A 132,060-nucleotide genomic window follows, 5' to 3' on the forward strand; every position below is an offset into this window, starting at 1 on the left:
CCTGGAAGAGGTGGTTTGTGGAATGGCCATCAATCCCTTTTCCAGCCTCTTTGGAGCATATCCTGGAGTATCTAACTCACAAGTATGAAAGTGTATCAGAGACTAACGTGACCGCACACTCGTGTGGAGAAAGGATGGAGATAGATATATGTTATTACTCAGTTATGTGAAACCCCTCAATCCAGTTGCCGGATGGGTAACTAGTGCTTGGGTGCTTCGATCGCCGATATTTTGGGGGAAACTGGGAAACTGGTCTAGAGCATTTACTTTCAAGCGGTTTTACTTAAGGGAGACTAAAGAGTGTGGAATCCAGTCTAAAATCCTATCTATTTATGAGAATTTACTGCAATATATGTAAGTGCGTGAGTTAAAATTTAAGTTATTAACGCATTATTTCAGTCATATAGCGACTTTTGTGCAAGTAACAAACGTAACAGCTAGTGTGCATACATTCGCGCACTTACGTTGAGTTTTCCATAAACGTAAGCAATATTAAAATTATTTCTTATATGAATTTGGGGTTCATTTGGGAAAGCAAAACATTACGATTTTCAGCAGAATCATGTGTAATGTGTTAATTAAGCCTGTACGGAATGCTCTATCGAAACACATTTAATTGACACCACACAACTACCGGTGGTTGCGTGTCTCCCAATGTGATAAGTATTTTATTACTATTCTATCAATCATTGTAATATAGATATGCACATGTCTCATATACCTTATGGCCTCAAGCCTTCATTATTTCATGCTGTTTTGTATGTTACATGTGTTGGCCAATGCAATATGACATTATGTGATTAGCATGTAGCGGGGTGTAATTTAGGCACAGATCCGCGTCTTCTATGAGTAGGGATTGGATGTTTAAAGTGTATCACAATAGTGTGCAATGCACTAGACCATATTGCGATGCGTATCACAATATATTGTAGAATTCAAATTTTTAAATTCAGAAGCAATTTGAAACATCAATGCAGGAATTGAAGTTCACAAATGGAACAAAACAAGATGCTGGAAAAGCATAATGCAGGAGTGAGTGAGTGAGTGAGTTTGGTTTTACGCCACTTTTAGCAATATTCTAGCAATATTACGGCGGGGGACACCAGAAATGGGCTTCACACATTGTACCCATGTCGGGAATCGAACCCGGGTCTTCGGCGTGACGAGCGAACGCTTTAACCACTAGGCTACCCGACCGCCCCCCATAATGCAGGAACGCAAGGATGCAGGAACGCAAGGATGCACGCTCCGGGACAGTGATTACTTGGTGTTACACCCCAGAAGAATCCGAACTTGCATTTTGGAGTGACGGAAACATTTCGAAGGTACATGTATTTGGCAAGTGTATAACATTAAACACATGATAAAAATAGCTACATGTACTTGAAATCACACGATATGCCGAGCATTAAACATGATATTGTGATACACATCATGGAAAAAATGAACCTCAATTTACCGATATAGAGGTAATACCTCGCACCCCTATATATACTACTCAAAAGAAGTTAAGGATCACCTGATTCTTTCATATTACAATAGTTAATCTCTCATGTCATGACAGATTAACCTTACCATTATGAAAGAATCGGGTGATCCTTAACTTCTTTTGAGTAGCATATGATGGCATTATTACCCTTCATGGCGTGGATAACCACCACCTTTATCAAGAACAGAGCCCTGAAAGTTTTGAAAGAAACTTTTGGTATGCATGAAATGGATTGTGTAGCTATGATAAACGATAATAGTGATGCATATAGAACTTGTTATCTGACTTGTGTATATGTGTGTGGGAATTTATAAAGTGTTTTGCCCGAGCCTTAAAAATGCGAAAAACAATTCTTGAGGGATATTTGCATTTGAACTTGTCTTATAATTGACCGTTCAAAACCATGGATTTACACAATAGCAATTACCACTTCTATTGGGACAATATCTGATTTGATCACATTCAGCACACACTACACATGTTTGATGAATGTCAATTAAGGCATTGACATTTGACAAGTGTACATGTTTGAAGAATGTTGATTAAGGTATTGACATTTGGAATAAGTGTACATGATTTGATGCCTATATTTGATGCAGCAAAACAGTAAAACACGGTGGAGACAATTAGCTCTGCTGCATATGTCCGACCATTGACAGATTGATTCAGTCACGTGCATTACATGTAGGATGGACGTAGTTGCACAATGGAGTGTGGGTCTGGAGACGCGTATCACGAGTTCAAAACTTCATCATTTCCTATTCTGCATCAGGATACATGTTACACATATTTAGGAAAACGTATATTCATTTTAATGTAATATTTGGCAAAATGAGACAACACATATCAAATCGTCTGTGTAATGAGACCTGAAATAATTAAACACAGCATTGTAGTCGTACGGGTTCGAATCTCACACAAACATACATCGTTTCTGATTTCGACTTAAAATGGATCTCGCGTGTTAATTGTGTGTCAGTATACAATTTATAATTAACCATATTTACACCGTCAAACAAACGGTGTATTGTTCAGAACAAAGTCTCGAACGCTATAGCTGTGAGGTGAGGTGAAATTGGGTTTAACATCGCTTCCACGATTATTGCTCTTATATAGCGACGTGCATGCACGTGTGTGTGTGTGTGTGTGTGTGTCTACTTGTACTAGTCACGACTAATGCTGATTTTATAGTGCTAGCCCACTACATTGTAGTACTGAGATACCATGCCGCGGTTTAACATGAATACCCCACTCAGACACAGTATAGTGACTCCGAGCCGACCAGTCTTTGTTTCAGCCCCTTAATGCCGAGCGGCAGGCAGGATAACAACAAGTACCACGTTTTAACGTCTTTTGATATGACGCGGCCGGGGATCGAACCGGGCGGACGCTCTACCACTGGACCACAGAGGCGGTCAGAGGTGGGGTGAAATGAAGTTTTTACATGCACGTGTGTGTGTGTCTGAGTGTACAAGTCCGAACCGATGCTGGTTTTATAGTGCTAGCGTGATAGAAATATTATGGCGCTGTTTAAAATGGATACTTCATGCACTGAGACAGTATACAGACTCCGAGCCGACCAGGTCTTGTTTCATCACCTTAATGCCGAGCGTAGGGCGGGGCAACAGAAAATAGCATCTTTTAAAACATTTTGGTATGATGCAGACAGGATGTCTAACCTTCCGCTCTCCGGCCAGGCGCACTGTCCACTAGACCAGGGCCCTGTTCCACAAAGTGATCGTAGCGCTACGACTGTCGTAAGTCTATGTTAAAGTATGAAAGTTACGATCATCTTAGCGCTAAGAACGCGTGGTCCAGGGAGACGGACCTCGCTGTCTGGAAGGTGAAAGTGAATATGCAGTATATTACACCTCTCGTAATAAAACATTCTCTCTATTTCCTGGGCCGAATGCGACCCCTGGAGATATAGGGGTGGTAATAGTATTACCTACCTTAATGACGGGAGGCACCAATCTAAGGTATCGAACGTGGGTTTTCGCAAATACTTTAACCATTAGGCTATCGGACCGCCCCGATAAAGAAGTCACATTGAAAGACGTTTCTTTGTGGATAGTCTTCGTACTTCACATCAAAAACCTTGTTTTCCCTTAAAAACAACGTTGTAGCGCGTAAAAATTGTTGTCTAAGCTCATTTTCATTTCAGTTTTTAACGAATTCTTACCCTGTTTGGATTAAACACTCACCGGTGGAGTTGCTGGATATGCGTTACTTCTGCTTCCATTCACGAGTCTGGAATTGACGCGCACGGAAAACTCGTGCAACGGAAGTGAGCTTTGATTGGTTAATCTTGCAATTGCGACACCACGTGACAATGCTGGCGAACACCTGCTGAAAATACACATCCCCTGAAACCTGATATGATATTTGTTAATGTAACAATCACGTCACTTAAAATAGGCCTTGATATTATTATAAGCTATAGTGCATGCCTTGTGGGAATTGTTTGTTTGTTTATTGTTTAACTATCATTCTAGCTATATGATGGCGATTTTACGGGAATTGACATTGTATCGGCGTAAATAGAATAATAGGTACTTTTAGATTGATATTTAAGTTGCAAAACAATTAACAAATGTATAAAGGTTTTCCCTTTGGCTTTCAATACTTATATAATTTAGGTTAAACATGTGATAAGCAAATCACTGTTGTCGGATATATTTTGTTCCATTTCATACATGCCAAAATTCGCAGCTTATATATGTATAGCAAATAATACATTATATCCAGTCGTTTCAAAATTATTTTGTTTTCATATCAAATGACCGTTCCTTTATTGAAACATATTGGTCACGTGTTTATGATTCTTTTTTATATTATTTTTGTTTTTATTTCCCCAACAAATATGTGGATATATAACACCAACAGAACCATAGAGTTATATTTTGTGTATTAATGTAGCGGTAATACAGACTCTATGTATACCTGCTTAAAACAGGCATTTGTTCATATAGACATAATAACATTTTAACAAACTGTAGATCACGTGCATCAGACCCTAGTTATTGCTTCTCAGAATTATTAGTATAATGGAAAAAAACAGTGTAGGTCAAATGCAGCAGGCTAACGGTTTAGCACAAATGGCTCCTTCTCATTTTAATGATCTAAGACCCGTGAAGATCTGGGTTAAAATAGGTCTTCAGCAACACATGCTTGTCGTAAAAGGCGACTAACGGGATCGGGTGGTCAGGCTCGCTGACTTGGTTGATGCATATCATCGATCCCAATTGCGTGGATCGATGCTCGTGATATCAATCACAGGATTGTCTGGTCCAGACTAGATTATTTACAGACCACCGTCATATAGTTGGAATATTGCTGAGTTCGGCGTTAAACAACAAACCAACCAATTGCTTTATATATATATATCACCAAAAAAATCATTTATTGTACTAGTATCTTAATATTTAAAAATAATCGGTTGTTAACGTTGTTTTGTTTTTTGGGTTTACTACCAGTCCTAACACGGAGCAGAGACAACATTTTACTTAATCACGTTCTTTTCTCGAACAGCTGTGAGAAGTGTACGGAGGGATGACCAAAATATGTAAAAATTCCCAAATTGTTTATAGTTCTTGATTTGTCAGCAACATACCCGTGTTCGTGGGTAACTTTAGACCTGCACCACTTCAGTCCTAAATTCCTTCCACATTTCAATTGAGTTAACTCATTATTATTGTACAAGAGTGGCCACTAGCTGTGATGATTCTGTGGTTGTCATAGAAAACAAATGTTAGATGTACGTTGCCTGGATATCGGTAAACAATAAATAGGTTTCAAATTAACCTTTCGTTAAAATAGCAAAACTGAAATGAAAAATAGACAGTTTGCATCGACTGACCTAATTTTAGGTTATCCACGCATGGATGTATATTCATGCGAACATATGGGTTGTGTGACATTCGTAGTTTTCTCGCTAATCACATGAACAACGCGATGATATGTATTTGTGACTTTCACATATGTGTAATTATTTGGTTAGCTTCTGTGCGCTTGTGAAAACGATATGAAACTGTGAATAACTTTTGATTATTTCAAGAAGTTTCGGACATTATAAATCGTGTCGATCTTGAAGGGGTTTTGCGTTATTTTTCTTGTGGTAAGCGAGTTCTTTTGAACGAAAGAGTTATGTCCCTTAGATAACCTCGGACCAAAATGGTTCAGCAGACAACGAAACTTTGACCCCATGACGAAGTTTATGGACCAAACGTAAACAGTTATGGACTTAGGTCCTCAAATTAACCAAGGCTTAAAACATCTGTCAGAATTCGAACTAACCATGGTATTTATTTTTGTTGCACTTATATCTAACATGATTTTATATTGTAAAGACGGATCCAAGCAACACATGCAAACTGACAACATTGTCACGTTATCAAACAACAAACTGTCAACAGTGGTCAAATCAAAACATTATCAGTGACAGTCGGCTTCTCATATAAGATTGAATGTAGGAAATGTATTTTCTTCATTTTATTTTCTGAAGTCGCACTGACATTTTCACTGAACAGTTTAAAATGAGTAGTTTGATTACAATTCAGTAACGGGGTAAGATATTTTCAAACTGCACGTGTGCATTGTCATCGACCAATGTTGTTTTTGATGTGTTGCTTGATTAATGTCATAATTCCATTGTCCTCAGTGTCCACTATATAACGATATGATGTCAGTATTGCCAAACATATCTGATGAAATTTATTCTGCTAGTTCAAACTGCAAGTCATTTCATATGCCAGTTGTGCTGAAGGAATCCATAGTCGGCATGCATACAACAGATGGGACTTTTTGCTTCCAAGAAAATCAGAATACAGAAGGCTACCCTGAGTTGACTCCATTACTCAGTGTGCTAAACTGGTTCCTTGCATGCTTGCGTATACTAGACATCTTGTATTCCAAACCGTGGTAAAATCCAGCATGTACACATTCGACTAAATGTCTCTGAACATGGGCGATTTTCTTAATTGGAACTGTTGTACTGTTGTATGAGATGCATTCTGGGGCACTATACAGTTGCATGAGATGCATTCCAGGGCGCTTCATGAAAAAGAGCATACACACTGCTGTACATAGTGTAATTCCGCGATACGCAGCATACACTCATAATCAGTAAGGCAATCCAGAAATGCAACATGAACCGTTTTCAGTTTGAGGAATATGGACTTATCTTGTATTGAATCGAAGCACTAATGTTAATACCAATCCATTACACACAGGACATATTACAATAAATACAACAATGAAGGTTAGATGTTACACATGAATTGTACATGCCAAGCTAGATGTGTATATATAAAATAAATCTATTTGCAGTTTATATTAAACAAGTCATTTAAGAGAAAATCTGCCAGTTTTTAATATGAAGCTTTGAATAGAATCTAATATTAGGATTTGCTTTTCCTTACTCAAATACGAATTTCCGCATAGCACTGTTTGTAAAGAATAACCATGTTGGTAAAAATACATTTCATTTCGAAGAACAAAGTAATTTGTACACACACAAAAAAAGCGTAAAGCATCTTTGGTATGATATCCACAGGAACAAGTTTTGTATCCAAGATATATCTATCATACTGATCTGCGGTAAGATCGCTGCAGCCAAGCCTGAGGTGACTGTGAATAATTTGACATAATCTGCTTCCATAATTTAAATCCCAGTGTATACCATTATCTCCCTTTACATGAAGCCAGTGTAATGACATAATAACTGATGTAATGGATGCTGTCTTGCCACATATGCCAAACACATGCATTGATCACTTATGGATTTTCTGAATTTTGGTGAGTAGGCTTGAATGATGTTGATGAGCAGCCCCTTACAATAATACAGTATGGATAGGATCAGACACCTGACCAGATGATGTGCAGCTTCTTTTGTGAGGTATGTGCGAATGAATCTGTTGTTTCATAAGTGGAAATATGATAAACAATTAAATTCTTAACCATGTTAACATTGCTGCTTTATGGTATACAAGAATCTCCAGTCATGATAGATGTTTGAGTGATGAGATCTTTTAGGTCCAGATCTGACAAGCATGGCTTCTGTTTTGTTCTCATCGAGCGTAAGTCGGTTTCGAGTCATCCTTCTCTTTACATCATCCAAACAGTCTTCTAGTTGTTGAACAGGCTTTGAAGCATTTTCAAGAATTAATGATTTCGCCAACTGGGTTTTAAAAACATAATAGGTTTATCTCCTAATTTGACAATGAGGACTTTGTCTAGTGATATTTGGTATCAAAGTGATTTGCAAAATGCTGTTTTCTGTTAATGTTGTGTTTGAGTTGGCAAGGCTTTGATTAATTTTACCTCTGTTTAGAAAATATGTTTTGATTGGGTCTTCATGTGGTCATTTCTGTTAGGATGGACTATGACTTATTAACATTGCAAGTGTATCATGTTACACTAATGTCTAGTAGGGGTGTCACAATAAATCGAAATATCGATATATTGCTATTGCTAAGCACATAAAGTCAATAAATTGATTGTTAAATCAGTTTCTGATCAATAGTTTCGATTTCAGTTAGGAATATCGATAGTTTCGATTGTATATACCACATCAATAAAATACATGCAATGCTGTTCAAATTTGTTCTTCCTTTGATCATGAGTGGTAGTAATTTACACATGATAATGTGGAAGTTTCTTTTTCATAAATTATTAGGGTAAAGAAAAAACAAATCAGTCATATCTCAAACTTTACTTTTTATTTGTTGTTATGGTTATCACATTCAAAGGAAACTTCAGTTCCAAGGTTAATTCAACTCTAAAACCCATCTAAAATGATACACTGAAAACTATCAATATTTATCGCAATATTTGCTTGCAATATCAATAGTTAACGCAATAGTTTCGTTCAATATCAATAGTTATAGCAATAGTGATTTCCAGACCAATAGTCTCCCCTACTGTCTGGAACATTGATGTTGGCACAGTGAGCATCATTACATCTGGAAGCCCACGTACACATCTGTCGTCATGTTAATGACTCACCTAGAGCCACCTGCACAGTAAATGAACGCTGAGCAATATGCTTCCTGTAACATTGTAACAAAACATGACGTGATAACAGTGTCCACTAACTATTGTTCCCATTATTTGATTTCATCAACCATTCCACTGATGAGCCATTTATGAAATCTGTGCTTCATTACTTTCCAATTTATATGCATGATATAGTTATGAAGTGTTTTACTTTACTGTACTCATCTAGTGCTGTATAGATTGGAAATACTTCTGTATAATACCCCTGATGTTTGTCGCAGAGCTGCTTAATGGATCAGGTGGTCAGGCTCAGTGACTTGCTTGACCGCATGCCAGTGTTCATGGATCGTTGACCATAGCGTCAATAACTGGATTGGAAAATACCTGTTCTACAATATAACCCAGTTGGTATTCCAGGATAGAATTAGTCCCAAGCAACATATTCTTGTTGTAAAGGGAAACTGTATAGTTTGTGCTGATAGGCTCGGTGAGCTGGTTTATAGCATGTCATCGTACCACTGCAGCGTGGGATGTTGCTCTGGATTGTGTTGCCAAGAATTGATTATTTATATGTTGCTGGAATATTGTTGAGTGCAGGATTAAAAAAACAAGTATGTTTGGATAGCTTATAATGGAATATATGTTATATGCAGTTCAAATATGAGCGAAGAAAAGATTGTTGACATGTTTGGAACACTGAAAACTCTTGTCTTTGGGTACACAAATTACGTGATCTAGACTACCAGTTGTCAGACTTTCATTTTTGTGGAAGCCTCTGTGGCTGAGTGGGTTAGATCGCTGACTTTGTGTGCTGGCAATTAGGTGCTTCACTCGGCAGTGTGGGTTCGAATCCCAGATGGGACTCTACCCCAAAAAGTAAAAGAATCTGTGCTTTGCTAAGAAAGTGTTATCCCAAATATAACATTTGTCAGATATTGATATTGATGATACGTTAATATAGTCATGAAGGTTGCAGGCGTGGGTGTCAGAATATCGATAAGTCTACTGCCAGCACCCAGCTGAACTTTGAATGAATTGGCCCTCTAAAATGTCATGTTATTATATGAATTATCATTCATGAATAGAAATCATTCCATTTCAGATTGCCACAGGGCCCTCAAAGATGGTATAAGTACTGTCGAAAATGCTAGAAAAATGCTGTTTGCCCATTAAAAACAAGATGGAATATTTCACAGACTGCTATTCAAATATCAAATAACTAGAGCTTCTACCGATCTACCTATGTTTTTAAGTATTTCAGTCACAAAGAGTCTTATCGACAATTTTGCAGGAGAAAAACTTGGCCGAAAACAGCATGTTCAGTTTTATTCAAAATGAGGGAAGTCTGAAACAAACTATAGAAATATGCGCATGCGACTCCATTATCATAATCATAATAATAATAATAATAATAATAACATTGTAGTCTTCATAAAACATCTTATCCACAAATGCTAGTCAATTAGAAAAAATGTGCATCTTAGAAAATATCAAAATGACGCTACAATTGTTGTGTGAACACTGCTACCATGATGTGTTGCATTACACTTGCATTGCCACGTCCATGGTACACGGCATGGAGTCTGTAGTAGGAAACATGTACAAGTGATGTACACTTGAGAAAGATGGAGGGAAGCCATTTATGAGTTTAGATAGGGCGTGTTACTGAACTGCCCAAGCTCTGGGACTTTCATACTAACAACCCTACGGTATGATAAATAACACAATGAAGAGGATGTCAATTAAAAAACAAAACCGGGACATAAGAGAATATTAGACAGCTTTGATGATGGAGTGATTAGGCTTACAGTGTACAAGTATTATGAGCAGAAGGTACCCCTCGAATTGTAGTAGAATTATGGAGGAAATCCTCCTCTGTGAGAGAAGAATTTATTTTCTGCATTCAGCATTTTAGTTTTTGCAGTGGCCAACAGAGATAGACATAATGTTTAAATGCAGTGTTTCCCAGGTTAAAATGCAGCGTTAGAGATTGGCACTAGTCCTGTAGTCCTTGCCAAATTGCCCAATACTAAAGGTATCATAAGGACCAGTAGAAATTTGCCATTTTTTAGGGGTTTTGTTATATGTTATCATTATAAGGACTAGTGGACTGAAACTGATAGTTTCTAAAGCTGACATGTTGACCATGTTTACAAATTTTGTTTCCAAACCACACAAGGATGTTTGTTGTATGTGTGATGCAATCTCTGCATGCTTGACATGTGGCCATCGTGAGATAGTGAACGCTTTTACGTTCCCTGTACTACTGTGTGCTGGAGTGTTTGATTGAATAATCCGTTTGTGATTTGATCTGGACAGACAGAATCTGTACTCATCAGTATCACGTCTAGAAGCATTGCACATCCAAGGAAACAGGAAAACAGAAATTAGGCAAAGAGAATCTATGTTGTAACTATAATGGTTAAGATTTGGTTAAGGATTTACTCATTTGGTGGATATCTTACATGTCATGGAATACTATAGCTCTAGCAGCAAACTCATTGAGTCCAGGCATGCCAGGACCATGGTTAATTTCCAATAGGGATAGTAGATCCACATGGTGACATAGTGAGTAGTGTTTGTGTAATTTGTATGGTTTGAGGGGGCACTGGTGACCCAGTCGTCTAAGCCACCGGGATTCGATGTGCAGAGTTGCGTCCCTTGGGCACGCCAGAAACCTATGATTGTGGGTTCGAATCCTGATTCGCCCCGATTATGTTTCTAGGTTTGTCAGCACCATACCCGTGATTGTGGGTTTCACCGAAGTGGTAAACGTCTGAGACCTGCATCAGTTCGGGCTTTTCTCCCACATTAAGCTGACACGCCGTGATATAACTGGAATACTGTTAAAAGCGGCGTTAAACCCAACTCACTCACTCACTGTATGGTTTGAAGATTAATTTGAAATACTTTCTTATACCACTATTGAATGCTGAGCAATAATACATGGGTTGTGTCAGGAAATAGCAAGGTCTGGTAGTAATTACTGGTCTTGCTTTCTTTTACCTCAAAATACTGTAATGTCACGATACCTTGTATCATACAATGCCTCATGTGTGTGATTATGCTTGTGGTCCCGGAAATTAAAAATTGCATTGCACCATGGTGTCTTAAGTTCATGATGCACCAAATGTTTGGTTGAAAGTCACCTCCTACAGGAATCTCGGATCATGCGTTGAAGGTATTTTCCACATCCATGTTGCACATGTTCTGTTTGTTACACTATCAAGGCTGGTGTTTGGCATGTTTGATTTGACATGTTTTTAACAGTTTGATTCAAGTTTTCTGGTTCCGTTTATTCATTGTTGACATGTTTACTTTCCTCAGTTGTACTACTACAAACATGGTGGTTTTATGCTACAAACATGGTGGTTTTATACTACAAACATGGTGGTTTTATATTTTTCACTCACATGACCCCACCTTAAGTCAAGTGAGCTTATATCGTCTTATGTTGTCTGTTCGTTGTTCACTTTTCCATTTACCTCCAATGCTTAAGGCCTGTCATTGTTTGAATAATAGTAGCAATGGAACTTCTTACATCTTCTCCCGGTATTACCATTGCTACTATCACTCAAACAATGCAATGGTACTTCTGACATCTAGACCCGTGAAGATCTGCGGTAGAATAGGCCTTCAGCAACCCATGCTTGTCGTAAGAGGCGACTAACAGGATTGGGTGGTCAGGCTCGCTGTCTTTGTTGATGCATGTCATCATATCCCAATTGCTTGGATCAATGCTCATGGTGTCCATCACTTGATTGTCTGGTCCAGAGTCGCTTATTTACAGACTGCCGTCATATAGCTGGAATATTTCTGAGTGGGGCGTTAAACAACAAACAATTTGACATCTTCTATCAGTATTCTGGTCAGGTCCTCACAACCTGTGCTGGGCGTAAGACTTGATTGATTACATATTATCGTACCCCAACAGCGTGGGTCATTGCTCATTGCATCAGGGGACACAGCTGGCCCTGTCATCTGGGAATTGCATCCTTTGGTCATGCCAGAAACCTGTTAAAGTGGGTTCAAAACCCGGTTCGCAACAATTCGTTCTAAGTTTGTCAGCACCATACCTCTGCTTGTGGGTTTCACCAAAATGGTAAATGTCTGAGACATGCATTACTTCATGATTTTCTCCCACAACAAGCTAACATTCCTTGGATGTAAATGGCAAACTGTTAAATACGGCTTTAAAATCACTCCAAGGGCGCAATTTACCTTTATAAGACATTCACCAGTGCAACCTATTAATGACAAACATGACCTTATCTTTATGTCTACATACACCAAGTGCATGTCAAAATCTTTCAAATTTGTGTCTAATCCTTACTTAGAAGGGTCTTTGAACACACTCACTACTTCTAAGCTTTATTTACCATACTACATAAATAATCACTGTGTTGTGTATAATTTGTCATACCCTCTTGGGCTAAACGTCAATCTGTGGATACTTCAAGATTATCATGATTATGTGCACATATCAATTTTGATAAATTTACTGTACCAGGGTGCAACCTGGTTTTATCTGGTGCAACTAGGTTTTCGTGGCAACATGTACCTGGTGCAAGTTAAATCAAGTTCCTTAAATCAAGCCCTGCTCTCATTCTGTATCACAAGGTTGTAGGGGGGCACGGGTGGCCCAGTCTTCTAAGGCGCTGCGATTCACAGTGCAGAGTTGCATCCCTTGGGCAGTCAGAAACCTATGGTTGTGGGTTCGAATCCCGGTTCGCTCCGATTATGTTTCTAGGTTTGTCAGCACCATACCCATGCTCGTGGGTTTCACCGAAGTGGTAAACGTCTGAGACCTGCATCACTTCGGGCTTTCCTCCCACATTAAGTTGACACGCCGTGATATAACTGGAATACTGTTAAAAGTGGCGTTAAACCCAACTCACTCACTCACTCACAAGGTTGTCTGGTCCCGACTCGATTATTTACAAGCAACTATCATAAAACTAAAATTGCCATGTGCAACCTCAAGCAATTAACACATATGACCTATTCAGGTGAGCTACAGCATGTTGATGCCCATTTAACCGCCCTGCGGCAACATGGTAGTAAATGAGTCATTATCCATTTGGTCAAGGTCATACAGTTTGGAATGGATGAATCATGAGTTGGTGGGTTAGGTTACAGTCTCTCACCCACCAATGTTTTCTGTTTCAGAGCATCATGATCACGTTTGTTGTCGCCACCATCACCATCCTTGTAGTCCTCTTCTTCGGAATATGGAAGTTCAGAACAAAAGGTAAGTGTTGGCGCATGGGGCATTACTGGGTGTCCCTCCATTGTAACACTGCAATATCAGCGTTAGAAATTGACACTTGTCCTCTTGTCCTTGCCAAACTGACCTGTAGTTAAGGTTGTGGGGAGGTGTCGTTACCGGCCACATTATGTAGGGAGGTGTCGTTATTGGAAGGACATGGTGAACAGACTCCGCATGTAGGAAGGTGTCGTTTATTGGCCATGTTATGTAGGGAGCAGCGTTAGAAATTAGCACTAGTCCTATATAGTCCTTGCAAAACTGCCCAGTGGTAAAGGTATCATAAGGACTAGTAAAAATTTATTATAAGAACTAGTGGAATAAAACTGTTCGTTCACACTGCTGAATATGGTGAACAGTTTGGGCTGTATTTGAGATTGTACCTGCGACAGGTCAGTGGTCAGTTGTGAGAGAAGATTGAGGTGACTCACTTGAAGACATTGTTGTTGTCATAATATTTTGTTGTTGTCTTGGTAACAAACAACTGTGTTGTCCCTGAGACTTGGACATGTTAGGGAGACGCATGTTATAGAAGATCGTGAGATGTGCTTTTCTGTCCACCTGTTTGTTATATGACATGTTTGAAGAGCACATAATCTTATTGCCCTCATGGGGATTTAGGGTTAAAATAGGTGCCCAGTAACCTATGCTTGTTGTAAGAGGTGACTAAATGGATCTGGTGGTCAGACTGGGGGACTTTTCATCAATGCGGGGGAAAGTTGCTCATGATATCAATCTCTGGTTTGTTTGGACTGGATGGGATTATTTACAGGCTGTCTTGATATTGCTGGAATATTGCTGAGTGTGGTGTTAAACAACAAACAAATAAAACACTATAAAACTGGCACTTGTCAGCAGGCCTCAAAGTTGCGACTAAAACAGTCGCCAATGCGGCCTAAATTTCAATTTGTCCACTGTCTAAAATTCAGAGGTAGCCAAATGACTACCTTAAAAATATCTTGTGGTAACCAAATTCTATTGCTACACATATCATGCATATGTTGCCACAAAAATAAATAACAGCTGATCTTGGAAAACACATCTGTTAATAATTGTACACGCAAATAATGCCTCCTAAAATTGACAATAAACCAAAATACATAAATATTAATTTAATTAGTATATTATTTTAGTTGACAATGCTGAATGGATAAGCAAGGATATACCTATATAATCTTGTAACATAAATTGCATCATTGTTCAACATGTTCAAGTCACAAGTAACAAAAATCAAGTACAGTTTCCACTAGTGTACAATTCCAAGACTAGTGCTATAACTTGTTCATATTAGGATAGTTATTTGATCAAAGATAATTGCAAATGTTTTTGGCTACCTACAATATTGGCGTGACTTCTTGATTTTACCAGTGGCTACCAGGAAAAAAATACTAGTAGCCGTGTGGCTCTCTGGTAAAAATTTAAACTTTGAGGCCTGGTCAGGACAAGCGCAAGTATCCCCCTCCACATGTGCATCCATGTCCACTCCATTTCACCAGTCTTCTTTATGATGGTGGGGCGGTCGGGTAGCCTAGTGGTTAAAGCGTTGGCTCGTCACACCGAGGACCCGGGTTCGATTCCCGACATGGGTACAATGTGTGAATCCCATTCCTGGTGTCCCCCGCCGTGATATTGCTGGAATATTGCTGAAAGCGGCGTAAAACCATACTCACTCACTCACTCACTCACTCTTTGTGATGGCAATGTCAGATACTCACCAACAGGATGCTTGTTCTTTCAGTGTTACCAAGTCAAAGCGAGGCAAACAAAAAGTATCGCTTCAGGAAACGAGACAAGATGCTGTTTTATGGCAGAAAGATGTTACGAAAAGTAAGTGTTTGCACTATGGACATGGTGAGTATTAGGCCCTGTAGATATCTCTATATTTTTTAGTTGGACTGACGGACAAAAACACATTGGAATATTGGTGAGGGAGAAAAGAAAAGACTTAAGACCATAAATGTTTTGTCTGCCTGTTTTACAATTATTGGTAGCCAGTGGCAGGTGAACTGTATGATACTTTATCACCGCTGTTCATAAAAAAGTAGTGATATGTATAAAAATCTTTATTCTAACAAAAAAAACCAATCAGTTATCCTTCAGTATTGTTTTGCAGTCATACTTCTGTGATGGTGTGACCTTTTGTTTTTCATTCATTAGTCTCGTTAGTAGCGGTACTAATATGGAGGTTAAACAATATTATTTAAGTTTTTTCGACCACCTGCGTTGAAATTGTTTGTAAACCAATAGAAAATGAAAAGCCTTGCACAATATTGATTTGTCGTAGGTCACTGTCAGGGCATCAGATCCACATGAATGACAATGGAGAAATGAGGATATTGATGTGACCAATTTGTTGTGCTAGACGTGATTTGTGATGGTGAACAATAAACAGAGTGAAGTAATAAATTAACAGTGGAAACAAATCAAATCAAGGCCTCCCAGGAACAATGCAGAAGTTGGCAGGGAAAGCGGAGACGCTGGTGACACTTTGAACAAATACTGAAACATGGACTTGATCGAATACTTGTCATTCTTATCTTTGATCGTGTGTGTGTATTGATCCCGTTTCTTTGTTTGAACATGTTGAATGCATAAGGGGGCGTGAAACTATATGCAGAGCTACAGATAAGCAGCGTGTTGCGTAAAATATCCCCCCCTCCAACCCCCCCCATCCCCCCCAAACACCCCCCAAACCCCCCAAAACAGTAATCTGGAGCTCTGTATATGGATTCAACCAACCAGTGAAATGTGGACTTGATCAATTATCTCTCTTTCATATGATAAGAAAACCTTTTGGAAACATTAACTTGACTAATCATGCTTATGTTAATCTTTTGTGGCAGTTAAACACAAAAGACATTGACATGGCCACTGATCTTTGATATGACTTAGCCCTGACGTTTTAACATGACCATTCCTAATGTTGATCTCATCAAATAAAAACTGACATGATCATTTCTTACCAGATGAATGATAACTCTCAACACACTGCAGTATTTGTGAAGATCAACAGCATACTCTGGCCATGAGATGATGATTTCAGACACACTAAAACCTGCAAACTGACCAATTAATATCAGTTCTTTGAAGTTGCAACTTGCACAATGATGAAGCACCCGCCAACACTCTCATGAAAGCAAAATGCTGAACCATGTTCAAAATTAAGCAGGAAAACCAAACGGTCCTTGGCATCACGCCATTGATAAAAATTGAAGATTTAGATTTGAATACCATAGAAGGGCTGCAGGACACCCCTTAATTTCGAACACTGCTTAGTGATGATCCTTTATATTCACAGGTCCGAAGTTTCACGAAGAACACAATAGCTGTGAGTCGTCATGGCAGAAAGAAGATGAGCCAGAAGGACATGGTGAACCGACTACGCAGGTAGGGAGGTGTCGTTATCGGCTACGTTATGTAGTGAGGTGTCGTTATCCGCCATGTTATGTAGGGAGGTGTCGTTATCCGCCATGTTATGTAGGGAGGTGTCGTTATCGGAAGGACATGGTGAACAGACTACGCAGGTAGGGAGGTGTCGTTATCAGCCATGTTATGTAGGGAGGTGTCGTTATCAGCCATGTTATGTAGGGAGGTGTCGTTATCTGAAGGACGTGGTGAACCGACTACGCAGGTAGGGAGGTGTCGTTATCGGCTACGTTATGTAGTGAGGTGTCGTTATCAGCCATGTTATGTAGGGAGGTGTCGTTATCGGAAGGACATGGTGAACCGACTACGCAGGTAGGGAGGTGTCGTTATCAGCCATGTTATGTAGGGAGGTGTCGTTATCAGCCATGTTATGTAGGGAGGTGTCGTTATCTGAAGGACGTGGTGAACCGACTACGCAGGTAGGGAGGTGTTGTTATCGGCCACCTTATGTAGGGATGTGTCGTTATCAGCCATGTTATGAAGGGAGGTGTCGTTATCTGAAGGACGTGGTGAACCGACTACGCAGGTAGGGAGGTGTCGTTATTGGCCATGTTATGTAGGGAGGTGTTGTTATCAGCCATGTTATGTAAGGAGTTGTCTTTTTTGGCCATGTTTTTTAGGGAGGTGTCGTTATCGGAAGGACGTGGTGAACTGACTACGCAGGTAGGGAGGTGTCATTATCAGCCATGTTATGTAGGGAGGTGTTGTTATCTGCCACATTATGTAGGGAGGTATTATTATGTGCCACGTTATGTAGGGTGTTGTCGTTATCGGAAGGCCATGGTGAACAGACTACGCAGGTAGGAAGGTGTCATTATCAGCCAAGTCATGTAAGGAGGTGTCGTTATCGGAAGGACATGGTGAACCGACTAATCAGGTAGAGAGGTGTTGTTATCTGCCACGTTTTGTAGGGAGGTGTCGTTATCTGCATGATATTTTCTTTTGTATTTGAATCTTAACTCCGAAATCTTGGATTTTTACTTTTATTTTTACAGCCTCGGGTCGGTTTTTTTTAAGACTAGTATAGAAGAGCAGAGGAAACCTTATTGCACTAGACCTCAGAGTGTGTAGCTGGTCCTGCTTGAACATGTTGAAGGAGACAAAGTGTTCACATTTTCTATCAGTTTTATTCAGTTTTGTTTTGTTTATTGTATAACACTGCACTCAGCAATATTCCAGCTATATGACAGAGGTCTGTAAATAATCGAGTCTGGAGGACCTGACAATCCAGTGATTGACATTATGAGCATCGGTCAACGCAATTTGGATACGATGACCTGCATCAACCAAGTCAGCGATTCTGACCACCCAATCCCGTTAGTCGCCTCTTACGACAAGCATAGTCGTCTTATACCGTAAGCATGGGTTCCTGAACACCTATTCTACCCTGGATCTTTACGGGTCAGTTTTATTTAGTTCCAAATTGTAGCAAAATTGAAGCATTGAGAACTGGTTCAGAATTATAGCCTCAAATGCTTCTAGACACTGGTCAGTGATTTGTCTAGACCGCTCAGAGGCTGATATTCGGCCCCAAGTCTGCAGCAATGTCAGAAATCATTCCCACTTTGCAATTATACATTTTCCAGTTCATGCTGTTGTGGTTATGGCAATGTTATGGCTCTGGAGAAGTGACTGGTATTTCACTGATGACAGAACCAATACAGAGGAAAGGGCTAAATGCTCAGTTTATGTTTATGGCATTGAATGCAATGTTATTCAGGAAAATAAGGACTTAAAAAACACCTTTATTGAACAAAGTATTTTCCGATTTGCCTGCCCAGGGCACTTAGTTTTCATTCCAAGATCAATTCCTTTTGGTGTTTTAATATTTTCAGAATTTTGTTGGGATGTCGTTGCCAGATGTCAAGCAAACTGAGCTGTACCACAAAACTTCAACTGACGTTCCAGTTCTGAGCTTGTTGAAGGTTTTAAATGCTCATATTTAATTTCATGATGTCAGTAATTACATAATAGGATGAGTAATTGATTATCAGGAATACTCCCATTTCAGATTTTTAGAAAGAAGGAAAGATTCAAGTCTTCCACAGCTTCGATTAAAAGAACCTCCCAAATCATTCTTTGAAGCTGATACTCCAGATGTTCAGGAAACAGACCACAGGCTGCCATCAGAAGTGCTCTATATGTTGAGAAGTATCAGGTACAAATACTGACATCCTTCCATCTGTCACTTGAAGACTGATCAATATTTCTTGCCCATACTCAAAGGACTGGTGCTTTGTGTTAGTTGGGTACTGTGAAATTCTGTTCCGGTTTTAATGACAACCAGTTGTACTCATAGGAGGGTAGAGTTTGTTTCCGGAGTATGACTCAGAGACCATTCAATATTTCTTGACCAAACTTTGAACAGGTATGAGTCTAGCCATCAAATGGGGCTTTTTGAGTTTGAGGAATTTTGTTTAGTATATATTTTTTAGGTTTGCGTGCTATCACTTTCCAATCAATGGTTAAAACAAATATTTTCGGACTTGGAGTCAGTATTATATACTGTGTCTCATTGGAGTATCCATGTTAAACTATTGAAAGGTATCTCAGTAGGCACGCTCTGTTAAACCGGCATTAGTCCAAACTAGTACTAGAAGCCACACACACACACACGTGCATACACGTCACTGTATAAGCGCAATATTCTTGAACGCAATGTTAAACCCCATTTCACCTCACTTGTTACTTCAACAGTTTAGATATATCCAAGTTCTAATGCCACTCTTGCCATGAGTGAGTGACTGAGTCACTGTGAATGAGTATGGTTTTGCATCGCTTGTAGCAATATTCCAGCAATATCATGGCGGAGGACACCAGAAAAGGGCTTCACACATTGTACTTATGTGGGGAATTGAGCCTGGGTTTTTGGCGTGACGAGCAAACACTTAAACCACAAGGCTACCCCACTGCCCCCTCTTGCTATAAACTAAAGTGCACACAGGTTGTCAGCACCTATGGTCATGTTTCAGAGTATTTGGTCACCTGGAGAAGCCCTTCTTCCTGGAGCTGTGTCGACACATGGAGCCTCTGAACATCAAGACAGGCAACTACTTGTTCAAGATCGGGGACCAGGACGACAGTATATATGTGGTGCAGAGTGGTCAGATCGAAGTGTTTGTCACTGAGAAGGTGCGTGGTACTTCATCTGTTAATTCTTGTATATGTCAACAATGATAACTACGCAGACTGCATATTTAATCATCAACTCCTAAACCCTTTAGACAATGAAACAATAATGCAACAAAAGCCTGCACAATCTGTTTTCCGGAAGTCAGGGAACAGCAATCCAATAGCAGGCATGGCCTGATTCAGTTTCAGTTTATTTGCCTGGTTATCCAATCAAATGCCATGGAATCACATGCAATTTATTTATCTAAATGTCTGAGACATGTATCACTTCAGTGAGTGAGTGAGTTGTGTCTAACGTCGCTTTTAACAGTATTCCAGTTATATCGCGGCGTGTCCGCTTAATGTGGGAGGAAAGCCCGAAGTGATGCAGGTCTCCGACGTTTACCACTTCGGTGAAACCCACGGGCATGGGTATGGCGCTGACAAACCTAGAAACACAATCGGTGTGAACCGGGATTCAAACCTGCAATCATAGGTTTCTTGTGTGCCCAAGGGAAGCAACTCTGCACAGTGAATCACGGCGCTCTAGACGACTTGGCCACCCGTGCCCCCATATCACTTCAGGCTTCCTCCCACATTAAGCTGTAAAAAACTTGATTACTGTTCAAAGCGGTGTAAGGCCCAACTCACTCACTCACTGACTGTTTATCTAATTATGCCACTGCTTGTGTGTTCAGGACGGGAGCCAGCACCTGGTCAAGATGGTGACGACAGGGGACAGCATCCACAGTCTGCTCAGTATGCTGGACTTCCTCACGGTCAGTCCCACACTCACTGTGAACAATAATCTTATCATAATTCAGAGTGGGCGGGGGTTGGGGAGGGGTGAATATCAAATGTTTTAACTTGTCCCTGGAGAACTAAACAATTAAATAATCATTTGTCCGGAGACGAAGCCTACTTGTTCAGATTATTAACCCTCAATGGTGTTTATCACAAAATAAAAGGTGTAAATGTATTTCCAACTTTGAAAATTGACTTTGTCCATTGCTAGGCCCCAATTAGACGTAAACCATACATGTTCTGCAATGCCTTCCTCAATATGTTGCACCTTTGGCGACATGATGCACTGATCAACCAATCAGAGAGTGTCCTGAACATGCTAAAACGTGATCAACCAATCAGAGAGTGTCCTGAACATGCTAAAACGTGATCAACCAATCAGAGAGCGTCCTGAACATGCTAAAACGCGATCAGAGCAAAGAAGTAAATAATCTGTAACTGTCATGATGTATCTGCAAAGTTCTGCAAGGAGTCCAGCTTCGGGCATAGATATTCCGCACCCTACAAAAGATTTAGATTGTCATGAAAACTCAGGGAAATAAAACAGAGTTTTAAGAATAATTGGATGTCGCATGTTCCGGTAATTGCCCCTCCCCCTCACCCTCCCTCTCACCCTCCCTATATGTGGCACTGTGTTCCAGGGTCACCCAGCCCCCTACAAGACCGTGTCCGCCAAGGCAGCAGTGGACTCGCTCATCCTCAAGTAAGCTGTGGTGTTGTGTCTGTTCAGGTTTACCTTGTGAAGTTGTTCTGAGCTGGCTTCGTAACTCATGCCAGAGTCTGACGATCCTGATTCGAAGCTCAGTATTCTGCCAGATGATGATTCTTGGTTTGTATGAAAGCCATGCCTGTGGGTTTCCTAATGTGGTTAGATTCTACTCCCTGCATCGTTTCTGGCTTTCCTTCCTCATTAAGCTGACATACAATGGAAATACTGTTTGTAGTGGCATAAAACACCTCTTTCAGTCCCACTTTCTGACAGAATCAAATTTTCAAATGTCGAAAAAGTACAAAATTATTTCAGTTATAAAAAAGGTGAGTGATATTTGAAGGGATATGAGATTCTTGTCATTTACAGAAACATTCCAGTCAGCATGTTTTCATTTTTCCAACCAATTTTACAATATCCCCTCCAACATATGAAAAGTACATCACAACTGAAGATGGTGCATTTGGCAGTTATGACTCACTATACTTTCTGGTCAAAAAGAACTTGTACTTTTATCTATATCCAGCTGACATGATGCAGATGGCAGGAAACAAACAACAAGGACTCGTGCGAAAATAATTGGGAAATATCCTTATTAATAAAAATCTTATACTTAGAGTATCATATCTCGAAAAAGTATTGTTGATTAACCGATGTTTATCCGAATGCATTGGGTAAAGGGAAGTAACTCATTAATTTGCATCGTCTGCTACGAGTATTGCTAACTTGGTGAAACTGAGAACAAAATTATATTCCGGACCTCTGGGAACTAATGTTGCTGAGAAAAATATATTGTCAACCGATTCCTCTGGGCATATGGTGTGATGTACCATCTCTAGTGTATATCGTCTTCTGTCCCAGGTTGCCTGCGTCAGCCTTCAGCTCCATGTTCAAGAAGTTCCCCGAGTCGATCGTCAGGGTGGTCCAGGTAGGTACCCTATGTTTTGTTTTGTTTTGTTTTGTTTTGTTTTGTTAATGCCGCACTCAGCAATATTCCAGCTACATCACGGCGGTCTGTAACTGATCGACTCTGGACCTGACAGTCCAGTGATTGATATCATGAGCATCAATCTATGCAATTTGGTTACAATGACATGCATCACCCAAGTTGGAGAGACTGACCACCTCAAGCATGTGACTCTTATGACAAACGCAGGTTGCTGAAGACCAGATCTATCTACCAGATGCTATCCTGGATTTTTGTAGGATGTGGGTTGGGAGGTGGATGTAGCGGGGAGAGAGTATGATTTAACACCACTTCAGAACTATCAAGCAATATCAGTGAAGGGGGACACATATGGGCTTCACACATTGTACCTGTTCTAGGAATCAGATCAAGCCATTTGTTGTGACAAGCAAATGCTTCAATTACTTGGCTACCCTCTCACCCCCTCTCTCAAGGGTGTGAAGTAGTGAGGTAGGGGGTAAGGTAGGGTGTGCAGTGGGGCATAACAAGGGTATTTTGATATATACATTTGGAATACAAACATTTCTTGAAATTCTGTAACTCAAATATGATTTTCTTATTGGAGTGAGTGAGTGAGATTGGTTTTACGCCGCTTTTAGCAATATTCCAGCAATATCACAGTGGGGGACACCAGAAATGGGCTTAACGCATTGTACCCATGTCGGGATTCGAACCCGGGTCTTCACCGTGACAAGCGAACGCTTAACCACTAGGCTTCCCGACCGCCCCTTTTTCTTTTTCTTATTGGAAGTGTATAACAAAGGATATCAGTTAAATGGTAAAGCAAGGACCTCTGAGTACTGCTAATGAATAATTGGTAGCCTACTGATGATACTTTTTTATATCTTTTGGCGCCATTAAGTCTAGAACTTTCCTGAAACTCTTTGTTATAGTGGATTCTAGGGGAGATATTTGGTTTATTTTTGTTGTTGATTGTACCAAATTATTCATGGTTTGGTAATGAAAGTAGTATGTTTGAATCAGGCAATAATGTTTCTGCGAATAATTTGAATCTTTGAAAAATGCATAAATTTGCAAATCCTCACCATGATCACAGTGACTGTGTGTTTAAATACTACCCCATTACTAAAAGAAAATACAGAAACACCCTTTTTTCATCTGAATGTAGTTAATCTGTCATGGTTTGAGGGTATTTCAACTCCAGTTCAGTTCACTCCTTCCAGTTGTGGGTGTTCGTTTACTTGTTTGTGGTGGTATATATTGAATTCAAGCATTCACCTCTGTGAAGCCCTTTTCTAGTGTCCTGTTCCATGACATTGGTTGGGTATTGATAAGAGCTGCATTAACCCATACTCACACACCCAATCATGCACCAGTAAGTGTATTTTGAAGGGACTATGCTTCAGAAAATATATTTCATGGAGGCATTGGGAAAATGTTTGTAATTTGCAAATAGCAGAGATGATGATCTGTATGACTATTTTATATTATGTATGTTGTCATGTTGGTATTGTTTTGATTATTTATGATCAGTGTTTTTGACATGATGCTATGTATCTATTCCTCAGATAATGATGATCCGACTGCAGCGAGTGACATTCATGGCTCTCCACAACTACCTTGGTCTCAGCAGTGAACTCATCAACCCTGTTAGTACCCTGCAGAGTTACCCCTGATTCATGATTAAGATCATTGGTCCATTAGTGTTATACCCATGGGTGCTTGTCAAAATGTGAAATACTGTTTAGAACAGCATTAAACACAAACACAATAGCGAGGTGATGAAGGAGTTCTAGCTGTTTAACCAGCTTAGCACAATGACACTAGACAGACCACAAAACAACAGACAGACAGACAGGCCACCGGACAGACAGACCGCCAGACAGTCCATCAGACAGACAGTCCAACAGATAGACTGACAGTCCATCAGACAGACAGACAGCCCATCAGGCAGACAGTCCATCAGATAGACAGACAGTCCATCAGACAGACAGTCCAACAGATAGACAGACAGTCCATCAGACAGACAGTCCAACAGATAGACAGACAGACAGAACACCAAATATTCCACCAAACAGACCACCATACAGTCCATCAGATGGTCCATCAGACAGACAGTCCATCAGACAGTCCATGAGACAGACAGACCACCAGACAGACAGACCACCAGACAGACAGACCACCAGACAGACCACCAGACATTCCATCAAACAGACAGACAGGCCACCAGACAGTCCATGAGACAGACAGACCACCAGACAGACAGACCACCAGACAGACCACCAGACAGACAGACCACCAGACAGACCACCAGACATTCCATCAAACAGACAGACAGGCCACCAGACAGACAGACCACCAGACAGACCACCAGACATTCCATCAAACAGACAGACAGGCCACCAGACAGACCACCAGACAGTCCATCAGACAGACAGTCCAACAGATAGACAGACAGTTCATCAGACAGACAGACAGTCCATCAGACAGACAGTCCAACAGATAGACAGACAGTTCATCAGACAGACAGACAGTCCATCAGACAGACAGTCCAACAGATAGACAGACAGACAGAACACCAAATATTCCACCAAACAGACCACCATACAGTCCATCACATAGTTCATCAGACAGACAGACCACCAGACAGTCCATCAGACAGTCCATGAGACAGACAGACCACCAGACATTCCACTAGACAGTCAGACCACCAGACAGACAGACCACCAGACAGTCCACTAGACAGACAGACCACCAGACAGTCCACCAGACAGACAGACCACCAGACAGTCCAACAGATAGACATTCCACCAGACAGACAGACCACCAGACAGTCCACCAGACAGACAGACCACCAGAAAGTCCACCAGACAGACAGACCACCAGACAGTCCAACAGATAGACATTCCACCAGACAGACAGACCACCAGACAGTCCACCAGACAGACAGACCACCAGACAGTCCACTAGACAGACAGACCACCAGACATTCCACAAGACAGACAGACCACCAGAAAGTCCACCAGACAGACAGACCACCAGACAGTCCAACAGATAGACATTCCACCAGACAGACAGACCACCAGACAGTCCACCAGACAGACAGACCACCAGACAGTCCACTAGACAGACAGACCACCAGACATTCCACAAGACAGACAGACCACCAGACAGTCCACCAGACAGACAGACCACCAGACAGTCCACAAGACAGACAGACCACCAGACATTCCACCAGACAGACAGACCACCAGACAGACCACCAGACATTCCATCAGACAGACAGTCCATCAGACAGACAGGCCACCAGACAGACCACCAGACAGTCCATGAGACAGACCACCAGACATTCCACCAGACAGACAGACCACCAGACAGTCCACTAGACAGACAGACCACCAGACATTCCACAAGACAGACCACCAGACAGACCACCAGACATTCCATCAGACAGACAGTCCATCAGACAGACAGGCCACCAGACAGACCACCAGAAAGTCCACCAGACAGACAGACCACCAGACAGTCCAACAGATAGACATTCCACCAGACAGACAGACCACCAGACAGTCCACTAGACAGACAGACCACCAGACATTCCACCAGACAGACAGTCCACCAGACAGACAGACCACCAGACAGTCCACCAGACAGACAGACCACCAGACAGTCCACTAGACAGACAGACCACCAGACATTCCACAAGACAGACAGACCACCAGACAGTCCACCAGACAGACAGACCACCAGACAGTCCACAAGACAGACAGACCACCAGACATTCCACCAGACAGACAGACCACCAGACAGACCACCAGACATTCCATCAGACAGACAGTCCATCAGACAGACAGGCCACCAGACAGACCACCAGACAGTCCATGAGACAGACCACCAGACATTCCACCAGACAGACAGACCACCAGACAGTCCACTAGACAGACAGACCACCAGACATTCCACAAGACAGACCACCAGACAGACCACCAGACATTCCATCAGACAGACAGTCCATCAGACAGACAGGCCACCAGACAGACCACCAGACAGTCCATGAGACAGACAGGCCACCAGACACACCATCATACAGACAGTCCATCAGACAGGCCACCAGACATACCACCAGACAGTCCATGAGACAGACATTCCACCAGACAGACAGACCACCAGACAGACAGACCACCAGACATTCCATCAGACAGACAGACCACCAGACAGACCATCAGACAGACAGACCATCAGACAGACAGTCCATCAGACAGTCCATCAGACAGACCATCAGACAGACAGACCATCAGACAGACAGTCCATCAGACAGACCATCAGACAGACAGTCCATCAGAGAGACAGTCCATCAGACAGACCATCAGAGAGACAGTCCATCAGAGAGACAGTCCATCAGACAGACCATCAGACAGTCAACCAAACAGGCCACCAGACAGTCCATCAGACAGACAGTCCATCAGACAGTCAACCAAACAGGCCACCAGACAGTTAATCAGACAGACAGACCACCAGACAGTCCATCAGACAGACAGACCACCAGACAGTCAAGAAGATCTGACTGATAATCAAGATTGATATTGTAATAAAACAGGTCTTACCTCATGAAGTGCATCAGATAACTTGAACACCTTGATTAAAAACATGAAAAGATTTAGAAAATATCTGCTGATGCACAGTTGAAGGTACACATGCTTCGCAAATCCTGCAGTTGACCAAAATATGTGCAGCAGTCAATATGTTGTTTACGAAATGGATATCACTTTTGTTATGAGATTTTGATTGGACTATGCATAGAGTCATTAGTGCAGTCAAAATGTAACTCTGAAATTCCAGTCTACTTCGGCAAGGGTGGAAACAGGACTTTTATAGTCAGTTAACTCCCTTGCCTCGGGAAGATGTTTTTTTGTCTCTCAGTCTGTCAAGCTATGACCCTTTGACCTTCACATTCCTGTTTTTCTAGTGTTACTCTTTTTTTAGTGAACCTACAAGGCCTATGGAGCTGAAACTGTATTAACTAACATATGTCGTCTCTTAAACTTGCACACATAATTCCAATACTCCTTCAGACATGTCCTCCATTATTTCTTCATAACTGATGTGATTCCATATATTCTGAGGGTCTTGAAGTATATTTTTATATTGTGCTTGTGTCACGTGGAAACAACTTATGTTTGTATTGAGTGATATTCTGTTAAGAGAATTTGGAGGATCTTAAAAATATGATAACATTTCCTTGCAGGAAAGTCGTATAGACCTTCGTACCCTGTCCATTCAAACCATCGCCCACCATGGCAGCCCCCACAAGGTCCACAAGTACGCCCACAGCAGCTCCATGGGCACTTCCGGTGTGGAGCCGGAGGAGAAGACCGAGGATGCTGACTCAAAAAGGCCTGGCTACATCAGGTCTACCTCAGAACAAGTTACAGGTATGTATTCTGCAGCAACTCACTCACTCACTCAAATGTGAGTTTAATATCATGCTCCAGCTCATTTTTTTAATATACTGATGGAAATAAATAAGGGAACACTTAGTTTTAGATACAGTAAAATGATATGCTGTCATGGGTTCCCAGCTTTGTCTCATGCTTGTCGTAAAAGGCGACTATGCTTGTCGTAAAAGGTGACTGCTTGCCGTAAAAGGCGACTATGCTTGCCGTAAAAGGCGACTATGCTTGTTGTAAAAGGCGACTATGCTTGTCGTAAAAGGCGACTGCTTGTCGTTAAAGGCGACTATGCTTGTCGTAAAAGGCGACCATGCTTGCCGTAAAAGGTGACTATGCTTGTCGTAAGAGGCAGCTAACGGGATCGGGTGGTCAGGCTCACTGACTTGGATGATGCATGTCATCGATCCCATTTGTGGGGATTGATGCTCATGATATCAATCACTGGATTGTCTGGTCCAGACTCGATTATCTACAGACCGACGTCATAAAGCTGGAACATTGCTGAGTACGGCGTAAAACAACAAACCAACCAACCAACCCAGCCTTGTCTACCAAATATGTTAAGCATTGCTCACAAACACATCTCAACATTTGATTCTGACATGCGTTGAATTTATTTGCACACTAAGTTAAGCTGTCATGGCATGAACATCAATTGTAAAATGTTCTTCTCATGGTATGTGCATGAATACCTGAAGCCATTGTCCTAATTCTCTGGCGTACTTTAGTTACAACATAATGTGCTCTATTGGTACTAAGGGGGGATGAGATAGCCCAGTTGGTGAAGCCTCAGCTCCGCATGTTGAAGACCTTAGTTCCATTTCTCACATGGACCCAATGTGTGTCCCTCAGTTCTGGTGTCCCTTGCAGTGATATTGTTGGAATATTGCTGAAAGCAGCCTGAAAACAAAGTTCAATCTTTAAAACATGATACCAGTTCACATAGTACAGGGAGATTATGAAAAAAGATGTTACCCATACATCATACGTGGAATTTCTTATGTTTTGCCTATATGCCAGCATACTGTAGACTGTACTATAGAGCAGGAGATCCATGTGAGACACAAATCCCTCCCAATGGGTTGCCACTGAATCTTGTTTGATGGTGAGGTGAAATTGAGTTTAACGTCGCGTCCAAGATTATTGCACTTATATAGCGACGTGCATGCACGTGTATGTGTGTGTGTGGCTGCTTGTACTAGTCCGGACTGATGCCGATTTATAGTGCTAGCTCACTGAGATACCATGCCGCAGTTTAACATGAATACCCCACTCAGACACAGTATACTGACTCCGAGCCGACCAGTCCTTGTTTTAGCCCCTTAATGCCGAGCGCCAGACAGGGTAACAACAAGTACAATCTTTTAACGTCTTTTTGTATGACGCGGCCCGGGATCGAACCCTGGACCTTCCGCTCTCCGGGCGGACGCTCTACCACAAGACCACGGAGGCGGTCTGTTTGATGGTACTCGGCATGTGTCACCCAGTTGTCTATGGTATGGCAAGTTGCTGTGCAGAGTTAGCGTGCCTTAAGGACCAACTTTTACATATTTGGAAGGTGTGGGAGGAGGTTTTGACGGGAATGTTTTTGAACAAATAATTTGACCCAGAAAAGATATTTGTTCGCTAAACTTGCTTAATGTGCTAGAAAAAATTATTGTTGAAAAGGAGGAGGTTGTATGATTTGAAGTTGTTACTGATCAAATATTATGTTTCTTCCAAAACTCCCATGCATCATTAAAGTAGTCTCGGACCTGCATCCCTTTCGGCTGTCCTCCCACATGAAGTTGACATGCTATGATATAACTAAAATACTGTGGATAGCATCATTCCAACCCAACTGACTCCCTCACTGGATACGTGTCACCTCCAGTGTATCCTGTTAGTCAATCCCAACACTGCCTGCCGTTGGTGTGAGAATCTTGGCGGTGTACATGCACCAGGGATCTATCTGGTGTCACCTGTCTACTGTCGTGTGTTCCAGGTCGTACCAAGCTGCTGAGTAGCACCTCGGACAAAGATCGCCACCCATCTGACTTTGACACTGCTTGTATGCGAGCCCGGGTTCCGAAGCAAGACTGTTACAGTAGCGCCATCACAGGCTCCCCACCAAGCAGACAGGTCAGATACCCTGCCATGAATTCTGAGTCTGTAGTCACCAGTCCAAAGAGTGTTGTGTGTGTGTGCCAATGTCGGCTTGTACTAGTCCTACACCGATTTTATGGGTGCTAGTCCACAGAGATACCATACCGCAGTTTTAACTTGAGTACTTCACTCTGAGCCGACTAGCCCTTGTTTTATCCACTCAATGCTGAGTGCCAGGCAGGGTAACAACAAGTACCATCTGTTATATGGTATGACATAGACGGGGAGGAAACCAAGAGGCACACTCTCTCAAAAAGACCACAGAGTCGGTCCACAAGCAATGAAGAAATAATACAGTCTAATAAAAAACTAATAAAACTTTGCAGTTTTCAAAATTAAAAATTGAACGTCAAGGGTTCATAGTCTTAACCCTAAAATTAAAAGTTAAAGGTATGATGGTCCCAAGAGTCAATGGACCCACTTTAGTTTTGACTTTTAGTCAGAGTCTTGCCCACAAGATCCATTGTAAAAAAGCTGATGTTTTCTGAATCACTTTGTTGCTCATGTAGGGTTTTGTAGGCTATAACCGATGCCTGGTACCCCAAGATTGTCATAAGAACCAAACTACAGTAGGTATTGGGTATTATATCTTGGCTAAATGTGTGTCCAGGGTTTTGTCTGGGCGTTCTCAGAGTTCTCAGAGTCTGCAACATATGTTGGTAGGACATCTCAAACTGGAATTTAAAGATATCCCAATGGAGGGGATGATATAATTAGCTGCACTGGGAGAAATGGACTGCTTTAAGGTTTTGTTAAAATTTAACCATCGCCTGTGATTTTTCGAATGTCTGCAACACCCAGATTATTGAAATTAGAGATAACTCTTCCATGGCCTCAATGGCCCTGGGGAATTCGTTTTCATCCAAAAGTCAAGATCGTGAGAAAGAAAATACTGACAATATTCTTTGTGATTACATTTTCTTAAAAAGTATTAAAACCTTTTTCATTAGACTTGGTATGCACCTTGTCCAGGATGGGACCCTGCTCTGGAAAAATTTTCATCAAAATAAGTCAAAGGTGAAGGTCAATATTCAGGTGTTTGTAAACGATTGTTGTATCGTTGTAAGTTTTTGAGACATGGTTGCCACTGCAGGCATGACATTTTATAGTTCCATAGCATGACATGCTGGTGTCATGTCTGTCATAGGTCAAGGTCATCTTTTAGGTTATTATAAAACATGGTTTTATGAAACACTGTTTTATGAAGCACTTTGCTTATTCAATCCTGAGACAATGACGGTGACAGGACCTCTTCCATTCTGCAAGTAAGTTAAGAACACTAGTTTAACATAACATGTTTTAGGACTGTAAATGTGACATGGTTTGACATTATGGATTAAAATGCTTATGAATGTAACATCCCAGTTTATGAGAAGAAAAATTATGCTTTTTTTCCAAATTTTCCCGGATAGGCACTTTCCTTGAGATCCTAGATGAACCCCATGTGTCATCATGCATTGATTTCACGGATTGCTACGTTATGCACACTTATTGGTCACATTTTCATCTGCATGGTTGATTATTTACAGATTGAAGTGCTAATGTTAGATATAAATTGCTCACTCATGTAGTAGAAAATCTGTAAATGCCGTTAAATTAAGAACGTTTTAATGTTTTACCCCCAGCTGTTCAAGGAGTCTGATGTGGATGGTCCGGCGACGCCCAGCTTTCGACATAGGCCCAAGAGATCCAGTGGTCACGGGGACACTCTGGGGCTCATGTCGGACAGCTACTCAGATGAGTACATCCTGGAGCTGGCACAGAAGGACCTCCTCAATCTCCTCGGTCTCACTGTGAGTTGGTGTCAGGTTACCCCCATACACCCATGGGAATGTGGGGGAATTCCCTCCTTATCTGTTGTGCTGACTGACTTGAGGCCTGTGTGGTCATGTGAGAACAGACCCCAAAATAATAAACTGATCATGTTTATCCTCTTTACCATGATAGAAAATGTACAACAACTGTATGTTTGAGCAGTTGTGAAGCATGCATGTGACTTAAAAAATCATCCCATAGCCAGTTCATAGGCATTCCAAATAGCTGCAATTCTGTTCCCATATCTTTGTGGTAAATCAGCTAGGTGTTATTCTATTTGGATACTTCTGGATGACAAACGGAAATCAAGTGGTCTCTATCGCATGTTGATTGTCATAACTTCATAGCATTTATGATACTGAACATGGAATATGTCTGCTCCGTAACTGTTTTTAAATATATATTATCAATCTACTAGAAGGACTGCCGCATGGTCTTCTCCACCGGTCAGCTTAGTGTTTGAAGATATAGCAGTACAACCATGTCTCTATGTTGCAGGATCGAAGCCTTTTGGAGGGTCACCTGAACCTACAGTCTGTCAAGGCAGGGACTGTGCTGTGTAGGCAAGGAGATCAGGTATGTCAAGGCAGGGGCTGCTGTGTAGGCAAGGAGATCAGGTATATCAAGGCAGGGGCTGCTGCGTAGACAATGAGATCAGGTATGTCAAGGCAGGGACTGTTGTGTAGGCAAAGAGATCAGGTATGTCACGACAGGGACTTTGCTGTGTAGGCAAGGAGACCAGGTATGTCACGGAAGAGACTGTGCTGTGTAGGCAAGGAGATCAGGTATGTCAAGGCAGGGACTGCTGTGTAGGCAAGGAGATCAGGTATGTCAAGGCAGGGACTGTGCTGTGTAGGCAAGGAGACCAGGTATGTCAAGGCAGGGGCTGTGCTGTGTAGGCAAGGAGACCAGGTATGTCAAGGCAGGGGCTGCTGTGTAGGCAAGGAGACCAGGTATGTCAAGGCAGGGACTGCTGTGTAGGCAAGGAGACCAGGTTTGTCACAGCAGAGACTGCTGTGTAGGCAAGGAGATCAGGTATGTCAAGGCAGGGACTGCTGTGTAGGCAAGGAGACCAGGTATGTCAAGGCAGGGACTGCTGTGTAGGCAAGGAGATCAGGTATGTCAAGGCAGGGACTGCTGTGTAGGCAAGGAGATCAGGTATGTCAAGGCAGGGACTGCTGTGTAGGCAAGGAGACCAGGTATGTCAAGGCAGGGACTGCTGTGTAGGCAAGGAGATCAGGTATGTCAAGGCAGGGACTGCTGTGTAGGCAAGGAGATCAGGTATGTCAAGGCAGGGACTGCTGTGTAGGCAAGGAGATCAGGTATGTCAAGGCAGGGACTGTGCTGTGTAGGCAAGGAGATCAGGTATGTCAAGGCAGGGGCTGCTGTGTAGGCAAGGAGATCAGGTATGTCAAGGCAGGGACTGCTGTGTAGGCAAGGAGATCAGGTATGTCAAGGCAGGGACTGCTGTGTAGGCAAGGAGACCAGGTATGTCATGACAGGGACTGCTGTGTAGGCAAGGAGATCAGGTATGTCATGGCAGGGACTGTTGTGTAGGCAAGGAGATCAGGTATGTCAAGGCAGGGACTGTGCTGTGTAGGCAAGGAGACCAGGTATGTCACGGCAGAGACTGCTGTGTAGGCAAGGAGACCAGGTATGTCAAGGCAGGGACTGTTGTGTAGGCAAGGAGATCAGGTATGTCATGACAGGGACTTTGCTGTGTAGGCAAGGAGACCAGGTATGTCAAGGCAGGGACTGTGCTGTGTAGGCAAGGAGACCAGGTATGTCATGACAGGGACTGCTGTGTAGGCAAGGAGATCAGGTATGTCACGGCAGAGACTGCTGTGTAGGCAAGGAGACCAGGTATGTCAAGGCAGGGACTGTGCTGTGTAGGCAAGGAGACCAGGTATGTCATGACAGGGACTTTGCTGTGTAGGCAAGGAGACTAGGTATGTCACGGCAGGGACTGTGCTGTGTAGGCAAGGAGACCAGGTATGTCATGACAGGGACTTTGCTGTGTAGGCAAGGAGACCAGGTATGTCAAGACAGGGACTGTGCTGTGTAGGCAAGGAGACCAGGTATGTCATGACAGGGACTGCTGTGTAGGCAAGGAGATCAGGTATGTCACGGCAGAGACTGCTGTGTAGGCAAGGAGACCAGGTATGTCAAGGCAGGGACTGTGCTGTGTAGGTATTGACAGAAATAGTGTAAGAAGCAGTATCATATTACATTAAGTAATACGTTACCACTGTTATACCGAGGCTGTTGTCTCCCACAACTGCTGCTATAGCGAAATCTACCACAGAGATCTCAATTACCTCATGCAGCACGTGCGTAGCCACCTAGCTGCCATGTGACACCCTTCACTCTTGTCTCTTCGCTTGCTCTAGCAAGACGTACAATAAACTGCTCAAGCGTTCCTGTTTCTCCGACCAATCGGTGATATTTATTACTGTTTATTCTCTCTAATAAACTGTGCTTTTATGGGGCGTTTGCTGTTACTACGCTTGGAAATATTTTTCCCGCAAAAAGGAAATATTTTTCCCGCCCTTTTTTTTCTATATACTTGCGGGGTGTCTCGTATGCACGTTGCGTCTTACGTTCCCCTGTTCTAGTATATCTTGGGTTTTTTACATCACTTATTCCTCTATATGTTATATGTGTATGTTCTATATTCCCATTGCTCGTTTATTTTCTTGTGAAAATACACGTTTGTGACTATTTGTGGTGCGTGTGTTGTAACCATGTTTTGCTCTTTGTTCATAGTACAAACAAAATGTCTGACATGGATGTTTCGCCGTCCTCCACCCCCTCTACCCCCGCAACCAGGAGCTGCGGGGTGTGCCGCAAGCGAGCGCTACCGGCTGTATGTGCAGTCCGTTTCCACCCCTGTGGTGGCCGGCTCGTCCGGTTGGGGTCCCCTTGCGGGTACCACCACCACAGCTGCGGCGGATCCCTTGGCGGCCCGTGGGCTGTCCGGGGTTTCCGTCGCTGCATTACTTGCATAACTTGTGGACTCCAAGCTGGCGGCCTTATCTCAGGATAGGCCGCTGGCTGTTCCGTCCCCGGCCACTTCGGTGGCCGCGGGGTCCACCGGTACGGCGGCGGCTCCCGTGGTCACCGGTCCTTCCCCCGAACCGTTGCTCCCGCTATCGGTTAAGGACCTCGTGGCCATGGTTTATGACCTCTTTGAGGACATGCCCCGGCCGGTACCGCGGGGAATCCACGACTGTGGGTTCCTCCGAGGTATACGATGAGTCTTCCGACACGGCTTTCCCCGCATCAACCTTGCTGCGCTGTATCAAGCCTTCCTTGGAGAACGCCTTCGTGGCGGCCTCCGGTCGGGGTCTCCCGTTGCCTCCGACGTCGTGGAGAAAGGGTTTATTCCCGGTACATGACCTTGCCTTTCCCGAGGCAGGTCCTACCGCGGAGGCCCATGTTGAGCGGTTGGGTGTCCGTGCCCCACCGGCTGCTACGGTAACGCAAGCTACCTTGCACCAGCTGGACGCCCTCGCTCGGCACTCCCTGTCTCACGGAGACACTTACTTGGCTGCAGCGGCCCGTCTGGTCGAAGATTCTCCCACGGACCGTGACCAGCGCATTTACAACTGCCTGCTCAGTTTAAATGTTTCCCTGGAGTACGTTGCCGAGGACTCTCGGCACACACTTGCTCTTGTTGGGTCCCTGCATAGGCGCCTGGGTGCCGCTCCTAACCGGAGCGCGCCCCAGGCTGCTGCGGCCGGTAGGTCTAAGGGGTCGGGTTCTTCTTCCTCTGGGAAGTAGCCCCGCCCTGAGGGCTCCGGTATGGGAATTCAGCTCCCCTTTCGCGGGAAGACGGGGAACTGGGGGAAGCCCAAGTCGTCGACGGACGGCAAGGGCCCCTCCAGGTGACTCTCATTGGAGGGGTTCGTATGCCGACAGCGCCAACTTCGGTTGGCCCTTAGGCGAACCCGAGTCACTTGGCCCTGGACAGTTGCGCCTACCGCAGCCTGTCAGGGCCCCCTCTCCTTCCCCAGTGGGAGCCAGACTCCAGACTTACTGGGAGAATTGGGAACAAGTGTTCGACGACCCGTGGGTGGTCAACACGATTCGGTACGGCTATCGGCTTGATCTCAAAGCGAATCCGCCGCTCACCGTTGCCCCGTTGGCAGGTTTCGATTTGGAAACCGATCTTCCCATCCTCGCCGATGCCATCGGCAGGTTGGTGGAGAAGGGGCAGTACGGGAGTTAGCTCTACCAGAAATAACACCGGGGTTTTACTCCAGGATATTTCTCGTTCCCAAGTAGGACAGTGCCGAACTCAGAATGATTCACACGTCCGCTCCCTGGCTGTTCACCCGGTTAACCACCCCCATAGTGGGGTTCCTCCACAGGAGGGGTGTCCGGTACTTCACGTAACTGGACGACTCGCTAGTAGCAAATCGAATGACGGACACCCTGTCACGCCATCTCGTTTTCGCACGTCGGCTCTTGGAGCAATTGGGGTGGATTATCAATCTCCCCAAGAGCGAGTTAACCCCTTCTCAGAACTTGCTGTTCATCGGAGGTCGGTTCAACACGGTGTCCCATCGCCTCTTTGTCCCCCCAGACCGGTGGCACAAGATTCAGGCGATGATTGCCAAAGTCTTAGCGGTGCAACAGACTGTTCACTTTTGGGAACAGCTGTTAGGGCTACTTGTATCAGCCCAGGACTGCACCGAACGGGGTCGTCTCCAACTCCGCCCGCTGCAACGGTTTTTAATCCAGTTGTTAGCAACGGAGGTGAACAGTGAGACCGTCGCCCTCCCGCATCGGCTCCGACCGCATCTGGAGTGGTGGACAGTCCCTTACAATGTCTTATCAGGAGTCTCTATGCGGCCCTACCGGGCCACGTTGAACCTGTATACAGACGCCTCTCTAGTGGGCTGGGGCGCCCATCTAGAGGGGGAGGTGAGCTCGGGGCTGTGGTGCGTAGACGAACTAGGTCTTCACATCAATTGTCTCGAGTTCAAGGCAGTGATCAACGCAGTTAATCACTGGAAGCATCGTCTCGTCGACGCCCGGCTCATGCTGGCGACCGACAACACGGTGGTAGTGTCCTATGTGAACAAACTGGAGGAACCCACAGTCACTCGCTACTCGATCTCACGTTCGAGTTTTACGCTCTGGTGGACAGTGTCCCGTGCCAGATACGCGCCCGTCACATCCCAGGTGTGCGGAACGTACCGGCCGACGCTCTATCGAGGCCTCAGGATCCGAGCCCCACAGAGTGGATGCTGAACCCAGTAGTGTTTCAGTGGCTGAGCGAACGTTTGGGTCGTCCGATGGTCGACCTGTTCGCAACGCGGTTCAACAATCAACTCCCGTTGTTTGTATCACCAGTCCCGGACCCGAGGGCCATCGATCACGATGCTCTCGCGTTAGACTGGACGGGCTTGGACGCTTATGCTTACCCGCCGACAGCGTTGATACCACACATTCTAAGCCGGCTCCGAGGAGTTCGCTGTCGAATGTTACTGATCGCGCCCATGTGGCCGAACAGATCGTGGTACCCCGACTTGCTGACCCAGGTCACGCAGTCGCCACTTCCACTGCCTGTGAGACCGGATCTCTTGATCCACCCTCACACCCGTCAGCTTCATCCAAACGCAGGGCAGTTCAATCTGCACGCGTGGATGTTGTCACCGAGCGTCTGAGGAGTAAAGGTTTTTCTCGCCGGGCGTCTCTGGCATACGTTTGTATGCATCGTGATTCTACCCAGAAGGTGTATAATGCACGTTGGGTTATTTTCACGAAGTGGTGTTGTAAACATCACATTCATTCGCCAGATAAGGTATCTGTGCAGGATATTGCTCGTTTCATGTCTCACTTGCGAGAGACCCGGAAACTCTCCGGGGGTTCCATTGCCAACTATGTCTCGTCCGTTGCTACGGTACGGGACGTTGCTATGTGTACCAGTCTCTCCAAAGAGCCGGTGATACGGGGTATTATCAAGGGTTTCAAACAGCACGATCTTAAAAAGGGCCGCCTTCGGGCACCGGCCTGGGATCTTTCCCTAGTGTTGCAATCACTTACGGAAGCTCCGTATGAACCCTTGCATAGTGCTTCGTTCCGGCATGTGACTTGGAAAACAGCATTTCTCCTCTCCTTTGCCACGGCGGCACGTGTATCCGAAATTCATGCACTCGATGTCGCCAAGGTACGATTCGATAGGGGTGACGAAGGAGCGGTCCGCCTGGGCCTGCTCATGGGCTTCGTCGCCAAGAATCAGAGAGTCGGGCAAACGGAGAGAGAATTCACTGTAAGATCCCTCAAAGAAATCTTACATCCTGCTGATACTGAGGACAGAGCGCTGTGTCCGGTTAGGGCCCTTAAGTATTATCTTAAGGCTGCGAATGAACGTAGACAAGGGCGTGACCGTCTGTTCATATCATGTAACCCTAATCGCACGGTTGACATAACTTGCAACTCGATTGCGTTGTGGCTTCGTTCTGTCATCAATCTGGCGTACCGGTCTCGGGGGTTACCGGTAGCGGGGTCAAACCCGCACGAGATCAGGGCGCTAGCGGCAACATTTGCCCTACACTCGAATATCTCTGTTCGCAGAATATTACGAGGTTGTTACTGGCGTTCTGACTCGGTTTTTGCCAATCATTACCTCAAACAGGTCGCTGATGCCGTCGTGGAGAGTGTGCACCGTCTTTGCCCGCGGATCGCGGCGCAAGCGGGCACCTAAGGGGTGTGCCCAGCGCAATTCCGAACTCCTCAGGCGTCGGACCTTGCACGGTGGTCAATCTGGGTCGACTCCAATGTTCCCACTGCCGTGGGTACAGGAGTTGGGGTCCCGCAAACCAGCGCACTCACACCACAGGTGAGGGCGGCTTTTTGTGTGCTTTGTCCTTATTTGTATTTTGACAATTATGTATTTAATTGTCTGTCGTGTATCCCAACCTTGTGATGCATGCTTACAAATACTGGAATTAGGTCACGCGCCTAATGCATACTTTAAGTAGGCTTGCTCTGGGATATACGGTCTGAATGAAATTAATTTCCCTCTTTTCGACTGTTTAACCTGATCTAAGATTAAGCTCACGCGGATACAGTGTTCTCATCCGCTGCGGTGATGAAATACCTATCCAGTGGGGCCGTTTGGAGTCACCAATCGTTTTGGCAATGACGATTGAGCCTTACGGTATGCGCTTGACAGTGCTTTGGTATTCCTATAGGGTAACGCCTAGCTAGGTGCATGCGCATCGAGTGCTTCCGCCTTGGTGTTTACTTCCGCTGGTCGGAAGAAACGCTAGCAGTCAGGATTCGGGTTGTAGGTGCTCCCCGCCGCCTACTGTGGTAGTCAGCCTCGGTATAACAGTGGTAACGTATTACTTAATGTAATTTGTAAAATTTTCCTATTCGGAATATTCTATAAGTAATACGTTACCACTGGGCTGCTGCCCGCCCGTCCGTCCCCCGAGCACTTGCTCTCGCAAGAGACAAGAGTGATGGGTGTCACATGGCAGCTAGGTGGCTACGCACGTGCTGCATGAGGTAATTGAGATCTCTGTGGTAGATTTCGCTATAGCAGCAGTTGTGGGAGACAACAGCCTCGGTATAACAGTGGTAACGTATTACTTATAGAATATTCCGAATAGGAAAATTCTACAAATCTACATCATTATGCAGACACCAACCAGATGAAACCACAATGAAGTCACAGCACATTGTTGGTAGGGGTCCAAAACCTCTTTGTGTGGAATGGTTATGCATTGGCATGACAAGAAGAAATTCATAACCTGTGATTGACATATGTAAAGTGAATGATTTATTGTGAGTAGGAAACTGAAGAGGGTCCTGGTGTCCGTGAGCTCTGCTACTGTAGGGGTGCACCTGGGGACTTTTAAATCCCAGATGTTTAACAAAAAGGTTATACACACAGACGACTTGACTTTTTGCTGAACAGTGGTTATTGTTAACTACTGTACATCGCTGTGTATAAAGCGACCCCACGTATAAGACCACCCCCCTGTACACGCCTTCAAAATTGACCAAAAAAAAATATACTCTGTGTATAAAGCGACCTTGAAGGAAGCACATCACAAGTGCGCACACAAACCTTATACATTGTATTTGCAATAAAAATATGTTGATCTTGCGTTGTTTTTTCTTTGATGATTGGTCGCGTGTATAACTCCAGCACATGTTGCCATTTTGTGTTTACACGGTACGACACCAAATTTTTGTCCATAAAATAGAATTAATTTATGAAGTAATACAAAGGTACACCTTTGGCCGATACTGACACATAGTTGTTGTTCCAGGATGCCAGCCTGGTGTTTGTGGTGATGGGGACCCTGCACATGCTGCAGCAGATAGTCGGTGAGGAGGCAAGGGAGGTAAGTCAGGAAGGGAGTGAATGCTTCGTTTTTGTTAGTACATCAGTGATAGAGAGGATATCGAGGGTATCTAAAGTCGTACTCAGGGCTTGATTTGAGGAACTTGGTGTCACTTGCACCAGATACATGTTGACATGAACACCTAGCTGAACTAGACTAACCAGGTCGCAGTCCTATAAATGATGCTTGCCGTAAAAGGCGACTATGCTTGTCGTAAGAGGCGACTAACGGGATCGGGTGGTCAGGCTCGCTGACTTGGTTGATGCATGTCATTGATCCCAATTGCGTGGATCGATGCTCATGATATTAATCACTGGATTGTCTGGTCCAGACTCAATTATTTACAGACCGTCGCCATATAGCTGTAATATTGCTGAGTGCGGTGTTAAACAACAAACCAAATCCTATAAATGATCACTCACTCCTGTGGTGCCTGTATGCTGTTGCTGTTGTCTCCAGGCCATCCTGTTCACAGCCGATCCCGGGGAGATTGTGGGGACACTGGCTGTGTTGACAGGGGAGCCGTCACTCTTCTCCATCAAGGCCAAGACAGACTCTAGGGTGGTGTCTATCTCCAAGGAGGACTTCTACATGTGAGTGAACCCACCAGTCATAGTAGGGAAACTTGCAACACTTAGCCTCAAATAAAATAAAATAATTGGTTCTCAGATAATGGCTTCTGAAAATATAGTGTTTTTTTGTTTATTGTTGTTTAAAGTAGTTTGTTACCAAAAAAACGGTTGGGCATCACTACTTAAATGTGTTCCATGATGAGTAAAATAATGGTAAATTTGTCTCTCTGTCCAAGTTGAAGCAGCTGGTGGTGGTCAGGAAGACCAAGCTTTTGTTCTCCATGTTTTGTAACGCACAGAACTCAACTTCATTAAGTCTTCATGTCATCCAATGTATGCTATCAAGAGCACACACCAAAGATCTTCCAAGTTTACCATCTCTATGTGCTTAATAGCAGTTAAATATTTGATTCCATGGTCACCTTTGCCTTAAAATATTTCATATCCAGTGAATTGGTATTAATTTTCTTGTCACAATTTTAAAATCTCACTATTATACAATGATTATAAAAGTTGTGATCATGAAAACATCTTACAATACCACAAAATGCATATATTACTTTCGATATCAGACAGATTTAATAGAACGAAAATAATAGGGTTCACTGGAATTTGACTACCAGTGCGTGCATAAAAAAAGCATACAATGAGCTATAACTTTATTTCACAACATGATGATGTTACCGTGAGCACATAACACTGGAAGTAGTGTGTCAACAAATCTGTACTTAAGTACACAAGTTAGTCCTGTTAATACACTATCTGGCCATGAAAGTGTTCATTGAGTATCTAGACTTATGTTATTAATCCATTACTTTTCTCCAAGATTTCATTCAATTTTGTTCACGTTACTTTCAGTGAAATTGTTTATGAACAAATCGGCAAATCACATCACCATGAACTTGCTTTGAAATGAACATTTGTCGTAAGAGATACAAAGTCTTCGGTCTTCCTATCAGTGTATTGAAATTTATTTTAAGTTAGGATATTGGCCATGATATTGAGTATTTTTAAGACTTATCACCCCAGACAGGGGGGAAAATATGTGAACAGCGTATTCCTATTTCAGGCTTATTTTACGAGACAAAACACATGTATTCTTAATCTCTGTGTATGAAACATTGTCTGGCATAGAGTACACAAATATCTTTGAATTTGTTTATCATCACATCTACTGATGTTTTGTTGACCCAATTTGCAAAAGGCAGAACAAGCCTACAAACTCCTATTGCCGCCATGACCATAAAATGGATGTGCGGTAAAGCAGTGCGCCAAGCTCCTCACAGCAATAGCCCGTTCGCGGAGCTCTCTATACTATCGCTGCCACCAGTCAAAACACCCCACTGTGAATAGGTGGCAACAACCATGCTTGGAGTTGAACTCGCAACCGAAGTGACGACTGTCGTGACGCCGAATACACTTGCCGCTGATAAATTATTATCTTTGTTTGTCAAATTGAATTTCTATTTCATTAAAACTATCATGTTATTGATATTGTAAGAATGTAAGGGAGAAGTTGGTTGATTTTCCGTTAGTCTGCAACCTCTAACCAATCTGATTATTAAAACAACAAAGTATATTCATCTGGAAAACATGGTCAGTCGTAAACCTTTTAAAAATGAAATATCATGGCATTCCCAAAGACATAAACAAAAGTATTAACGTTTGGGGTTAGAGGGCAAAAATCAAGATTCTTGTAATGGCAGCGCCCACACTGGTGGCAGCGATGTTACTGAGAGTGTAACGAAGGTGTCACGCGCTGGGAAGGAGCTTGGCAGTGCGCATGTAAAGGGAAGTAACTGCTCTGTAAAGGGAAGTAACTGCTCCCTATATTAGGTCCCATTGTTTATGGTACTGCAGCAATTCACTGCCAGGGTCGTGTTTTCGAGAAGCAGAATATTGAAGGATATTTTTTTTTATTTTTTAAATGGAAATATAAGTCAAATTCACTGCCAGGGTCGTGTGTTCGAGAAGCAGAATATTTTAGGATATTATTTTTTAAATGGAAATATAAGTCAAATTCACTGCCAGGGTCGTGTGTTCGAGAAGCAGAATGTTTAAGGATATTTATTTATTATTTAAATGTAAAAATATAAGTGAAAGAAGCGGCTGTGCCTGGGAACCAAGACCATTTTTTTAGCCTCATATTTTATTCATGAATAAAAATGTGTTTTAAACTGTTTCTATATATTGAAATATATATATCAAACTCTTTTTAATCAATTTGAAACCAGTGAGGAAAATATGCATCCCACAAAGAGAAGCTTATTGTTGCTATGCTGTAATAACATCATGGAGTCTGCTGTTTCTAGAATCATGAGGGCCGAGCCGTTTGTTGTTCTGAATGCTGCTCACACAACGGTGAAGAGGATGACACCATTTGTACGTCAGATTGATTTTGCTTTAGACTGGCAGATGACTGAAGCAGGAAAGGCCCTGTTCAGGTGAGATCCGATATCTGTATGCCTGGTTTACCACACACTGTTTAGGTGAGATCTGATATCTGTATGCCTGGTTTACCACACACTGTTTAGGTGAGATCTGATATCCGTATGCTTGGTTTACCACACACTGTTTAGGTGAGATCTTATATCCGTATGCTTGGTTTACCACACACTGTTTAGGTGAGATCCGATATCCGTATGCTTGGTTTACCACACACTGTTTGGGTGAGATCCGATATCCGTATGCTTGGTTTACCACACACTGTTTAGGTGAGATCCGATATCCGTATGCCTGGTTTACCACACACTGTTTAGGTGAGATCTGATATCTGTATGCCTGGTTTACCACACACTGTTTAGGTGAGATCTGATATCTGTATGCCTGGTTTACCACACACTGTTTAGGTGAGATCCGATATCCGTATGCTTGATTTACCACACACTGTTTAGGTGAGATCCGATATCCGTATGCCTGGTTTACCACACACTGTTTCGGTGAGATCCGATATCCGATGGCTGTATGCATTATTCATTCCCCTCTCTTTAGGTGAGATCTGATATCTTTATGCATGGTTTATCCACTGATTCGAGAAATCAGTTTACCATGACAAAATTGTTTCATGAATTATCAGATGTGTCTATCTAGTTCAGTTGTCTTCACCTTTTCTTCTAACATTTTCTTTTAAGGAGGGGCCACAGGCCCAGTTGTTTGAGGCACTGCAGTTCGCTGTGCAGAGTTGCATCCCTTAGTCACGCCAGTGACCTGTGATTGTGGGTTCAAATCCCAGTTCACCCCAATTATGTTTCTAGATTTGTCAGCACTATACCCATGCTTGTGAGTTTCACGAAAGTGGTAAATGTCTGAGACCTGCATCAATTGGGCCGTGATATAACTGAATACTGTTCAAAGCAGCATTAAACCCAACTGACTCACTGACTCACTCTAATATAAGGAAAGAGTTTTAGAGGAGTCGTGCAGTGAAACCCTGCTAGTCTGGATATAGTTTTCTGGAAGATCACAAGACGCTCCATCTTCATAAATACAAAGACCTTTACTCCAACCCTGATTTAATATTTTTTTCCCCGTAGTATTGGATCTAGTGGGTTTCATTTTGTGTGTCTTGTTTGGTTTAAAAGCTTTATCTGGTTTCTGTTGGATCCCAGACAAGGTGACAACTCGGAGAGTGTGTTTATCGTGTTGACGGGGCGCCTGCGGTCTGTGATCACTCTGCTTGGAGGCAAGAAGGAATTGGTGGAGGAATATGGTCGTGGGGAGCTGGTCGGCATCGTCGAGGTCCTGACACAGACGGAGAGGGCCACCACCGTCATGGCAGTGAGGTAATATCCCAGGCCAACAACATGTGATGATTTGCCACATCTTACTCAATCTACAGAGCTGCGTTTTTTGTAATATTTGAAGGGCGGTGGGGTTACCGAGTGGTGACCCCGCTGTGATCTTGCGGAATATTGCTAAAAGTGGCGTAAGACCATACTCACTCACGTAATATTCGCAAAATAAATCACTATTACCTAGTCGAGTTTTAGTTGCTTGCTTAAAATTATGCATGTATAATCTTTAAAAAACCCTTATATGACAACACTGTGTGTAATTATCAAATGTAGCCTATTCAGCTTGTGTTCACGAATATCGTTACATTTCTTTTTCTGCTGATCAAATGCAGGCATAACCTAGACCATCTTGGTCACAGTAATTCACTGCAGATTTGTGTCCCTTTAAGCTTGCCAGGAACACATGATTGTTGTTTGATTTCCCAGGTGATAAAACTGAGATACTTTTCAAAGCAGCATTAAACCCATCTTCCCGAGGCAAGAGAGTTAACTGACTTTAAAAGTCCAGTTTCCACCCTTGCCGAACTAGGCTGGTATTATGGAGTTATATTTTGGCTTGACTAGCGAGTCTATGCATAGTCTAATCAAAATCGTGCAATGAAATCAAAATCCAGTTAGTAAACTGTTGTGCAGATTTCGGACAATTACAGGATTTGCAAAGCATGTGCACCGCCAACTTGTCGTCAACAGATATTTTCCAAGTCTTTGTTTTATGTTTTCAATCAAGGTGCTCACTTGATTTGATGCACTTCGCGATGTAAGACCTGTTTTATCACAATATAGATCTTGATTACCGATCAGATTGTCTTGACTGGGCGCCACCATTTTGTTTGAAACAAATGCAAGTGATGAGAGACGTGGAATCTGATTGTCCATAGGAGAGGCTTAGAAGGGACATAACTCGTACTTACCACTGGTGGCGCTACGATCAAGCACAGGAATTCCAGCCTTATTCGGCAAGCGTGGAAGCTGGACTTTTAAAGTCAGTTAACTCCCTTGCCTCGGGAAGATGCATTAAACCCAACACACTCATTCACTTAAAAGCTAGCAATGTTATGTAAGACATTACTAAGGTTGGTGATTTCACCTGGTTTGTAATGGACTCACTTCCAGAGACACAGAGGTTGCTAAGATGCCCTCGGAGTTGCTGAATCTCATCAAGAGGAAGTATCCACAGATTGTCACCCGACTTATCCACCTACTAGGCCAGAGGATTCTGGGAAATCTGCAGAGTCGGAACACGCTCGGTGCTCACATATCTATGCCCTTCAGAAGTAAGTATAGGTAGAGGGACACACTCGTCAAGCTGGTACACTGAAACCCAGATTATCCACATGACTCGTGAAGATCCGGGTCTTCAGCAACCCATGCTTGCCATAATAGCAAACTTTGCTTGTCGTAAGAGGCAACTAACGGGATCGGGTGGTCAGGCTTGCTGACGTGGTTGGTGCATATCATCATATCCCAATTGTGTGGATAGATGCACCTGATATCAGTGACTGGATTGTCTGGTCCAGACTCGATTATTTACAGACCGCCGTCGTATAGCTGGAATATTGCTGAGTGCGGCGTTCAACAAACAAACAAACACACGGTAGTGGTCCCTGTGAAATCATCAGAAATGACAAATTTCCAGATACAGACACCTGGGTACAGATGGTGTCGTTTGGTATGTAAAAGTTTCTGGTAGCAATCATCAAGAAGGTCGTGTTTCAGGGTCTAAACTAATCACTGTACATGCTCAGGGATTTATCTAGGATTCTAAACTAAGTGCCCTTGGCAGACAAATTGGAAAATGTTTAATTCCACTTTGGCAAGTTTTGCTGACATTTTCCTTCAAACTTACAGTTATATGTAGTATTTGTTATTTATATGTAAATAAAGAATCTTGACTGTTTTCTTTGTCCTTCAAGCCGACAACCCTGGTTTAGAAAGCCGGTCAGTGTGTAACCTAGCAACCGTGGCCGTGTTGCCAGCTTCGGATGATGTTCCCCTCACCAACTTCACGCTGGAACTGCAGCACAACCTCAGCGCTATCGGTGAATACATGCAGTTACTAAACTATGACAAGGAGTCTTATGGACAATAGACCAGTGAAGGAAGATCCGGTAGATAATAGGTCCTCAGCAACCTATCCTTGCCATGAGGGGCGACAATGCTTGTCGGGATCGGGTGGTCAGGTTTGCTGACTTGGTTGATGCCTGTCATCGTGTCCCATTTGTGTGGATCGTTGCTCATGATTTCAATCACTGGATTGTCTGGTCCAGACTCAATTGTTAACAGACCGCTGCATATAGCTGGAATATTGCTGAGTGTGGTGTGAAATAACAAACAAAAACAACTTCTATGTCCCTTCTATCAACCAAACAGATTCCACCTCTCATCACTTGCATTTGCTTCCAACAATATGGCGGCGCCCTGTCTGATCGATAATCAAGATCTATCTTGTAACAAAACGGGTCTAAATCAGTGAAATGCATCAAATCACTTGAGAACATTGATTAAAAAATGAAAAGATTCATAAAATATCTGTCGACGCCCAGTTGACGGTACACATGCTTTGCAAATCCTGCGGTCGACTGAAATATGCATGTTAATCAAGTGCAAAAATGATAGATGCAATGTTAAAACCTCATTTAGCTCACCTTTCTCCCCCAGTTTGAAGAATCTGTAAACCGAGAACATTTGATGAGTGAATTTTGAAATGTGAAATGCATCTTGAAGAATACTGTTGCTTACCCACATCACTATACCCCTGTGTTGATCACACTGATAATGCGAAATGAGTAGGGCTGCAAGGAATACACCATAAGGGGAATACGATTCGTATCATGAATTTTGGGTGACGAATATGAATATTAATCCATGAATACAATAACAAGTCAGCAGTTGATGTATTATTTGTTATATTCAGTGAAACAACATAAACTATTTGACAAGCTTTGTTAATTATTAATATAGTAAACATTTATATGTACTGCACTTATCCAGGTACTAGTATCTGCTCAAATGAGACAATGACCAGTGACCACAATACTGTCAAATTAAATATATTAAGAGCGCTGTCTTTGAAGAAATCTATGCATATAATATGTTCTCATTGATATTTTTAGGTACAGAATATGTAAATGCACATGACTACATATTTATAACCATTCGATTCTAGTGGCCACGAATAACGAATTCAATTCATAAATGGATACGGTTCGATTCACCGAATAGGGGAATGAATCGTAACAGCCCTTGTAATGAGGACGAGACCAGCAGAGCTGAAATAATCAACTGTTGTTATATCTCGTAACAGGTCTGACGACTCGTCTGTCAAGTGATATCATCAAAACTCGACTAGGCAGCTCTGCTCTGGACAGGTAAGTTGTAGCCTCCATCTTCTACTTGGTTATGAGTGACACTCATTGATTGGCTAGGGGTAATAATAATGTAAGCTAAGGCTGGGACTGGCAACTCGGGTACTCGGGTCGGGTGGGTACTGAGTAGGACCCGGGTACCCACAGGACTACCCGGACCTGTGGTAAGTCATGTGATATATTGTTTAATGACCAAAAATCACAATATGTCATTGGTTAAAATACCATAAAGTCGCTAATGTTCGCATTTTTTTCTGACGATGCGCACATTCATTTTGACTTGTATATATTTGCGAGTCAACTTCAGTGTACCCATGATCTGATTGTTTGATACATGTATCTAAATAGTTTTTGCCAGGGCTGCTGTAAAACAATTCCCAATCAGACATTTTGTTCCCAACTCTTGAGAGTTGCCAAGCTGGAACTATATGATAAGATTTATTGTCAATATTTGCGTTGTAATTGGGGTTATTAGGTGCATTGTGACTGGAAGTTGATGGGGATTGAATATTTGCCTAATTTGGAAGCTTGTAACCAAATTGATCACGGACCTGTGAAGATCCGGGTTAGAACAGGTCTTTAGCAGACCATGCTTGCCATAAAAGGCGACTCTGTTTGTCGGGTGGTCAGACTCGCTGACCTGGTTGATGCATGTCATCATATCCCAATTGCGTAGATCAATGCTCATGATATCAATCACTTGATTATCTACAGACCGCGGTCATATAGGTAGAATTTGGTAGAGTGCAGCGTTAAACAAACAACAAACAAACAAATGGATTGGGTAGTTGGACTTAGTGGTTGATTGCATGTCGTCATTCCCTGACAATGTGTATCATTGCTCACAATATCACTGAATGGTCTGGTCCAGACTAGATTATTTACAGGCCACTTTCATATAGCTGTTATATTGATGAATGCAGTGCTGAACAACAAACCAATAATTAATCGATGCAGTTCTAAGACTGATGACCTGACTATGTGTTGTTTTCAGTGTGAACGAGTTCCGCCTGTTCAGCTGGCTGGGGCAGCAGGAGGACATCCACCGCATGGTGCTGTACCAGTGTGACTACACCATGACCAGGTGGACCAAGAACTGCATCAGGCAGGCCGACTGCATCCTCATCGTGGCTCAGGCTGACCATGACCACACCGTGGGCACCGTGAGTGACCAGTGACATAGTACATGTCGTGTATTCCATAATGGATAGTGTTGTTAATGTCAACTTGGTATCACAATCCGATACATATGTTACATTTATCTGTAACAAGATAGCAAAGAATGTATATTTTTATCCTCATCGTGGCTCAGGCTGACCATGACCACACCGTGGGCACCGTGAGTGACCAGTAATATCAGTGTTTAAGTCCTTAGTACATGTAGTGTATTCCATAATGGATAGTGTTGTTGATGTCAACTTGGTATCACAATCCGATACATACAGTATGTTACATTTATCTGTAACAAGATAGCAAAGGATGTATATTTTTATTGACACCAAATATTTATCAAGCATATATTTTAGAGGTCGGGTATTTCACTGAATAGTCCCAAGGATTTCCAGACTTCAAATCCCATTTGTTCACGTATTTGAACCAGTCAGATTGCAGCCCACACATGTTTCACAATGATCAGTTGGCCAGAGCACTATGTACCAACAGTCATCAGGAATTGATTTTTAGAAATAAAACCCACAACACAAGCTTATTGATGATAGCATCAGATGGAACCTCCCCATGGCAGTTCAACACTTAGAGACTGCCTCCGTGGTCTAGTGGTAGAGCTTACGCCCGGAGAGCGGAAGATCTGTGTTCGGTCGACGGGCGCATCGTACCAAAAGACGTTAAAAGCTTGTGCGCACGCACACGCACGCACGCACGCACGCACGCACGCACGCACGCACGCACGCACACACACACACACACACACACACACACACACACACACACACACGTCGCTGTTTAAGTGCAATAATATTGGATGACTAATTATAAAGTTGTACATAACAGCAGAAAATACTACAATTAATTTTCATATGATTTTACATGCCCACTTAGATATATGTGTATTGTTTTGTACTGATACATGATCCAACGAATCAGTACTTTTGGCACAACATAACAACAGTTCATTCAAGTTTGATCCCGCTTAAACACCACCACCACACAATCAGAAACGTCACACACCATGCTCTTTTCCACTACAACTGCCAAGACTAATGTTTCACATGTTTCCGGTAATGTTGAAAACTTGGATTGGAAATTATATGGTTAAAGATCATGCATATGGTTAGTAACAACGAACTGACTTGGTGAAATGTTCCACCCCTAATTCAAACAGAAATGAAACTTGATGGGGCTCCTGGTAGGCTGGTGTATATTTCACTGGCAATGACTATCCTCCTGACTCTGCTATGTTGCCAGGTTGAGAAGGAGCTAGAGGGTATCGCTATCAGGGCCCAGAAGGAGTTGGTGTTGCTCCACAGGGAGGATGCGGAGACGCCGCGGCGGACGGCGGACTGGCTCAACGCTCGAGACTGGTGCTCTCATCACCATCACATCCGCTGTCCACCCCGGGTCTTCAGTAAAAAACCTCTGCAAAAGAGAGTAAGTACATACATCAGTTGTAAAATGTGTCCGTGACATTAACCACTTGCCCAAAGTTACGGAAAAACATTAATTGGTCTGGTATTCGTAGCTTATAGAAGCTGTATGTTCACATTAAAATCTAAAATGATAATGCAGAAATGACTACTTCTAGCATGTCTAGCATGTGAGCTTGAGGACTGCAACAAGATCTCTGAAAGTGAAATTTGTCAGTATACAGTGTTCTTAAACAAACATCTCATGGCTGTCCTTCTTTGTTAGTTTTTGCAAACGAATATACTGAATACTGCTTATGAAGTATCTTGTATTAATTTTGACTGTACTGTGAACTTGTAATGAAGACTGAGTGTTTATTGTATTCTGGAGGAATTCAAGATGCCACTCACTGGTTTGTTTCAGCTTGATATGTATAGCAAACTATTTGAGAAACCGCCACACCGCCAGAAGGACTTCTCCAGGCTGGCTCGCTATCTCACAGGAACATCCATTGGCCTGGTACTGGGCGGGGGAGGAGCCAGGTGAGAAAGGGTGGTTTAGAGAGGTCGGGGAGGAACCAGGTGAGAATTGGAGGGATTAGGAGGTGAGGGAGGAGCCAGGTGAGAATGGGAGGGGGTTAAGAAGGGAGGCAGGAGCCAGGTGAGAAGGGAGGGGTTTAAGAAGTGAGGGAGAAGCCAGATGAGAATGGGAGGGGGTTAAGAGGTGAGGGAGGTGCCAGGTGACAATGGGAGAGATAAAGAGGTGAGGCAGGAGCCGGGTGAGAATGGGAGGGGGTTAAGAGGTGAGGGAGGAGCCATGTGAGAGTGGGAGGATTAAAGAGGCGAAGGAGGAGCTGGGTGAGAGTGGGGTGGGGGATTAAAGAGGTGCAGGATGAGCTGGGTGAGAGTGGGGTGGGGGATATAAAGAGGTGAAGGAGGAGACATGAGGAAGTGGGATGGGGTATTAAAGAGGTGAAGGAGGAGACATGAGGGAAGGGTGGTGGGGTTGGGGTGGATTAAAAAGATGAAGGAGGGGCCAGGTGGGAGTGTGGGTGGGGTAGATTAAAGAGGTGAGGGGGAGCCAGGAGGGAGTAGGGGTAGGGGATTAAAGAGGTGAGGGAGGAGCTAGGTGAGAGTGTGAGTGTGGGGGGAGGGAGGAGAAAGAAGGGCAATATTGCTGGGAGAGCAGCTAGATGATATGGGAGAGAGCTGCACAGCAAAGGAAGGGCCAGGAAGTGAGAAAGGTGGAGTAGGGCTCGGTAAGAAGAAGGGAGATGAGTGGAGGGGATGAACTGGCCAGGGGGCTGTGTAATATAAGGAAATGCTTGCACATTTACATAATCTATGTCATTAGTTAAGTTTACACAATTCCCTGTAAATGTGAATCATTGAAGTTTAGTATGAACTGCTGAATGTGTTCTTCCCACAGAGGACTGTCTCACGTTGGTATGATCAAGGCGATCACAGAAGCGGGTATCCCCATTGACATGGTAGGGGGGACGAGTATGGGGTCCTTCATCGGCGCCCTCTGGTGTGAAGAGCAGAACTACACTCGCTTCACTCAGCGAGGCAGAGAATGGTCAATGGTGAGTTGTGTCACTGTATGGTGGAGATGTGTCGTTGGCTGGTATCAACAACATAGTGATCATTTACTTCAGTGCAGTTCTTACGTATTGTGAATCCATTTCCTTGTTATTATTGTTAATAGGGGGCGTACCGGTTAAACAGGATCTTGTCATCAAAGTGAGTGAGTGAGTTGGATTTAACGCCGCTTTTAACAGTATTCCATTTACATCAGGGCGTGTCAGCTTAATGTGGGAGGAAAGCCGAAGTGATGCAGGTCTCAGACGTTTACAACTTCGGTGAAACACATGAGCACGGGTATGGTGCTGACAAACCTAGAAACATAATCGGGGCGAACCGGGATTCGAACCCACAATCATAGGTTTCTGGCGTGCCCAAGGGATGCAACTCTGCGCAGCGAATCGCTGCGCCTTAGACGACTGGGCCACCCGTGCCCCCTGGTCATCAAAGAGTTGAGAACTTGGTAGATGTTGAGTGCTCACCAGCCAAGACTGACCATAAACTGCAGCAACAATTGCTGATATGGCATTGCTCACTATTCTCTGACACAGACTAATGATAAACAGTGCTTAATTGACCGGAGTCTGTCAATAACCTGGGCTGGGATCCTATGATGCCATTGTGACTATTGGGAAAGTTCTGTATTTCACCGCATTTATGACAGCTCAGCTTGTATATAAAACAACCCCTTCAATATCATTGAAAAAGGATATACCCCTCTGTAACATAAGATTATCTAATTCCTTTGATTTATTTGACATGATGTCAGTGTCTAACACGTCCACCGTTTGCTGGGGTCTGTAGATTGCCATGTTGTGAACAAGGTGTACTGTTCTAAAATAATGAGAGGAAGTCCATGCTGCAAGTAGGTATGGGAAAAGAATACCAGTATTTTGTTTGTAAATTAGTCCATGCTGTGTGTAGGTATGGGCATAGAATGCCAGTACTTTGTAAATTAGTCCATGTGATATGCATAGAATACCAGTATTTTTTTTAAAAATTAGTCCCTGTGATAAGTAGGTATATGCATAGAATACCAGTATTTTGTTTGTAAATTAGTCCATGCTGTGTGTAGGTATAGGCATAGAATGCCAGTACTTTGTAAATTAGTCCATGTGATATGCATAGAATACCAGTATTTTTTTTAAAAATTAGTCCCTGTGATAAGTAGGTATAGGCATAGAATACCAGTATTTTGTTTGTAAATTAGTCCATGCTGTGTGTAGGTATAGGCATAGAATGCCAGTACTTTGTAAATTAGTCCATGTGATATGCATAGAATACCAGTATTTTTTTTAAAAATTAGTCCCTGTGATAAGTAGGTATAGGCATAGAATACCAGTATTTTGTTTGTAAATTAGTCCATGCTGTGTGTAGGTATAGGCATAGAATGCCAGTACTTTGTAAATTAGTCCATGTGATATGCATAGAATACCAGTATTTTAAAAAAAAATATAGTTCCTGTGATAAGTAGGTATAGGCATAGAATACCAGTATTTTGTTTGTAAATTAGTCCATGCTGTGTGTAGGTATAGGCATAGAATGCCAGTATTTTGTTTGTAAATTAGTCCATGCTGTGTGTAGGTATAGGCATAGAATGCCAATACTTAGTAAATTAGTCCATGTGATATGCATAGAATACCAGTATTTTTTTTAAAAATTAGTCCCTGTGATAAGTAGGTATATGCATAGAATACCAGTATTTTGTTTGTAAATTAGTCCTTGCTATAAGTGTGTATGCCTTATCCTTACTCAAACATGTAAAAGTCAGAAGCAATGTGTGCATAGTGAATATTAGTGACTATAATGTTTTTGAAAACCCTGAACGGAGAAACTGAGTATTCATGATGTTTATTTTACAGAATTTCTAATATAGAGAACTCACAGTTGTCCAATTCCCAGAAATCCGTAAAACATCTTGACGGAATGCGGATAAACATAGGCCTTTCTCACCGAAAAGCATGTTACTCGCTCCATAACCCCAGGGGAGCTAAAAACAATACTCACCACTAATGAGAAGAAACAATAAAGCGCAATTAAAATATCTTATTACCATATCTGACTGACTACCGTTACAGTAACAGTATTGTAACTATGGAGTTTTAGTGTCATTAACCAGTATATCTTGTGACTAACCACAGGGCCCACCAAGTCCCAGAGTCACCTGTCCCAGTCCTGCTATAAATTTGTTTTATTTCACAGGACATGACATCTCTCTGGAAGAAAATTATTGATCTGACATACCCAGTTACCTCCATGTTTACAGGTGAGATTCAACTGGATAGATTGTAGTCAGCTAGATAAATTGTAGACAGTTGACAGTTGGTGTTCTAAAATAGTGTACATTTACCATGTTGACAGCCAGTGCCTTCAACCGATGTGTATTTACCATGTTGACAGGTGGTGCTTTCAACCAATGTGTAATTAGCATGTTTGTCAGGCGGTGCTTTCAACCGATGTGTAATTAGCATGTTGACAGGCGGTGCTTTCAACCAATGTGTAATTAGCATGTTGACAGGCGGTGCTTTCAACCAATGTATATTCACCATGTTGACAGGCGGTGCTTTCAACCAATGTGTAATTAGCATGTTGACAGGCGGTGCTTTCAACCAGTGTGTAATTAGCATGTTGACAGGCGGTGCTTTCAACCAATGTATATTCACCATGTTGACAGGCGGTGCTTTCAACCAATGTGTAAATAGCATGTTGACAGGCGGTGCTTTCAACCAATGTGTAATTAGCATGTTGACAGGCGGTGCTTTCAACCAATGTGTAATTAGCATGTTGACAGGCGGTGCTTTCAATCAATGTGTAATTAGCATGTTGACAGGCGGTGCTTTCAACCAATGTATATTCACCATGTTGACAGGCGGTGCTTTCAACCAATGTGTAATTAGCATGTTGACAGGCGGTGCTTTCAACCAATGTGTAATTAGCATGTTGACAGGCGGTGCTTTCAACCAATGTGTAATTAGCATGTTGACAGGCGGTGCTTTCAATCAATGTGTAATTAGCATGTTGACAGGCGGTGCTTTCAATCAATGTGTATTCACCATGTTGACAGGTGGTGCTTTCAACCAATGTGTAATTAGCATGTTGACAGGCGGTGCTTTCAACCAATGTGTAATTAGCATGTTGACAGGCGGTGCTTTCAACCAATGTGTAATTAGCATGTTGACAGGCGGTGCTTTCAACCAATGTGTAATTAGCATGTTGACAGGCGGTGCTTTCAACCAATGTGTAATTAGCATGTTGACAGGCGGTGCTTTCAACCAATGTATATTCACCATGTTGACAGGCGGTGCTTTCAACCAATGTGTAAATAGCATGTTGACAGGCGGTGCTTTCAACCAATGTGTAATTAGCATGTTGACAGGCGGTGCTTTCAACCGATGTGTAATTAGCATGTTGACAGGCGGTGCTTTCAACCAATGTGTAATTAGCATGTTGACAGGCGGTGCTTTCAACCAATGTATATTCACCATGTTGACAGGCGGTGCTTTCAACCAATGTGTAATTAGCATGTTGACAGGCGGTGCTTTCAACCAATGTGTAATTAGCATGTTGACAGGCGGTGCTTTCAACCAATGTATATTCACCATGTTGACAGGCGGTGCTTTCAACCAATGTGTAAATAGCATGTTGACAGGCGGTGCTTTCAACCAATGTGTAATTAGCATGTTGACAGGCGGTGCTTTCAACCAATGTGTAATTAGCATGTTGACAGGCGGTGCTTTCAATCAATGTGTAATTAGCATGTTGACAGGCGGTGCTTTCAACCAATGTATATTCACCATGTTGACAGGCGGTGCTTTCAACCAATGTGTAATTAGCATGTTGACAGGCGGTGCTTTCAACCAATGTGTAATTAGCATGTTGACAGGCGGTGCTTTCAACCAATGTGTAATTAGCATGTTGACAGGCAGTGCTTTCAATCAATGTGTAATTAGCATGTTGACAGGCGGTGCTTTCAATCAATGTGTATTCACCATGTTGACAGGTGGTGCTTTCAACCAATGTGTAATTAGCATGTTGACAGGCGGTGCTTTCAACCAATGTGTAATTAGCATGTTGACAGGCGGTGCTTTCAACCAATGTGTAATTAGCATGTTGACAGGCGGTGCTTTCAATCAATGTGTATTCACCATGTTGACAGGCGGTGCTTTCAATCAATGTATATTCACCATGTTGACAGGTGGTGCTTTCAATCAATGTATATTCACCATGTTGACAGGTGGTGCTTTCAATCAATGTATATTCACCATGTTGACAGGTGGTGCTTTCAATCAATGTGTATTCACCATGTTGACAGGTGGTGCTTTCAATCAATGTATATTCACCATGTTGACAGGTGGTGCTTTCAACCGATGCATCGAGCAGGTGTTCAAGGACAGGCAGGTGGAGGACTTGTGGCTGCCGTTCTTCTGTGTGACCACCGACATCTCCAACTCCAGCATGAGGATACACACAACAGGTCAGTGTCTCCTCTACAACTCTACTCGACATCTGTGATGGCAGGAGAAGAGTTGGTCCAAGCGTCTCCTCATTTTATGAGGCTATTACGCAGAGATGCCAGCCATTAAGTTTTTGGCTGAAAAAACACGATACTGTGAATCAAATTCTGCCAGGATGAACCAGTGGTCGACATGGTGGGCATCAACCTGTAACAAATTCACAAAATAATGTTGCTTCCCAATATCCACATGATGCAGAGATTCTAGCCCTAATTTGTGACAGTTTGTATTATCTGGTATAATGGGGGTCTAAAATCAGAAATAAAGTCTGCTTAGCTAATATTGTTTAATTTCCAATATAATGCATTGACATCAGATGTGTATGTTGTGTGCACAGGTAGTTTGTGGCGGTATGTGCGAGCATCCATGTCACTGTCCGGCTACCTGCCGCCCATGTGTGACCCAATGGATGGTCACCACCTGCTGGACGGAGGATACGTCAACAATGTACCAGGTAAACAAACAAATGTTGTCTTTAAAAAGGAACAGTTCTTTTTCCAGGCTGTATCCGAAAATACCACTCATGGCAGAAATCCCAACTTCTTGGATAGGAGTTCCTAGTTTTGAATCCCAGAAATGCCTGATTATGCTGCGGTCCGCAAAAACAGTCTTAGCGCTAAGGTGATCGTAACTCACATATTTTAACAGAGGCTTACGATCATCAAATGCTAAGATCACTTTGTGGAGCGGAGCAATGGTATGTAAGAATTGATTTCGATGAATTTCTGTGCTTCAGTAGGTATTAATGTAAAAACGTGTGTTCCTTCAGCTGATGTGATGAGGGCGTTCGGGGCACAGACAATCCTGGCCCTGGATGTCGGCAGTGAGGAGGAGTCCAACTTCCTCAACTATGGGGATCAAGTCTCAGGATGGTGGTTGCTATGGAAACGTTGGAATCCATGGACAGAGAATGTCAAGGTAGGATTTGTCAGCATCAGTTTCCAGTGTGAAATTCAGTATTATGGTTGGGGCATGTCTGTGACACCCCACATAAAAATAAAGATTAGAGGTGTTTTTTAAATATATCACACTGGTGAAAGTATAGGTTTATATTTTATGGAATCAGTTTCCAAGAGAGCATAATTCAACCCACGCTGCATGTGTGGAGATGAAGGTTAGCACTTACCATTATCGCCATTATGTTATTCCAATTAAAGCCATCTCCATGGTCTAGTGGATAGAGCTTGTGCTTGGAGAGGTGATTTTATCCCCGGTCACATCATACTGAAAGACCTAAAAGATGGTACTTGTTGTAACCCTGGTTACGCTCAACATTAAGGGGCCAAAACAAGGACTACCTGTATTCGGTTGGTAGTCATATACTGTATTTGAATCGGCTATCCATGTCAAACTGCAGTATGCTATCTTAGTGGGTTAGCATGAGCACTATAGAGCTGGCATAAGTCAAGACCAGTACAAGCAGCCACACTCACACATGCATGCTCGTCGCTTAAGTAGTGCTATAATTTTGAAAGAAACATTAAACCACATTTCACCTCAACTTCGTCCAAGTAGAGCCATGCATTAAGGGAGTAGCAACAGGACATGGAATGTTGTCATGTAACTGGAATTGTTATCCAGTACTGACACCTGCTGGAGATATTGCCTGTGTGAGAAGAAGAGGTATCTCAGATCACATAGTGATTTCTTGATCACCCATTTGTAAATTGATATAGGCATTTGCTTGAGTTTCAAATGTTCAGCTCTGACAGAAGCTGTTCTGTATAAGACTTAAAAAACCTATCTTCATCCATTCTATTTCAACGATGAGGCTATGATTAAGGCTCAAAACAATAAAAGAATTGGTTCTTAGGCAATGTTTTTGAAAATATAGTGCGGGCTGGCGGTGTGGCTTTTTGTAGGTTTTCGTGGTGGGGGTGTGTGGTTGGGGGGAAGGCTACTAACATGTAGCCAAATGAACAGTTGTGTACAATCAACCTGGATAGGGCCTCCCTACAAAATTTATTCCTTGACAAGTAAAGTTCTGGTATACTTGTTTTTGACTACCGTTGGACTTAGAATATTTAAGGATTTTTTTGGTGACATGCAGTGAACTTAATAATGATGCAGGCGGTGACTGTGAACAAAGACTTATTATTTTTAGCCTCAGTGAATAGCCAGTACGTTCTATACCTGTAACACTATGACATAGACATATAGTGACTCCGATTTCTTTCCTGTGTTCAGGTTCTGGACATGACGGAGATCCAGTCCCGTCTGGCGTACGTGTCGTGTGTGCGACAACTTGACTTGGTCAAGAGCAGCGACTACTGTGAATACATGAGGCCGCCCATTGACAAGTATGGTACTCTTCAATTTGGCAGCTATGATGAGATCTCAGTGAGTTGGTGTTCCTTAACGATTCATTCACGGCAACCCTGTGGGGAAACCCTGTGGGGCAACCCTGTGGGGATTCCCAGCTACAATAGGTCCCCAGCAACCTTTGCTGCTTGTAAGAGGTGACCAAATAGATTGGGTGGTCTGACCTGGTGACTTGGTTGATGTCCTACCTTGGTCTACACATGGCGTCACATGTGGGAGATTATTTTTGTGGAATTAGAGTTGGTGTCATAAAATGCAAAATTTATCCATCCTGACATAAGATTAATGGGTAATCAGACAAAGTAAGTGTTTGAGCAACTGGAATCAATTTTAATTGGATTGCCTAAGAAACTGAATGTGGGAGGAGAGCCCAGTGTGATGCAGGTCTTATTGTTAAGGGCAACCAGAATTGTGAAATTTTAAATTCAATTTTGTAGACTTGGGTCTGAAAATCAGTCTATGAAAAATACCTTGATGAAAAGATACACTCACTCACTCATATTTTCCATTTGTCTCTTCCCAGGATGTGGGCTACCACTATGGAAAGACATTGTTCAATGGCTGGATGAAGGGAGGCTACCTGGACAAACTGTTTATTGAAAAGACGAAGGAAACCGAAGCAGGGATGAAGAAGAAGCAACAACAGGTGGTGAGTCACACACAGGGATACTCATGTGCTGTAGTTGTGGAGCTTGCTCAACTAACTATTGCCCTATTGTCATTTCGTGGATACAAATGTACTGAGATGCAGTTCCCAGATTGAACGTAGTGTTAGTATCCAACATTCCATGGCATGATGTGGCCAGGGGTTAAGTTGTTCACTCGTCAGGCTGTGATTCACGGCGTGGTGAGTGAGTTAGTAGGTGTGGTTTTAAAACCACTCTTAGCAATATTCCAGCTATATCATGCTGGGGACATCAGAAATGGACTTCACACATTGTACCCATGTCGGGAATCGAACCTGGGTCTTCGGCAGGACGAGCAAACTCTTTAACCTCGAGGCTACCCAATTGCCCCAATTCCCGGCATGGGTATTTGAAGCCCATTGCTGAAATATTGCTGAGTGGTAAAATTTCTGCTGTCACTCACTCAAAGACACGAGATGGCAGTTCAGACACACCTGTGTTAAGATGTTGTCACCATATTGTTAATATCAGATTGTGTTGCCATGGTGATAATTCCTGGTTGTGTTGCTATGGTGATATTTCCTCTGTGTGTTGCTATGGTGATAATCCCTGGTTGTGTTGCTATGGTGATATTTCCTATGTGTGATGCTATGGTGATAATCCCTGGTTGTGTTGCTATGGTGATATTTCCTCTGTGTGTTGCTATGGTGATAATCCCTGGTTGTGTTGCTATGGTGATATTTCCTATGTGTGATGCTATGGTGATATTTACTGGTTGTTTTGCTGTCTTGATATTTCCTGTGTGTGTTGCTATGGGGATATTTCCTCTGTGTGTTGCTATGGGGATATTTCCTGTGTGTGTTGTTATGGCGATATTTGCTGGTTGTGTTGCAGTCCCATGTCCCTGTGATGGCCTACTTCACTGACCTGGCTGAGAAGGTGTCTAAGATCACCAAGCCCAAGTCCACCGTGTTCTACCTCACAGATGATGACTACGAGACTGAATGTAAGTATCCAGCTTCATCAACTTTATATTGCAGATTGAATTTCAGATGAGGTCCTCAGACAGTTCCCAGTATTTTAGCTCACCTGACTGACATGATGACACATGAATTTGTCAAAGAGGTTCAAATCCCATTCTCAATTAATCAGCCATTTTCTTCACAATGTGTGTAGTTGGAAGTGATAACTAATTTTGTGATATTAATTTTGATTAGGTCCAATGAAGCTGTTCTTTATGTTCCCATCAATGATTTCAACAGAGCTAGTTCAAAAGGTTCGAGTCCGATTTTCAATATGTCACCCATCCATAAATCGTTCTCAAATTTAATTTATGTGTTCTGTAACCAGGAGCAAGTAGGGATGCTAAACTGATGCCTGTGTGGCTAGGCTGGGATTCAGTTTACGTTGAGAATCCCTTCTAAAAACTGAGGGGCACGGGTGGCCCAGTCGTGTAAGGCGCCGCCATTCACTGTGCAGAGTTGCATCCCTTGGGCACGCCAGGAACCTGTGATTGTCGGTTCGAATCCCGGTTCACCCCTATTATGTTTCTCGGTTTGTCAGCACCATACCCGTTCTCGTGGGTTTTTCCAAAGTGGTAAACGTCTGAGACCTACATCACTTTGGGCTTTCCTCCCACATTAAGCTGACACACCGTGATATAACTGGAATAATGTTAAAAGCGGCATAAACCCAACTCACGTACTCACTCACTGTAAAAACTGAATTTTATAAATGCAACATTCTATCAAATCACCACAAATTTGCACCTTGCCCTCCTTCAGATACTGATGAAGAAATGATCATAGAAGAAGATGGTTTCCTTGACGATGATGGGAGTGAGCATGATGCTGAGAAGGAGGAGGACGATGAAGAGGAGGATCATCCCACTGTGGAGAGAAACCCAGTGTACTCCAGCTCTAACTCTGAGAACTCTGCAGCTGAGGTGAGCAGATCCCATGACACCTACAGCCCTTTATTGCTGGTCATAAGAGGTGACTTTATGGGATGGGGTAGTTGGGCTCAATCCTTTACCTTTTGTCTTGCTAGATTGTGGAATGTACCCTGACCATGTGGGATGTTCCCCACAATATCTGTTGCTAGTTTGTCAGGCCTGGACTTAAGGAGCTGTGTTTTAGTTGAAATATTGCTGAATGTCGCATAAATTACACACAAACCTTTGATTATAATTATTATTTTACAGGGCAACAAAACATTGAAAAATGTTCATCCCTGGTTTACAATGAATGATTTATAACTGGATGATACCTTGCATGGTTGAATTGGTTAGTCTTTCTGAACATTCACTGCATTTGATGAAATAAATCAGTTCTTAAGACATGATATTGGGTGATTTCCGAGTTCATGTAGCTGTTTATTATGAGTCCATCATGAAAGTAACAAGACCTCTACTTGAATCCTGTGAACCTGATCTCGAATTCATGGAACCCAAATTGGTTTCAGGCTTTGACAACAAGAAAGAGAAAACCCGTGTCCGGCAAGAAGCAAAACACATGATGTCTCAGCACCAGTACAGACCAGTCAACACCAGATGGAGACTCCAGTACATGCTAGTCTAAACCAGTCTTAACCAGTATTGCCAAAGTGGTTTCCACTACAGCGTTATGTCTAGTGGGGTTACGGATGTGACAACTGCTGTTTTATTTGGGATTTTTATGTCATATGTATTTGAGAATTTTACCAGTATGTGTGAGTGCACTATAGCCTCAATGGAGACATTTTGCAGAATAGGTGTGAGAATAAAATTCTGATTGTACACTGCATTTATCTATTTAGAAGCTGTGTTTGTTTTCTGCCTAACTGTAAACTATGATCATATATTTCCCATAGCAGCACAGAAATAGATGAAAGTATCTCACAGAATATTCTAATGTTTGTTTCAAGGTGATTGGCTAGTTTACACCAATTGTTCCATTGTTTCACAGTTTTCAATAAGGTCTATTTCAAAGTGATGACATTTGAACGCACTGTCGCAAGAAATGGAAGATGGTGGCATCCATTTTCATGATGTCACAGTTGATTTGTTGATGTGGTTCCAACAATAGACTGAATGAACTCAGGGCTCCACTTGAGATAAGGAAATCTACGTTTTTCTACATTTCCTTGGAAAAAGGAATATTGGTTAGGCTAAAAAAAATAATAGTCTTGATTCTCAGGCATAAAGTCTGCAGCAGGTTTGGTTTTTTTCCTTTTTAAAAAAATCAAAAAATCTTTAAATAATCCTCATCTCGATCACATGACCCCTTACTAGTACTCTTGTCTTCTCCCAGTATTATGTGTGACTCATTGTGAATGAATCATTGTAACATCGACTCGATAATTAAAACATGAATATTCACCATTTCATGGCATACAGGTATCAAATTAGATGATAATCACGCTTTTGGTACATAACCAGGAAGATTTAGCTGTAACAATCACTGATGGGGGTAGATGTCAGTCATGGGGAGCACAACATAAGTCTACCCTGACAAATAAAACTACAGACATGGCCAATATATTGCGATGAAGGTACTTGCCAAGCGAGAGAAACTGGTTCCTCTCAGACTATAAATATGTGAATTGATGGCAAAATCAATCATGGCTGGACAAGATGGAGTTGGCAAATCATTTGTTCATATAAAATCTATCTCATTAAGATCAGATCTTAGTTCTCGCTATCGCTAAACAAAGATCTGAGGACATCCCATTACGGGTCACGTCAGAACGACCTTTCATCCAACCAATCAGAGCAGCGCTTACCAGATCATGAAAGTGACAGTCGGAATGTGTTTTCTAATCATGCAACCACAAAATGTTTAACACGGGGTATTCCGAACGACAGTCACAGGCTTCCTGATTATATCCACACAATCTAGGCCGTCTATAAGCCATTCAAGAGTGTTCTTCTTATTAGTTTTAATTTTTTTAATCAAGAATACGTCAGAATATGTTTCAAAACGTAGTCGCCAGTTTGAAACTAGTGTCGTAAAGCTCGAGAAAGCTGCCTTCTGATTGGCTAATGTCGATTTCTTGTCAGTCATTTCATTGGTCGGTCAAAATTCGCAAAAGGTCGTTCTGACGTGACCCGTAATGGGATGTCCTCAGATCTTTGTTTTGCGGTAGCAAAAACTAAGATCTGATTTTAATGAGACTGATATAAAATTCATTTCATATTGACACAACAGTTGCCACTTACCAACAACAATCTGTTCCCATAGCATGCAATACTGAAGTTAAAATGAAACAGGAGGTGCATCCAAATCCTGCTGTCTGAAACGTTGGGATAGTACTGAGAGATGAAGACTACTCTCAGAAGCACATTGACAATAAATATCTCAGTTCATTTGTCCTGTTACTGCTCAAATTATTCAGTTAAACTGTTTTGAGTTTTGCTTCTATTCTAAAGTATTTTATTTAGCTTGTTATTTCTGTTCAGTTACAGTGGATATTTTGTTGATTATGTGTTTATGATTGTTTACTGTATTGTTTGTTTTTAGTATTTAGGTGAAGTTTTATTTGGTGTGTCAGCCACTGAAACTGTGTGTCAAGCACATGTGAGACCTGTTAACTTCTTTTGAAGCATGTAAAGGAATTGATGTTGGATAAAACAACTTAATTCCTTAAGTTTTAAGACACACACCTTCATCCCCCAAAAACCTCAATCTTAAAAGCGATTCTTTCAAAAGACGAACATACAAATCATAATGGCTTTGCATTAACTCTTTAAGTGTCTAGCATTCATCCAATGCTGAACTTTCCAACAACTCTCTTACACCTCCATGAAGAGAGAGAACTTCAGACATTTAGGAACATTTTACCCAAAGTTGTTTTGTGACAGCAGTGTATGGGGCTTGTGTTTCGAACCCTTAGTCTTACAAATCGTATGTATGGCATCTCAGTAGTGATAATTGTAGAATACATCATAAAACAATGTTGATACGATACATGAGAAATTACATACCTACCCTCTGTTTCTCGAGTTAAAGCTCTGTGTTCCATCATGTAAATACTGAAAACCCAGCAAAACAATTAAGTACCCTTGAGTCATTCAGCCCAACAATGACTTCTGACTAGTTGGATGTATGATCAGAAAGTAGTATGTATAATCCAAACCATATGACATTACAATTGCGTGAATTTTGATATCAAATATATCAACACGAGTTGATAAAAGAGGAAAAACTCTAAGGCTTGCCAAGGAGTTTTTCCACTTTTATCAACTTCCAACTTTTTCCGTTTGTAGACAGTAATAAGCAGTGTCTTAAATGTAAAAAGTACTGCTAACATCTTCAGTAGCAGAGCCATTAGTGATGTCATTTGATTGTGACCTCATGGTAAGAGTAACGTCACAGTGGTCTGCAAAGCATTGTGATGCAATTTCAATGCAGTAATATCTACAGTGTAGATATCGGTTGATCTCACCCAAGCTATATCTCATGTGGGAACCTGTTTTGGATGATAAATGATTTTATAGTGTGATACTTGTTTTGTGGCACAAAGTATTGCAGTGCACCTTCCACTGAATCGGAACAGCTGTATGGAAGCCTGGCCATGTTGCACCTCATTATGCATTCAGCATGATCAGACTTCACCCCATGTGGCTTGTTGCAGACTGTTCGTGTCTTTAAGCATGTATCAATATCAACACCATGTTTAAAAGTTGCAGACTTTGTGTCTTTAAGCATGTATCAATTTCAACACCATGTTTAAAAGTTGCAGACTTCGTGTCCTTGAGCATGCATCAACTTCAACACCATGTTTAAAAGTTGCAGACTTTGTGTCCTTGAGCACGCATCAACTTCAACACATATATGCTGTTGCAGACTGTTTGTGTGTTTGAGCACATAACTTACACACCATGTGGGCTATCGCAGACAGTTCCTGTCCTTGAGCATATAACTTTAACACTCTCTGGCTTATTGCAGACAGTTCATGTCTTTGAGATAAGACCAACAACACCATGTGGCTTGTTGCAGACTGTTCCTGTCCTTGAGCATATAACTTTAACACTGTCTGGCTTATTGCAGACAGTTCATGTCTTTGAGATAAGACCAACAACACCATGTGGCTTGTTGCAGACTGTTCCTGTCCTTGTGCAAATAATGTTCTTTTTTCACTTTTCTAAAGAAAATTACAAATGATAAAAATGGCTTCACGTGTTGATTGTTGCATGAAGCTGAAAACGCAGATGGGTTCAGTTTCTATTTTCAACTTACCTTTTCATCTTAATTTTTATTCTGTTGAAGTATAATTTCATTCAGTGCTGTTGAGTGTAACTTACTCTGCCCTTTGTTGATACTGATGTATATATATTGTGTGCTGTGACTATATTTATGTATGAAAACTGTACAAATGCTGAGTCAGAATGAATGACTGTGATGAGTGTTTAATGAACATTTAATCAGATGATCCATAGTGTCAGATGTCCTGTATTCTTGAGGGAATATCTCTAACTAGTGAATTGCAATTATTATTGTTGGCTAAACATAGACCGAAACACCATGGACAAAACACCAACTAGATTAAGTAATTTTGAATGAACCATCTAAACTTTGTTTTCAAGGTTATACCTGTTTCAGGATTATATTATGCTTGAACATGTGCAGAGTTGCCTCCCTTAGTTGAACAGGGATTTACAGATCAGAGGTTCGAATCCTTGATTTGTATAATATTAAGATCATTGTCTATTGCCTTTATTCACATCTTTTATCAACTGATATTAGTTGGCTTTTATAGAAATGTGATTCAATTCAACATGATAAAATAAGTTTCAAAATGTGGGCTTGATGAAGAACACTATCAAAGTGAAGATGAAACAACACATATTTACACACTTTAATGCAAGATCACAAATAATTCACTGTCCACAAAACATGACTGCTTTAAGTCTTTTTGCTAATTTGACTTCTAATAAAGGGGCAAGAAGTAGCCCTGAATCATTACAAAGAATAAAGTTGTTCTCCATATAAAGTCATACTACATTAAGATTATTGACAGATTGCCCAGGGGAACTTCTTTTGGGTTTTAACCCATTTTCAAAAAGTATTAATGCATGTTTCATTAAATTTGGTATATACCTTCTCTACGATGGGGCCCTGCTTTGAAAACTTTAGGTCAAAGGTCAAGGTTCTTGTCGGTTTCAGAGGCATGGTTACCACTCCACAAGCATGCTGCTTGTTTTTGAGCCGGAAGTACATGGTGGTTCATTAAGCTTTGAGGAAATGGCGATGGTGCAAACATCTCCAGTTCATTCAGGTTTTTTGTTCTCTAGTTTAAAGCGAGAAGCAATACACTGAAGAATCTTCACAGTGACGAGCCCTGCTGTAACATAATTGCTCGCCCTTGAGGACACAATATGAGATTTTAATCCAAAGAGAAATGATTTGTTTCTTGACAAGTACAAGTTCATTGAACAAGTGTTTTTTCTCCACATGTGAAGGATCATTGGCTGCAGATGGTAATTAGTAGTGACAATGAAACTCACACAGCAACTATCGAATATTGGCATAGCCACTCTGGGTCATGACTAACCTTTGATTTGTGCTAATGTCTTTGATATTACCTTGTCTTGATAATATTTATGTGCCAATAATGGATTAAAGTGAAAATAATCTTCTATGCCAGGTTTTCTTTGTCATTGCTTGTTTAATTTCAAGTCACATCTAAGTTTGTTTGTTTGTTGTTTTACGCCACACTCAGCAATATTCCAGCTATAATACAGCGGTTAAAAAAGCGAGTCTGAACCAGACAATCCAGTGATTGATATGAGCATCGATCCACGAAAGTGGGATACAATGTTAAGTATTGTATTTAATGCATGCAAACTGTGAAAGGTGTACTATTCATCTTTCGTAGTTAGGATCAGAACTCTTCAGCTACTCCTTATACAGTATAGTAAGTATTCTAGAAAGTTACTGTGGTGCAAATGTTATATTATTGAAAATAACAACATTATGTATGGACATTCGTCTGATCAAAGTTTTTTCATAACAAACGCATTGCCTACACCTATACCTTGTAACAGGAGACAGATCGACATGCCCTAAACATTGGGTGTTGTAACAAATCAATTAACAATGTTGATATTAGCTGTGACTATCATTTGCGTTGAATCAAGGGAGGCGGCAAATTCAAGACACCATATGATTGAAAACAGTTTGCAGGAAGGTCCCAATGCCAACCAAACTGAGCTTGCACTAGCTACTGCTTATTGTCCTGGCGTAGGTGTCCATCCATCTCATCCCAAACATGTTCAATGAGGGAGAAGTTTTTAGAAACAACCGGACATGACAGTACAGCAATATTATGCAGCCTTAAACAGTCCGTTTCAACACGTGCAACATGTGGGCGGGCATTATCCTGATGCAATGTGACGTTAAGTCCCTGCATTTGCACAAAGGGTAGAACATGTTCTCGATCCATGTCGCCCCGGTAGCGTACGACATTCAACTTGTCATAAACAATGGTAAATGTGTTCCCCCATGACTTGTGACGCCACTCCATACACTTACGCTTCCACCCCAAAACCGACGTTGAGTAACGCAAGCCTTGCAAAAATGTTCTCCTCGACGCCTGAAGACCAGTGCACGACAGAGCTGTCCCGATGAAACCCGGACTCGTCTCAGTCCAGTATACTGTCCCAGTCATGTCTGTCTGGTGGTAGAGCGTCCGCCCGGTGAGCGGAAGGTCCAGGGTTCGATCCCGGGCCGCGTCATACAAAAAGACGTTAAAAGATTGTACTTGTTGTTACCCTGTCTGGCGCTCGGCATTAAGGGGCTAAAACAAGGACTGGTCGGCTCGGAGTCAGTATACTGTGTCTGAGTGGGGTATTCATGTTAAACTGCGGCATGGTATCTCAGTGAGCTAGCACTATAAATCGGCATCAGTCCGGACTAGTACAAGCAGCCACACACACACATACACGTGCATGCACGTCGCTATATAAGTGCAATAATCTTGGACGCGACGTTAAACCCAATTTCACCTCACCTCACCCAGTCATGTCTATGGACACTGTCTCCGGATGCTGTCTACGTCAATCTAGGCTTCCCTGGCGGTTCCATGGAAACAAAATTGGGCATATTGTTGGACGTCGGGGCAGGATGTTGCGTTCCCTCAACCAGCTGCATACGGTTTTGCCACCAATTGTCGGAGCTGGTGTGGTTGCAGCATTCCATAGAGGCTTCGTTTGTTTGTTTGTAGATGTACCCACCGAATCTGGTTGTCTTGTTGACGTGACATCAGATGTGAACGACTGGCCCCTGGCAAGTCATGATTGTCGCCCTGCTGTAGATAACGTCTCTGAGCTGATACTATTGTGTTTTGATTAATCGTAAAATGTATGGCAACTTCGTTTTGCGCTTTTCCTGTTTGCAGCATACCCACGGCGTGTATAAGTTGATTTTCAGCTAGCCGTGGCATTACGTAAGCGTTATTACGGTTATACTAAGGTATTTTCACGAGCAAACAATGTGTGTTGCTCACATTAAAGAAACGACGTGTATGAGTGTTACATGAGTATCATGCTCCCACTAACAAACATACATCCAAAATGTGCTCCGTACACATGCACATGCAAGATTTTAGAAATTTCAATGTTTATCTTTTCCGATCACCAACCATATGCAGTTGGTATTGAGTAAAAGAGGCAAATTCATTTCCACAAACATAAGGGGCGGTCGGGTAGCCTAGTGGTTAAAGCGTTCGCTCGTCACGCCGAAGACCCGGGTTCGATTCCCGACATGGGTACAATGTGTGAAGCCCATTTCTGGTGTCCCCCGCCGTGATATTGCTGGAATATTGCTAAAAGCGGCGTAAAACCATACTCACTCACTCACTCCACAAACATAAGAAACCTCTTCTAAAATCAGAGTTCATTGTACGGTTCTGACGAGATCATCTATAAGCAGTTATTTATTAATCGCTATAAAATAACGATTGTGAAGATCCGGGGTAGAATAGGTATTCAGCAACTCATGCTTTCTGTAAAAAGCGACTATACGACTATGCCTTGTAAGAGGCGATTAAGCGGAGCATACCCGTGCTCGTGGTTTCACGAAATTGGTAAACGTCTGAGACCTGCATCACTTCGGGCTTTCCTCCCACATTAAACTGACCCGCCGTGATATAACTGGAATACTGTTAAAACCGGCGTTAATCCCAACTCACTCACGTATAGTATAGTTACGTAAAAGCATAGTTAATAAACGTTTTGGTGACAAGTACTGTATGCATCTTCGCTTTCTGCAATATGAGTAGACTTTGGAAACATTTAAATGCGTCATGTCCCTGGAATGTATGTGCAACGTAAATAAGCATTAATGTTGAATTCAGTTTTGTTATTTGAACCTTTAAACAGGCGAGTAAACGTGGCAGTAGTTTAAAGGTCTGATGTTTACTGTCAGCCAACGTATTGATTAAGATAATATGCCATTGTCTGAGAATATATATTCTATGCACTTCAATTTGTGCAAATGCATTACACAGAGAACATACTTAAATGAACTTGATGTTGACGCGGACGTTAAAACACTAATATGCGATTGAATAAGAATCTGAGGCTGAGATTATTGCTGAGACTGGTTTTGAGAAACATACATTTGATTTTTCAACTTTTCAAATGAACATGACATGAATATGAACGTTCAACGTTCGGAACAGGATTATAAGAGAAGGTATAGCTACGTGCCAGGTGCCTTTTGCTGTGTGCCTATCAAATCAGAATGAGGAATACTCACAGAAGACAAATACCAGAAATTTAATCAGTCAAAAGTTAATCTTTTTATATCGTTTCGGAAAAGAACGAGCGGTATTTATTGGAAAAAGGAGGATGTGGTAGCAATCCATAGAATATATGTTTATATATCACTTACCCAAACAGTCTTCGTTAAATATAAAAATTCAGCGCCAGAGAATAATCAAATTCCAAAGCAGATTCCATTAGGTATAAAAGGCCCAATAGTGGTGGAATTATATTTCAACTGATGATCCTGACAACAGGAAAATGGTGAAAGGAGATTTCCGATGACTTCACGTAGATGACTGTAATATTGTTTAACCAACTCAACACCGACAAGTATAACCCTCGATTACTAATGTGAGGAAGGTTTACGATGCTGATAATGATGTTTAATCGTCTCAATTAAGGTTTCCCCTCTCGACAACAGATGATTAACAAGAAACAAATTTATTTTAATCCAACATTCAACATTCCCTTGGAAATCATATATATATATATATATATATATACATATATACTCACACGCTTTTGTGTCTCCCATGCAGACGGAAGAGTCAGAATTTGGCGGCGTCGAGGTGATCGTTTCGCTGACAGAAACGTTGACGAAAGGGATCCATGGGGTAGACCTAGAGTCATGATATGGGCGGGGATTGGACTTAATGCGAGACTTGGACCCATGTGCTTTCTGAATGTTGGTCAAGGTCGGGGACACGGCGGCACTGCTCAGCGGTATATCGACCAAGTGATCAGACCCCACGTTGTTCCATTTTTTGCACAACATCAACAACACATTTTCCAGCTGGAAACGCTCGTCCCCATGTTGCCAGAGCTACCATGGCCTTTGTGCAACAACACAACATCCGTGTTCTACCATGGCCAGCCCTCAGCCCTGATCTGAACCCCATCGAACACTTGTGGGATGAGGTTCAAAGGCGTCTGCACAATGTGCGCCCAGTCCCTACAACTGCCGATGAACTACGCACAGCTGTATCATAGGCAGTTTGGCAGGGTATATAGGTTTTAACAGGGAGTCTATATATTTTAACAGGGAGTGTATATACGTTTTATATATTCCCTTAATTAAGTAAGTTGATTATAATATCTATTTAAATAAACAAAGTGCTGCCAATACAAATTATAACAGCAGCTGGGGTATCATTACCATGACCAGCAGCACAGAGTCATGTGCGGGTCAGCGGGTTGTAGTTAATGCCAGAGAATGGCCGGTTGGCCACTGAAGCATAACTTTGTGGATGAGGTGCGGGATACTGCAGGCTGACCATGTATGTAACGTAACACGATACATTGCAGTCTGACAGTGAGGGTTAAAGATAGTACGCTTTCTGTTAGTCGGGACTTGACCCTCGGACAGCGGCTAGGCAGGTTGGCTCTCTTACGCCTCAGAGATCCTGCTTGGCCATACTACTATGCAGTTATATAGACATATCAAGATCACGAATAAACGTTGTGGACCCACAGACGGACTTGTGTGTTGTCATAAGAGAAATATCCGGTAGAGCACCAACGTCTACCTAGGATAGCTGCTCTGGATGGGTGCAGGAGGATCCCTAGGGCCTTCACAAATCGTCTGATCCACTCAATGTACAGGAGATGTGTGGCAGTGATCAATGCTAATGGTGGTCACACCAGCTATTGACTGACATTTTGGGTATTGACCCGAAAATGTGTAAGCCCTTAACATTTGAAAAAAACACCAATTATGTCATCTGCCTTTTAATCCATTGAACTATCTTCAGTCAAATTTCTGTCAATCTTGCCCTATTAGTATTTCTTGTCTTTACTGTTGAAAATAAATAGCATGTATACTGCATACTCGACATGCGTTTCTTTTGCGTGTGAGTGAGTGCATGACACCAATATATTCATTGAAATGGTGCGTTTTGGCGATTCGTTTTTTATGTTGCGTTTTTACTCGGGGCTTCCAAAATGCAACCAAGAATATTGATAACACCATCAGGCTTCACTACATGCTAAAACTCGTATCAATTTATGGTTCCGTGTTTGTTACCTATTTGCTTAAAACCACTTGCGTTTCTTTTGCGTGTGAGTATATATATATATATATATATATATATATATATATATATATATATATATATATATATATATATATATATATATAGAATATATTGAGGAGAAGCATCCTACACAGAGACAGGATGGTTCCGGAAGTTCAGTGATCCCTTCAACGCCTGAGAGTCACCAGTCGCGATAATCCGCCAAAACAGATTCCACTGTGCGTATTCCCTTATGTGGTCAGAAGCTCTTCTCCTCCCGGCAGTCATACCTCAACCACAGAGTATAACTCGCTGTCGAGGGTTGTCTCAAATCGACTTGCAAAAGTAGTACGGTTCTGTCCAGCTTTCGGTGTCGCATATGATGTGGATCATAATTTAAAAATGTTATAACTGGAACTTCACACAGAGTAAATAAAAGCGACAAAACCCATTCGATATTCATGAGTCATCTCGGCCAAAAACAGAGTCGATTATACGATTCCGAATATATCAAGAACATGTGTTTATGAATCACTATCAAATAGTGATGTTAACAGGTGTTCGCGAAAAGGCGAGCGTATTCTACCCCACCTGTGTTTTCCCCGTCACAAACACATGCAAAGGCAAGTCATTTGTTCACCTGAAGTCAAAATAAGGAATTGCATCGGACATTAGTTTTGTCACTGATGCGTCAAATATTGAAATCTCCTCCATGTGGCTACCATAAAACTGTTTTGAAAGATCTTTCTTTGGACTTGAATCTTGTAACTTTGATCAAACAACTTCTGTAGGACACTCTTTGAAATCTTTTCAGAAGGAGCATGCTTGATTGTACCTCTAAAAGTTTGAAATGTAGACAGCAAGGGTTGGAGCTGCTGGAATATTGCTCGACATAAAGGGAAAGTTGACCATTCTAAAGTTGAAGCCATCCCTCTTGCCCTACAGTCTTGTGCAGCTCTTTTTGTTACTCTGAATCTTAACGTATTGTTCTAAATATGAAACAGATGAAGCGGTGAAGACTCGTCAACTACCAAGACTAGTGAAAATGCGACAAAACATTTTCCTATGTTTAAAAAAAGTTAGGTGTGCTTGATGACTTTGATCACTGCCATAGACATAACACAAGATGTCAAGGCAAGCCGTGGCTAACACAAGTCCGCAATTGGCACAATAAGGCTCCGTCATGTTTTCAAATGGTCAATATTTTTTTATTAATTGCATATGTACATTGTAGCACAAATTACATAACACAAGCCTTTTATTATCGGTTTGTCATTTGTCTTTTCAACATCACATTATCTTTTAGTACATATATCACGTGTTCTATTTAACACGTGTTTATCTTTCAGGATATTACCTGTAATTTATCTATCAAAATATCATCTGTCTATTTATCATCGCCATATCTTTCAGAACATATATCACATGTTTTATTTAACACCATGCATCTTTCAGTTTGTTTGTTGTTTAACGGCGCACTCTTGTCTATTTAAATCTTTCAGGTTATCACGTATCTGTTGAAAATCCCTGTATGTTTCTGTATATCACTTTTCATAGTTGGTAGGGGGCACGGATGGCCCAGTCGTCTACGGCGATGCTATTCGCTGTGCCGAGCTGCGTCCATTGGGCAAGCCACGCATGTTCTTGCTCCGAATATGTTGCTAAATTTGTCAGCACCATTCCTCACCATTGCTCGTGGGTTTCATCAAAGTGATAGACGTCTAAGGCTTTCCTCCCACATTAAGCTGACACGCCACGATATAAGTTAAACCCAATTCACTCACTCACTCATAGGATGTGGATGACCTGACACGCAGAGTGATCAAATATATAGTTAATCATTTGTCATAACAGAAAATACCTTCCTAACGTTGTATTGTTTTAGACTGTCACATACTACCCCAATAGGCTGCCATCGTCAGTTTGAAATTAACTTACTCTATTCATTTCATTTTTCAATATACGATTAGCATCTTTAACATCCCCGTATCTTGCAATTGTTGGGATACGAAGAGCCCAGTGGTGTAAGTGGTGTAAGGCACTGGAGTTGCATTTCTCAGTCCCGACGGGATCAGCGAAAAGGTTTGTATGTGACATGGCGGAACGATCAAATATATTGTTACTCATTTGTCGCCAAGATAGCTTCCTCACTGTCAATAACCGTCAGTTAATCAGTCTGCGAGGGTCATTTCCGTTTGAAATTACTCTTGGCCTTACTCTCAACTGTGATGATTTCTGTCAACTGTCTCCTTCAGAGCTTGTATTTCACACATCGTAATGGAAGGTGTAGGTATGGGACTGGCAGTTTAATGTACGGAATGATCGATCTCTTTTTGAAAGCGAATTGGTGAGATATTTTCATGAAAATGTAGCGTGAATTGCCAAATCACAAAATGAATACTTTCATTTTTAACAAGCTGTTACTGCCTGCATGTATGTTATTGTTGTTACTGTTAATCCTCTGCTGTTAATCCTCCACCTACTATATACATTCTGGGCAATGTTCCTCATTCTGTCTTGCCTGACAACGGTATAAGGATCTATACCGAAACGTTGCATTTACAGTACTAAAGAAGTTATATCGTGTCTGTCACGATATATCATCTGTCAATTTCTAAGTAATGACTGTCCAACAAGGTTACTGCCTCTAACGAAAATCCGAAACGAGAAAAGACCCCCATGAATAGAGTATTGCGTGAACTACTTGGGAGAAAAAGCAGAAGACGCCACGTGGTAGTGAGGAGTGAAGAAGACAACGACATATTTCTCATCCAATCATATTTTACTTATGAGGCTCTTGTGTTTCTCGGCCATCCAGAACAGAAAGAAACAAGAAGTCTGCACAGAAACACTCGGAATGCCAGACGATGTCACATTTAATACAGTTATACTAAAGTTGCAGGCCGACAAAAATAGTACACTTGCTTATTTCAGTTGGTGCAGATTCAGGGGATAGTTTATCTGGACGAAGAACATGACAATGACGAAGGACCCTATTGACATAAGCATTGCACACTATTGGTTGTGTCGAAGTTAACTTATGACGCTGTTACGAGGTTGGTTGGTTGGTTGGTTGGTATGTTGTTTAACAGCGCACCGGCGGTCTGTGTAAATAATCCAGTCCGGCCCAAACAATCCAGTGATTATCATGAGCATCGATCCACGCAATTGGGATCGATGACATGCATCAACCAAGTCAGCGAACCTCACCACCCGGTCCCGTTAGTCGCCTCTTACGACAAGCATAGTCGCCTTTTAAAGCAAGCATGGGTCGCTGATGACCTATTCTACCCCGGATCTTCACGGGTCCTGTTAGGAGGTGATTACGAAATTGGAACGCAGTTTATCCCAGAAATCGGTAAGTACAGAACTCAATTACAGTAAATTCTAAATTAAAGAATTACAAAATTAGTAAATAAGCAGACAACATCAATTATAGAAATCGTATTCAAAGACATGGTTGACGATGAAAAAATCAACGCAATGAGTTAAAAAGGGGCAGCAACATTAAACAGTTTCTGTAATTAATATAAGTGCACCCACGAATGCACAGAATTTTGACACTTTCAAACGTCCTAAAACAGCCTTGAAGTGAGTTTTTGAATTCAGAATAGTGTGGAAGGAACAGTGCTTACATATAGGTATCTAATCCGCACTTGCAACGTAGATAAGACAAACGTCTCTTGTCTCTCGAAGGGTGGGTAAAACGTGGCTTATTTTTCAAAAGAATGATGTCTGATGTCTACACTCTTCTGTCAACGATTCTGGAGTACCTGGTTACTCTTTGGTACAGAAGGCTTCCACATGGTGGTGTAAAAAGGTCCCCCACAGCAGGAATGACGTCATCATCATTTGCATAATTCTTGTCATATTGTTCCTACTTCAAATGGAAATCTCACAGTGCCAAATTTGGTGAATATGGAGGATGTTCAATAACTTTAGAGCCACGGCCATGCATTGCAGCACATGGCGGCATGTGAACAGTTGAATTGTCCTGGTGGACATACCATGAGTTTTCAATGACGTTTAGCCTTGATATTCACAGACAGTTGCCATAGCAACTTAGCGTAATATTGGCAGTCAATAGTCTGGCCTTTCGAGAAGTAGAAGGGCAAGCTCTTTTTACATTTTAAGTCGAAGTACTGATATCTTCGATTGTTTAAAAGATATCAATAATGTTTTCAAGACATCAAATTACAATTAAAGATATCTTGAATTCATTTCTGATATCCAAAATACAGTAACTGATATTTTAAAATGTTTACTGAGATATCAACAAAATATTTCGTGATATCTTTAAATGTATTTATGATATAATTAAACAAGTACCACGCTGCTGTACATAATGGTATTAGAAATAATTTCAAGATATCTTAAATTCAATTCAAGATATCCTGAAATAAGTTATACATATCCTAAAATGCATTACAGATACCATTTACTCGTTTCAGATATATTTAATTCAATTTGAGATATCTTTAATGCACTTAAAGATATCATTAATTTTGACGGTAATTGAAAATAAAAATCAGATTAAACATATTATCAATAATTGTGAAGATATCTTTATACCAATAGTTGATGTCTGTAATATAATTTAGGTAACATGAAGGAAAAGCAAAAGAATTATTCCGGTCCCGAAAAGTTCGGGAAAAGATTAACAGATATCTTCAAATACTTCCGGTATGGCTACATATCCGTAAATTCTTATCGTTCCAAAATGGCGGCAAACCATGCCCAACTTGTGCAAGAACTAGTCTCAACAGCAAGTCAAGCAATTCGCGGAGGAGTTGGGGGGAGTGACTATGACAGCAGTGATACATTTAAAAACCCTTCTCCCTAGAAAGTACCAAGAGTACTTAACTGACGGAAGTATTTGAAACTATCTATAAATATAAATCTATTAATAATGGCAACAATTGAAGACATCAATAATTAATTACCGATATCTGTATTTAGTTTCAATATATCTCGAATTGAATTACTGATATCATAACAAAACATGACTTTTTGACATCTTTAAATCACATTATGTTATTAATCTAATTTAAGATATCAGCCATTCTTTTCAAGATATCAGTAACAAGCTTCACCATAACCTTAACTCGTTTCGTGATATCTTATCATTTATTGCAGATATCTACAATTATCTGTATTCAAGATATCTTCCATTCCATCCAAGATATCTTCTATTCAATTCAAGATATCAGTAATTCCGTAATAGATGTGACAACGGATTGACATAAGGTAGTTCACAGGTAGAATGCTTCTGGAATCCCAGAAATAGAAATCTATCTTGAAAGCTGATAGAACAGACGGTTCATGTGTCTGGGAAGATGTTTTCCAATGCTTTGACACTGTTGTGTAGTCTCCAGTTGACGGTTGAGAACCCAAGACCCAAGTCACAAATCGCTCAAACCAATTCAGCTGGGTCTGCTTCAAACCGATGTAAAATCACAAGAGATGATTGCTGAAACCTCATTGTCATTCCCAATACATTCATCAGAATATTCTCAACTCTCTCATGAGAGTTGTCTTCTGTATTGACAATGTGACGTGTGGTGAGTCGTCGGTCATCCATAATCAGATCATGTACTTTATAGAAAGAATTCCTCAGTGTCTTATGGATCTTGGATCATCTTCCGTTCCTGAATTCTGCTGCTCACCTATAAACAGTAGCACAGGAAGGAGCATCTTCTCCTAAAGTTGACAACCATGTCAGCATGGATGGCTGTTGGAGATTGCCCTTTCAGTTTGAGATGAACATTATGATAGCCCTTTGTTTTTTTTTATTTCCATCAACAGCGATGCCTCAGTTTGATGCCTCCAGAAATAGGCTATCTGGTTGTGTATTTGACTCAAACATCGAACGTATGGAAAGTATTGAACGTAAAACATGCAAATTGTGAAGGGTGCACCCCATACATCTTTCATATTTAGGCTCAGAACTCCTCAGCAACCCCTTGCATATCCTGACGTCAACCAGGGGTTACAACACATAACTTTTAACTTTGGGTCGTATCGAAATAACCCAAAATGAAGCCCTTGAAATAGGTCAAATTATTAGTTCTACTACTACCTCAAGGATCTGAAAAATGTATTTGTAACTTTGGGAAACGTTTTGCGCAACATCCCGGCCACGTTATATGTATGCACGTTGTTTTTTTTCTATATTTTTTACTCTTTATACCATTATTTCCCCTAACCTTTCTTTGTTATTACTGCCCAGTGTCTGCTCTTTCCACAGATACCACACTGTTAAGGATTTTGACATTGGTCTTGAAGCGTAAAGGGATATTGATAAACAGTTACAAGTCACCAACATTATTTAAAGGTTCAAATGCCAACCAAACTAACCTTGCGTTACTGGCTGATTTTGGTCTTGGCGTTTGCGTCGTTTTAGTTCATCCCAGACATGTTCCATGAGTGAGAGGTCTGGAACAACAGTCGGACATGGCAGTACAGCAATGCTATGCTGCCTCAAAAAGTCACGAGCAACATGGGGATGGGCATTATCCTGCTGCAATGTGACATTTGCACAAAGGGTAGAAGGTACGCCATTCAAACTGCCAGTTTGTTATTCCATGAGTTGTTATGCATTGATTTTCTGCAAAGCCATGGATTTTGTATAAGCATTGTTTACGGTTAAACAAAGGTGTTTCATAAGAAATCTCTGCTAAACGCAGGGGCCATTGTTCAGTTCTGACGCGTACATAAGCATTAGCTTATGAATCACTATCAAATAGTGATGATACCAGTATTCGCGAAAAGGTGAGCGTATCCCGCTCCCCCCCCCCCCCCGTGGCACAGCTAGTTACAAATGCATGCAAAGGGAAGTCATTTGTTCACCTGAAAAACATGACTATCATAAAGCGTTTTGAAAGCCTTGCCAAGGCCTAGAATGGTGTCACCTTAATCCATAATCAATAAGTGGAAGTGAATTGGCTGTCTGACCGTTTTTGAAAGATTTCAGATCATAATTCCATGTTGGATTTAAGAGAGAGAATGAAATGGCTTCTCAACGTGAGCGTGCGCAAGATGCTTAGAATGTTGTTCATGTTGCCAATCACTGGTTTGACTGGACCAGACTAGATTATTTACTGGCCGCCGTATTATAACTGGAATCATGCTGGTTGCGTGTTGAACAACAGTCCCTAATTCATCAAGGTAATTCAATTTAGACATGTCTTACATATCTTTAATGTAACTTTCCAAAAAGAGGAACACAACATATTGACTATAAGCCAGCCCACGTGTCAAATAATTACATTGCAGTTAACAATAGAGTCTCACACACATGACTGAAGGATCCCACATTTGAAAATCAAATTACACATTTGAAAAATCAGGTATTGATATCCGGCCGAATTCCTTCCTATGCACAAAACACCAGTAGGGACATCAGTGCCAGAGGCAGAAACAACCCGAACAAAACGTGATGTGGGCGGCGGACGTCTTGGGCAGATTTCACATGCAGACTTTCAGCGTTGTTCGTCTTTACATTGTCGTTCGCTGGCTGTACACCCGTCTTGTTCTGAAATAGGAAACCGTTATTGCGGACATTGAGTGTGGCCGTGGTGGTGATGATAACACAGTGGGGGATCGGACGTCGAAGTTCCTTCTTATACACAAAACACCAGCAGGGACATCAGTGCCAGAAGCAGGAAGACCCCGAAAAAAACGTGGTCTGCGCGGCGGACCTTTGACGCAGACTTCACATACGGACGTTCAGTGATTTTCGTGTTTACTTTGTCATGTTCCGTCTGTACATCCGTCTTGGGTTGACATAAGACGCCGTTATTGCGGACGTTGAGTGTGGCCATAGTGGTGATGATAGCCAGGCAGCTCTGACAGAGGATGAGGGTCAGGTACACAGACAGTCGACACACGTCTCCAGACTTGGGGATCGAGTCATTGACGAAGTTCATGAACACAGCATAGGACACAAATATTGAGATGAGGTAGGACATCTTCTCTCCGGAGTCAGCTGGTAGGAGGAACACACAGGCGTTGAGCAGAGAGAGAAGAGCCATAGGAAAGATGATACTAACTATATAGAACATGCTCTTGCGTTTCAAAAAGAACTCAAACGATACCAGACTTGATATCTGTTTCATTTGGACGTCTGCGTACTTGGCAAGTATGTCAACCAACTCCCATTCATTGTTCTCAATAAAGAAAGAAGGTAATCCTGTAATAATAGAACCGGTTCTGTCAACTCCAAGATCGAAAGTATTTACAGGCGTGAACAGGATGCTACATCGCTGCTGATCAAACGGGTACCGAGTGATGTCTATTTGACAACTGGTCTTTAAACTCTCAAGGAATTGAAGTGATGCAATTCCATTACTGGATATCTTTGGAGATTGTTTTGAAGCCAAGGTAGCACTGTCGATACCGTTAGGGATGGCAATGGTCGGTATCCATACAAAGTTCTCAGAGACGGTCACTTCCGTAATATTATCATAATCAGTTTTGTTCCAAGCCAGATTTTGGTCGAGCCACGTCATGCGGATACCAGCACTGAAAGTGAATATCTGCTCGGCAGCATTGAGATTGGAGATGGACATCAGCAACATACTTATGTTGACCTGTTTGTCATCGGAGAGATCAACACTGATGCCATAAGCATCACTTTCCCCTTGGAGATATGCCTTCAGTCTTCCTAATGTCGACTCAGTGCTATCACAGGTACTGGCGATTAATAATATGACGACTAAGTTAAGGATTTTAGCCGGCATGTAAAACATGATTTCAGTGTTCAGTGGTGATGTTCCAAATGACAGATATTGTCAGGCAGGTGTTTATCCATTGGTAATTTTGCTTAAATTATCACAATGAACCTTTGAACTGGAATACGAGTCAACACGATTAAGCAATCAATAATGGAAGGCGCCTTGCGCACACCCATTAGTGAAAATGTAAGTAAACAGATTAATATTAATGATTCTATAGTAAAACTTGTCCCCACCTTCATTAGACAAAGCAGTATCTCTTTATAGCACCTACTGCAGTTACGTACAAATAATGGAGGTGGTAATGACAACAGATTGCCGTGGAAAAAATCTTTTATTAAATGCTCAGTAATCAGTGTTTCCAAAGCGCCGTTAATATATTTTTTAGTGACAAGTACTGTATGTTTCTTTGCTTTCTGCAATATGAGTAGACCGGAAACATTTAAATGTGTCATGTCCCTGGAATGTATGTGCAACGTAAATACGCATTAATGTATTGCCAACGAATTGATTAATGCCATTGCCTGAGAATATATGTGGCATGCACTTCAATTTGTGCAAAGGAATTACACAGACAACGCTTTTAAATGAACCTGGTGCTGGCACGGACGTTACTACACTTACATACGATTAAATTTGAAATTAAAGCTGGGGTTAATACAGAGTGAGTGAGTAAGTTAACATTTAACGTAACATCGGCTATATTTCAGCCATGTTATGACGAGAAGTTATTTATTAAGTATACATATATTAAGACTAAATAAAAAACCTGTCATCGATGGACAGTAAATAACTAGAATATCACAGATTGATACTTAAGACTAGCTTACAACCATAAAAAGATATCACTATATTCCACAATACAATATGAAAAAGGGCTGTAGATCGCCAGAAACTGAAGGTAGATCACCATACCAGGGAATACCAGGTATCATAACTATTTGTTAGTGATTCATTAAGAAACGCTCAAGATATAGTCGGAATTTTTCAATCGAATCTGCTTTATGCAGAGATTTCTATTGGATATTGAAAGCGTTTTGTCGCTTTATTTACAGTACCTTTGCTACCTGCATGGACCACAGCAAGATTTACATCATGCCTTCAGCGGCTGGCGTTTGTACGTAATGTTACACACAATTGAAATTACAAATATTCTACGCTTATAGGAATAGTAAGCAAAATACTCTTATGACACGAACAAACGTTATCCCCTCAGGGGAACAATAATTTGACACTACTTCAACTCCCTTCGAGGAAATAGCCACTTACAAACTCAGATAGAAATTCATCATACCAATTTTAAAGGTCTTTTATTTCATACAAAACATATGATCAAAAAAAAATATCCTTTATGGATGAAACCTTGAAATAGTTATCACTTGTGATGGAAAAATCCAACACAGTTAAGCAGGACATGCTTGATAGGGTGGTTCTCTCATCTTAGGTTAATAATCAGTGTGGTTTTATAATCACAAGAGGTGTTAGAGATTTGTTGAGTGCTGCTTTTGCATAGTTCGTTGAGGAAGAATTTTTAGCCACAGTTTAACCAAGTTTTTTCGCAATATCAGATTTATCCGTTAGTTGTACATCCTCATTCTTGAAATGGTGGATGCTGGAATTAGAACTCTTACCTTGTATTTTTCTGAATAATGTTCCATACATTAGACATTGTATGTTTATTTTAGACATGAGTTTGCCAAGACGTTGGCGTTTATTTAGAATATAGGTAGAAATAAAAAAAATGACGGTATTAAAATTATGGATCATGGGGATGGCAACGGAAATCGTTTTCAGCCATTTTCCGTGCCTTCCTTGCTTGTTTGTTTGAAGTCATTGTGGTTTACGGATGTGTGGAATTGCAGAGGACTTTGGAATACATTCATCAACAATTTTGCAAAGTTCATCAGAGAGTATTCGGACATGATCAGGATCGTAACGGTTGATAAACAAATCAGGTGTTTGAGGACAGTATTCCAAACAAAGGCCACTTTGTCTTCATAAAGTTCCATCGTGATCATAGAGGAACACCAGATGGGGTCAACGTTTTTAGAAAGGATGGAAAGTGGTCACTCGAAAAGAGGTCATCGTGGACTCATCACTCAAATTCATTCAACAGATTACAGTCTGTAATGGTTGGTTGGTTTGCTGTTTAACGCCACACTCAGCAATATTCCAGCTATATGACGGCGGTCTGTAATAATCGAGTCTGGACTAGACAATCCAGTGATTAATATCATGAGTGAGAGAGTTGGGTTTAAGTCTGCTTTTAACATTATTCCAGTTATATCACGGTGTGTCAGCATGATTTGGGAGGAAAGCCCAACGTGATGCAGGTCTCGGACGTTTACCACTTCGTTGAAAGCCATGAGCACTGGTATGGTGCTGACAAACCTAGAAACATAATCGGGGCGAACCGGGATTCCAACAATCATAGGTTTCTGGCGTGGCCAAGGGACGCACCTCTGCGCAGCGAACCGCGACGCATTAGACGACTGGGATTCTCGTGCCCCCGAGTAATATCATGAGCATTGACCCACGCAATTTGGTGAGGTGAGGTGAAATGGGGTTTAACGTCGCGTCCAAGATTATTGCACTTATATAGCGACATTCATGTGCGTGTGTGTGTGTTTGTGTGGCTGCTTGTACTAGTCCCGACTGATGCTGATTTATAGTGCTAGCTCACTGAGATACCATCCCACAGTTTAACATGAATACCCCACTCAGACACAGGATCTTGACTCCAAGCCGACCAGTCCTTGTTTTCGCCCCTTAATGCCGAGCGCCAGACAGGGTACCAACAAGTACTATCTTTTCACGTCTTTTAGAATGACGCGGTCGGGTATCGAACCCCGGACCTTCCGCTCTCCAGGCGGACGCTCTACCACTAGACCACGGAGGCGGTCCCACGCAATTTGGATCCATAACATGCATCAACCAAGTCATAGAGTCCGTAATGGTCAAATCAAGAAAAGAGTATGTACCTGTACCAGAATGTAACTATGTTTTAGAGTTATCGTTCAAAGGGAAAAAGCATTGTTGGAAATATACGTTTCTGGACTCGTCCCCTTACTGCTGGTATGATTACTACCCCATAGTGGATTATGTCCATTCTAATCCCCCATTATGATACAGACCTTAGGAAGCTGGTCATATAGTGCTTGAAGATCATTTGGCTGAATATACGAAGATGGAGGAGTACAATGTATATGGAGAACACAAAGTAAAGACAATAATGTGTAATGTTATTCAGAAAGCAACGGCTTTGAGAGGAGTATCGAAAGGAACAGGACTGTAAATGACACCTTGCTCACCAACACTGAAGAACCCCCAGTGGCCTTAACCACTGGAGGTGAAAAGAAATGATTGAAATTAAACTGCCTGATGTCGATTTGATCGGTATTTTTCAAGTCGGTTTCTTGAAGACATAAAGCTGATGGTTTAAAATCTTGTTGGAGTTGGAGATCATTTTAATTTTGCCGGAGTCCTCTGCAATTCCATTGTATATGATTGGGGTCACGGATGGCCCAGTCGTCTAGGGCGCCGCGATTCGCTGTGCAGAGTTGCGTGATTGCCAGAAACCTATGATTGTGGGTTCGAATCCCGGTTCGCCCGATTATGTTTCTAGGTTTGTCAGCACCATTCCCGTGCTCGTGGGTTTCACTGAAGTGGTAAACGACTTAGACCTGCATCACTTCGGGCTTTCCTCCCACATTAAACTGACATGTCGCGATATAACTGGAATATTGTTAAAAGCGGGGTTAAACCCAACTCACTCACTCACTCACCCATTGTATGAATTGACTTGAGAAACTCATGGCTGCTCAACTCGGGATATAGAGCAGGAGGTACGCCCACTCCCAAGGACTTGTTGTGTGGGAGTGACGTCCATCTCCAGGGGCTCAAACGGATTTATGAACCTCAACAGATGTTCAACAGGAGAAGGCACCGCCAAGTGTTGGAGTGTCCTGGCTTTTCTCCTCATCTGCTTTTTAGCCTTTTTTGATAAATGGGCTTCAGCCTGAAATATTTCTATTTCGGTTACAGGGATTGGTTCTGGTTCTAAGTGGTGATATTTGATCAGACGATATTGATTGAAAGTATTGTTTGGGTGGCAGATGTCGGTATCATTGGAGAGTTTTGAGAAGCCTGAATGGTGTCTTTGATGGTAATTTGGTCATTCTTCAACCAAGAGATAGAAGAGAGATGGTATTGTATGGAGACCATAGTTACTTTGGTAACTGAAACTGGTGAAGAAGAGACGGCAGCTGAATAGCTTTTAGAAGGTGTTAGGGACGGAATGAGTAACGGTTTTGCCACGGTGTAAGAGTGAGTGAGTATGGTTTTACGCCGCTTTTAGCAATATTCCAGCAATATCACGACGGGGGCCACCAGAAATGGGCTTCACACATTGTACCCATGTCGGGAATCGAACCCGGGTCCTCGGCGTGACGAGCGAACGCTTTAACCACTAGGCTACCCGGCCGCCCTCTTCTGGCAGAGAACTTCATCAAGGTTATTATATAATATTTTGATAAAAAAATAGTTTGATATGATATGCACAGGGCATGGAGTGACCAGCCGATTGATAGAATCGGGCCAATTCAACTACACATCGAGGTATAGTAAGGATCAAAGTAGTGTGTGGGGCAAAGGGGACAGCTGTTCCTGGCTCCAGTGCCCTTAACAACTGGAATCACGTTCTCCATCGACACAGGGGCGCAACCCACGGCAAACAGGTTGCCAAATTCGGTCGCCTCTTACGACCAGCAATGGGGTGCTGAGGACACATTCTACCCCGGGGCCTCACGTGGGCTTTTTTGCAGATATTCGTGCTGAGAAACATACATTCGATTTCACAACTTTTCAGATGAACATGACATGAATACGAACATTAAACGTTCGGTAGTACAATGGGATAAAGTAGGTGAAGGTATAACTACATGCCAGGTAACTTTTACTGAGTGCCTTGCAAATCAAAATGAGGAATACTCACAGAAGACAAATATCAGATATTTAATCAGTCAGAAACTCAAGAGAATCTCTTTGATATAGCTTCGGAAATATTTAAGAACACGCTGATCCGCTCTAAACTTGATTGTGGCTGCATTATCTAATGCGGGACTTGTAAAACCAATTTAAAATCACTTAATACAATTCACCATCAAGGCCTGAGGCTTTGTACTGGAGCCTTCAGATCTTCGCCAATTAATAGTTTGTATGTGGGAGCGGATGAACCATCCGTTAAACACCGTCGCATTAAAGAATCTTTGCAGTGTATCTATAAATTACGTTCTACTTGCTCGAATCCAGCATGTCACCGTGTTATTCATCTGCGGCTAAAATAAATCTTGACAATATAGCCCCTACTCTTTTGTCTTCTTCACCATGGCATTTAGTAAAACCAGAGGTGGATCTAACATTAACTGAACTAAGGCATTTTGAAACAAATCAACTAATTTATCAACGAGAATATAATCAATAAAAAAGCTTTTACAATACCTACAAATCCTTTCAGATGGATCCAAGGATATTGACGCAGTTGCCAGCGCAACTGTCATTGGATCACGGGCTATATCATACCGGATAACAAAGGCCATATTCACAGGACTAAAATACATAAGAAAATAATCAAAGCATAAACAATTTACATATATTTTCCGACTCTCTTTCCTGTCTTCATGCAATTAAAAATCAGTCTTCCAAACATCGACTTTTAATCGAAATTCTTGAATGAAATAATTAATGTGCCACTGGCCAATACGGCATCGTTTATTTTCCCATCACAAGGGATACGTATTTAAAATCTTCATCTATTAAGGGTCTTTATAACAGTATTAGTTCTCATTTGTTTATTGGGTTTTTAATGTATGTAAGAACACATAATTCAAAGTACATTTATTCATACCTCAGTTTTAAACGTATTATATTTGTTTTATAGTCCCCACGGTCCCTAGAATGGTGCGTAACTTGAGTTGCTGGTGATCTATAACCCATTTATATATTGTATTGTTGAATTCATTCTTTCAAATGCTCTCAGTTAGTTTTAAAATCAATCCAAACTGTGTTCCTCTAGTTATTATACTTCCATCGCTAACAGGTTTCAATCAAGCTGAAAATATCTGTATTTTAAATGGCTACGTTCTCGTTACTACATGGCTAATATACTGCCGACGTGACGTTAAATTTCGACTCACTCACTTCCTCACTCTTTTTATAGAACTTATATTCTGGTAACAAATTGTCCTACGGCTACCTTTTCGCAATACCTGTCTTCACCTTTAGAATAACAAAATATGCATAGCGATATGATTAGGCATTAAAATTGATGCTGTCTTCAACAAAGAGACTGAGTTCATAGGACAGGGGGTAAGTCATTCCTCATTTTAATACTTATTAAGTTTGTTGAAACAAAATGTTTCAACACAATCTGCTGTGAAATATCAGGTCATATCTAATCTTGACATCTGCTAAAATGTTGACAATAAAGGAATTCGTCACGTAGCAAATTGTGAAGGTCTCAAATAGATAAAACTTATAAACCAAGCAGATGGCTCTTTTATATACTGCGCCCCTCCTACGTTTGGATTGCAGCTCAATCGTACCACAATATATACTGAACAACAGTGACATTGAATAAGATTTAATGCAAAGTTATGTTTTTTACCAAGTCTGAAACAATTTCGGTTTGCAACAGATAAAAGACTCCTGTAAGTGTTCAAATGGTTTCATTTGCCATACTGACTTCAGAAAATGCGTGATTTCATAACAAAAACATGAAATAGCCGGCCAGGGGATGACGTTCACGTTGTTTTGTTGATGAGAATCCTGAACAAGTCGAGAAATATGAGGCCGGGCGTTGTCATAACACAATGATTGACGTAGCGTTCACCTCGACGTCAGTACACTCGAATCCGTCCATCGCTGTGGCTGAGGTGAAAACGAGACTCGTCAGTGAATAGAACTTGTCCCCACTGCATTGCCGTCTAGCGTAGACGCTGTCTGCACCACTGTAGATGTGCTCGACGGTGTTTTCCTGTCGAAATGGGACGTCTGGCAGGTCTTCTGGCGACAATCCTGCACATCTGCGACGACGAGGTACAATTTGTGAAGATATTCGTCGAAGGCCAGGGGTGCTTCTTTCACTCACTGTTGCTGGCTGGAATCGATTCCGTAGGTGTGTTGTTCGAATCCAGTTGTCTTGTCGATTATTGGTTACGCGTGGCTTCCTACTCCGAGGATGGTCTCTGACTGCATTCGTCTGTTGCCAACGTTGCCATAAACACCAAATGGTGTTTCTGTGGACGTTAAATTGTCTTGCAACATCACGTTGACTCGATCCTGCTTCAAGCATACCAATGGCTCGCAGACGCTCATTTTCGGACAGGCGTGGCGTTTCGTAATGTTGAATAATTGCGTAATCTGGTTGTTTTACTGAGTGGTTGTTGTCAGCACGATGCTTAATAATGCATATGGAATCCCATTAACGCACATCTATTTATACCCATTCTTGGGTAGTGAAATGCATTGGGATTGCATAAAAGTCAACTTTTTTAATGGAATGCATGCTTTTCTGTAGCAGTTGCGTATTTTGGGACTGGATTCCATACATGTTATACAATATTGAAAACCAAACTTTACTTGTTTTACAAATACACTAAATTATTGGTGTCACAGGAACTTTTGTTGTTGAGTATATAATATAGTGCAAAGGTGACACCTTAGAAAACATTAGGATGGGAGGGAATAGCATTGAAACTAAAAAAGCACACGGGATAACTCTACCGGCAGTGGAACTTAATTTCTTTGAAATGGTGATCATTTGTGATTTTAATAGGCTACAATTAATCTATCCCACATTGAATTACAAATAAAAGCAAAAATACTCATTCCATATCCGTAAGAAATCTCGCCAAAAAGCAGAGTCGATTGAACGATTCTGAGAAAATCACGATCACATGTTAATAAATCACAATCAAATAGTTAAAGAGGCACTGATCTAAAACAATTCCCCGGGACTGGTTGTTGCCTTTGTTATTGTTTTTTCCCGTGAGTAGCCGGATGATATAGCAGAGACCTAGACTAGTTCGCAACCTGTGCTGCGCAATTCGTAGGCGCATTTGTCACTTTTATTGATGGTTTAAGGGCGTATGGTCACATTGATCAACAAAATGAAATACAATTTTGGAAATAATAAGGAACTGTAGGTATCGTTGTGGGTAGCATCGGTAATGGTGACGAAGTTTTGATAAATCACTTGCTTGGTAATTGATTTTCGTTTACACTACTTTGACTTGTTACACAAAGTATGTATTTCTCCTGAGCATTGCTTATTTTATTGTCTTTATATTTTTACAGTCAAAATGTGCAAAATTTTACACTTAGGAAATTTGTTAAATGCCTGAATATTCAGTTATTTTACAAATTGACTGAAAAATATGTCCATCTGTATTATTATGACAACGAATTCCAAACATTTTAATGTTTAATATGATCACCAAGAGACTGAAAAGTTACGATTAAAAATACATTTCTATATTGTTTGGCTTCTAATCCAACATAATAATATATTGTGATGTTTTTAGGCCCTATTGATCGTCTTAATTAATTTTGGTCAATCTGTTAAAGAAATGGACAGATTTTTCAGTCGAAATGACTTAAATATTCACACATTTTATAAATTGCCTGAGAGAATCACATTTTACAACTTGACTGTAATATACAAAGGAAAAGACTTGTGAAAACAACGTCTATCGCGCATCGAAGAATTTCCCAACCAAGACGTAGAGGAACAAGAATGTACAAAGAAACGTTTTCGATGTCTCGTGTCTCTGTAACAATCAAATATTTTAAAATATATACATCGTTTCGGGATATTATAACCTGTGTTCGTTTCTCAACTGATCACTTAGATTTTCATAACGTCCACGGTTCCTAAAGAAAAATCCATTGAGTTAGATACCAATGAGCAATTAATCAACGTAGTGTCGGTTAACCCTTTGAACAAAGATGTTGTTTCGGCACTTCACGCAAGGATATCAGGATATTCCCTTTGTTTTAGTAAACCTAGACATGTAAATACTCACTTTTGACACTATCCACTGTGCAAGATAACAGTGGTTAATCAATCAATGTATTTTCTGTTAATCCTTTGATGACTACGAACGATCCGCTGATTTACAAAAAAAGTAAATCAACTGATCATTCACTCTTGCTGGGGTGCCACGTGTATATTTACATAACACACATTTCACCTCACTTCAAACCTGGATTTAGATTGAATAATTACCCCAGACACTATAAATGCCAAATGGGAAGCTTCCTCAGGTATTCGGAGTGTTGCTACCACTAATTATACCTGTAATAAATTCATTAACTGAGCATGAAGTGAATGACGACAAATACGAAAGTGTAGGGTTATACCAGAAAACGTGGATGACAACAAGGGAGTAGTAATCGTATTATCGACGCAATCCGAAATCCGAAAATGCTTTCACTGCATTGATCCTTTTTTTAACAAATCAGGGGTGTTTCCAAATGACGACAACCGATGATCTCCGACGTTCTTTTTGTCTGTTTGTTTAGGCTGAAGAAATTAATTAACATGCGCCCTTTGTCGAAATCTTTATAGATCACAGTTAACCAATCAGTGTTCAAAATGTGTAAAACAAATATTGCCTCCAAGTTTATTTTGCTGTCCTTGCAGACGGTAGGCCAGTCTCTTGTCACGTTCAGTTGCGTTGCGTATCATCCGGGTGCTTACGGGGAAAAAACAATAACAAAGGCAACAACCAGTCCCGGGGAATTGCTTTAGATCAGTGCCCCTTTAAAGTACAAGTGTTCGCAAAAAGGTAAGCGTGTCCCGCGCCCGCCACAAACACATGCAAGTCAAATCAACTGTTCACAAGAAAACACACAGGAACATGTTGCACAACACCATAAAGATAATTGCATCGGACATGTTTACTCATTGATGCGTCAAATTTGGAAATGTGACCATCTAACGTTCACGTACATGAATCTCAAATTGGATAATCCAATAAATAGCCGGGATAGTTGCATGTAGCTACATCCATTTTCTCTTTTGATCACAAAGCCTACCGCTGGTACAGGAAAATCCGAAAACCAAATGTTTGGCCAAGATAAAATTACAATCATTTTGTGTGTGTTTTCATGTCATGGCGGATTTGATTATTTGCAGGTTGTAATGGTTTTGAATAGTGATGACAGTACTGCTAATCAAACTTTCTAATTTCCCAAATCATTTTAAACATCATAGTACTCACTGTTAGCACATGGTTCAGAAAGTTACATTGAAGGCAACAAAAGAGTCACACTAGCCTACACACATGCCACTGATCACAGAGTAAATAAATACTGAAGGAATCGACGTGTCACATTAAATCACTGCAAATCCACGTTTGAAAAGCTTATCACAACGGAGGCATTCCTTAACACAGTTGGGGGGGATCGGACGTCGAGCTCCGGACGAGTTCCTTCTTATACCCCAAACACCAGCACGGACATCATGATCAGTGCCAGGGCTCCAGACAAATGTCGCCTTATACACAAAACACCAGCAGGGACATCAGTGCCAGAAGCAGGAAGACCCCGAACAAAACGTGGTCCGAGCGGCGGACCTTTGACGGACGTTCAGTGTTTTTCGTGTTTACGTTGTCGTGTTCTGGCTGTACATCTGTCTTGGTCTGAAATAGGTGACCGTTATTGCGGACGTTGAGTGTGGCCATGGTGGTGATGATAGCCAGGCAGCTCTGACAGAGGATGAGGGTCAGGTACACAGACAGTCGACACACGTCTCCAGACTTGGGGATCGAGTCATTGACGAAGTTCATGAACACTGCATAGGACACAAATATTGAGATGAGGTAGGACATCTTCTCTCCGGAGTCAGCTGGTAGGAGGAACACACAGGCGTTGAGCAGAGAGAGAAGAGCCATAGGAAAGATGATACTAACTATATAGAACATGCTCTTGCGTTTCAAAAAGAACTCAAACGATACCAGACTTGATATCTGTTTCATTTGGACGTCTACACTCTTGGCAAGTATGTCAACCAACTCCCATTCACTGTTCTCAATAAAGAAAGTAGGTAATCTCGTAATAATAGAGCCAGTGATATCAACCCCAAGTTTAAGGTCATTTACAGGCGCGAACAGGATGCTACATCGCTGCTGATCAAACGGGTACAGTGTGATGTCTATTTGACAACTGGTCTTGAAACTGTCAGTGATTACAAGTACTGCTCTTCCATCACTAGAAAGTTCTGGAGATTGTATTGAAATAGGTACAATGCTGTCAATCCCGTTTGGGACAACCACCAAAGGTATCCACACAAACTTCTCAGAGATAGTCACAAGTTCAATGTCATCATAATCAGTTTTGTTCCAAGCCAGACCAGTGTCGAACCACGTCATGACGACCTCCGCACTGAAAGCGAATGTCTGTTTGGCTGCATTGAGACTGGAGATGGACATTGGCAAAATACTTATGTTAACCTGTATCTTATCGGAGATGATACTGATGCCATCATTAGCAGTTTCCCCTTGGAGATATATCTTCAGTCTCCTTAATGTCGACTGGGTTCTATTGGAGACACTAGCTCCTGATGAGATGAAGAGCAATGACAGTGTTATCGCGGACATGAAAAACATGATGTCAGTGTTCGGAGGTGATGTTCGCAATGACATGTATTGATATGCAGGTGTTATTCCATTTAGCTGTTGCTTAGGTTACTGCAGACAGTGACTATGATTGGATAATACACTGCCGCATGAGCTGGGATATGAGTGCACACGGATCCATTAATCAGGGAATTTAACGCTAGGAGCATTTGATCCCATTCCATCCAGGTAAATGCTTCATAAACAAATGCCTATTTCTATTTCCGTTAACATACCTGCCCCCACCTTCTGTAAGCAGAGGGCTTTAAGTTTATATTGAATTATGCAGTTATGCACCAGTACTGGAAATGGTACTGTCATTGCTGTCAAGGAAACAATCTCGCTGTACTGATAAACTGAGTATTTGCAAAACATTGTTAATTGACGCTTTGCTCATAAGTGAGACGTATTATTTACATTTCCACTTCCTGCAATATAAAGGAAACTACGAAAATGTGTGATCTATTCAATGAAACATAAAAGGCAGGTGAACCTGAAAGTACATTAATGTTATGAGTGCTAATAGAATTGAATATCGATTGAGAGAAGGTGCCATCGACAGATATTTGATATCATCATACAATGGGTTGGTTTCTCGGCAGGATAAACCAACGGATAAAAACGATGCCCGCTTTAGTCCGCAGGGATTACTTTCAGTGTTTACAAACAAACATGGCGTCACCCTTGGCAGTCGGCGATCGAGTCAGAATTGACAATCGCGGATGCAGACACATTACTGGAATAATAGATCACAGTTCATTTGACAAGTCCTTCTTTGTTCTGATCAATGGGACTGATTATGAAGGACGACTTGAACGGCATCGTTTAAGTTACATACCATCTCCAATCCCACGTCCGATAATGTCTATCTCCGAGCAGACTAATTCATGGTTTCGTTCAGTTGTAAATGAAGATATTTATTAAATCATAGAGACGAATGAAACGAAAAACACTGCCAACAAGACTTTGTACACCATGAACCTTGTGGATTAATTTCTGTCCTCTCACACTGAACATAGGCCTATTGAGTGAGTGGGTTTAATCAAAGTCACGACGGCAATATTTCAGCCATAATGTAACTTGAACAAGTTGAACAATATTTATAAAAACTATCGATGAAAGACCGTATAACAGCTAGTTGTCGAACATTAACATGTTATATTCATTATTGGGATACGAAAGGATATAAAATGGGGCTATTGATCACCAGCAACAAGGTTAAGGTCACCATACTAGGGACCAAGGGGACTTACATTTGTACGGTACCTCTGCTACCTGCATTGTTCCCCTGTAGGATTTACATCTTTCCCTTAGTTACCGGTGATTGTTGCAAGTTTAGGCAAAGATTAAAAATCAACAAATATTCTGCATTTAAAATTGAGGTAGATATAAATATACTTTGAAAGAGGTGGTCTCACACACCCTCTCAAAGGACAATGATTTTACGTTACTTCAACTCCCGTCGATGGCACAGCCACGAATAATCTTAGTTAATAATCATACACTTCCGATTTATAAAATACATATCAAATTGGAGAATTATTTACATTAGTGAAAATGTCCTTAACTGTTTTGACACTGAAATATCGATCCCTTGTAATGGAAAAATCGATACAGTCAGGCAGGACATGCTTGACTGTGATTCTGTCATCACAAGGGATACAAAACAGAGGGACCTCACTTTTCAATAGATAATCATGTGTATATCTGCAGTGGCAAATACGCCATCGTCGCATAATGACCTCATCAAATTTGGACTGACAACCAAAGTAGGTGTAACCAACAGTGGGTTTAATTTCATGTAATTTATTGTCCACATGGGTGTCCCACTTCTTTTGCATTTGATCACGGATGTAAGATCTAATTTCAGGTTTCAAATCACTAGATGGTATCAGCAGTGGTGTCGCAGACTTGTTGAGTGCTGTTTTCAACCATAGTGTTACCCATGATTCCAACATGTCTGGGCAACCAGCAAAGACGATCTCGTATTGCCAGCAGCAAGGTGATTCTACAGTTCCAAAATATCTAAAATGAATGGATGACTTGAAGAGCCCGTAGACACGATAATGAATCTGAAAAGATGCTGCTGGTGCTGGAGGGTTTGTGAATATATTCCAAAGACGTTAATATGGCTTTGGCTTCAGCGGTGAAAACTGAGCTATGGTCAGGTAATCTAGAGGAAACGGTTTTGGATCCAATGACAGCAACACTGGAGACTTTGCTTACATCCTTGGATCCATTTGTAAAAATGGAACGGTGGGATTCATATTTATTTCTAACTTGTATATATACTTGTTGATATATTAATTGATTTGTGTCTGATTTTTTTTAAAAATGTGTGAGAGTGAAGTCTACCTCCGGTTTGACATGTTGCCAAGAAGGAGAAGACAAAAGCCTGAAAGGAGAAAAAATATCTAATCAATGGTGGCTGCTGTAATGTGGGGTTTAATCCGAATGGCTGGTGGTGGGACCAACTTAGGCTTATTGTGAAAAGGTTATTCATAAAGCGGTTGAAAAACACAGTTTGTATTCAGGGTTTGATGGATTAGAATGTAATTTAGTAATGTATTGTAGCCATAATTTGATACGGCGTTGCTTCAATGAAGGCTCATCAGCTTCTACATATAGGCTGTTCACAGGAGATGTTCGGAATGTGTCAAGACACAGAAGTAGGCCCTGATGCTGAATCGAAACTAACTTTTGTAAATTGCTCTTACGGGCTCCACCATAAACGATGGAGCCATAATCTAATTTAGAGCGGATCAGAGACCTATACAAGCGGAGGAGGGTCGTCTGATCACCTCCCCGCTTTGTATTGGCAACAACTTTCAACAAATCTAGAGCCTTCAGGCTTCTTGTTTTAAGATAATTAATATTCGACTTAAACGGCAAATGGTGATCGAAAATGAGACCCCGGAATTTGTCCCCTTTAACAACCTTGATAAGAGCGCCATGTTAAAAAGGTTCTGGATCTTTGTGGTGCTTGTATTTCCTAAAAAATGAATACGATTTGTTTTAGCTTTTGAAAACTTAAAACAATTTTTAGATTTTGTTGAGACAAAGCTGCAGCTGTCTCTCGATGGTATACATATTTTTGAGCTGTTTAGTCATTTGTGTGGAGAGACAATGACTGGCACAGAAACGAGATGTTTGACAGCCAACAGCGTACCTTATTGAGATGCTGATTTGCTTTCAAGATAAAGCCATGTGTCCTTTTCATTGTCCCAACATATCCAGCAATACCATAAATAGTTTTAGAAAGCGCAACTGCATTCAATTTCAAAGTTCCATCATCAGACGAAGAGATGACCAAAAATCGAGACCAAAATTCAGACATGTTTCTTGTAACAGTCATCATCAGATCAACTGTCATTTTAAGTTCGTTTGAGTTTTTGTTGGTGGAATCATGGTAAGTTTATAACAGTTCGCCATACCACCCACCAAGGAGTATCATAAAGACAATGCTTTGTGCTAGTGGGTCTCCAACCAAAGATACTGGGATGGTATACTGAAGCAGAAATATTAAGACCAACAGATCCACCAGATTGGCCTGTAGGCCACCGCCTTCTGGGCATATTTTTACTCTCTGCATTTCTTCATTTACAGCCAACAGTTCCTGAAATACAAGTAACTGTTTGACCAAGACACAAATTATAAACAATTCAATGTAACTTTGTGAAAAATGAAATAGAATGCACAGGGCTTGGCATAACCAGCCGACTGATAGAATCCGGCCCATTCTACCACCCGTGTAGGTGAAGTCAAGGTCAATGTGGTGTATTGGGCAAAGGAACACTATTCCTGGAACCAGTGCTCTCAACCACGGGACTACCTTCCTCCATTGACACAACCACGGCAAACTTGGTTGCCCAATTCAGTCCCCTCCTACGACAAGCAGTGGGGTTCTGAGGACACATTCTACCCCGGGTCCCCAGGTCCACACGGGGAAAAAGCGATTAGCGCTACCCAGCACTCACCACGTGGACGTTGCTCTTCGTGAGTGCCTGGTGTCACAGAATTGTTGAGTGCTGTTTTTGCTGCACGTATTGGCCAGTTGAAAGATCATTATATCGTTCTAAAATATGTAAAATAATTGGATAAGCCTAGACGACTGGGCCACCCGTGCCCCGCAAGCTCATGACACAGCAACAGCATTATCAGCATAATAATGCAATAATGCAATTATAGTCCCAATAACAAAACCTGCCGGGATCATACAGATCCCGCAAATTACCCACCTATATCGTTGACCAGTTGCGTTTGCAAAATCATTGAATGAATGGTAAACAACAGATTAGTATGGTATTTGGAAACCAACAATCTTATTACAAATATTCAATGTGGTTTCCGGAAAAACAGAAGTACATTTGATCATTTAGTACGATTTGAATGCTTTGTTAAAAATGCTGTAGTTAATAAACAACACATAGTATCAATATTCTTTGATCTGGAGAAAGCATACGATACTACCTGGAAGCATGACATTTTACAGGATTTACATGATTTTGGTTTGAGAGGTCGTTTACCTCATTTTATATCACATTTTTTACCCTACAGGCAATTTCAAATCTGTGTGGGTTCAAACCTGTCTGACCATTACAATCAGGATCAGGTTGTCCCACAAGGCAGTAACTTGTCTGTCACACTATTCAGTATCAAGATAAATAGTCTTTGAAAAGTTTTAAGCGATTCAATAGATGGATCGGTGTTTGTGGATGATTTTAATATTTCTTGTCGGGGTAAAAACATGCATGCAATTGAGAAACAACTGCAATTGTGTCTGAATAAAATACATAAATGGTCGCTTGCCAATGGCTTCAAATTCTCCAAAGATAAACTCATTGTATATATTTCGGCAGAAAATATAGACTGCATAAGGTGAGTGAGTGAGTGAGTGTGTTCATGTGGCAGTGTTGTATATATGCATATTTTCTGTATTTTATATATTTGTATACATATAATGTTTTGTAATGAAATGGTGTTTTAACCTTTTATTATGTTGAATTAAATTAAGTATGGCTGCTGTATTTAACAGCTCTGCATAACGACTTGATCTCTGCGTGGAGTTTTCTTTTATTTTAACTTCTACTGGTTGTGGGGTAGAGTAGGTAGCTTGGGTCGGTTCATTTAACCAGCACCCCAGCCACTACACCTTGCCATGTGGACAACAACATGTAGTATTTTCATCTGAGACCGTCCAAATAGATGCAGGAACCATAAGTCCTGTCAATTGCGTTGGTGAACACAGTTCCCGCCCCAGTTTCACCTACAGGGGCGATTGTTTGTTCTGATAATAAATCCTCACGACAAATAACGACCTGTGTTATTCATAAACACCCCGGTTACATTCATTGAGGATGCCAAGTCTGAGAACATACGGGTGTATCCATATATGTCCATTTGACAATGGACTAGTTTCCGGAACTGACTGATCACTTACTCTGTGACGTAATATATTAATTCGCACATTCCAGGAAAACTAGCAATGTTTGTGGGAGATGAGTGAGTGAGTAGAGTTGGGTTTAACGCCGCTTTTAACAGTATTCCAGTTATATCATGGCGTGACAGCTTAATGTGGGAGGAAAAGCCAAAGTGATGCAGATTTTTACCACTTTGGTGAAATCCACGAGCACGGGTATGGTGCTGACAAACCTAGAAACATAATTGGTGCGAACCAGGATTCGAACCCACAATCATAGGTTTCTGGCTTGCCCAAGGGACGCAACTCTGCACAGTGAATGGCGGCTCCTCAGAAGACTGAGCCACCCGTACCACCTTGTAGGAGATGTGAATGCTTTTTTCAAAGGTAAAAGTGACATTATATGGTAAAGAGGTTATCACGCCCGTGTATTTTGGGATGGTAAATATCCTGTATTAGGAATAAATACAATGTATTTAGCTCGGCAAGGATCGCTAAATACAATTTTAATGCCTAATACAGGATATTTACCATCGCAAAACACACTCGCGTGATAATCCCTTGGTCCAAGCACTTTGATGACAATAGTGGATATAATGCAGTAATATGTTAAGAAAGTTTAATGAAAGTAATGGAGATCTGCCAACAATTTGAAGAAAATTGGGAGTTAATAGTTAATATATTGCAAATGTTAATCATCGAAAAGGTCATGTCATATACAATCCTGGGGTAGCCTAGAGGTTAACGCGTTCGCTCTACACGGGCCCGGGGTTCGTTTCCCCACAAGGGTACAATATTGAAGCTCATTTCTGGTGTCGCCCGCCGTGATAATGCTGAAATGTTGCTGAAAGCAGCATAAAACCTTACTCACTCAATACACGATCGCTGATGCAGACTTGGAAGTTCAGGGCGATCATATAACAATCGGAACTTTCTTGAACTATTTTTCTCATGTTCCATCCTGTTATCTCGTTTTATTGATTACCCACAATGCATTAACAAAATATGCTTGACACAGTAAGGATTTGAGAAAATGTGACGTAATTTACAAGTACATAAAAGTTGCAATGTTGCTTTTTCTCCCCACCTATTGACTGAGCTAATCTGCCGCAAAAATAGATGCAATTTTAAAGCCCAATGGGACATGCGGAATTATATAGTATCATTGAACACATTTAACCGTGTCTTGGGTATATTCTTAGATGCAAGACATATGTAAAATCAAAAATTATTTCTGAGGGATTCTTTGACGAAGAACTTGAAATCATACGCGCATTAGAAAGGTTTGTCGTATTTTCGCCCATAACAGTGGCTTCGATTCCCGACATGAGTACAATGTGTAAAGCCCATTTCTGGTGTCCCCCGCTGTGATACTGCTGGAATATTGCTAAAAGCGGCGTTAAACCATACTCACTCACTCACTTCCACGATTTGTAGACACTTAGTATACAGTTAGTGACGCATGTCCTTTTTTAGTCAGGTAATGAGATGAGTCATTTGTCTCTAATGAACGTGATATATAGAAACATGTGACGCACTGATGGAACGTAGCTGATTATGATTTTCTGTGGGGATGCCAGTTAACTTGAAACATTATACACCCCGCCTAACACGCCTGAAATTCTACTAGGCAAGTAGTATCCCTGGTCTGTACATTAACTGCAGATTCCCTCGCTTATTGTTTGTTTCGGTCTTATGCTATCTGTGTATGGGGCGCTTGGGTAGCCTAGTATATAGTTGAAGCGTTCGCTCGTTACGCCGAAGGTCTGGGTTCGATTCCCCACATCGGCCCATTTGTAAAGCTTATTTCTTTTGTACCCGGCAGTGATATTGCTGAAATATTGCTAAAAGCGTCGTAAACCATACTCACTCAGTCACTCACTTACTACCCGTGTATGATACTAAGTATTCCGGACACATCAGCAGCCTCTCAACAGAATGAGTGACTGAGTGAATAAGTTGGTTTTGGTGAAAGTTAAACGTCGTAAAGGTCCTTGATGCCACCACATTAGACAAATTCAGGATTCTAACAGACAATCTCAGGTTTCTGGCACGCTTTAGCGTCGCCAATCAAATTTGTCACCAAAGAGATATGTTTTGCATGTTATGGGGATGGGTAAGAACAAGGTTTTAGCAGACATTAAAAGCATGCGTCCAATATTGTGTTGTGCTTTTACCAATGGTATTGTCTCGTGGGTGTTACTGCATGTGAAAAGTTGTTTTGAGTGTGTACACTGCCCGTAATAACGCAATATGAGCATGATTGCAATTGAGTCAGTCAAAAAAGACACTAACCACCCGTCTAGATTAGTATTTAGATGGTCTGACCTCAGCTGGCCTAAAATCAATGCCTAAAGAAATGCCACCTCTTCAAAGAGATTCAATTTCTTAGGATTGGCGATTTGATGTTAAAAATTAACTGACTCACTCAATTGTTGAGGACATGTTATTTCGGCTGACAGTGTTCACACCCAGCTGGAGAAAATGGAGGCAGTAAAATGTTGGCCTACCGTAGAGTTCGGGTTACCTTGGCCAGCCCGGTCACCAGATTTGTCCCCGATTGAGCATCTGTGGGACGAGTTGGATCGACACGTTCGCAGAAGGAATCCACCGCCCCAAACACTTCCGGCGCTTCTTGATGTACTTCAGCATGAATGGCAGCACATCCAACAGCGTGTTATTGACAACTTGATTGCATTTATGGGTCGTCAGTGTCAAGCGGTGATTGATGCACGTGTTGGGCACAACCGAAACTGACATTTTCTGTACCCCTGTGACATTAACTGTATCGTGTTTGTGTGTCTGTCTAGGTGACACGATTAATGTTTTGAACATTGTGTATATTAATCTTCAAACAGTGTTTCAGTTATGGTTTCTGTGTCCTATGTTGAAACAATCGCATTATATTACATTTTGAAAGTCAGTGTCAAGTTTCTTTTTTTGAAGAGTATATATTCTGGACAATGTTCCTCATTCTGTCATACGAATCTATACCGAAACGTTGCCTTTACAGTATTAAAGAAGTTGTTATCCATAAATTGTGTCTACATTGTCATCTGTCAACTTCTGAGTAATGCCTATCAAACAAGGTTACTGCCTGTAACAACAATCCCAAACGAAAAAGGACCCCTTGAATAGAGGAGTATTGCGTGACCTGCTTGGGAAAAAAGAGCAGAAGACGCCACTTGGTACTAAGGAGTGAAGAAGAAAACGACATATTTCTCATCCAATCATATTTATCAGGCTTTTGTTTTTCTCGGCCATCCAGAACAGAAAGGAACAAGAAGTCTGCACACAAACACTCGGAATGCCAGACGATGTCACATTTAATACTGTTATACTAAAGTTGCAGGCCGACAAAAATAGTACACTTGCTTATTTCAGTTGGTGCAGATTCAGGGGATAGTTTATCTGGACGAAGAACATGACAATGACGAAGGACCCTATTGACATAAGCATTGCACACTATTGGTTGTGTCGAAGTTACTTATGACGCTGTTACGAGGTTGGTTGGTTGGTTGGTTGGTTGGTTGGTTGGTATGTTGTTTAACACCGCACTCAGCAATATTCCAGCTATATGAGGGCGGTCTGTGTAAATAATCCAGTCTGGACCAAACAATCCAGTGATTATCATGAGCATCGATGCACGCAATTGGGATCGATGACATGCATCAACCAAGTCAGCGAACCTCACCACCCGGTCCCGTTAGTCGCCTCTTACGACAAGCATAGTCGCCTTTTAAAGCAAGCATGGGCCGCTGAAGAGCTATTCCACCCCGAATCTTCACGGGTCCTGTTAGGAGGTGATTACGAAATTGGAACGCAGTTTATCCCAGAAATCGGTAAGTACAGAACTCAATTACAGTAAATTCTAAATTAAAGAATTTCAAAAATTAGTAAATAAGCAGACAACATCAATTATAGGAATCGTATTCAAAGACATGGTTGACGATGAAAAAATCAACGCAATGAGTTAAAAAGGGGCAGCAACATTAAACAGTTTCTGTAATTAATATAACCGCACCCACGAATGCACAGAATTTTGACACTTTCAAACGTCCTAAAACAGCCTTGAAGTGAGTTTTTGAATTCAGAATAGTGTGGAAGGAACAGTGCTTACATATAGGTATCTAATCCGCACTTGCAACGTAGATAAGACAAACGTCTCTTGTCTCTCGAAGGGTGGGTAAAACGTGGCTTATTTTTCAAAAGAATGATGTCTGATGTCTACACTCTTCTGTCAACGATTCTGGAGTACCTGGTTACTCTTTGGTACAGAAGGCTTCCACATGGTGGTGTAAAAAAGTCTCCCACAGCAGGAATGACGTCATCATCATTTGCATAATTCTTGTCATATTGTTCCTACTTCAAATGGAAATCTCACAGTGCCAAATTTGGTGAATATGGAGGATGTTCAATAACTTTAGAGCCACGGCCATGCATTGCAGCACATGGCGGCATGTGCACAGTTGAATTGTCCTGGTGGACATACCATGAGTTTTCCATGACGTTTAGCCTTGATATTCTCAGACAGTTGCCATAGCAGCTTAGCCTAATATTGGCAGTCAATTGTCTGGCCTTTCGAGAAGTAGAAGGGCAAGCTGTTTTTACATTTTAAGTCGAAGTACTGATATCTTCGATTGTTTAAAAGATATCAATAATGTTTTCAAGACATCAAATTACAATTAAAGATATCTTGAATTCATTTCTGATATCCAAAATACAGTAACTGATATTTTAAAATGTTTACTGTGATATCAACAAAATATTTCGTGATATCTTTAAATGTATTTATGATATAATTAAACAAGTACCACGCTGCTGTAAATAATGGTATTAGAAATAATTTCAAGATATCTTAAATTCAATTCAAGATATCTTGAAATAAGTTATACATATCCTAAAATGCATTACAGATACCATTTACTCGTTTCAGATATATTTAATTCAATTTGAGATATCTTTAATGCAATTAAAGATATCCTTAATTTTGACGGTAATTGAAAATAAAAATCAGATTAAAAATATTATCAATAATTGTGAAGATATCTTTATACCAATAGTTGATGTCTGTACTATAATTTAGGTAACATGAAGGAAAAGCAAAAGAATTATTCCGGTCCCGAAAGGTTCGGGAAATGATTAACAGATATCTTCAAATACTTCCGGTATGGCTACATATCCGTAAATTCTTATCGTTCCAAAATGGCGGCAAACCATGCCCAACTTGTGCAAGAACTAGTCTCAACAGCAAGTCAAGCAATTCGCGGAGGAGTTGGGGGGAGTGACTATAACAGCAGTGATACATTTTAAAACCCTTCTCCCTAGAAAGTACCAAGAGTACTTAACTGACGGAAGTATTTGAAACTATCTATAAATATAAATCTATTAATAATGGCAACAATTGAAGACATCAATAATTAATTACCGATATCTGTATTTAGTTTCAATATATCTCGAATTGAATTACTGATATCATAACAAAACATGACTTTTTGACATCTTTAAATCACATTATGTTATTAATCTAATTTAAGATATCAGCCATTCTTTTCAAGATATCAGTAACAAGCTTCACCATAACCTTAACTCGTTTCGTGATATCTTATCATTTATTGCAGATATCTACAATTATCTGTATTCAAGATATCTTCCATTCCATCCAAGATATCTTCTATTCAATTCAAGATATCAGTAATTCCGTAATAGATGTGACAACGGATTGACATAAGGTAGTTCACAGGTAGAATGCTTCTGGAATCCCAGAAAATAGAAACCTATCTTGAAAGCTGATAGAACAGACGGTTCATGTGTCTGAGAAGATGTTTTCCAATGCTTTGACACTGTTGTGTAGTCTCCAGTTGACGGTTGAGAACCCAAGACCCAAGTCACAAATCGCTCAAACCAATTCAGCTGGGTCTGCTTCAAACCGATGTAAAATCACAAGAGATGATTGCTGAAACCTCATTGTCATTCCCAATACATTCATCAGAATATTCTCAACTATCTCATGAGAGTTGTCTTCTGTATTGGCAATGTGACGTGTGGTGAGTCGTCGGTCATCTATAATCAGATCATGTACTTTATAGAAAGAATTCCTCAGTGTCTTATGGATCTTGGATCATCTTCCGTTCCTGAATTCTGCTGCTCACCTATCAACAGTAGCACAGGAAGGAGCATCTTCTCCTAAAGTTGACAACCATGTCAGCATGGATGGCTGTTGGAGATTGCCCTTTCAGTTTGAGATGAACATTATGATAGCCCTTTGTTTTTTTTTATTTCCATCAACAGCGATGCCTCAGTTTGATGCCTCCAGAAATAGGCTATCTGGTTGTGTATTTGGCTCAAACATGGAACGTATGGAACGTATTGAACGTAAAACATGCAAATTGTGAAGGGTGCACCCCATACATCTTTCATATTTAGGCTCAGAACTCCTCAGCAACCCCTTGCATATCCTGACGTCAACCAGGGGTTACAACACATAACTTTTAACTTTGGGTCGTATCGAAATAACCCAAAATGTAGCCCTTGAAATAGGTCAAATTATTAGTTCTACTACTACCTCAAGGATCTGAAAAATGTATTTGTAACTTTGGGAAACGTTTTGCGCAACATCCCGGCCACGTTATATGTATGCACGTTGTTTTTTTTCTATATTTTTTACTCTTTATACCATTATTTCCCCTAACCTTTCTTTGTTATTACTGCCCAGTGTCTGCTCTTTCCACAGATACCACACTGTTAAGGTTTTTGACATTGGTCTTGAAGCGTAAAGGGCTATTGATAAACAGTTACAAGTCACCAACATTATTTAAAGTTCCAAATGCCAACAAAACTAACCTTGCGTTACCGGCTGATTTTGGTCTTGGCGTTTGCGTCGTTTTAGTTCATCCCAGACATGTTCCATGAGTGAGAGGTGAGTGAGAGGTCTGGAACAACAGTCGGACATGGCAGTACAGCAATGCTATGCTGCCTCAAAAAGTCACGAGCAACATGGGGATGGGCATTATCCTGCTGCAGTGTGACATTTGCACGAAGGGTAGAAGGTACGCCATTCAAACTGCCAGTTTGTTATTCCATGAGTTGTTATGCATTGATTTTCTGCAAAGCCATGGATTTTGTATAAGCATTGTTTACGGTTAAACAAAGGTGTTTCATAAGAAATCTCTGCTAAACGCAGGGGCCATTGTTCAGTTCTGACGCGTACATAAGCATTAGCTTATGAATCACTATCAAATAGTGATGATACCAGTATTCGCGAAAAGGTGAGCGTATCCTGCTCCCCCCTCCCCCCCCCCCCCCCCCCCGTGGCACAGCTAGTTACAAATGCATGCAAAGGGAAGTCATTTGTTCACCTGAAAAACATGACTATCATAAAGCGTTTTGAAAGGCCTAGAATGGTGTCACCTTGATCCATAATCAATAAGTGGAAGTGAATTGGCTGTCTGACCGTTTTTGAAAGATTTCAGATCATAATTCCATGTTGGATTTAAGAGAGAGAATGAAATGGCTTCTCAACGTGAGCGTGCGCAAGATGCTTAGAATGTTGTTCATGTTGCCAATCACTGGTTTGACTGGACCAGACTAGATTATTTACTGGCCGCCGTATTATAACTGGAATCATGCTGGTTGCGTGGTGAACAACAGTCCCTAATTCATCAAGGTAATTCAATTTAGACATGTCTTACATATCCTTAATGTAACTTTCCAAAAAGAGGAACACAACATATTGACTATAAGCCAGCCCACGTGTCAAATAATTACATTGCAGTTAACAATAGAGTCTCACACACATGACTGAAGGATCCCACATTTGAAAATCAAATTACACATTCGAAAAATCAGGTATTGATATCCGGCCGAATTCCTTCCTATGCACAAAACACCAGTAGGGACATCAGTGCCAGAGGCAGAAACAACCCGAACAAAACGTGATGTGGGCGGCGGACGTCTTGGGCAGATTTCACATGCAGACTTTCAGCGTTGTTCGTCTTTACATTGTTGTTCGCTGGCTGTACACCCGTCTTGTTCTGAAATAGGAAACCGTTATTGCGGACATTGAGTGTGGCCGTGGTGGTGATGATAACACAGTGGGGGATCGGACGTCGAAGTTCCTTCTTATACACAAAACACCAATACGGACATCAGTGCCAGAAGCAGGAAGACCCCGAAAAAAACGTGGTCTGCGCGGCGGACCTTTGACGCAGACTTCACATACGGACGTTCAGTGATTTTCGTGTTTACTTTGTCATGTTCCGTCTGTACATCCGTCTTGGGTTGACATAAGACGCCGTTATTGCGGACGTTGAGTGTGGCCATAGTGGTGATGATAGCCAGGCAGCTCTGACAGAGGATGAGGGTCAGGTACACAGACAGTCGACAAACGTCTCCAGACTTGGGGATCGAGTCATTGACGAAGTTCATGAACACTGCATAGGACACAAATATTGAGATGAGGTAGGACATCTTCTCTCCGGAGTCAGCTGGTAAGAGGAACACACAGGCGTTGAGCAGAGAGAGAAGAGCCATAGGAAAGATGATACTAACTATATAGAACATGCTCTTGCGTTTCAAAAAGAACTCAAACGATACCAGACTTGATATCTGTTTCATTTGGACGTCTACGTACTTGGCAAGTATGTCAACCAACTCCCATTCACTGTTCTCAATAAAGAAAGAAGGTAATCCCGTAATAATAGAACCGGTTCTGTCAACTCCAAGATCGAAAGTATTTACAGGCGTGAACAGGATGCTACATCGCTGCTGATCAAACGGGTACCGAGTGATGTCTATTTGACAACTGGTCTTTAAACTCTCAAGGAATTGAAGTGATGCAATTCCATTACTGGATATCTTTGGAGATTGTTTTGAAGTCAAGGTAGCGCTGTCGATACCGTTAGGGATGGCAATGGTCGGTATCCATACAAAGTTCTCAGAGACGGTCACTTCCGTAATATTATCATAATCAGTTTTGTTCCAAGCCAGATTTTGGTCGAGCCACGTCATACGGAAACCAGCACTGAAAGTGAATATCTGCTCGGCAGCATTGAGATTGGAGATGGACATCAGCAACATACTTATGTTGACCTGTTTGTCATCGGAGAGATCAACACTGATGCCATAAGCATCAGTTTCCCCTTGGAGATATGCCTTCAGTCTTCCTAATGTCGACTCAGTGCTATCACAGGTACTGGCGATTAATAATATGACGACTAAGTTAAGGATTTTAGCCGGCATGTAAAACATGATTTCAGTGTTCAGTGGTGATGTTCCAAATGACAGATATTGTGAGGCAGGTGTTTATCCATTGATAAGTTTGCTTAAATTATCACAATGAACCTTTGAACTGGAATACGAGTCAACACGATTAAGCAATCAATAATGGAAGGCGCCTTGCGCACACCCATTAGTGAAAATGTAAGTGCTTTATAAACAGATTAATATTAATGATTCTATAGTAAAACTTGTCCCCACCTTCATTGGACAAAGCTGCAGTTACGCACAAATAATGGAGGTGTTAATGACAACAGATTGCCGTGGAAAAAATCTTTTATTAAATGCTCAGTAATCAGTGTTTCCAAAGCACCAATAATATACTTTTTAGTGACAAGTACTGTATGTTTCTTTGCTTTGTGCAATATGAGTAGACCGGAAACATTTAAATGCGTCATGTCCCTGAAATGTATGTGCAACGTAAATACGCATTAATGTATTGCCAACGAATTGATTAATGCCATTGCCTGAGAATATATGTGGCATGCACTTCAATTTGTGCAAAGGAATTACACAGACAACGCTTTTAAATGAACCTGGTGCGACACGGACGTTACTACACTTACATACGATTAAATTTGAAATTAAAGCTGGGGTTAATACAGAGTGAGTGAGTAAGTTAACATTTAACGTAACATCGGCTATATTTCAGCCATGTTATGACGAGAAGTTATTTATTAAGTATACATATATTAAGACTAAATAAAAAACCTGTCATCGATGGACAGTAAATAACTAGAATATCACAGATTTATACTTAAGACTAGCTTACAACCATAAAAAGATATCACTATATTCCACAATACAATATGAAAAAGGGCTGTAGATCGCCAGCAACTGAAGGTAGATCACCATACCAGGGAATACCAGGTATCATAACTATTTGATAGTGATTCATTAAGAAACGCTCAAGATATAGTCGGAATTTTTCAATCGAATCTGCTTTATGCAGAGATTTCTATTGGATATTGAAAGCGTTTTGTCGCTTTATTTACAGTACCTTTGCTACCTGCATGGATCACAGCAAGATTTACATCATGCCTTCAGCGGCTGGCGTTTGTACGTAATGTTACACACAATTGAAATTACAAATATTCTACGCTTATAGGAATAGTAAGCAAAATATTCTTATGACACGAACAAACGTTATCCCCTCAGGGGAACAATAATTTGACACTACTTCAACTCCCTTTGAGGAAATACCCACTTACAAACTCAGATAGAAATTCATCATACCAATTTTAAAGGTCTTTTATTTCATACAAAACATATGATCAAAAAAAAAATATCCTTTATGGATGAAACCTTTAAATAGTTATCACTTGTGATGGAAAAATCCAACACAGTTAAGCAGGACATGCTTGATAGGGTGGTTCTCTCATCTTGGGTTAATAATCAGTGTGGTTTTATAATCACAAGAGGTGTTAGAGATTTGTTGAGTGCTGCTTTTGCATAGTTCGTTGAGGAAGAATTTTTAGCCACAGTTTAACCAAGTATTTTCGCAATATCAGATTTATCCGTTAGTTGTACATCCTCATTCTTGAAATGGTGGATGCTGGAATTAGAACTCTTACCTTGTATTTTTCTGAATCATGTTCAGTACATTAGACATGGTATGTTTATTTTAGACATGAGTTTGCCAAGACGTTGGCGTTTATTTAGAATATAGGTAGAAATAAAAAAAATGACGGTATTAAAATTATGGATCATGGGGATGGCAACGGAAATCGTTTTCAGCCATTTTCCGTGCCTTCCTTGCTTGTTTGTTTGAAGTCATTGTGGTTTACGGATGTGTGGAATTGCAGAGGACTTTGGAATACATTCATCAGCAATTTTGCAAAGTTCATCAGAGAGTATTCGGACATGATCAGGATCGTAACGGTTGATAAACAAATCAGGTGTTTGAGGACAGTATTCCAAACAAAGGCCACTTTGTCTTCATAAAGTTCCATCGTGATCATAGAGGAACACCAGATGGGGTCAACGTTTTTAGAAAGGATGGAAAGTGGTCACTCGAAAAGAGGTCATCGTGGACTCATCACTCAAATTCATTCAACAGATTACAGTCTGTAATGGTTGGTTGGTTTGCTGTTTAACGCCACACTCAGCAATATTCCAGCTATATGACGGCGGTCTGTAATAATCGAGTCTAGACTAGACAATCCAGTGATTAATATCATGAGTGAGAGAGTTGGGTTTAAGTCTGCTTTTAACATTATTCCAGTTATATCACGGTGTGTCAGCATAATTTGGGAGGAAAGCCCAACGTGATGCAGGTCTCGGACGTTTACCACTTCGTTGAAAGCCACGAGCACTGGTATGGTGCTGACAAACCTAGAAACATAATCGGGGCGAACCGGGATTCCAACAATCATAGGTTTCTGGCGTGGCCAAGGGACGCACCTCTGCGCAGCGAACCGCGACGCATTAGACGACTGGGCTACTCGTGCCCCGAGTAATATCATGAGCATTGACCCACGCACTTTGGTGAGGTGAGGTGAAATGGGGTTTAACGTCGCGTCCAAGATTATTGCACTTATATAGCGACATTCATGTGCGTGTGTGTGTGTTTGTGTGGCTGCTTGTACTAGTCCCGACTGATGCCGATTTATAGTGCTAGCTCACTGAGATACCATGCCACAGTTTAACATGAATACCCCACTCAGACACAGGATCTTGACTCCAAGCCGACCAGTCCTTGTTTTCGCCCCTTAATGCCGAGCGCCAGACAGGGTACCAACAAGTACTATCTTTTCACGTCTTTTAGAACCAAGTCATAGAGTCCGTAATGGTCAAATCAAGAAAAGAGTATGTACCTGTACCAGGATGTAACTATGTTTTAGAGTTATCGTTCAAAGGGAAAAAGCATTGTTGGAAATATACGTTTCTGGACTCGTCCCCTTACTGCTGGTATGATCACTACCCCATAGTGGATTATGTCCATTCTAATCCCCCATTATGATACAGACCTTAGGAAGCTGGTCATATAGTGCTTGAAGATCATTTGGCTGAATATACGAAGATGGAGGAGTACAATGTATATAGAGAACACAAAGTAAAGACAATAATGTGTAATGTTATTCAGAAAGCAACGGCTTTGAGAGGAGTATCGAAAGGAACAGGACTGTAAATGACACCTTGCTCACCAACACTGAAGAACCCCCAGTGGCCTTAACCACTGGAGGTGAAAAGAAATGATTGAAATTAAACTGCCTGATGTCGATTTGATCGGTATTTTTCAAGTCGGTTTTTTGAAGACATACAGCTGATGGTTTAAAATCTTGTTGGAGTTGGAGATCATTTTAATTTTGTCTAAGGCGCCGCGATTCGCTGTGCAGAGTTGCGTGATTGCCAGAAACCTATGATTGTGGGTTCGAATCCCGGTTCGCCCCGATTATGTTTCTAGGTTTGTCAGCACCATGCCCGTGCTCGTGGGTTTCACTGAAGTGGTAAACGACTTAGACCTGCATCACTTCGGGCTTTCCTCCCACATTAAACTGACATGTCGCGATATAACTGGAATAGTGTTAAAAGCGGGGTTAAACCCAACTCACTCACTCACTCACCCATTGTATGATTTGACTTGAGAAACTCATGGCTGCTCAACTCGGGATATAGAGCAGGAGGTACGCCCACTCCCAAGGACCTGTTGTGTGGGAGTGACGTCCATCTCCAGGGGCTCAAACGGATTTATGAACCTCAACAGATGTTCAACAGGAGAAGGCACCGCCAAGTGTTGGAGTGTCCTGGCTTTTCTCCTCATCTGCTTTTTAGCCTTTTTTGATAAATGGGCTTCAGCCTGAAATATTTCTATTTCGGTTACAGGGTTTGGTTCTGGTTCTAAGTGGTGATAATTGATCAGACGATATTGATTGAAAGTTTTGTTTGGGTGGCAGATGTCGGTATCATTGGAGAGTTTTGAGAAGCCTGAATGGTGTCATTGATGGTAATTTGGTCATTCTTCAACCAAGAGATAGAAGAGAGATGGTATTGTATGGAGACCATAGTTACTTTGGTAACTGAAACTGGTGAAGAAGAGACGACAGCTGAATAGCTTTTAGAAGGTGTTAGGGAGGAAATGAGTAACTGTTTTGCCACGGTGTAAGAGTGAGTGAGTATGGTTTTACGCCGCTTTTAGCAATATTCCAGCAATATCACGACGGGGGCCACCAGAAATGGGCTTCACACATTGTACCCATGTCGGGAATCGAACCCGGGTCCTCGGCGTGACGAGCGAACGCTTTGTCCACTAGGCTACCCGGCCGCCCTCTTCTGGCAGATAACTTCATCAAGGTTATTATATAATATTTTGATAAAAAAATAGTTTGATATGATATGCACAGGGCATGGAGTGACCAGCCGATTGATAGAATCGGGCCAATTCAACTACACATCGAGGTATAGTAAGGATCAAAGTAGTGTGTGGGGCAAAGGGGACAGCTGTTCCTGGCTCCAGTGCCCTTAACAACTAGAATCACGTTCTCCATCGACACAGGGGCGCAACCCACGGCAAACAGGTTGCCAAATTCGGTCGCCTCTTACGACCAGCAATGGGGTGCTGAGAACACATTCTACCCCGGGGCCTCACGTGGGCTTTTTTTGCAGATATTCGTGCTGAGAAACATACATTCGATTTCACAACTTTTCAGATGAACATGACATGAATACGAACATTAAACGTTCGGTAGTACAATGGGATGAAGTAGGTGAAGGTGTAACTACATGCCAGGTGCCTTGCAAATCAGAATGAGGAATACTCACAGAAGACAAATATCAGATATTTAATCAGTCGGAAACTCAAGAGAATCTCTTTGATATAGCTTCGGAAATATTTAAGAACACGCTGATCCGCTCTAAACTTGATTGTGGCTCCATTATCTATATTGTAAAACCAATTTAAAATCACTTAATACAATTCACCATCAAGGCCTGAGGCTTTGTACTGGAGCCTTCAGATCTTCGCCAATTAATAGTTTGTATGTGGGAGCGGATGAACCATCCGTTAAACACCGTCGCATTAAAGAATCTTTGCAGTGTATCTATACATTACGTCCTACTTGCTCGAATCCAGCATGTCACTGTGTTTTTCATCTGCGGCTAAAATAAATCTTGACAATATAGCCCCTACTCTTTTGTCTTCTTCACCATGGCATTTAGTAAAACCAGAGGTGGATCTAACATTAACTGAACTAAGGCATTTTGAAACAAATCAACTAATTTATCAACGAGAATATAATCAATAAAAAAGCTTTTACAATACCTACAAATACTTTCAGATGAATCAAAGGATGTTGACGCAGTTGCCAGCGCAACTGTCATTGGATCACGGGCTATATCATACCGGATAACAAAGGCCATATTCACAGGACTAAAATACATAAGAAAATAATCAAAGCATAAACAATTTACATATATTTTCCGACTCTCTTTCCTGTCTTCATGCAATTAAAAATCAGTCTTCCAAACATCGACTTTTAATCGAAATTCTTGAATGAAATAATTAATGTGCCACTGGCCAATACGGCATCGTTTATTTTCCCATCACAAGGGATACGTATTTAAAATCTTCATCTATTAAGGGTCTTTATAATAGTATTAGTTCTCATTTGTTTATTGGGTTTTTAATGTATGTAAGAACACATAATTCAAAGTACATTTATTCATACCTCAGTTTTAAACGTATTATATTTGTTTTATAGTCCCCACGGTCCCTAGAATGGTGCGTAACTTTAGTTGCTGGTGATCTATAACCCATTTATATATTGTATTGTTGAATTCATTCTTTCAAATGCTCTCAGTTAGTTTTAAAATCAATCGAAACTGTGTTCCTCTAGTTATTATACTTCCATCGCTAACAGGTTTCATTCAAGCTGAAAATATCTGTATTTTAAATGGCTACGTTCTCGTTACGACATAGCTAATATACTGCCGACGTGACGGTAAATTTCGACTCACTCACTTCCTCACTCTTTTTATAGAACTTATATTCTGGTAACAAATTGTCCTACGGCTACCTTATCGCAATACCTGTCTTCACCTTTAGAATAACAAAATATGCATAGCGATATGATTAGGCATTAAAATTGATGCTGTCTTCAACAAAGAGACTGAGTTCATAGGACAGGGGGTAAGTCATTCCTCATTTTTAATACTTGTTACGTTTGTTGAAACAAAATGTTTCAACACAATCTGCTGTGAAATATCAGGTCATATCTAATCTTGACATCTGCTAAAATGTTGACAATAAAGGAATTCGTCACGTAGCAAATTGTGAAGGTCTCAAATAGATAAAACTTATAAACCAAGCAGATGGCTCTTTTTATACTGCGCCCCTCCTACGTTTGGATTGCAGCTCAATCGCACCACAATATATACTGAACAACAGTGACATTGAATAAGATTTAATGCAAAGTTATGTTTTTAACCAAGTCTGAAACAATTTCGGTTTGCAACAGATAAAAGACTCCTGTAAGTGTTCAAATGGTTTCATTTGCCATACTGACTTCAGAAAATGCGTGATTTCATAACAAAAACATGAAATAGCCGGCCAGGGGATGACGTTCACGTTGTTTTGTTGATGAGAATCCTGAACAAGTCGAGAAATATGAGGCCGGGCGTTGTCATGACACAATGATTGACGTAGCGTTCACCTCGACGTCGGTACACTCGAATCCGTCCATCGCTGTGGCTGAGGTGAAAACGAGACTCGTCAGTGAATAGAACTTGTCCCCACTGCATTGCCGTCTAGCGTAGACGCTGTCTGCACCACTGTAGACGTGCTTGACGGTGGTTTCCTGTCGAAATGGGACGTCTGGCAGGTCTTCTGGCGACAATCCCTGCACATCTGCGACGATGAGGTACAATTTGTGAAGATATTCGTCGAAGGCCAGGGATGCTTCTTTCACTCACTGTTGCTGGCTGGAATCGATTCCGTAGGTGTGTTGTTCGAATCCAGTTGTCTTGTCGATTATTGGTTACGCGTGGCCTCCTACTCCGAGGATGGTCTCTGACTGCATTCGTCTGTTGCCAACGTTGCCATAAACACCAAATGGTGTTTCTGTGGACGTTAAATTCTCTTGCAACATCACGTTGACTCGATCCTGCTTCAAGCATACCAATGGCTCACAGACGCTCATTTTCGGACAGGCGTGGCGTTTCGTAATGTTGAATAATTGCGTAATCTGGTTGTTTTTCTGAGTGGTTGTTGTCAGCACGATGCTTAATAATGCATATGGAATCCCGTTAACGCACATCTATTTATACTCATTCTTGGGTAGTGAAATGCATGGGGCTTGCATAAAAGTCAACTTTTGCATGGAATGCATGCTTTTCTGTAGCAGTTGCGTTTTTGTGACTTGATTCCATACATGTACAACAATATTGAAAACCAAACTTGTTTGAAAAATACACTAAAATATTGGTGTCACAGGAACTTTTGTTGTTGAGTATATAATATAGTGCAAAGGTGACACCTTAGAAAACATTAGGATGGGAAGGAATAGCATTGAAACTAAAAAAGCACACGGGATAACTCTACCGGCAGTGAAACTTAATTTCTTTGAAATGGTGATCATTTGTGATTTTAATAGGCTACAATTAATCTATCCCACATTGAATTACAAATAAAAGCAACAATACTCATTCCATATCTGTAAGAAATCTCGACAAAAAGCAGAGTCGATTCTGACAAAATCCCGATCACATGTTAATAAATCACAATCAAATAGTTAAAGGGGCACTGATCTAAAACAATTCCCCGGGACTGGTTGTTGCCTTTGTTATTGTTCTTTCCCGTGAGTACCCGGATGATATAGCAGAGACCTAGACTAGTTCGCAACCTGTGCTGCGCAATTTGTAGGCGCATTTGTCACTTTTATTGATAGTATAAGGGTGTATGGTCACATTGATCAACAAAATGAAATACAGTTTTGGAAACAATAAGGAAATGTAGGTATCGTTGTGGGTAGCATCGGTAACGGTGACGAAGTTTGATAAGTCACTTGCTTGGTAATTGTGCGATTTTCGTTTACACTATTTTGACTTGCTACACAAAGTAAATATTTCTCCTTAGCATTGCTTATTTTATCGTGTTTATATTTTTACAGTCAAAATGTGCAAAATTTTACACTTAGGAAATGTGTTTAACGCCTGAATATTCAGTTATTTTACAAACTGACTGAAAAATATGTCCATCTGTATTATTATGACAACGAATTCCAAACATTTTTATGTTTAATATCATCACCAAGAGACTGAAAATGTTACGATGAAAAGTACATTTCTATATTGTTTGGCTTCTAATCCTACATAATAATCTATTGTGATGTTTTTAGGCCCTATTGATCGTCTTAATCAATTTTGGTCAATCTGTTAAAGAAATGGACAGATTTTTCAGTTAAAATCACTGAAATATTCACACATTTTATAAACTGCCTGAGAAAATCACATTTTACAACTTGACTATAATATATTTCAGGTGTTTTACATAGGTGTCAAGTCTCATAGGTCGGCTGAGAAAGCCCACGTGACAACTATTTTCATAACGTCCACGGTTCCTAAAGAAAAATCCATTGAGTTAGATATCAATGAGCAATTAATCAACGTATTGTCGGTTAACCCTTTGAACAAAGTATGTTGTTTTCACATCAGCACTTCACGCAAGGATATGAGGATATTCCCTTTGTTTTAGTAAACCTAGACATGTAAATACTCACTTTTGACACTATCCACTGTGCAAGATAACAGCGATTAATCAATCAATCTATTTTCTGTTAATCCTTTGAGGACTACGAACGATCCGCTGATTTACAAAAAAAGTAAATCAACTGATCATTCATCTCTTGCTGGGGTGCCACGTGCATATTTACATAACACACATTTCACCTCACTTCAAACCTGGATTTAGATTGAATAATTACCCCAGACACTATAAATGCCAAATGGGAAGCTTCCTCGGGTATTCGGAGTGGTGCTACCACCAATTATACCTGTAATGAATTCATTAACTGAGCATCACGTGAATGACGACAAATACGCAAGTGTAGGGGTATACCAGAAAACGTGGATGACAACAAGGGAGTAGTAATGGTATTATCGACGCAATCCGAAATCCGAAAATGCTTTCACTGCATTGATACTTTTTTTAAACGATAACAATCAGGGTATTTCCAAATGACGACAACCGATGATCTCCGCCGTTCTTTTTGTCTGTTTGTTTAGGCTGCAGAAATTAATTAACATGCGCCCTTTGTCGAAATCTTTATAGATCACGGTTAACCAATCAGTGTTCAAAAATGGGTAAAACAAATATTGCCTCCAAGTTTATTTAGCTGTCCTTGCAGACGGTAGCCCAGTCTCTTGTCACGTTCAGTTGCGTTGCGTATCATCCGGGTGCTTACGGGGAAAAAACAATAACAAAGGCAACAACCAGTCCCGGGGTATTGCTTTAGATCTGTGCCCCTTTAAAGTACAAGTGTTCGCAAAAAGGTAAGCGTGTCGCGCGCCCGCCACAAACACATGCAAGTCAAATCAACTGCTCACAAGAAAACACACAGGAACATGTTGCACAACACCATAAAGATAATTGCATCGGACATCATGTTTACTCATTGATTCGTCAAATTTGGAAATGTCCACATGTGACGTGATACAAACAAGAAGTACAAATAACTTTATTTAAAAAACAGAAACAGACATGGAAGAAAAGAAAAGGGAATAGTTGTATAAATGCTAAATGAGCTAAATTTGTAGTCCTCAGGTATTCTGTACTCATAGACCATCTAACGTAAACGTACATGAATCTCAAATTGGATAATCCAATAAATAGCCGGGATGTAGCTACATTTATTTTCTCTTTTGATCACAAAGCCTACCGCTGGTACATGAAAATCCGAAAACCAAATGTTTGGCCAAGATAAAACTACAATCGTTTTGTGTGTGTTTTCATGTCATGGCGGATTTGATTATTTGCAGGTTGTAATGGTTTTGAATAGTGATGACAGTTCTGCTAATCAAACTTTCTAATTTCCCAAATCATTTTAAACAACATAGTACTCACTGTAAGCACATGGTTCAGAAAGTCACATTGAAAGCAACAAGAGAGTCACACAAGCCTACACACATGCCACTGATCACAGAGTAAATAATTACTGAAGGAATCGACGTGTCACATTAAATCACTGCAAATCCACGTTTGAAAAGCTTATCACAACGGAGGCATTCCCTAACACAGTGGGGGGGGGGGGGGGGGGGGGGGGGGGATCGGACGTCGAGCTCCGGACGAGTTCCTTCTTATACCCCAAACACCAGCACGGACATCATGATCAGTGCCAGGGCTCCAGACAAATGTCGCCTTATACACAAAACACCAGCAGGGACATCAGTACCAGAAGCAGGAAGACCCCGAACAAAACGTGGTCCGAGCGGCGGACCTTTGACGGACGTTCAGTGCTTTTCGTATTTACGTTGTCGTGTTCTGGCTGTACATCTGTCTTGGCCTGAAATAGGTGACCGTTATTGCGGACGTTGAGTGTGGCCATGGTGGTGATGATAGCCAGGCAGCTCTGACAGAGGATGAGGGTCAGGTACACAGACAGTCGACACACGTCTCCAGACTTGGGGATCGAGTCATTGACGAAGTTCATGAACACTGCATAGGACACAAATATTGAGATGAGGTAGGACATCTTCTCTCCGGAGTCAGCTGGTAGGAGGAACACACAGGCGTTGAGCAGAGAGAGAAGAGCCATAGGAAAGATGATACTAACTATATAGAACATGCTCTTGCGTTTCAAAAAGAACTCAAACGATACCAGACTTGATATCTGTTTCATTTGGACGTCTACATTCTTGGCAAGTATGTCAACCAACTCCCATTCACTGTTCTCAATAAAGAAAGTAGGTAATCTCGTAATAATAGAGCCAGTGATATCAACCCCAAGATTAAGGTCATTTACAGGCGCGAACAGGATGCTACATCGCTGCTGATCAAACGGGTACCGAGTGATGTCTATTTGACAACTAGTCTTGAAACTGTCAGTGATTACAAGTACTGCTCTTCCATCACTAGAAAGTTCTGGAGATTGTATTGAAATAGGTACAATGCTGTCAATCCCGTTTGGGACAACCACCAAAGGTATCCACACAAACTTCTCAGAGATAGTCACAAGTTCAATGTCATCATAATCAGTTTTGTTCCAAGCCAGACCCGTGTCGAACCACGTCATGACGACCTCCGCACTGAAAGCGAATGTCTGTTTGGCTGCATTGAGACTGGAGATGGACATTGGCAAAATACTTATGTTAACCTGTATCTTATCGGAGATGATACTGATGCCATCATTAGCATTTTCCCCTTGGAGATATATCTTCAGTCTTCTTAATGTCAACTGGGTTCTATTGGAGACACTAGCTCCTGATGAGATGAAGAGCAATGACAGTGTTATCGCGGACATGAAAAACATGATGTCAGTGTTCGGTGGTGATGTTCGCAATGACATGTGTTGATGCATAGGTGTTATTCCATTTCAGCTGTTGCTTAGGTTACTGCAGACAGTGACTATGATTGGATAATACATTGCCGCATGAGCTGGGATATGAGTGCACACGGATCCATTAATCAGGGAATTAAACACTAGGAGCATTTGATCCCATTCCATCCAGGTAAATGCTTCATAAACAAGTGCCTATTTCTATTTCTGTTAACATACCTTCCCCCACCTTCTGTAAGCAGAGGGCTTTAAGTTTATATTGAATTATGCAGTTATGCACCAGTACTGGAATTGGTAATGTCATCGCTGTCACGGAAACAATCTCACTGTACTGATAAACTGAGTATTTGCAAAACATTGTTAATTGACGCTTTGCTCATAAGTGAGACGTATTATTTACATTTCCACTTCCTGCAATATGAAGCAAACTACGAAAATGTGTGATCTATTCAATGCAAACATAAAAGGCAGGTGAACCTGAAAGTACATTAATGTTATGAGTGCTAATAGAATTGAATATCGATTGAGAGAAGGTGCCATCGACAGATATTTGATATCATCATACAATGGGTTGGTTTCTCGGCAGGATAAACCAACGGATAAAAACGATGCCCGCTTTAGTCCGCAGGGATTACTTTCAGTGTTTACAAACAAACATGGCGTCACCCTTGGCAGTCGGCGATCGGGTCAGAATTGACAATCGCGGATGCAGACACATTACTGGAATAATGATCACAGTTCATTTGACAAGTCCTTCTTTGTTCTGATCAATGGGACTGATTATGAAGGACGACTTGAACGGCATCGTTTAAGTTACATACCATCTCCAATCCCACGTCCGATAATGTCTATCTCCGAGCAGACTAATTCATGGTTTCGTTCAGTTGTAAATGAAGATATTTATTAAATCATAGAGACGAATGAAACGAAAAACACTGCCAACAAGACTTTGTACACCATGAACCTTGTGGATTAATTTCTGTCCTATCAAACTGAAAATAGGCCTATTGAGTGAGTGGGTTTAATCAAAGTCACGACGGCAATATTTCAGCCATAATGTAACTTGAACAAGTTGAACAATATTTATAAAAACTATCGATGAAAGACCGTATAACAGCTAGTTGTCGAACATTAACATGTTATATTCATTATTGGGATACGAAAGGATATAAAATGGGGCTATTGATCACCAGCAACAAGGTTAAGGTCACCATACTAGGGACCAAGGGGACTTACATTTGTACGGTACCTCTGCTACCTGCATTGTTCCCCTGTAGGATTTACATCTTTCCCTTAGTTACCGGTGATTGTTGCAAGTTTAGGCAGAGATTAAAAATCAACAAATATTCTGCATTTAAAATTGAGGTAGATATAAGTATACTTTGAAAGAGGTGGTCTCACACACCCTATCAAGGGACAATGATTTTTGACATGTTGCCAAGAAGGAGAAGACAAAAGCCTGAAAGGAGAAAAAATATCTAATCAATGGTGGCTGCTGTAATGTGGGGTTTAATCCGTATGCCTGGTGGTGGGACCAACTTAGGCTTATTGTGAAAAGGTTATTCATAAAGCGGTTGAAAACACAGTTTGTATTCAGCATTTGATGGATTAGAATGTAATTTAGTAATGCATTGTAGCCATTATTTGATACGGCGTTGCTTCAATGAAGGCTCATCAGCTTCTACATATAGGCTGTTCACAGGAGATGTTCGGAATGTGTCAAGACACAGAAGTAGGCCCTGATGCTGAATCGAAACTAACTTTTGTAAATTGCTCTTACAGGCTCCACCATAAACGATGGAGCCATAATCTAATTTAGAGCGGATCAGAGACCTATACAAGCGGAGGAGGGTCGTCTGATCACCTCCCCACTTTGTATTGGCAACAACTTTCAACAAATCTAGAGCCTTCAGGCTTCTCGTTTTAAGATAATTAATATTCGACTTAAACGTCAAATGGTGATCGAAAATGAGACCCAGGAATTTGTCCCCTTTAACAACCTTGATAAGAGTGCCATGTTAAAAAGGTTCTGGATCTTTGTGGTGCTTGTATTTCCTAAAACATGAATACGATTGTTTTAGCTTTTGAAAACTTAAAACAATTTTTAGATTTTGTTGAGACAAAGCTGCAGCTGTCTCTCGATGGTATACATATTTTTGAGCTGTTTAGTCATTTGTGTGGAGAGACAATGACTGGCACAGAAACGAGATGTTTGACAGCCAACAGCGTAGCTTATTGAGATGCTGATTTGCTTTCAATCAAGATACAGCCATGTGTCCTTTTCATTGTCCCAACATATCCAGCAATACCATAAATAGTTTTAGAAAGCGCAACTGCATTCAATTTCAAAGTTCCATCATCAGACGAAGAGATGACCAAAAATCGAGACCAAAATTCAGACATGTTTCTTGTAACAGAGTCATCATCAGATCAACTGTCATTTTAAGTTCGTTTGAGTTTTTGTTGGTGGAATCATGGTAAGTTTATAACAGTTCGCCATACCACCCACCAAGGAGTATCATAAAGACAATGCTTTGTGCTAGTGTGTCTCCAACCAAAGATACTGGGATGGTATACTGAAGCAGAAATATTAAGACCAATCGATCCACCAGATTGGCCTGTAGGCCACCGCCTTCTGGGCATATTTTTACTCTCTGCATTTCTTCATTTACAGCCAACAGTTCCTGAAATACAAGTAACTGTTTGACCAAGACACAAATTATAAACAATTCAATGTAACTTTGTGAAAAATGAAATAGAATGCACAGGGCTTTGCATAACCAGCCGACTGATAGAATCCGGCCCATTCTACCACCCGTGTAGGTGAAGTCAAGGTCAATGTGGTGTATTGGGCAAAGGAACACTATTCCTGGAACCAGTGCTCTCAACCACCGGACTACCTTCCTCCATTGACACAGGGGCGCAACCCACGGCAAACAGGTTGCCCAATTCAGTCCCCTCCTACGACAAGCAATGGGGTTCTGAGGACACATTCTACCCCGGGTCCCCGGGTCCACACGGGGAAAAAGCGATTAGCGCTACCCAGCACTCACCACGTGGACGTTGCTCTTCGTGAGTGCCTGGTGTCACAGACTTGTTGAGTGCTGTTTTTGCTGCAGCATTGGCCATTATGTTTCCAGTTATGCACATATAGTCAGTAACGAACAAAAGGCGATGTCGTACGTATTGGCCAGTTGAAAGATCATTATATCGTTCTAAAATATGTAAAATAATTGGATGAGCCTAGACGACTGGGCCACCCGTGCCCCACAAGCTCATGACACAGCAACAGCATTATCAGCATAATAATGCAATAATGCAATTATAGTCCCAATAACAAAACCTGCCGGGATCATACATATCCCGCAAATTACCGACCTATATCGTTGACCAGTTGCGTTTGCAAAATCATTGAATGAATGGTAAACAACAGATTAGTATGGTATTTGGAAACCAACAATCTTATTACCAATATTCAATGTGGTTTCCGGAAAAACAGAAGTACAATTGATCATTTAGTACGATTTGAATGCTTTGGTAAAAATGCTGTAGTTAATAAACAACACATAGTATCAATATTCTTTGATCTGGAGAAAGCATACGATACTACCTGGAAGCATGACATTTTACATGATTTACATGATTTTGGTTTGAGAGGTCGTTTACCTCATTTTATATCACAATTTTTACCCTACAGGCAATTTCAAGTCTGTGTGGGTTCAAACCTGTCTGACCATTACAATCAGGATCAGGTTGTCCCACAAGGCAGTAACTTGTCTGTCACACTTTTCAGTATCAAGATAAATAGTCTTTGAAAAGTTTTAAGCGATTCAATAGATGGATCGCTGTTTGTGGATGATTTTAATATTTCTTGTCGGGGTAAAAACATGCATGCAATTGAGAAACAACTGCAATTGTGTCTGAACAAAATACATAAATGGTCGCTTGCCAATGGCTTCAAATTCTCCAAAGATAAACTCATTGTATATATTTCGGCAGAAAATATAGACTGCATAAGGTGAGTGAGTGAGTGTGTTCATGTAGCAGTGTTGTATATATGCATATTTTCTGTATTTTATATATTTGTATACATATAATGTTTTGTAATGAAATGGTGTTTTAAGCTTTTATTATGTTGAATTAATTTAAATAAACCTGTATGGCTGCTGTATTTAACAGCTCTGCATAACGACTTGATCTTTGCGTGGAGTTTTCTTTTATTTTAACTTCTACTGGTTGTGGGGTAGAGTAGGTAGCTTGGGTCGGTCCTTTGTTTAGTACAGCTTGCGCCTGATTGGCCTTGTTTCAAATACTAACACCCAGCATTTAACCAGCACCCCAGCCACTACACCTTGCCATGTGGACAACAACATGTAGTATTTTCATCTGAGACCGTCCAAATAGATGCAGGAACCATAAGTCCTGTCAATTGCGTTGGTGAACACAGTTCCCGCCCCAGTTTCACCTACAGGGGCGATTGTTTGTTCTGATAATAAATCCTCACGACAAATAACGACCTGTGTTATTCATAAACACCCCGGTTACATTCATTGAGGATGCCAAGTCTGAGAACATACGGGTGTATCCATATATGTCCATTTGACAATGGACTAGTTTCCGGAACTGACTGATCACTTACTCTGTGACGTAATATATTAATTCGCACATTCCAGGAAAACTAGCAATGTTTGTGGGAGATGAGTGAGTGAGTAGAGTTGGGTTCAACGCCGCTTTTAACAGTATTCCAGTTATATCATGGCGTGACAGCTTAATGTGGGAGGAAAGTGATGCAGATGTTTACCACTTTGGTGAAATCCACGAGCACGGGTATGGTGCTGACAAACCTAGAAACATAATTGGTGCGAACCAGGATTCGAACCCACAATCATAGGTTTCTGGCGTGCCCAAGGGACGCAACTCTGCACAGTGAATGGCGGCTCCTCAGAAGACTGGGCCACCCGTGCCACCTTATGGGAGATGTGAATGCTTTTTTCAAAGGTAAAAGTGACATTATATGGTAAAGAGGTTATCACGCCCGTGTATTTTGGGATGGTAAATATCCTGTATTAGGAATAAATACTATGTATTTAGCTCGGCAAGGATCGCTAAATACAATTCTAATGCCTAATACAGGATATTTACCATCGCAAAACACACTCGCGTGATAACCCCTTGGTCTAAGCACTTTGATGACAATAGTGGATATAATGCAGTAATATGTTAAGAAAGTTTAATGAAAGTAATGAAGATCTGCCAACAATTTGAAGAAAATTGGGAGTTAATAGTTAATATATTGCAAATGTTAATCATCGAAAAGGTCATGTCATATACAATCCTGGGGTAGCCTAGAGGTTAACGCGTTCGCTCTACACGGGCCCGGGCTTCGTTTCCCCACAAGGGTACAATATTGAAGCTCATTTCTGGTGTCGCCCGCCGTGATAATGCTGAAATGTTGCTGAAAGCAGCATAAAACCTTACTCACTCAATACACGATCGCTGATGCAGACTTGGAAGTTCAGGGCGATCATATAACCATCGGAACTTTCTTGAACTATCTTTCTCATGTTCCATCCTGTTATCTCGTGTTTGTGATTACCCACAATGCATTAACAAAATATGCTTGACACCGTAAGGATTTGAGAAAAATGTGACGTAATTTACAAGTACATAAAAGTTGCAATGTTGCTTTTTCTCCCCACCTATTGACTGAGCTAATCTGCCGCAAAAATAGATGCAATTTAAAGCCCATCGGGACATGCGGAATTATATAGTATCATTGAACACATTTAACCGTGTCTTGGGTATATTCTTAGATGCAAGACATATGTAAAATCAAAAATTATTTCTGAGGGATTCTTTGACGAAGAACTTGAAATCATACGCGCATTAGAAAGGTTTGTCGTATTTTCGCACATAACAGTGGCTTCGATTCCCGACATGGGTACAATGTGTAAAGCCCATTTCTGGTGTCCCCCGCTGTGATACTGCTGGAATATTGCTAAAAGCGGCGTAAAACCATACTCACTCACTCACTTCCACGATTTGTAGACACTTAGTATACAGTTAGTGACGCATGTCCTTTTTTAGTCAGGTAATGAGATGAGTCATTTATCTCTAATGAACGTGATATATAGAAACATGTGACGCACTGATGGAACGTAGCTGATTATGATTGTCTGTGGGGATGCCAGTTAACTTGAAACATTATACACCCCGCCTAACACGCCTGAAATTCTACTTGGCCTCAAGCTGGAAACCGACCCGGACTAGCGAGGCAGTGCAAGTTGTATCCCTGGTCTGTACATTAACTGCAGATTCCCTCGCTTATTGTTTGTTTCGGTCTTATGCTATCTGTGTATGGGGCGCTGGGGTAGCCTAGTATATAGTTGAAGCGTTCGCTCGTTACGCCGAAGGTCTGGGTTCGATTCCCCACATCGGCCCATTTGTAAAGCTTATTTCTTTTGTACCCGGCAGTGATATTGCTGAATTATTGCTAAAAGCGTCGTAAACCATACTCACTCAGTCACTCACTTACTACCCGTGTATGATACTAAGTATTCCGGACACATCAGCAGCCTCTCAACAGAATGAGTGACTGAGTGAATAAGTTGGTTTTGGTGAAAGTAAAACGACGTAAAGGTCCTTGATGTCACCACATTAGACAAATTCAGGATTCTAACAGACAATCTCAGGTTTCTGGCACGCTTTAGCGTCGCCAATCAAATTTGTCACCAAAGAGATATGTTTTGCATGTTATGGGGATGGGTAGGAACAAGGTTTTAGCAGACATTAAAAGCATGCGTCCAATATTGTGTTGTGCTTTTACCAATGATATTGTCTCGTGGGTGTTACTGCATGTGAAAAGTTGTTTTGAGTGTGTACACTGCCCGTAATAACGCAATATGAGCATGATTGCAATTGAGTCAGTCAAAAAAGACACTAACCACCCGTCTAGATTAGTATTTAGATGGTCTGACCTCAGCTGGCCTAAAATCAATGCCTAAAGAAATGCCACCTCTTCAAAGAGATTCAATTTCTTAGGCTTGCCGATTTGATGTTAAAAATTAACTGACTCACTCAATTGTTGAGGACATGTTATTTCGGCTGACGGTGTTCACACCCAGCTGGAGAAAATGGAGGCAGTAAAATGTTGGCCTACCGTAGAGTTCGGGTTACCTTGGCCAGCCCGGTCACCAGATTTGTCCCCGATTGAGCATCTGTGGGACAAGTTGGATCGACACGTTCGCAGAAGGAATCCACCGCCCCAAACACTTCCGGCGCTTCTTGATGTACTTCAGCATGAATGGCAGCACATCCAACAGCGTGTTATTGACAACTTGATTGCATTTATGGGTCGTCAGTGTCAAGCGGTGATTGATGCACGTGTTGGGCACAACCGAAACTGACATTTTCTGTACCCCTGTGACATTAACTGTATCGTGTACGTGTGTCTGTCTAGGTGACACGATTAATGTTTTGAACATTGTGTACATTAATCTTCAAACAGTGTTTCAGTTATGGTTTCTGTGTCCTATGTTGAAACAATCGCATTATATTACATTTTGAAAGTCAGTGTCAAGTTTCTTTTTTTGAAGAGTATATATTCTGGACAATGTTCCTCATTCTGTCATAAGAATCTATACCGAAACGTTGCCTTTACAGTATTAAAGAAGTTGTTATCCATAAATTGTGTCTACATTGTCATCTGTCAACTTCTGAGTAATGCCTATCAAACAAGGTTACTGCCAGTAACAACAATCCCAAACGAAAAAGGACCCCTTGAATAGAGGGGTATTGCGTGACCTGCTTGGGAAATAAGAGCAGAAGACGCCACTTGGTACTAAGGAGTGAAGAAGACAACGACATATTTCTCATCCAATCATATTAATCAGGCTTTTGTTTTTCTCGGCCATCCAGAACAGAAAGGAACAAGAAGTCTGCACACAAACACTCGGAATGCCAGACGATGTCACATTTAATACTGTTATACTAAAGTTGCAGGCCGACAAAAATAGTACACTTGCTTATTTCAGTTGGTGCAGATTCAGGGGATAGTTTATCTGGACGAAAAACATGACAATGACGAAGGACCCTATTGACATAAGCATTGCACACTATTGGTTGTGTCGAAGTTACTTATGACGCTGTTACGAGGTTGGTTGGTTGGTTGGTTGGTTGGTATGTTGTTTAACACCGCACTCAGCAATATTCCAGCTATATGAGGGCGGTCTGTGTAAATAATCCAGTCTGGACCAAACAATCCAGTGATTATCATGAGCATCGATCCACGTAATTGGGATCGATGACATGCATCAACCGAGTCAGCGAGCCTGACCACCCTGTCCCGTTAGTCGCCTCTTACGACAAGCATAGTCGCCTTTTAAAGCAAGCATGGGTTGCTGAAGAGCTATTCGACCCCGGATCTTCACGGGTCCTGTTAGGAGGTGACTATGAAATTGGAACGCAGTTTAACCCAGAAATCGGTAAGTACAGAACTCAATTACAGTAAATTCTAAATTAAAGAATTACAAAATTAGTAAATAAGCAGACAACATCAATTATAGAAATCGTATTCAAAGACATGGTTGACGAAGAAAAAATCAACACAATAAGTTAAAAAGGGGCAGCAACATTAAACAGTTTCTGTAATTAATATCAGTTCACTCACACTTTCAAACATCTTAAAACAGCCTTGATCTGAGTTTTTGAATTCAGAATAGTGGGGAAGGAATTCAGTGCTTACAACTAGGTATCTTATCCGCTCTTGCAACGTAGATTAGACAAACGTCTCTTGTCTCTCGAAGGGTTGGTAAAACGAGGCTTATTTTTCATAAGAATGATGTCTGATGTCTACACTCTTCTGTCAACGATTCTGGAGTACCTGGTTACTGTTTGGTACAGAAGGATTCCACATGGTGGTGTAAAAAAGTCTCCCACAGCAGGAATGGCGTCATCATCATTTGCATAATTCTTGTCATATTGTTCCTACTTCAAATGGAAATCTCACAGTGCCAAATTTGGTGAATATGGAGGATGTTCATCGACTTTAGAGCCACGGCTATGCATTGCAGCACTTGGCGGCATGTGAACAGTTGAATTGTCCTGGTGGACATACCATGAGTTTTCCATGACGTTTAGCCTTGATATTCACAGACAGTTGCCATAGCAGCTTAGCGTAATATTGGCAGTCAATAGTCTGGCCTTTCGAGAAGTAGAAGGGCAAGCTCTTTTTACATTTTAATCGGAAGAACTGATATCTTCGATTGTTTAAAAGATATCAATAATGTTTTCAAGACATCAAATTACAATTAAAGATATCTTGAATTCATTTCTGATATCCAAAATACAGTAACTGATATTTTAAAATGTTACTGTGATATCAACAAAATATTTCGTGATACCTCTAAATGTATTTATGATATAATTAATCAAGTACCACCCTGCACATAATGATATTAGAAATAAATTCAAGATATCTTGAAATAAGTTATACATATCCTAAAATGCATTACAGATACCATTTACTCGTTTTAGATATATTTAATTCAATTTGAGATATCTTTAATTCAATTAAAGATATCATTATTTTTTAAGGTTATTGAACATTAAAATCAGATTAAAGATATTATCAATAATTGTGTTGATATCTTTATACCAATAGTTGATATATGTAATATAATTTAGGTAACATGAAGGAAAAGCAAAAGAATTAACCCGGCCGCAAAAAGTGAGGGAAATGATTAACAGATATCTTCAAATACTTCCGGCCTGGCTTCATATCCGTAAATTCTTATCGTTCCAAAATAGCGGCAAACCATGCCAAACTTGTACAAGAACTAGTATCAACAGCAAGTCAAGCAATTCGCAGAGGAATTGAGGGGAGTGACTATGACAGCAGTGATACATTTTAAAACACTTCTCCCTTGAAAGTACCAAGAGTACTTAACAGACGGAAGAATTTGAAACTTTCTATAAATATTAATCTATTAATAATGGCAACAATTGAATACATCAATAATTAATTATTGATATCTGTATTTAGTTTCAATATATCAAGAACTGAATTACTGATATCATAACAAAACATGACTTTTTGATATCTTTAAATCACATTTTGTTATTAATCTAATTTAAGATATCAGCCATTCAAGATATCAGTAACAAGCTTCACCATAACCTTAATGTGTTTTGTGATATCTTATCATTTATTGAAGATATCTACAATTATCATATAATGGGTAGGTTTCTCGGCAGGATAAAGCCAATGGTTAAAAACGAAATCCGTTGGGGTCATATGCGGATAGAGGTGCAAATATCAAAGGTCAAGTAGGGACTACTTTCACTGTTTGAAAACAAACATGGCGTCGCCCTTGTCATTCGGCGATCGAGTCAGAATTAACCATCGAGAATCTGGATAAACTACAGAGATAATTGCAATCATTATCAAAAGAACGGTCTAATACAATTGTGTTCAATTCAATTCAAGATATCAGTAATTCCGTAATAGATGTGACAACGGCTTGACATAAGGTAGTTCACAGGTAGAATGCTTCTGGAATCCCAGAAAATCGAACCCTATCTTGAAAGCTGGTGAAACAGGCGGTCACAAATCGCTCAAACCAATTCAGCTGGGTCTGTTTCAAACCGAAGTAAAATCACAAGAGATGATTGCTGAAACCTCATTGTCATTCCCAATTCATTCGTCAGAATATTCTCAACTCTCTCATGAGAGTTGTCTTCTGTGTTGGCTATGTGACGTGTGGTGAGTCATCGGTCATCCATAATCAGATCATGTACTTCATAAAAAAATTCCTCAGTGTCTTAAGGATCTTGGATCATCTTCGAAGCTCTCTTCCATTCCTGAAATCTGCTGCCCACCTCTTAACAGTGGCACAGGCATGAGCATCTTCTCCTAAAGTTGACAACCATGTCAGCATGGATGTCTGTTGGAGATTGCTTTTTCAGTTTGAGATGAAAATTGTGATAGCCCCTTATTTTTATCACTTCCATCAACAGCGATGCCTCAGTTTAATGCCTCCAAAAATAGGCTATCTGGTTGTGTATTTGGCTCAAACATGGAGCGTATGGAACGTATTGAACGTATAACATAGAAATTGTGAAGGGTGCACCCCATACATCTTTCATATTTAGGCTCAGACATCTTCTGCAATCCTTTGCATATCCTGACAATGAAGCCCTTGAAATCAGCCAAATTATTAGTTCTACTACTACCTCAAGGATCTGAAAAATGTATTTGTAGCTTTGGGAAACGTTCTGCGCAACATTCCGGCCACGTTATATGTATGCACGTTGTTTTTTGTCCTATATGTTTTACTCTTTATACAATTATTCCCCCATAGCCTTTCTTTGTTTGTATCGCGATTACTGCCCAGTGTCTGCTCTTTCCACAGATACCACACTGTTAAGGCTTTTGACATTGGTCTTGAAGCGTAAAGGGCTATTGATAAACAGTTACAAGTCACCAACATTACTTAAAGTTCCAAATGCCAACCAAACTAACCTTGCGTTACCGGCTGATTTTGGTCTTGGCGTTTGCGACGTTTTATTTCATCCCAGACAGGTTGCATGAGTGAGAGGTGAGTGAGTGAGAACAACAGGTGGACATGGCAGTACAGCAATGCTATGCTGCCTCAAAAAGTCACGAGCAACATGGGGATGGGCATTATCCTGCTGCAATGTGACATTTGCACAAAGGGTAGAAGGTACGCCATTCAAACTGCCAGTTTGTTATTCCATGAGTTGTTATGCATTGATTTTCTGCAAGCCATTGATTTTGCGTAAATAATTTTTACGGTTAAACAAAGGTGTTTCATAAGAAATCTCTGCTAAATGCAGGGACCATTGTTCAGTTCTGACGAGATCATGAGCATGTGCTTATGAATCACTATCAAATAATGATGATGCCAGGTATTCGCAAAAAGGTGAGCGTATCCTGCCCCGTCCATGGCACAGCTAGTCACAAATGCATGCAAAGGGAAGTCAATTGTTCACCTGGAAAACAGGGAACATGTGGAAAGCAAGATAGGGAATTGCATCTGACATCAATTTTGGCACCACACGACTATCATAAAGCGTTTTGAAAGCCTTGCCAAGGCCTAGAATGGTGTCACCTTGATCAAACAACATTTGAAGAGTCGTTGGACACACTTTGAAATCTTCATACACAGAGCATGCTTGATTGTACCTCAGACGTTGTCAAATGTAGACACAAAAGGGTGGAATGTCATAAAAGGAAATTTAACTTTCAATTCATCCCACTTAGACAGTATTTTGGACAGCTTTTTGTCACTCTGGATCTTTATGGATGTAACTAAACATGAAAGAGATGAGGCAGTTTCGCTGGTGTCCTTTGTTACCAGTGCATATGCGTAAATAAGTGGAAGTGAATTGGCTGTCTGACCGTTTTTGAAAGATCATATCCGATCATTATTCCATGTTTGATTTAAGAGACACAATGAAACGTGAGCGTGCCCCAGATGCTTAGAATGTTGTTCATGTTGTCAATCACTGGTTTGACTTGTCCAGACTAGACTATTTACAGGACGTTTATAGTATAACTGGAATTATGCTGGTTGTGTGGTGAACAACAGTCCCTATTTCATCACGTCAATTCAATAATAAGGAATGCCGTACATAGCTTTAATGTAACTTTCCAATAGAGGAACACAACATACTGACTATAAGCCCACGTGTCAAATAATAACATTGCAGTTAACAATAGAGTCTCACACACATGACTGAAGAATCCCACATTTGAAAATCCAATTACACATTCAAAATTCAGGAATTGATATCCGGCCGAATTCCTTCCTATGC

The 132,060-nt window shown here is 41.3% G+C and overlaps 5 protein-coding genes across 8 annotated transcripts; 1 reads left to right on the forward strand and 4 right to left on the reverse strand.

Annotated features, from left to right (window-relative positions):
* The first annotated feature begins 5,657 nt into the window (after nt 1-5,657).
* Nucleotides 5,658-63,906, forward strand: LOC124143585 (patatin-like phospholipase domain-containing protein 7). 4 transcript variants are annotated; one of them, XM_046512612.2, is made up of 35 exons: nt 5,664-5,789; nt 7,294-7,385; nt 13,655-13,736; nt 15,490-15,578; nt 17,050-17,138; nt 19,189-19,335; nt 20,150-20,309; nt 20,987-21,067; nt 21,734-21,795; nt 22,663-22,729; nt 24,298-24,378; nt 27,975-28,161; nt 30,164-30,300; nt 31,950-32,117; nt 32,638-32,715; nt 40,434-40,508; nt 40,968-41,101; nt 43,393-43,524; nt 44,689-44,862; nt 45,988-46,148; nt 46,788-46,913; nt 48,179-48,242; nt 49,234-49,402; nt 50,664-50,846; nt 51,246-51,364; nt 52,251-52,407; nt 54,608-54,671; nt 56,757-56,879; nt 57,257-57,373; nt 57,689-57,837; nt 59,107-59,259; nt 59,765-59,890; nt 60,762-60,873; nt 61,652-61,812; nt 62,331-63,906. In XM_046512612.2, the coding sequence occupies exons 2-35, from the start codon at nt 7,362-7,364 to the stop codon at nt 62,382-62,384; spliced, it is 4,005 nt and encodes a 1,334-aa protein (XP_046368568.2). In that variant the 5' UTR covers nt 5,664-5,789; nt 7,294-7,361; the 3' UTR covers nt 62,385-63,906. The 4 variants fall into 4 exon arrangements, with proteins under 4 accessions (XP_046368567.2, XP_046368568.2, XP_046368569.2 ...); XM_046512611.2 differs by lacking the exon at nt 7,294-7,385 and having other exon boundaries at nt 5,658-5,789; XM_046512613.2 differs by lacking the exon at nt 7,294-7,385 and having other exon boundaries at nt 5,664-5,716.
* Nucleotides 63,907-80,248: 16,342 nt separating this feature from the next.
* On the reverse strand, nt 80,249-81,367 carry LOC124143635 (5-hydroxytryptamine receptor 3A-like). The gene has a single exon (XM_046512660.2). The coding sequence runs from the start codon at nt 81,365-81,367 to the stop codon at nt 80,249-80,251; it is 1,119 nt and encodes a 372-aa protein (XP_046368616.2).
* Nucleotides 81,368-91,920: 10,553 nt separating this feature from the next.
* Nucleotides 91,921-92,853, reverse strand: LOC124143636 (acetylcholine receptor subunit delta-like). Its single transcript, XM_046512661.1, has one exon. The coding sequence runs from the start codon at nt 92,851-92,853 to the stop codon at nt 91,921-91,923; it is 933 nt and encodes a 310-aa protein (XP_046368617.1).
* Nucleotides 92,854-106,579: 13,726 nt separating this feature from the next.
* On the reverse strand, nt 106,580-107,698 carry LOC125377035 (5-hydroxytryptamine receptor 3A-like). The gene has a single exon (XM_048389831.1). The coding sequence runs from the start codon at nt 107,696-107,698 to the stop codon at nt 106,580-106,582; it is 1,119 nt and encodes a 372-aa protein (XP_048245788.1).
* A 10,388-nt stretch (nt 107,699-118,086) lies between these two features.
* Nucleotides 118,087-119,019, reverse strand: LOC125377036 (acetylcholine receptor subunit delta-like). Its single transcript, XM_048389832.1, has one exon. The coding sequence runs from the start codon at nt 119,017-119,019 to the stop codon at nt 118,087-118,089; it is 933 nt and encodes a 310-aa protein (XP_048245789.1).
* Nucleotides 119,020-132,060: the final 13,041 nt, after the last annotated feature.

This window comes from Haliotis rufescens, unplaced genomic scaffold, assembly GCF_023055435.1.
Source record: "Haliotis rufescens isolate VD_foot unplaced genomic scaffold, xgHalRufe1.0.p SCAF_8, whole genome shotgun sequence".
Classification (NCBI taxonomy): domain Eukaryota; kingdom Metazoa; phylum Mollusca; class Gastropoda; order Lepetellida; family Haliotidae; genus Haliotis; species Haliotis rufescens.

What these genes read in the sequence shown, in the direction of transcription:
- LOC124143585 (XM_046512611.2), top strand. Translation starts at nt 5,727, where the DNA reads ATGGACTTAGGTCCTCAAATTAACCAAGGCTTAAAACATCTGTCAGAA. An exon ending in ATGACCACACCGTGGGCACC is followed by an intron (nt 49,403 to 50,663) that starts GTGAGTGACCAG and finishes CTATGTTGCCAG; the next exon opens with GTTGAGAAGGAGCTAGAGGG. An exon ending in CTGAGAACTCTGCAGCTGAG is followed by an intron (nt 61,813 to 62,330) that starts GTGAGCAGATCC and finishes AATTGGTTTCAG; the next exon opens with GCTTTGACAACAAGAAAGAG.
- LOC124143635 (XM_046512660.2), bottom strand. Translation starts at nt 81,367, where the DNA reads ATGCCGGCTAAAATCCTTAACTTAGTCGTCATATTATTAATCGCCAGT.
- LOC124143636 (XM_046512661.1), bottom strand. Translation starts at nt 92,853, where the DNA reads ATGTCCATCTCCAGTCTCAATGCAGCCAAACAGACATTCGCTTTCAGT.
- LOC125377035 (XM_048389831.1), bottom strand. Translation starts at nt 107,698, where the DNA reads ATGCCGGCTAAAATCCTTAACTTAGTCGTCATATTATTAATCGCCAGT.
- LOC125377036 (XM_048389832.1), bottom strand. Translation starts at nt 119,019, where the DNA reads ATGTCCATCTCCAGTCTCAATGCAGCCAAACAGACATTCGCTTTCAGT.